Source organism: Xenopus tropicalis, chromosome 7 (assembly GCF_000004195.4).
Source record: "Xenopus tropicalis strain Nigerian chromosome 7, UCB_Xtro_10.0, whole genome shotgun sequence".
NCBI classification, from domain to species: domain Eukaryota; kingdom Metazoa; phylum Chordata; class Amphibia; order Anura; family Pipidae; genus Xenopus; species Xenopus tropicalis.
In genome coordinates, this window is record NC_030683.2 from 52,864,540 (window position 1) to 52,996,454 (window position 131,915).

The window sequence follows — 131,915 nt, forward strand, 5'->3', positions numbered from 1 at the left end:
TATTGAACGATGTCAGTTGCAGTGACATTCTCACACGGTGAGCTGCGTTATGAGGATATAATTCATTAAATGCCCACCTCAACCCAACCAGTCTTCTGTCCTGGCCAGACCAGATATCATGTTAAAGGAACAGTAACACCAAAAAATGTACTATTGCCCTGCACTGTTAAAAGTTGTGTGTTTGCTTCAGAAACACTAGATTATATTAATACCCTGCTATGTAGCCACAGAGGCAGCCTAGGGAAAAAGGAGAAAAGGCACAAGTTACACAGCAGATAACAGAAAAGTTCTGTAGACTGCAATGGGAATCTACACCACTTATCTGTTATCGGCCTATCTTGTGCCTTTCCTCCTTTTTTCAATATGAATGGCTGCCCCCATGGCTACAGAGCAGCATTATTTATATAAACTATAGTAGTGTTTCTGAAGCAAACACACATATCAATGACTTTGATACAGTTTCATTTTTTGGTGTTACTGTTCCTTTAACTTACTTGCTTCTGTGGGACCAAATTCCAGATGCAGTTTTCCTATGCACTTTCTCCGCCTGAAGCCCCTCCATTGTGATCACCATTGAGCTTTCTCAGGGGTGAGTCTCCTATGTGGCCAGGGGAGTCTTGAATTACATTAACAAGTAGCTGCTTGCTAATGGACTCCCATCTACATCCAAAGATATATCTCAAGGGAAACATATTTGCCTGGATTAAGCAGGCAGTCGCTGAAGGGATTCAAGAAGCTAAAAGCTCCAAGGGCCAGGCAGCTGTGCTGGTGTTTTCATCATTTTTGCACTTATTTGCCCAGGCAGTGGGTACAGTGTGCACCTGGGGCTATTGTCACCATGTAACACATTTCAATTGATTCTATTTAAAAGCTCCAAGGGCCAGGCACCTGCAGAATCACAACCTGTCCAGAGTGGGTTCCCTGAAGAGAGTTCCTTTTTTGACAAAAAATATGTGCCAGACCTTATTAAAAGTGGATATATACCATACATTTTTACAATGCACTAAACCATGTAAAATAATGTAAAATAGAAGTGCTTTTATTTTAATATTTTTGGGTTCAAATATGTCCATAACTGCTTGAAAACTGTGCTCTACCCAGACCTTTTGCAAGCTTCCAGTTTAGACTCTTCAGTATGTGGCTCAGGCTCCGATAGACTTGGTAAGGCAGCCGCAGCTACTTAAAGGAACAGTAACACCAAAAAATGAAAGTGTATAAAAGTAACTAAAATATAACGTGCTGCTGCCCTGCACTGGTAAAAGTTGTGTGTTTACTTCAGAAAGTCTACTATAATTTATATAAATAAGCTGCTATGTAGCCATGGAGGCAGCCATTCAAAGGAGAAAAGGCACAGGCACATAGCAGATAACAGATAAAACACTATTGTATTCTACAGAGCTTATCTGTTATCTGCTATGTAACCTGTGCCTTTTCTCCTTTTTTCCAGCTTGAATGGCTGCCCCCGTGGCTACACAGCAGCTTATTATATAAATTATAGTAGTGTTACTGTAGCAAACACACCAGCTTTACCAGTGCAGGGCAACAGTGCATTATATTTTTATTACTTTAAAGCTCTTTAATTTTTTAGTGTTACTGTTCCTTTAAAGTGCAGTGAATATGCATAGGGTGGGCAGGGCTTAGCAATGTCACAGGCAGTCCGTTCCTGCTCTACTCGCGCCACCTGAAGCAATATATTTCCGAACTACTTATTAAAGGGGTGGCGGTAGAGGAGAGGGGAAGAGGGTTCTATTTCCCTCTGTTTCTTATAAGGAAAGCATTGGGTTATTTGAGGGCTATTTTGGATTTAAGAAAATTGAAGAGGAGGCTGAAAGTTCAAAACTTCAAGATGGAGACAATCCAAACTATAAAAGTAGTCATACACCCAGGAGATTGGCTCTATATTATTGACCTAAAGGATGCCTGTTTGCATGTACCAGTAGCCATGGAACATCAAAGGTTTCTTTGTTTTGCAATAGGCCATCATCTCCTGCCTGCCATTTGGTTTCTCTATATCTCCCAGAACGTTCACAAAGGTGTTGGTGTTGCTTATTGCAAAGCAGTAAGAGGAAGGTCTGGAAGTATATCATTACTCCTATTGGTGGCAAGAGAGAGAGAGAGAGAGAAATTTTAGAACAGCACAGGGACAAGACCAGAGCAGCTCTTTAAGGGTTTAGCTGGAAAAAAAGAGTCAACTAGATCCAGTTTAGAGAAAAAGAGTCAACTTGATCAAATGTTAACATATTTAGGAGCTTCAATAGCTACCGTTCTGGGATTAATCTCACTTCCTCGAGCAGGTCTTCAAGATCAGAGAAATCACTTTAGCCATATCCTGCAGTGGTGGACAACAAGGTCCAATCTGAGAATGGGGATACCTTTACAGGAGCCAGAGTATATATACTTGTTTACGGAAGCCTCAGGTCAAGGATGGGGAGCCCATGTAGCTGCTATCAGAGTCTTTGTCACAATATTTCCTATGATGTATTTTTTTTTTTTACGATTTGTGTCATGGAATCATGAGAATAAACAGGTATTTATAAAGCACCAACATATTCTGCAGAGCTGGGTTTATACATAATTACATACAAAGCAACCAATAACCAATACAAGAGGTGAAGAGGGCCCTGCCCAATAAAACTTACTTTTCCAAAAGTACATGCCCCCTGCGAACGCATGGGGTGGGTGTTAAGGGCTTATCGGTTAGGGTTTCGGATGGGGGAGGGGGTGCGCTATTGGCCAGCAGGTGCCGCAGTGTCAGGGAGAGCAGGCATAGGTGGTGCAGCGGCAGGTGAGTTAAAAGCCACACAGCTGCACAGGCTTACCCCCTTTCTTCTGGCGAGCCAGTGGAGCAGGTGCGGGTTCCGCTTAATCCTACCCTCCCTCCCTCCCTCTTTCTATATACCTATAAAAAAATGGGTTTTTTTTTTCTCAATTTCATGATTGTCGAAGCTTGGGTGGAGGAAAATATAATGCTATATAATAATACCATATAATGCTATATGGTAAACATGGTAATTTGGCCTGGATATGGCAGATTTTGGTTTGATTTGTTTTGGTCAGCCTGCTGAGTTAAACAGAGGCTAATTAATCTCATAATAAGATTTCTAAGGTGTTTTTGTAATTGATTCAATATGCTATAAAATAAACAAGCTGCGGACTTTGCACCACCTCATTCAGTTTGTCTCGTCATTACTTACCTGGTTACGTCTGACAGCTCTGAGCTACCAACCCCATGGGTAAACACATCTTTCTACTGCAAACTACAAAGCAATGCTAAACATAACAGTTTTTATGAAATTTCTGAAAATCGTTACAAAGCTTGCATTTTACGCCAGTATATACCCCACATTTTGTAATGTATCAACATAAAGCATTCTCAATATGAACGCCAGGGGTCTGCTGAACAGTTAAATATTTTGGCTTTGTTAAATTAATTTTACGGACAAAATCAAGCGAACAACACCTATGCAGAACTGAAAATGCGATGAAATGGCTGAAAGTGCATCAAAAATATAATATTAGCACTGAAATAACATGCAAAGAGTATTGCATAGTGCAGTTAGTGAATACGCTATCTGCAATAGCAATACAACATTTTTTTCAGACAAAAAAAAAATCCACAAAATTGTGTGTGTAAGATTGTGTGTACACTTGGCAAAATGCATGTTGCTTGCATGTGCAAGTATGTGTGAGCGCTGTGAAGCCCCCCCAGTACCCCAAAAATGTATGTAATAAGTGTGTGTGTTGTTTTGACACTAAACTGGGGTTGGCAGGCAGATTGTCCTGGAGGGGATGCAGGAACCAGAGGAGCCTCTTCCTCTTCTGATCCTATGAGTGGGCGACGCTGGGGTGGAGGTAGAACAGATATGGGGCCCCTGGGGCCACTCGTTCCCTGCCTCTGCTTGTTGCCTAGGGGCTGGGGAACGAGTAGGGAGCAACAGAACAGCTTTCGTGCTCCTCCACTCCCAAATCTAAAGTGCTGCAGAATGTAGAATTCACGATCTGTGGCACTTGAGTACTTTTATCCACAAAACATAGATTGTTCTGTGTCACTTAAAGGAGAAAGAAAGGTAAAAACTAAGTAAGCTTTATCAGAAAGGTCTATGTAAATACAGCCATAAGCATAATGCTGCACGGACATCTCTGTGAAAAGTTTTCTTGTGTCTGTAATTCATATGCCACAGACACGCAGCTTTCTCTTTCTCCCCTCTCCTGCTCCTCCCTCAAGAATGCTAAGAACTCATTTCCCCCCCTCTTAGGAATGTGGATCTGAGCCAATCAGCAGGAAGCTGACTCATAGGGGCCGATTTACTAATCCACGAACGGATCGAAAGAGTCCGAATGCGTTTTTTTCGTAATGATCGGTATCTTGCGATTTTTTCGTCGGTGTCGCAACTTTTTCATAAATTGACGCAACTTTTTCGTAGCCGTTACGACTTGCACAAATAGTTGCGACTTTTTCGCAGCCGTCGCGAAAAAATTGGAAAGGTCTGCCCGCCGTTTACTAGCACTCAATACGAAAAAGTCGCGACAATTCACGCAAGTCGTAACAGCTACAAAAAAGTCGTGACAGCGACGAAAAAAATCACAAAAAATACGAAAAAGTCGCAAAATGTTTGTTTCCAATCCGATTTTTTCCCATTTGGGATTCGGATTCGTGGATTAGTAAATCAGCCCCATAGTCTTACTAACTGAGCATGTTCACTTGGTCTGGGTGTCTGTGCAGGAGCGAGCCATTATGGGAACTTTCTTTACACAGCTCAGCGTTTTTTCTTCCCGTTTGGCTTCTGATCATCTGAACAGGTAAAATATTGGGAGACTTAAGGGCACTATTGAGACAACTGAAGGTATGCCTGCAGATTGAGATTAACTCTTTATTAGCCTTTCCTTCTCCTTTAAAGGATTAAAGGGTCCTAATTTTGTTTTTTTGCAAACTAGTGCCAAATTATTCACAATTTAGAGATAAAAAAGGGCTAATTTAGAGGACGACAATGAGTGCCAATAACTTTAGGAGGCATTATAAGCTCCTATAAGCTCTTCATGTCAAGGGTTTACAGAGAATACACGGGCTGATTCTAGCTGCCGATATCGGTCCCGTAGACAGATTCGGCAGCTAATCGGCCCGTGTAGGGGCAGCAACGAGGGACAGTGTAACAATACTTACCCCTGGTGGTCCAGCGGGGACGCCCACCTTCTTCCCAGCAGGGATGCCTGCCGTCTTCCCAGGGGCGCGCACTCGGCGCGCGTCTCTTTTAAATGACGCGTGCGTGCAATGATGTACTTTGCCCAACGTAGGTTCAGTTGCTACAACGTTCCTGGGTGTGAGTCCTATCTGAATTTCTGTGTTTGACCTAGCCTGATCCTCTTTTCTGACAATTGCTGCCTGACCTGACCTCTTCTCTTCTTTCAGCCCAATTTTGACGCTTTTGGATCCTGAATTTGTACCTCGCTACCAGTACGGTTTTGACCATTTGCCTATTTGTGACAACGCCTCCTTCCTCTGATTTTGTACGCTTTGGTTCCCTTGCCTGCCCAGAACATTTGCCTTGGTTCTCTCACATTAAGTTCTGGCGGCACCCGAGTAGCGGAGGGCTCCTCCCGAAGCGAAAGGTGGCTGTTATAGGCAGAAGAGTGAGCTCAGATCAGGGACCTTGGCTTTTGTTCTGGGTTTTGGGATACCGTGTGTTACAGGCAGGTTAAAAAATGTAGTCTTCTCATATACCCGTCGTTCTAATTCGGTCGTTTTGGCCCCAGGACCAAACGACCGGATTAGCCTGGATTCGCCCGATATCGCCCACCCAACATCGCCAGGCGAGCGGATCTAAAGGTGTATGGCCACCTTAAGATTAAGAGAATCAAGGAAACTTGATACCTGTTGCCAGCAGTACCTGTGAAATTTTCCTTATTGGACCCAGAGGTGTCCACAGGCCCGGATTTGTGGCGAGGCCACAAAGGCCCGGGCCTAGGGCGGCAAGGAGTCAGGGGCGGCATGCTGCCCAGCCGCATCCGAATGGGTAACCCACAGATCCCCCTGCGCACAATGAAAGCGCGCCACGCGTTTCGGCGCATGCGCGAGGGGGATGTGAACCATGTGACATTGCGGGGGTCGAGCCGGCGCATGCGCGGGGGGGGGGGGGGGGGACATCTTGCCGGCACATGCGCGGAGGGGGTGGCCAGCCTAGGGGCGGCAAAATTATAAATCCGGCCCTGGGTGTCCATTAATGTAATCATTAAACTACATATTATTCCTGAAACAAGAGATGCGCCTCGGGGTCCTATTGTAAATGCAACAAATGGCTATTTGTTTTCCTTGTCACTTGGGCTGGGGAACAAAAAGATAAACTTTGTCTACTTGTCAAAGGCATTCTTGCTGAAACGGAGTAATTTTTTAATTAAAACTGGTACAGGCTTGTTTATCATATGATATGATGTAATATGTGTTCTATATAAACCTACTGACTTAGATTTTATGACTTGGATGATGGAGATTTCTGGCTCTGTGATCTGAGTACAGCATTTTGATCCTTGGTGATGCAGGGTAATTTTGCTTGTTGATGTTTTTTTGCAGAAATTGCTGTCTCTTTGTTTTTAATATAAAGCCTTGAGTAGTAGGTGGCAAATGTGTCCACAGTTTTTTTGGGGGGTTGCTCACCTGCTCTTTATTTTTGTGGTTAGATAGTCTATTGCTGCTTGTTTCTGTTTCAGCATTTTAGATATTTTGAGGGCTTGTTTCCCTTGGTGTATCTTGTTAACTTTAGTCTGTTTAGTTTCCAGTCCTGTTTCTTTAGTTGTTCCGTGTCTCTCAGGTGTGCTCGTTGTTATTTGGGGGCACTTTTTATTTTGTATTTCTATTGCTTTTAGTTAATGGAGTGGGTCATGCTTTTTTTCCTACTTGTCTTTGCTAGGTTGCTGCTTCTTTTATGAGGTGTCCTCTATTTGCTACTTTTTGAGTGCATCACAATGTATCTGTTGTTGTGTCGGATGACACATTATTTGGAAATAATAGTGGAGTATGTCTGCGCATCGATGGGTTTTGAAGCAGGTTTTAATTCAGTATCCATAAGCCTCCATAATCGTGAAGGAAGTCTGTGCATCGGCGCTGAATTGATGGGTTATGAAGCAGGTTTTTGTTCAGTCTTCATAAACCTCTGGGTGTATTATGTGAGGAGTTATTAATTGTATTGTGAGTGTGGCACGGTCAAACTATTTTACGGAGCCAATTTCAGATTTGTCAGTTTTCTGGAGTGTCTTTATCAACTAGGACGTAGTCTATTCTGGAGTAACAGTGGTGTAGAATTAAGTAAAAGCTGAAGTCTCTCTATTTATCATGTCTCTGTGTATAGGCCATGAGTTTTGAGGTTGGTTTTAAGTGTTTAGAATGTTGTGATAGTTTGTTGTGTTGTAGGTGTGGTTTTGTTCTATGTACATCAAGTTCTTGGTTGTGAGGCATGTTAGGGTCACCGCACAAGATTTCACTTGCCGGGTACAGGCTGCTGTTCTAGTCTAAGGCGCCATCTTGGGCCTTTTGCAGCAACAGGTCTTATTTTGCATAGAATGTGGTCATTTTTCCTAAGGAGGTCTTTTTTTTTTTTCTTATTTTGACCATGACTTGCAACCTATTTATTTGCTGGAAACACTCGGTACAGACATCTCTGTCTTCTATGCTGCTGATTTCCCCATTTTACCAGAGCTACTGGACTATGCTTTCATCAATGTCAGAAAGTATTCTTCAGCCCCTAGAAAATACTCCAAAAAAAAACAGATATGGTTTTCAAATGCAGGTTTACTTTCAAAAGTGCAAATGTAGTGGTATCCACACAACATGTTTTGAGCTAGCTCTTTTTCAAGTGTGTACTGAACAGTGCGTGAGTTAAGCTTTAAGTGACTATCTGGGGTGTGTCTCCTTACCTCCACACACCAATTAAATAAACAGAACAGAAGTGCTGTATTGACCAATTGGTCTAAACATATAGTCCACTAATGGTAAAGACACACAGAGCTACTAGTATCAGCTACTTGTCACAGATACAAAAATAGACAATGCTGATCATTTACTGATAATTGTCTCTATGTGTGTTTTAGCAGAGGCAATTCTCGGTACTGTCTATGGCAGGGTATTTTCTGACATTTTGTAGCTGTGACAAGTAGCTGTGTGTGTCTTCACCCTAAGTATCCACAGAGTGAGCGTTCATAATTAAAAACAGTCCATTTTCATATTTTTCACTTTTAAAACATTAGATCATTACAATTCACTGGGGCCTACCTGATAAAAGTTACAAATGACAGACTGTATATAATATGCTGCCCAATTGTAAAGTACAATTACACTAAGAACATTATCAATTCTTACCCAATTGCTGGAAATACATGGAGACACCACCACGGGTGGTTACTTAAAGCTTAATGAATACACTGTTCGATACAAACGTGAAAAAGGGCCTGTGAGGCCGTAAACGTGTGAATTGCAATAAATTTATACTTTTGGCTGTTTGTTCTTATTTTTGAAATTGTATTGCTGGCCTGTTTATTGCCACAGGCAAGCACACACCTGTCTGAATCAGTTAGCATGAAATAGATAAGTAGGCACTAAATATTTTGCCAAGAGCAATCTCATATCTTCTTAATAACAGCATAGCTAGCATCTAAGATCAGAAATGCTTTATAAAACAGTTACTGTTCACCTGTACAAAAGTAGCCGCCAGTATTTAACAGCAATGGGTCTTGTTTATTACTTGGTGTTTTAAAAGTAGCATCCTTAAAATGGTTATGTTTGTTATCCTACAGTCGAAATGTCTATTAATCCAGCAGACAAAACGGTATCAATGTAAAATGGATGTGTTTTCTTCATATAGGATTATCCTGGATGAACAAAGTTTTTGGTAGATGCCTTTTCCACCCTCTAATGCAATATGAAAAGGGGTAGTAGGTAGCATGCTTTTATTCCAACAGTCATTTTTAAAATACATGGTTTTTGTGGTAGCATGGAAGTTCCAATGGCTCATAGTTCTTCAGTCCTGCAATGAACTTTGTTGAAATGCCTCATAGCTCTGTCTCAGTTCCTTCATTTTCTCATCTAAAGTTATATAAAACAAACAAAAATGCCACTTGTTCATTGTAAATTTATATGGTTTCTAAATATAGTCAGGTCTGTGCCAATTATTTATTAGTGAAACTTGGCTGTACAATTAAAAGGTACACTGTATTTCCAGGCAGATTTACCACACAAAATGCATGCATTAAAGGAAACTTAAAATCACTTCCAATATTCAGTGACCCTAACTGCTTACCTCCTACCCCCAGACTTGCTCTCTTCTTTAAAAGCACACTAGTCTTGCAGTGCCACCTTCCATCTTGCTCCAGCCTCCTAGGTGAACCCTGCAGCAATGACTTGGAAAATTTACAGTTCAATTTTTTTCAGAAATTTCTGAAGTGCACATGTTACCAAGTCTTAATCCATGCAGGGCCCACTTGTGAGCATTGGGCAAGAGAGGAAATGTATGAGGATGGTTTGTTTAAAGAATAAACAAACCTTTTATGTTAAAATCCATAAAAAAGACTCTTAATAGCCCCCAAAATAACATACCTTTCTTACAACATTATCTAGTGTGAAGTAGTGCTGGGCGGTATACCGGTAAAAACCGATCACCGGTTTTTTTTTTGAAACCGATATGAATTTTCTACATACCCCCATACCGGTGTGCGTGAATACTTCCGGGTGCGCGCGTGACGTCAGCGCGCACGTGACGTCAGCGCGCGCGTGACGTCAGCGCGCACACTCTACAAAAGCGCCATCGCTAGGACGCATTCAGAGTCGGATACCAATGTGAGCTGTCGGGGGGTGCCTGGCCAGTAATTATATTTTATGTGAAGGGGATGGGGTTGTGTTTGGGGGGGTGGGATGGGGTGGGGGGGGTTATATTTATGTGAAGGGGATGGGGGGGTGTTTGGGGTGGGGGTGTGTGCGGATGGGGGGTGTTTGGGGTGGGGGGTGTGTGTGCGGATGGGGGGGTGTGTGTGCGGATGGGGGGGTGTTTGGGGTGGGGGGTGTGTGTGCGGATGGGGGGGTGTTTGGGGTGGGGGTGTGTGTGTGCGGATGGGGGGGTGGGGTGTTTGGGGTGGGGGGGTGCGTGCGTGCGTGCGGATGGGGGGGTGGGGGGGCTGCATGCGGATGGGGGGGTGTTTGGGGTGGCGGGGGGGGGTGCGGGTGGCGGGTGTTTGGGGTGGTCACCTAATCATGCATGGGGAAAAAAAAATACCGTCAAATACCGTGATACCGATATAATTTTGAAAAATACCGTGATATAAATTTTTGGTCATACCGCCCAGCACTAGTGTGAAGCTCCACCCCCTTTGTTATACTGAGCCAGGGGTCCCCAACCTTTTTAACTCATGAAAAAAATTTCAATATAAAAAAAATTGGGGGGTGACCAAAAAGGCTGTAACTCGTTATTTTGAAGCCCCTATGTGGATTGGCAGACTACAGGAGGCTCTGTTTGGTAGTACCCATGGTCTTTATGCCTCCAAAACTTGCCTCCAAGTTAGAAATTCAAGAATGAAGACCTGCTTTGAGGCCACTGGGAGCAACATGAAAGGGGAGCCACTGGTTGTGGATCACTTTTAACTGAGCCTTCCTTCTCCTTTGAATAGGAAGTTGGTGAAAAAGCTGTCTACTGCGCATGCCTGACTGATTCCCATTGGAGCAGGATGCAACGAAGATTCAGCCAGAGATATTCGTTTGTAAGCCACTCACTATAACACTGGAAGAGGCTGTAGCTTCCTAAGTGTTCCTAAACTTCTCAAAGACTGCTGCCCTTTTTAAAAATAAAATAAAAATCTTTCTTAGAAAGAGATTCACGCTAGATAAAGAAGTGACTGATTTCCACAGCATCTCTTTTTGAAAGAAAGGACATCAGACTATGGGGCACATTTACTAACCCACGAACGGGCCGAATGCGTCCGATTGCGTTTTTTTCGTAATGATCGGTATTTTGCGATTTTTTCGGAAAATTATCGCGACTTTTTCGTTACCAATACGATTTTTGCGAAAAAACGCGAGTTTTCCGTAGCCATTCCGAAAGATGCGATTTTTTCGTAGCGTTAAAACTTGCGCAAAAAGTTGTGATTTTTTCGTAGTGTTAAAACTTGCGCGAAACGTCGCGCCTTTTAAGTTTTAACGCTACGAAAAAAGCGCAACTTTTCGCGCAAGTTTTAACGCTACGTAAAAATCGCAACTTTCGGAATGGCTACGAAAAACTCGCGTTTTTTCGCGTAAATCGTATTGGTAACGAAAAAGTCGCGATAATTTCCGAAAAGTCGTAAAGGCGCCGAAAAAAATCGCAAAAAATACGAAAAAGTCGCAAAATGTTCGTTTTCCAATCGGAATTCTTCCAATTCGGTCGGAATTCGTGTCTTAGTAAATCAGCCCCTAAATGTTGGGAGAGAGGTATGTCATTTTTGGGGCAATTTAGTTTTTTTTTAGGGATTTTAAAATAACAATCCTTTGAAGAGCACCAGTCCAGATTAGTAGATTAGCAATAAGGGTCAATGGGTGTGTCAAACAAATTGGCATGGTGATTAGATGTTTCCTTCTTCTTTAATATGCTATAGACACTGATACAGCAAGGAGATACAACAGGATACAAAATAAGCAGTAGAGCTAAAATTATATGACAAAAAATAAGTTATATATATTTTGTCATATATATAGTAGTCTAAAGTATTTTTCAGGCACTTTAAAAAATATTTTAATCACACTGCTATACGAGTGAAAATAAACATAAAACAAACTACCACAGTGAATCAAGGGATTACAGTGTTGTTCCTTATATACGCCGGGTGTTAGGGAGGGCAGTGTATAGGGGCAAGAGAGGGTCTAGGACAGGGTGAAGCAGAGGACTGAGCCAGTGTCAAGGTTAAGTGATAATTTTTCCAAGTTGCCTTTATTTTTTTTTTTTAATTTATTAGAACAACCCCTTTGGCAGTATTCTTGTATGAGAAAAATACATTGGTTATTAAATACACTGGTTAATTATAAGCCATTGGTGAGGGGGCAAGGCATGGGTGCATAACCTTACATTTACCAACACCGAATGTCATCTGCTACTGAACTGCCCAAATTGCTAGTTTGTCTAGATAATACGGGTATGGGACCCATTATCCAGAATGCTCGGGACCTGGGGTTTTTCGGATAAGGGGTCTCCTACCTTAAGTCTGCTAAAAAAATTATATAAACAGTAATTAAGTCCAATAGGATTGTTTTGGCTCCAATAAGGATTAATTATATCTTGATTGGAATCAAGTACAAGGTACTGTTTTATTATGAAAAATTTGAATTATTTGATTAAAATGGAGTCTATGGGAAATGGCCTTTCCGTAATTCGGAACTTTCTGGATAATAGATTTCCGGAGGAGGGGTCGGATACCTGTACTGAAAGGGTGCCACATCCTGGATATAATTAATTGAGCTGCATAGTTCTATGTTATTTGTACTGATACTTTACTTACAATGGCCACCCCAAGTCTCCTACTGCAACCCCCTTTCCAAATTCCTACTTACTTCATTATAAAAGCAATTATATTTGTCTGACACAATCTGTCATTCATAAATCCATGCTGATTACTATTCATCATGCCATTCTCCACAACATGATCTTGGATGTGACCCCTTAAACTTTAAAGTAACTTGACCAACACAAATGTCAAACTTATGAGCCTATAACTGTCAGGCTGAGATTGTGATCCCTTTTTAAAAACTAGAATTACATCTGCTTTCTTCCGAAAAAAAAAAATCAGAAAAAGCGGCCTTGTTCACATTAACTTTGAGTAAACATTTAAGTACCATATCCTATGTTAGCAACTGATTTCATAGCCAAGCCATCTGTGTCCCAATCTAGTAGGTCTTAAAACTTTGACTCCTCTATTGTATACAGTGAAGGAAGGAGCGGATTAAACAATATTACATTTTAAACACTTAAAGGTAATACAGTCATAAAAATCCAGTTGCAGTGGTTCCATTATTCAGGTAGGTGTTTGTTGAAATTCACTGAGGTGAAAAAGAACATATCATAAGTCGAAAAAAATGAGGTTTATTTTTGTCCGACTTTCAGTTCCCTATTGGAACTTTCATCAGGGACTCCAACACCGCACCATAATACACACACTTATAAAGCTGGCTTGCAGGAGCACCCAGGTATCATCCTCTGTTAACGGTGTGCAGCTTGCTGGCAGTCTGTCATATTAACATAGGATGTTCCTTTATACAAGTCAGGGATCACCATAAACTGCACATCTGGTACTGGCATGCTTGGAAGATTTTTTCAAAATCTACTCCATTTTAATGCATATAAAATAATTTTATATTATTTGTTCCTCAAATTAAAAATATGTTGTTTTGCTAGATAAATAAAAAGTCCCCCTCAAAGTGCATTAAAGTGTAAACATCATCCACATTAAACCAGAAGGCATACTTCATAAGAAAATGTTGAGGAATAAATTAGTCAGGGATAGGTTACTCACACAGTGTGGAAATAGAGCTTCCTGACCATTTCTCCTTAGACTGATACCTCTCATTCACCACATTTACAATTTTCTCAGAAGTTTCTGTAAACTGGGCAATGGATTCAAGCTCCTATAATAAAAACAGATCAAGCATACATAAGAAATAATTATAGCATGAAACTTAGCCATGCAATAAGTAAGGAAGAATGCAGCAAGCATTACTGCACTGTACCTTGCAGCAGGTGCTAAGTGACTGGTGGACAGATTGGAAAAAAGGTCCCGCAGGGCTCATCTGAGGGGTAGGATGGCCACAGTGCTCCTGGAACTCATTCACATAAACTTGATTAAAGGCTACAGTCAGTTGATGGAAATCAGTCAAGGCCAGCCTCAGAGTCTGAATAACTTTATCACCATCAGCCACAGAGCTGCAGAGATCCACACACTGCAAAGGTAAAACTAAACAACTCATATCTGTCATTGATGAAGGGTGTTATATTTATATCAGAACTATATTAAGCTTCCCTTTCCACAGGAACATTTAGTCAGGCCTCCCTTATCTCAGAGTATAGACATTCTGTGCATTAAGCTACCAAGAAATGTCCTCCCCTTTAGGCAAAACAGGAATTGTTTGTCCATATATTGCAATATGCATTTTCCGAAGTTACACGAAATTGCCTGTAAAAGGAAACTTTGCGCAACTTTGTATTACCAAAGTGATGTGAAGGGCTAGGTGGAAAGCCTTTTCAGATAGGTTAGTCGCCTGAGATAGATCTCTGCTATCTCTCAACCGCTCCATAGGACATCAGCCCAAGAGGATCCTTCACATAAAAGCAGCAGGTGGTGGAAGCAAGGCTATTTTAATTCAAAGCTCATTATCGCTGTTTAAACTAAAAAAAGGCTGGAAAAGGAACGGTAATAAAGGTAAAATGTTCTAGTGACATATTTATCAATTTATAATGAAAATGTATTAAGTAACTATGTAGAATTTCTATAGAAAACATGTTCTTGCTAATTCTTCAACTTAAAAAGAAAAAAATAGGGAATGTACTTGCTCACCTCTTCTTTTAATGCTTCTAGCGATAAAGAAATTTCCTGTAAAGCTTCTACAGAATTGCTCATATTTTTTCCCATGCTAGTCTGGGGTGCCCTGGAAACATGACAAGTTAAGCAAGAGTGTTTATATTTACTTAATATAGACACAACTCTTAAACAGCACATGATTATTGAAAGATTAGCAACATTTCACTTTTAGTAAATGATAAAAGTATTGTTACTTGTAAATACAAAAACAAAATATTTTATATGGGATATATGGACTCTATCTACAAGTCATTGCCCTGGCAACATTAATTAGGAGGTTTCGTCTGGAAAAGGTGATTTTGGACTCAATGGAAAATCCTTTTCTCGTAGGCCCGAACTGTCAGTGCAGACGTCAGGGGTTTTTTCTTCATTCACCTCTGGAGGCAGGACAGAGAATTGAATTTGGTGACTCCTAGTGCTTCGAGGCTATCATGTCTACCTTCATGTCTACCTTCATGTCTACCTTCATGTCTACCTTCAGTGCTCCGATAGTCCGCTTCCCAATTCTGCATCCCTGGTATGAATACCGCTGAGATGCTAGGGACTGTGTGTTCTGCTTAGGCAAGTATGAATGACACCTCCTGCATGGCCAATTTGCTGTGAGTGCCTCCTTGTTTGTTGACATACACCCAGGGCCGCCATCAGGGGGGCACAGGGGGGACTGTTGTCCCGGGCCCCGACGATCGTCGCTTTAAAGGGGGCCCGGCCGTGATACAGTTTTTAAGGTCGGGCCCCCTTTAAAAAATTACGGCACCTGTCATTGGTGGTCAGCGGGAAAATTGAGTCTTATGGCTTAAGGTACTGTTCCTGATCCAACAGCATGTCCAGCTCCGGTACCTCCACCACCTCTACTTCCGCAGCCATCTTCCTCAGCAGCCCAAACCAATCAACACCGGTTCTAGGCTTTCCGTCACACCAAAGGATTCTGTCTGACAAGTTAGCCAACTTCAGAGCTTGTACAATAGGCCAGCGCGGTCACAAGTCCAGCTGCAGCGATACATTGTACTTGGCAGGATGATTGATGTCCGCTTCCGCTTATCACTCAACTTAGTGTCCTATTCGGTTGTAAGTTAAATTTATAGCTATATTTATATCCCGTCTGCCCCAGGCTATTCTTCTACTTATTGGGGTTCTGTAATTGGCAGCCATTAGGGAAAATATGTGTAACTTGTTATTATAATCATTATTTATATAGTTCAAGCGAGGGGGAGCCACAGGAAGCTGGAGGATGCTGGGGGGAGCAGGGGGAGCCGCAGGAAGCAGGAGGATGCTGGGTGGGAGCAGGGGGAGCCGCAGGAAGCAGGAGGAGTCTGGGTGGGAGCAGGAGGATGCTGGGAGTAGCAGGGGGAGCCGCAGGAAGCAGGAGGATGTGGGAGCTGGAGGATGCTGGGAGGGAGCAGGGGGAGCCGCAGGAAGCAGGAGGACGCTGGGTGGGAGCAGGAGGATGCTGGGGGTAGCAGGGGGAGCCGCAGGAATTAGGAGGACGGTGGGTGGGAGCTGGAGGATGCTGGGGGGGAGATGGATGCAGTGGGGAGTGGGCCATAGTATGAGGACACTGGGGAGTCCCTGAGCTGGCTAGCAACATTTTAGGGGGGCCCTGGCTACCAATGTTTTTCAGGGGCCCTGGCTGCCAATGTTTTTCAGGGGCCCTGGCTGCCAATGTTTTTCAGGGGCCCTGGCTGCCAATGTTTTTCAGGGGCCCTGGCTGCCAATGTCTGTGTGTCCTTTGTACTGATGGGAGGGACCGCTGGGGACCCAGAAAATTTTGTTGTGAAGGGCCCTGTGATTTCTGATGGCATTCTGCATACATCACAGCTGTCGCATTCTCCAACTGTATTCGCTGGTAGGCCTGTTGACCAGTTTTCCAGTGCTATCTTTCAAAGTTCCAACACATTGATGGATAGGAGGCTCTCTTCTTGGACCCGGTCCCTTGGAGTGTGAAGTTTTGGTATACCGCCCCCCATCCCTAAGGCTGGCAACTTTCTAGGTAATGCCTGCCCAACTGTTCCCTTACCGAAGGTTGTCTTCCCTCATCTACCAGCGGAGGCTGTCCTTGGTTGCCTGCGAAATGGGAATTCTGTAGTAAGTCTTGATGGTTCCTGTTCCAGTATTGTAGAAAGTTGTGTTGTAGGGGTCTGAGATGAAATTTGGCAAAAAGTATGGCCTCAAGAGTCGATATCGTGAGGCCCAGGAGGCGCAAACAGTCCTCTTCCGAGGTTCTTTCCTTGGCGCAAAATGATTGGGTTGTCAAGAGTGCTTGTGTTGCCATGGGTGCCTTTATCAGGAGTTCGTCAAGGTATGGTATGATATGTACCCCCAGGGATCTCAGGTAAGCCATTAGGTTTAAGAACTTTGGTGAAAACATGTGGAACAGTACATAGTCCAAAGGTAGCACCGTAAATTGATAGTGAGAGTTCTTAATGGCAAATCAGAGAAATTTTCTCGAGTGCAGGCAAACCCTCTTTCTTTCATACTAGGAATAGATTGGAGTATTTGTGAGATTCTGGAATTTCTTCTATTACCCCCATTAGCAGCAGTGTATGCACTACTTCTTGGAGTAAATGCTCTCTGGGCAGCAGTGGATGATGGGAGAAACCTTCCTGCCAGAAGGTATGGGGATTAGGGTATCCTGTAACCTTGTGGAATGATGGTCAATACCAAAGTTTCTGTAACAAGTGTCTTCCATGTCCTGAGAAATTGTTGAAGTCTGTCCGCTACCTTCTGTGTCCTTTTTGGATGAGCCGAGTCAAGCAGAATTGGGCTTGCTGGTGTTAGGTTTCTTGCTGTTGCGTACTTGCTGTTGCCAGGTAGGTCTGTCTTGTCTGGTACCTTGGTCAGACGGGGAGTTTCTGAAGTTTGGATGAAAGGAACAAAATGGCCTATTTTGTGAGGCCCATCCTCTTCTCCCAGAGTGTCTGTCTATTGAGTCAAACTTGGGTTTCTTCCCATCCAATGTCTTAGCCACAAGGCTCTGCGCACCACAGCTGCATTGGCAGTTGTTCTGGCTGCCAGTTTGGCAATTTCCTTTGCAGCCTCTATAAGGAAGGACAAGGTGGTAGACAGTTTTGCAAACTCTGCCTGCAGTTGTTGCCTAACTGATGGTGGATGGCTGGCCAATTCCTGTGCCCAGTGTCTGGCTGTGCAGGCTAGGCCTGCTGAAGCAGCCATGGGTCTGAGTATTCCTGTGTAGGACCGTTTGAGCAAGGATTCCATTTGGTGAACTAATAGGTCCTTGAATGCAGCCTCTTCGGCCGATAGTGCCGTTTGTCGGGATAGTCAGGCATCTGCCAAATCTGCCTTCAGAGCTTTGTCCCACTTCTGGTGTTCTTCAGGTACAGGATAAGTTTTGAAGAATCTCTGTGTGAGCGCGATACGACGCTCCGGGTGAGTCCACTCAGTTTCAATCCCTTGGGTGAGAGAATTAAAGATCGGGAATGACAATTTATATTTCTTTTGAATTCCCAATAGTTTACCTGCCTTAGACAGGGCCACCGTCTCATCCTTAATTTCTAACGTCTGCATCATCTCTCTCAGCAATCTTTTAGATACTTCTGGGGTAGCAGAAGATGGTCCATCCTCCTCGCAGTCTGAGTCTGAATGAGGTTGAGAATGGGTTGAAAAATCTGATTTCTGGCTAGATGTCATCCTCTGATTCGAAGATGTTAAAATTACAGCAGCCTTATGCTTCCTGTTATCCCGGGTCCTAAAGCGCCCCCCTTGGAAAGGTGGTGGTTGAACAGTGTTCATAATCCATTGTATGAACTCCCCAAACTAAGCCAGCACCTGGGCCGATCTATGAGCAGATGGATTTGAGTCCCATGGCATGGGTATGGGGGCCTGCACTGTAGGCGACTGGGTAATAGCTGGAGTTGGTGGTAGTGGTGAATTAGTAGGGGAAATGTTTGGTGTTGAAGCTGGGTCCTGTAAAGGGTCTGCGGTATTTGTGGTGAGAGAATTGTTGGCTTGGGTATAGATGCTGACTTTGAGGCAGGCCTGCAATCAGAGCAATACTTAATATTCTGACAATGTCTTCCAGTCAGAATCATTTAAAGGAACAGTAACATCAAAAAATTAAAGTGTTTTTAAGTAATTAAAATATAATGTGCTGTTGCTCTGCAAAAAAACTGGTGTTTTTGCTACAGAAAAGCTACAATATAAATAAGCTGCTGTGTAGCCATGGGGGCAGCCATTCAAGCTGGAAAAAAGGCACAGGTTACATAGCAGATAACTAGTAGATAAGCCCCATATAATGGGGGTTTATCTGTTATCTGCTAAGTAACCTGTGCCTTTTCTCAATTGAATGGCTGCCCCCATGGCTACACAGCAGCTAACTTATATAAACTATAGTAGTCTTTCTGAGACAAACACACCAGTTGGAGCAATGCAGGGCAACAGTACATTATATTGTTATTACTTTTATACACTTTTATTTTTTGGTGTTACTGTTCCTGTAAGTTTCCCTGTGCACTACATGATATTGTGGCATTTTTGCAGTGTGTCACATTACATAACCTAATGCTCAAATCAGTGAGTGGTAACAAAAACCATTAAAAAAAAAAAACTCACCTTTTCTGAAGAGATTCCTCAGCCGTTAGAATAGGTTTGAAGTCTGCAGGCCAGGGGTTGCACTCAGGGCTAAGGGTGGCATAAAAATGAGGACTGGAAAATAATTCTTTCAAAAACTCTTCGTTTTCTCGAATGCAGGTTACAATATTTTTTTCTGTGCTGAGAAACATAGTATGGAGAAAATATGGAAGAGCTGTATTTATGCTTCTAATTTTTATTTTATAAGCATACACCAAATGTCCTTTATTACAACATAATTGCAATAAACTGAAGTATTGACAGATAATCCCTGCTCTAAATGACCATGTAACATGAAACCATGTAACAAGGTAATGATTGATTTGCACCCTTGTTTTTCAAGTCAGGTATCACATAATACTGCAAAGCTTTGAACTGTGACTCTTTGTGACTCTATTAACAAACATAAACCCTCCAAAATTTTGAATCAGTCTCCAGATTTTTTTTTAGGTGAAAGAAAGAATTTACAGACACTATGACAATATTTTGTTTAAATGACAAAAATACAAATTCCTTCCCATTTTTTTTTTAAAATAGTGTAAAGGTCACTGTAACTTTCTCCCTGTTGCAACTCAGATCTCAGCTCTTATGCTTTGCATTGTCACCCAATATTTATTTCACAATTCAGCTACACCATGGAGATTTATTAGTATATTAAAGGAAAAGAAAAAAGTACTCAAACACCATAATGTCAACAGATTGTCCTGAATATGGCAATTTAGAATGCTTTTTTGTAAAATAGTGAAGTACAACCCAATAAACAGCCACTTTATTTTTTTTAATGACAGGAGCCATCTTTGGAACAAAGTCACTTTTTGTTTTGCGTGCACCTACCTGCCTACCTGTAATGTGAAGATGCTTTACAACTGTATCAGCTATATGTAGGAATATATGCATTTATTTTTCTTTTTAATAGGGATACTCCAAATTAAATATTTGGTCTGGGATTCAGCGGAATCTGAGCAATTTTGAGCAGCATTCAAATTTGACAGCTCAACCGAATCCAGCTGCACTTCAAAACTCTAAGGGCAGTGGCATACGGAGAGATTAGTCGTTTGCGATAAATCTTCACTATTGCAGGCGACTAATTTCCCCGACATGCCATCCCACCAGCAAGAATCTAAATTGCCGGTGGGATGGCATGCGCGTTGCTTCAGTTTTCTGAAGTCGGCCTAAGTTTCCTTGCTGGCGACCAGAGCGATGCGTATACCATCCCATTGGTGATTTACATTCTTGCTGGTGGGATGGCATGTCAGGGAGATTACTCGCCCACAACAGTGAAGATTTATTGCGGGCGACTAATCTCCCCTTAGCTCCCCTAAAGAGCTAAACACTACAAGTTTTTTCCCAATTGTTATTTATTTCTAGAATTTTCCCCTTAAACTCTGTAGTCTTTGGTGGCCACCCCTAAGGAATAATCCAAATTTAGATCTCTTCTATAAGGGTTGATCCCTAAAGAGGGAGTGTGTGCCATCATTCTTGACTTTTTAGCAATAATTCCAGGCAGTGTCATTCTGTGGCTACAAAAGCAAATAAAATACTGCCTTGTATAAAAAAGGGCTTTGGCTCAACGGATGAAAATATAATTTTGCCTCTTTATAGATCTCTGGTAAGGCCTCATCTTGCGTTTGCAGCGCAGTTTTGGGCTCCTGTCCTTAAGAAGGATATTAATTAGGAGAGAGTGCAGAGACTGCAACTAAACTGGTAAAGAGCATGGAAGATTTAAACTATTATTATTATTATTATTATTATTATTAACATTTATTTATAAAGCGCCAACATATTCCAAAACTATGAGGTTAGACTGTCATGGTTGCGGTTGTTTTCTCTGGAAAAAAGGCGCTTGCGAGGGGACACAATTACATTAGAGAGGATTATAGGCAGATGGGGGGGGTTCTTTTTTCCCATAAAAAAAGAACAGTGTACCAGGGGCCACCCCTTTAGATTAGAGGCACAGAACTTTCATTTGCGAGGTTTTGGAATGCCTTTTCTAGTGATGTTGTAATAGCAGATTCTGTTAATGTCTGTTAATGGCTTGGATGAGTTCTTGAACAAGCATAATATCCAAGGTTATTGTGATACTAAAATGTACAGTTAGTATTGATGTTGTTACAACAAAACAAAGTTTATGCGAAGACAATTTTATGATCTACTTAAAATCAATTTAATTTCAGGTGTCAGTATCTCTTTAAGGGGAGTCAAACCATATAAAATCAGTCATATCATAGTAATTTCATACAAGTTTCGCTATAATGTCACCCCTACAGGCATAAAAAAAACTGATAAGAAAATATTTATAATACTACCTGTGAGACAACGATTCAAGTGTGACATTATTTGAAATTATGTCAGGAAACTGGATGACATCCAATAGCTGCTCTATAAAGGAGATCTGTTTGAGAGGGCTGGCATGTCCCTACAAAAAAGGCAAAGTTTATTCTATAAAAAAAAAAATGGGATCTGAAACAATACATAGATAATTTTTTAGAATGTAATAGATGTAGTTCTAAGGCGATCAGTTAAAAAAATTGCATTTTGTTTTATTTATTTTTTTTGAATATTCATGCTTTACTTTAGAGCAGTGCTGCCCAACTTCTGTTGTACCGAGGGCCGAAATTTTTCCGACCTACGTGGTGGAGGGCCGATAATGGAAGCCAGTTTTGACCACTCCCCTTTTTGAAACTGCACCCACTTGAAACCACACCCATGTTATCACATGACCATACCCATATTAATGGTTGTAGTACAGCAAAAACCTGCCATACTCTGCCTGCCCTACCCTGCCTGTGTGCCATACTCTGCCTTCCCTACCCGTGTGTGCCATACTCTGCCTGCCCTACCCTGCCTGCGTGCCATACTTTCACTGTGTGTGCCATTCTTGGCTGGTTTGTGCCATACTTGGCCTGTGTGTGCCATACTCTGCCTGCCCTACCCTGCCTGTGTGTGCCATACTCTGCCTTCCCTACCCTGCCTGTGTGTGCCATACTCTGCCTTCCCTACCCTGCCTGCGTGTGCCATACTTTCACTGTGTGTGCCATTCTTGGCTGGTTTGTGCCAAACTTGGCCTGTGTGTGCCATACTCTGCCTGCCCTACTCTACCTGTGTGAGCCATACTCTGCCTTCCCTACCCTGCCTGTGTGTGCCATACTCTGCTTGCCGTATGCTGCCTGTGTGTATGGCACACACAGGCAGCCTACAGTGACACAATGCTGGCACTGCTCCAACAGTCTGCACAATAACTATATATTTAAAAACTTTTTAATTGCAGTACCACCTCAGTATATGTTCTTTTTGTAGTATGCAGGGATTATTTGTGGGTTTCTACTGCTCCTGAGGTGTGAACAGGGGAACAATGTGGGTGATTACAGCCTGAGCCTGAGGTGTGAACACTGCAGGGGGTGAACAATGCAGAGATTAAAAGGTGTGAACAACACAGGGGATTACATATTTAAACAATACAGCCTGATTACAGCCTGAATCTGAGGTGAGAACCATGCAGGGGGGGGGCAGTTAATCTCAGTACTGATACCATTTAAAGCTTACACAAGTAAGCCATCAAAGCAGCCAGACAGGTGGGGGGCCACACAGAGGGGGGCCGCCGGTTGGACAGCACTGCTTTAGAGCACAGAGATACAACTCCTCAGGTAGATACATTTGAAAATAGTACATATGGTCTATGAGTCTGTCTATTTTGAGACCCCAAAGTATATTGTATGTACACATGTCATTTCTTGCATTTAAATTACTTAAAAAACACACTGTATGTATAACTAAATGACCCATCCTTGATCTCTACCTTAGCTAGTCATAAACTATAACTTACTTTAATTAGATCCAGGTCATCAAAATGGCAAAGCATGAGGTCAAAGCAAAGCTTGGCAATTTCTGTGTTAAAAAAAAAACAGGTGACTGGTTCAGGTGTTTAGAATATCTGCAAATATTTATAGTTGATTAGCACATCAGAGATTCTTAGATACCCTTTAACCCTAAACCCAAAAAACACAATTAATGTAAACTAAACCAGGGTGCTTCTTTGAGCACTTTTGTAATAGACAACCGTGACAACCGGCTTGGATGTAAATCACCAGTGGGATGGCATATGCGGCCCATGATTTCCCAAAATCGTGGAAGTTGCCTTGAGAGGAAACTTCCGCGATTTCGGGAAATCGTAAGCCGCATATGCCATCTCCCCGGCGATTTACATTCAAGACGGTGGGAGGACAAGGGAGATTTGTTGTGAGCGACTAATCTCCCCGTCTGCCAAGGCCCTTAGGGTCGCTGACACTCTTGGCCATAAAATATGCAATATTGACGAGAGCCAACATCAGTTTGTGTATAGCTAGCTTAACACAGTTTTTTTTTAGTTATCCTTACAAGAATTTAAAACTTTGAGCATTTCTGTCAAAGACTGAGCAAGATACATTTAAGTATCTTCCAAGACAGCACTTCTCAATTTAACTTTCAGCCTTACTATAAGCCTTACGGCAGTATCTTAGCAACATTTTAAGTGACCCTCAACTCCTTCAATCATCATACAGTTAATATTCTCAGGTACTTTAAACACTATCAACAAGCACATAATTTACTTATACACAGCTTTGAATTGCTACAGTTTTAGAAAGAAACACTTATCTGGCTCTACATGGTATGGGATCCCTTATCCAGAAAGCTCAGAATTATAAGGCCATCTACCAAACAAATAATAATTTCCATCATCTCTGTTATAATAAAACAGTACCTCCTACTTGAGGTCACTAAGCTGAATCATATTGGTGGCAAAACAATCCTATTGGGTTTATTAAATGTTTAAATAATTTAACCAGACTTAATCTATGGAGATTCAACATTTAAAAAACCTCCCAGAAAACCACAGCTCCAAAGCATTTTGGATAACAGATCCCATACCTACATAGTACAAAGAACTCCACCTACAATAATAATACTAAAATCAATGTACAGTTTTAAGTCATATTCTATGCTAAGACCATGGGGAACCAAAGATCATAATTCCCTTACCCACAGAGCTTCCTAACAAAGCAAATGCAATTCCCTAGTACCATCACTTCTCAACTTCTGTACCACATCAAGTACTTGAAACTACAAATGGCTTCTGTTTTGCTGAAGCAAAACATAGCATAGCTACTGTGAAGGATGTATTTATTCTTAACATCTGTCAAGGCAGAAATACAGTTTTGCTCCCAAATGTCACCAATTCCCAGGAAAGCCAGGCTGGGGATGCAATTTATTCTACTATAGGGAAAGCACTGATTCAGCCACAGGGGGTTTGGTAAAGAAGGATGAGTATTTTAATCACATCATGAGTGGGCTGCCAAACTGCTTTTTGCATCTTAAGCAACAGGCTGAGGGCAATACACTTAGGGGCATATTTATTATAATGTGTAAGGAATGTTGCCCATAGCAAACAATCAAAATTTGAAAGGCTGCCTAAAAGGTTAGAAAATAAAAGCAAAGATCTGATTGGTTGTTATGGGCAACATCACAAGTTGGCTAACACACTATAATAAATATGCCCCTTACTCTGCAGTTGCTGCAGTGAGACCAGCTTTCATATGAGCATGAAAACAAACAGGACATTTTGGAATTTTTTCAAGTTTGTGTGCAAGATGTAAGTGTATATCAACAAACCTTTTACTTTAATGTCTGTTTGAGATTCCTTTAAAGATGATAACTGTTCTTGAACAGGAGGGTAAATTCTGCAGAGAAAAAAATATTTAAACCTATATCATAAGAACAAGAGAATTAAAAATATTAAAAGAGCAAATAGCCAAGGACAGACCCCTGCAGTACTCCACTAACAACACTGGTCCAACACTGCCCATCTCTACATTTATGCTGACCTCCATATGAAAGGCAATTATATTTGTCTGACAAGAGCTACTGCGCAAAAAAACAACCCATGATGGCACAAATTCAAATAATTATTTGCAATTCAAGCTTCAAAAACTTGCCTACCACTCATGTCAAACGAATAGGCCTATAGTTTTCAGAGCGAAAACAGGATAAATGACAGTACCACATTAGAAGTCACCAATCTCTTCTGCAGAGAATCCTGCAAAACCACTAAAGTGGTTTGGGAATCACAGAGCTGAGTTCTTTTAGTACGATGAATAACACCCAATCCCGCACCTTTGTTTACTTCCACAAATTCTAGACTCTTTTGATATTCAGTCATCATCCAGCCATTAATCGTTATATTATTAGTACTGGGAAAAAATGAAATCTATAATAGCTTGTTCCTCAGCTGTGTAGAGCTAATCTGACATACTTTACAACTGTGGGGATCAGATGTGGATCCTACAAAATCTAGTGCTGTTGCACATCAAAATTTTGATAAATTAAGTCTATGCACTTTGGCAGAGATAAAATAAAGTATGCTGTGCTGGGGCCTACTTAATTAAGGAGAATCTGAGAATTTTTGTGGATAACAAAATGTGAAACTCTAGTGTCTGTCAGTCAGTGGCTACTAAATAGAATATAGCAATATCTTGCATTAAAGGACATGTAAAGCCCACACACAAAAATGTAATCAGTGAACAGCCTTTTTGAAATCTTTCAATACCTGACACACTGGTGGTCCAGAGGTTAATAGTAAGGCTGCAGCGTCTCCTTAATCACTTAGATTTCCTTCTCCTGTTACCCACTTGGCCCCCACCCTCAGGAGTTTGCTTTGACTTCTGGCTTGTGGGCATGCTCAGTTGTTCTAAGCTCAGATTACTAAACATGTCTATCAGGAAGAGATGGCATTGCTGGTTTCCATAGAAACTCAGCTCTAGCTGTCTGCTTCAATTTTTTTCTCCTAACTTTCTCTCCTGAGCTCAGCTCAAACAAAGCAGAACTTTTATCAGACAGTTCTGCCTGTGTGAGCCTGTATTCTTGATGAAATGTATGCTGAATAAGGGTCTTTGTGCGTGTATGCCGTTTGCAGATTTAAATGTATCTCATAATGTATCTGATTATGTATCAGAGGAAAAATGGCCACTGGGTGAAAGCTGCTATTTGCTTTAGGAAAATGTGATGGTCCTAGCAAACGGACGGAATATATGCAGTACAATTGATCCCATTTTTGTGGGGGAGACGTGCCCAACTGATACACAAGCATCATACATTGTAGCCATTGTAGGCTCCTGTGACAAGTCCTGTTTGAAGTCTTGGATGAAATGGTGAAACTTCAGGTTGGCAAAAAGTTCAGTATATAAAATGTGGCATTTTTAGCCATGTTGATTTGTAGGGTTTAGTTCTCCTTTAATGTCTTTAACAATGACCTGGATAATTTCTTGGTCACACATAATATCCAAGGCCACACTGACCTCAAGATCTACAGCTAGTCAAGTTGGTATAGGTTGGTGCATTTATATATGTGACTATCAGCAGGTCTTTTTATATACAGGTATAGGACCCATTATCCAGAATGCTCGGGACCAAGGGTATTCCGGATAAGGGGTCTTTAGTAAACCTTAGGTCTACTAAAAAACCTATAAAACATTAATTAAACCCAATATGATTGTTTTGCATCCAATAAGGATTATTTATATTAATTACAAGGAACTGTTTTATTATCAGTTTTGAAATTCTTAATTATTTGATTAAAATAGAGTCTATGGGAGACGGGCTTTCTGTAATTTGGAGCTTTCTAGATATATATATATATATATATATATATATATATATATATATATATATGCACTTGGAGTCATTTGGAGTAAATACAGCCTTTTGTATTTCATGGTTTTTTTTTTTTGCACTTGGTCATAGGCTGGATGATAAAATGCATTTAACCCACCATCTGGAATCTGTCAATGTGAAAGCAACAATTACCTTGAGCACAGCCACTGTAGGACATCCAAACGATGACTTGATGGGGTACAGAGCAGCTCATGTATACTCTGAGGATCTGTGAGATACACACCCTCTAAACATGGACAGGAGAGCTTCTGTAACAGCAAAAACAAATTAACAATAGCAATCAATAAATAGTTGTTTACAAATAAAATGTTAAAAACAACACCATAAAAATCATGACAGAATCCCTTTATTTCTCAATTACACTGTTTACATTTCACTTACCATTTTAAATGTTAGCGTTTTGGTGTGTAGGTGCCATCTTAGTGCATTGTGCCTGAGCTTTCAGAAAGAGCCAGCACTGTACATTAGAACTGCTTTCAGGTAACCTACCATTTCGTCTACTCCATGTAACCGGAGGAGTCATGAGGGGCTTTCAAATGGGGGTCACTGACCCTGGCAGCTAAAAATTATTGCTCTGTAAGGCTACAATATTATTAATATTGTTACCTCATTACTTATCTTTCTATGCAGGCCCTCTACTATTTAAACCACTGCCTGATTGCTAGCATAAATAAGACCATTGCAATCAGCTGCTGAACAAAAAACTGAAAAATCATAAAAAATGAAGACCAATTGCACATTGTCTCAAAATATCAATGTCTATATCATATTAAAAGTTAATTTAAAGATCAACTACCACTTTAAAGGGGTGGTTATCTTCATTATTAATTTTTTAGATAGTTTTTGAAATTTTTGCTTTCTTCTGCGGACGATTTACAACTTTAATTTGGGAATCACTGACCCCTTCAGCCAAATGCCTCTGTAAAGCTACAAGTTTATCAACTTGCCTCATTGTAGTAGCCCCATAGAGATCACTCCAACTTGCAGTGCAGCAGTAAAGAATGACTGAAGTTTATCAGAACACAAGTTACATGGCTAGCCCTGTGTGAAATTTCAAAATGAAATATCGAAAAATCTATTAACTAATGTGCTTTGAAAAAACATGTTTTCCCCTAACAGTATTCCTTTAAAATGCACTGAAGTTTCTTTTTTCATAAAATTATTTTCAACTTATTTCAAAACATACAAATTGATCCCTTATGCCGGTGCTGTCCAACTTCTGTGGTACCGAGGGCTGGCCTTCATGGCGGAGGGCCAATAATGGAAACCAGTTTTGACCACTCCCCTTTTTCAAATTTCACCCACTTCAAACCAATCCCATATGCCTCCCCTGTGGGTAGCACAGCAACCCCCAGCACATAATTGCACACATTAGGGACCATGGCTATTTCCAAATGCAGAACAAACCCCTGCCAAGTTCACTTCCCACAGGCAGTATAGGGCAGGCAGAGTATGGCACACACAGGGCAGAGTATAGCACACACAGGGCAGAGTATAGCACACACAGGGCAGGCAGTACATACAGTGGCACAATGCTGTCACTACTACAGTCTAGTTGTGAACAATGCAGGGGATGAACAATGCTGGGACTAAAAGGTGTGAACAATACAGGGTATTACAGGTGAGAATGATACTCAGTACTGATAACATAAAAAGTTTACACAAAGGTAAGCAGTCACAGCAGCCAGACAGGTGGGGAGCCACGGGCCTCCAGTTGGATAGCACTGCCTTAGGCTAATGCCACACAGAGAGGTTAATCGTCCGTGATAAATCTCTGCTACCACGGGTGTCTATGTCCCAAAATGCCTTTCCATCGGCAGCCATTGGAAAGGCATATGTGTTGCTTTGTTATTCTGAAGTCACGTAAAGTTTCCCCTTACGCAGGCAACTACAAGAAATATTTACTGATTACAGTTAAATTCAAAAAAGAAATGTATAAAATACATACCATACCAAACAACAAAAGTATATCCTAATGCCACATGGTCGACCCTCCTAACACATTTTGCACCGCTGGGCACTTCATCAGAAGAGCTCTTACTATGGTGCCACAGCTGCACAACCACATCCCTCTATCACACTGCCAAGAAGGGATGGTGTTGCTCTAATATGTTGAAGTACAAATATAAATGTTCTGAATATGGTTGTATGTCCCCCACCCTCAGCACAGCATAAAGGATGAGCAGCACGACTAATATTTCCATTCGTTTGGCAGAGCAGCAAAGAATGAATAACTGTTTCTGGACTTTTTCCCAACCCTAGGCCATTGGGTCACCGCACCGGGTATGCCAACATCTATCTGCACTATTACAACTGTTTATATGCTGGATACAGAAAAAAAGGTTATACACCTTAAAGGAATAGTAACATGTAAAAATTAAACTGGGTAAAATAGACAAAATAAAAAATATTTGTAATATAGTTAGGCAAAAATGTAATCTATAAAGGCTGGAGTAGACAGATGTCTACACTACTTTCTGCTTTTGGCTCTCAAACCTCTTAGTTAGTCAGTGACTTTGGGGGGGGGGGGGCACATGGGATATAACTGTTCAGTTAGTTTGTAAGTGCGCAGGTCAGATTCGAATGCAGACTAACTGAACAGTTATGTTCCATATTTGCTTGAAGTTTCCTCTCAAGGCAACGTCGGGAAAGCGTAGTGACGCATATGCCATCCCACCGACGGTTTACATTCTTGCCGGTGGGATGGTATTGCGGGGCGACTAATCTCCCCGTCTGCAACTGCCCTTAAAGAGCTAAAAGCAGGAAGCAGAGTTCTGCCCATTATGTTAGATGTGCTCACACCAGCCTTTACAGATTACATTTTTGCCTAACTATTTTGAAAACATTTTTATTTTGTGTAGCCTATCCATTTTGCCCATTTTCATACTAAACTGTTCTTTTAAAGGACATGTAAAGCCTACATTTGCCTACAATGTATATCAGTTGGGCACGCCTCCCCCACCCAAATGGCATCATTTGCACTGCACATATCCCTTCCGCTTGCTAGCACCATCACATTTTCATAAAACAAATAGCAGCTTTCACCCGGTGGCCATTTTTCCTCTGATATATAACTGGATACATTTAAATCTGCAAACAAGCCTACACACACTGACCCTTATTCAGCATACATTTAATCAAGAATACAGGCTCACACAGGCACAACTGTCTCTGATAAAAGTTCTGCTTTGTTTGAGCTGAGCTCAGGAGAGTTGGTTGGGAGAAAAAAATTGAAGCACACAGCTAGAGCTGAGTTTCTATGGGAACCAGCAATGCCATCTCTTCACTGGCTGTTAGACTGGGGGGTGTTTAGTAATCTTAGCTTAGAACAACTGAGCATGCCCACAAGCCAACAGCCAAAGCAAATTCCTGAGGGAGGGGGCTGAGTGGGTTACAGGAGGAGAAGCAAATCTAAGTGATTAAGGGGATGTTGCAGCCTTACTATTAATCTCTGAACAACCAGTGTGGCAGGTATTGAAAGATTTCAAAGAGGCTGTTCACTGATTAAATTTTTGTGTGTGGGGTTTACATGTCCTTTAATACCTGTTTAAGTAATCCCTTTTTGATAACTATGCCCTATACAGATTAGTATGCTTACGTCTTTAGGTAGTGCTCAGTTAGATAAAAGAGTCCCTCCCTCCCACCCCTTTTGACTTGTTCTTGAATCCCCACTCCTGGCTTTACCTAAGCTGATCAGAAAACCCTGCACAACACTGATGAGCCCCAAGAAGGGCGAAACTGGTCTGTAGTTGGGAATCTGATCAGCTATTATCCTGGCTTTTGCATTGAAAACCCAGTGGGTCAGCATTAGTCTATAGGATAAACCCATGTAAATGGGACTTTTCTAAGAGCCTAAGGAATTTCTTCCCAGAATTCTGTTATGACTTACTTACATACGTATGAGGCGGTCTCCTCAACCCTTTTAGCTTGTTAGATAAAATACAAATACAGTCACACACTAAAGAGCTGTGCCACAATAAATATTGGACCAGGACTTTCCAGTCCCAAGAAAACCATGAACAGAAGACCTTACTATATACACTTCGGAAAGTTATACTAAACAGCAGTGGTTTATTATTTGCCGGGTTTGAGTGAAGCTACTGCATCTACACACCTGCAGCCGCTCATACAACGCCACAGCCGCCCCTAGCTCCTTTCCTCCCGTCATGGTGGCGCCTAGAAAAAAAAGCAGCTAACACAGAAAGCCAATGGCTGGTAATGCGACCCGCCACAATTCGTCTGTCCTTGTGGGAGGTTCCGCACGCTGGTTGGCTGACGCAATAGTCCTGTAAAATAGTTTACTGCCAGAAAGTGAGTTGGGTGTAGAGAACAGGAAGAACGTGTGAGTCGAGTTGCGTAAGCGGAAATGCTCTCTTTTACGGCTGCGCTTGGAGAGGTCAGAGAGGGGAACGCGGAGGCACGAGGTTGAGGTCTCGTATTATTGCTTAGAACCGTGTGAAATCCGGGTAAAATGGACACAAACCACCCCGGGTCAGCGGGCGGCAGAGGAGGATTAGGTAGTATTTTCGGCGGAGGATCCCCCGGATATTCTCACTCAGACCTTGCTGGCGTGCCGTGTGAGTAACACTAGGGATATGAGATGAAGTGCTAGAAAGGGCCAATGCTCAGAATAGGCGAAACCGGCATGTTATTGAGCTACAATTCTCACAATTCTTTCGGTTTTGGATGGTTCTGTGAGCGGGAAAATACGAAAGGACTGTACTCAGGTTAGGCATGCTAGTAGGTTTTCTTGCAGTGCGATATGAAGATCTTGCGGTCACGTATAATATAAAATGAATATCGATCATGATGTAGTAACCCAGAGATGCCAGTTGCTGACAGCAGCACAGTGTCGGGCTGGGCAGGGATACCAGGAAAACTCCCGGGGCCCAGGTTTCAGTGGGCCCTCCTGCCTCTATCCATATGGCCATTCCTTCTATTTTTTTAAGATTGGGTTGAAAGAGATTGAAGAATAGATTATAGCATGTAAAGAAAAAAGACTAGTAAAACAAAGAGGTTAAATGAGAAGAGGAAGAAAAATAGTTTAGAGAGTGGGCCTGTGGCTTGATGTTTTCTGGTGAGCATCCGAGTCCAACACTGCAGCAGGCCTACACCACAGGCATTATGTTTTATTTGGTAAAAGGCCAATCCAAAGTAGACTAACTAGGAGAAAACACCTTAGATAAATGGGTCAGTTTGCTTTGCTCCCCAGCATTGGTAAGTATCTCTTTCCAAGAGTAGCTGGAGACAGGGTCGGACTGGGACACCGGGAAAAATCCCAGCGGCCCAGACCCGACCCTTGCCGGAGCTCCCCGGGCAGATCGTTCCTCCCCTGATGCGTTAAACTTACAAGGGCTCGGGGGGGGGGGGGGTAAGGGGGTGTGCAGGACATGGCCAGTGGGGGCACCTGCAGTCACCTGCACCCCCAGTCCAACCCTGGCTGGAGATCAGAGGCTCTCCAAAATAATCTGCATCTTTTAGTTGTTACAGCATAATTACTTTTGTTTTAGTTGTATATTACAGTTGTAAAATTGATGGTGAGTTAGGGTGAAGTGATTGTGTATATTTAACATGTATGTTTCTTCTTTATCCCCAGTAACAGGAATGAGCCCTCTTTCTCCATATTTAAATGTGGATCCACGGTATTTAGTTCAGGTAGGATACAACAATTTTGGAATGAATTGTTTCTATGGTTTATTGTGATATTGTTGCTTATGCAGAGAACACTATTATGTTATCTACTACCAAGTTAACTTTGTGTGTTACACATTGTTTTTAGACATTGACCATTGACTTAAGAGATGTATAGGATGAAGAAATTATTGAAAATGCTTAGTTTTAACTTGCAAATTATATGTGATAAGAACAATTCTATCTTAACTGTAAAGCTGGCCATACACGCACCGATAATATCATACGAAACCTCGTTTCGTACGATATTCGGTGCGTGTATGGCAAGTCGACAGATATCGCAGGAGGCTGCTGATATCGGTCGACTCGCCGATCGGCCAGGTTAAAAGATTTTGATTGGGCGCCATAGAAGGCGCCTGAGCAAAATCTGCCATCAGGGCTGAATCAGCAGAAGGAGGTAGAAATCCTATTGTTTCTACCTCCTTATCTGCCATTTCAGCCCTGAACGGTTAGTGGCGGATTTTCCGATCTTTCGTGTGACCGATGATCGCAAATCCCCACGTGTGTGGCCACCTTAAGCTAGTTATTTATTTGCTTCCAGGCACTGGCTTCTTTGTTTTACATGAAACAAGTCTTTCCTGTTTTATTCTGTTCCTAAAAATTAGGCCTAGAGGTTTCCCAGCAGACTGTACTGGGATATCAATATCATCTGAACTTGAGGCATTGTGCAGATGTTTTACTAGTTAATTTATAATTTTAGCGGTGTATTTATTAACAGTGCTTTTGTTTTTTAACTTGTAGATGACCGCTCAAATCTAATTGCTCATTAGTTGGCTATGGGAAACATCACTGTTGATGTTTGCCTCCATTGTTAATAAAAACACCCATGAGCGTGTTCATAACTGTTTTTTTTTTTTTTTGTATATTTTGTGATTGCAACTCTTGTACAGTCCAGCCAGTTGAACAGAGAATTGCACCTCCTGTCTTCTCAGTACAGTCACAAGAGGAGTGATTTTTAATGTGGCCAGATCTAGATTTAAGCTGGACATACACCGAGCAGATCTTTGCACAATTTAGCAACCAGTGCGCAAGACCAAACCAAGATGATTCAATCATTTGGCCCATTGTCCAACTATCATGTCATATTGTGGACCATTTAAGCCTGTCAGGAGAGGATTCAGTCATCTTCCCTGTGTGGTTGGGCAGAACATCAGAAAGATCACGTACATGGTCTGATAGCCTCATGTGTCCACCTCAGACGTCAATTTAGTATGTATGAAGAGCAGATGCCATGAAGCCTTATGCTCAAACTTTTGTACATCACAGGTGGCAGGGATGTACGCAACTCACAATAGAGCTTATTAGTCAGTAGCAGTAGTGTGTCAAGTGTGTTATCTTTTCATAGCACTCTGTTAAAGGGTGAATATTGACCTATATTCAGCATATCTATGCAGCTTGTAGCTCCCAAGGTGCAATATTGTAACACAAAGTTGTAAAATATTTTATTTTGAAAGTTATTTATTGTTTGACATCACTGTATTTGTCTCTTGCCTTTTTAATGTTGTAATATATTTGTTTTTCTGTTTTGGCTTTGTGTAGGACAATGATGAATTTATTTTACCCACTGGTGCAAACAAAACTCGGGGCAGATTTGAGTTGGCGTTTTTTACAATCGGGGGTTGCTGTATGTCAGGTTAGTTTTAAGTTTCATTTAAGGCAGTGATCCACAACCAGTTCCTTGTGAGCGACATGTTGCTCACCAACCATTTGGATGTTGTTCCCAGTGGCCTCAAAACATGTGCCTATTTTTGAGTTCCTGGCTTGGAGACTAGTTTTGGTTGCATAAAAACCAAGTGTTCTGCCAGTTCACATGGGGGCTACCAAATAGCCAATTGCTGCTCTTGTTTGGCACCCCTGGAACTTTTTTCATGTTTTTGTTGCTCCCCAACACTTTATCCATTTAAATGTGGCCCACGCGTATAAAAGGTTGGGGCCCTTGATTTAAGGTATTCTAATTGATCAGGTTATACATTTTAAAATATGGTTGTAAAAAGATAGCTGATATTTTGAGTTTAATATTTTATTATTTATTGTATTTATTATTGTATTTTAATATTTTGAGTTTGTTAAAGGGTTAATATGACGGCTTTATTACTTACTAACAAACTATAGAGGGGGAACTCAACCCACCAAAAGTTGCCAATACTGGAAGAACCCTACCTTGCATAGGGATTAGTATACAGCAGCAAAAAGCTACTTGATTTTTTGCATGATTGTACAGATTATGGAGCAGTTGGAGTGAAGGTGAGCTGTGCATATACAAATTATAGCATTAAAAATGAAAATCATCAAACAAATGTTAAGAAAATGTTCATAAAGTGTTCTGACACAGTTGGGTGCATAACTCAGGATCAGCATACCTTAATTTCATGCAAACTGTTATTACAAGTTCCAAACCTGTTTCTGATTGTGCACAACTCCTGTGGTGTACCTGAGTAAGGTGACCCTATTGCCCTTGAAATATGGTGCGTTACTGCTCTAGCATAACGCTCACAGTTTTGTGTACTTATTAAGTATAACATTGAGCCTACTAATGCTTTAAGAACTTAGTGGTCCTCTACCCAAGAACATTGTTGGTAAATGTAATTTCTATTGAAAACAATTTGTCTCCTTTTAATTCCCTCCTCATTTCCAAGACTCCGGTTCCTACAATGCCTTGCACATTCTGTTTTAACACACCTACAAAAAAAGAAAATAGCATTCCCACAATATTGTCATTATCAATGAAGATGGGAATTCTGATAAGTTATTTCTATAGCCTGGGAAACTGAGAAAGCAACAGCAAAGAACAGACAAAATTGTGCATTCAGATTTGTGTGAAAAATATTATATATGACTGTGTTTACTGGCCCATGCACTTTTAACATTAGAAAAATACAGGTTATTATGTTGCACTGCGGAGACTGGTAGAATACTCTTAATAGCATGCTTCTGTTGAGCTATTACTTAAAGGACATGTAAACCCCACAGAAAAAAAATGTATCCAGCAAACGGCCTCTTCTATCAATACCCGCCACTCTGGCTGTCCAGAAGTTAATAGTAAGGCTGCAGCATCCCCTTAATCACTTGGATTTCCTACTCCTCCTCTAACCTACTCTGCCCTTTCCCTCAGGAATCTACCTTAAGCTGTTGGCCCCTGAGCATGCTCAGTTTTTCTCAGCTCAGATTACTAAACACACCCTCCAGTCTAGCAGCCAATGAAGAGATGGCATTGCTGGTTCCTATAGAAGCTCAGCTCTACCTGTCTGCTGCTATTTTTTTCTCCTAACCTCCTCTCCTGAGCTTAGTTTAATCATTACAGTGCTCAAACAAAGCAGAATTGTATCAGACAATTCTGCCTGTGTGAGCCTGCATTCTTGAGTAACATTTGTGATCACCATCAAAGTTTTGGGGGGTGCAACCTCCCTTCGTCAGGTTGGTTGATCTATGCCATTGTAAACAGTATGCTTAATTAAATGGCATTGTTACTTCTGTCAATCCTGTACTTGTGACAATTATGAATTCAAGTATGGATGCCAGAATTAGTCAGCTGTCCAGTGTATTTCAATGACTGTGATAGCGTTACACTTCTGGAAGAAAAAAACACTGCTTTTCTTGCTAAGTGTCAATGTCATTGTTCTAGTGACCTGTCACTGGCTTTGGGCAGTATTAGGCTTCTTAGAGAGTGTGCCCAAAATTAGGTTTGGCTCTTGGGTGCTAGTCTGGAAGCACACACTTTTTTTTTTTTTTTTTTTTCAATGCAGCAAAATAGTGATGTTTTAGTGAATTATTGTAAGATAGTTCTGTTTTAGTAAATCTGACACCATTGTATAGATTTGTTGCATATGTGTTGTGACATGGTTTTTTTGTTTGTTTCTCCCGGCACACAGTGGCTAAATCCAAAGGGAAGCATGTCTTTAGGGCTCACCAAAAACTTAAAATAAAAATAAACCATGCAATTAGGCAGCTTGCAAACATCACTATTAAACTGTTTATTATGAGATGACCAATATAAGTACAGCAACCAAAATAGAAAATAAACCACATGGTAAATAGGCAACCAGTATTCCTCAAAATTGAATACCCAAGAAGCATAATGGAAGCATAATTAAAGGACATGTAAACCGTTGATTTTTCTACAATGTATATGAGTTGAGCACATCTCCCCCACCCAAACCACACCATTAGTATTGCTTATATCACCAGCAATATCACATTTTCCTAAACAAATGGCATCTTTCATGTGGCAGCCATTTTCCTTCTCACACATTTACATTTGCAAACGGCACATGTGCTCTGTAAAGTTCATGCAATCAAGATTACAGGCTTAGAGGCAGAACTTACTTTGATAAAAAGTTATGCTTGAATTGTGCCCTGTAATGGTTAAACTGAGCTGATGACAAGAGGTCAGGAGAAAAAAAACATGTTTCTCCAGCAGAGTGCACAGCTAGAGCATAGTTTCTATGAAAACCAGCAGTGCCGTCTTCTCTGGCTGCTGGACTGGAGGATGTGTTGGCTAACTGAGCATGCACTGTTCCTCTAAACTCAGGTTAACAAAGAGTCAGTTAATTCCTATGGGAGGGGGCCAAGTGGATTGGAGGAGGAGATGGAATTCCAATTGTTTAAGGGAATGCTGCAGCCTTAATATTGACCTTTAATCAACAAGCATGGCAGTTATTTAAATATTTCACTGATTAAATGTTTATTGTGCAGGTTTTACATGTACTCTGTTTCAGATTAAGACTGTATTATACAAAGGGGTATGACTTGTTTTTAAGTGATGTTTATATTATGTATTTTATCAGTTTGGTTTTGAAAGTGATTCATTATAAAAGTTAATTAAACCTACATTTTATGCCATCTAAATGCTTTTTATTTAGGAGCAGCATTTGGAGCAGTGAATGGTTTGAGGCTTGGATTTAAAGAAACCCAGAACATGGCCTGGTCCAAACCCAAAAATGTTCAGTAAGTGAGGCAATTCATTCCACATTTAAAGATAAGTCCACAGTCTAGTTTAGGAATTTATTGAACTTCATTAGTACGATCAACATTTTTACAAACTGCATGACTTGCAGTAATTTTCAGTTAGATTAGTATTAATGTCTTCAGTTTATAGATAATTAGATTTTTTGTCATAGTGAGGTTAAACATACATAGAAACAAAGTAATTTAGGTTGAAAAAAGACAAATGTCCATCAAGTTCAACCACAGTGCCTATATGTAACCTGCCTAACTGCCAGTTGATCCAGAGGAAGGCAAAAAAAAACCCCTCTGAAGCCTCTCTAATTTGCCAAACAAATCTTATTGGATTAATGCTGCTGTTAACAAAGTCATTTTACACATACTTATTTAGTAGTTCCCAGCAGTTGTCAGCTGTCTGGCACTTATCCATGCCTGTTATGGTGTTACACTGCTGGTAGATAAAGTCACTGCCCCTTATGCCAAGTGCCACTGTTACTGTTCTGGTTACATGTCACTTGCATTGGGCAGTGCCAGGCTTCCTCGAGAGTGCGCTGAACATTGGTTTTAAATGTTAGTGCTAGTCTGGAAGCACACATGTATTTAAAAAAAAAAAACTAAATATGAGGGCAGAGATCATTGTGTTCATGGGTCATTTTTTATTGCTATATTTGTACCGGTTTTAAACTTGCTAATCAGCATTTTTCCCCCCTTTCCATAGGATTTTAAATATGGTTACAAGGCAGGGTGCGCTATGGGCTAACACCTTGGGTTCTTTAGGTAAGTGAACTAAAAAAAAAAGTTTTCCTCCCAGCAGTAGTCAGCTGTACAGTGCTTACCAGTGACTGTAATAGTGTTACACTGCTGGCAGATAAAGATATAGCCATTATATTCTAGATGCCCATGGCACCGTTCTGGTTTCATGTGACTCTAGTGTCTGGTTATGTTTTGCTCCCTTGAGAGTGCGCCTTGATCTTACTTTGACCATTAGGTGCTAGATTGGAAGCAAACAACTTAATTTTTGTTTTTAGTAGCAGCTTTCCCTGTAAGCAACAGGCAAATCCCATTCTAAGATTTGTGGTTTTGCCACAAATGTTGCCTGATCCAGAAGGACTATATAGAATAAATATGTAGGGATGCACTGAATCCAGGACTCCGTTTGGGATTCGGCTGAATTCAAGCATTTTTCAGCAGAGTTCAGTCGAATCCAAGTGCCTGGCCAAATCAAATTCAAACCCTAAATATTACATGGCTTCAGTCACACATTTTGGTTGAGCTTTCCACACATCTCTGTATGTAAGTATGTAAGTGATTTTGTTTTATTGCTTCATCAAACTGCAGTGATGGGGGTATATAAAATATTGAAGGAAATATTGGTTACAATTCCCAATGCATTTCATGGATCTTATGCTTACATGTTTTGTTGAAATGTAGTTATTTGTATTGTAAAAAATTTTTTGTTCTTCTGTCCCCCCGCAGCATTACTATACAGTGCCTTTGGGGTTATTATAGAAAAGACGCGAGGAGCAGAGGATGATCTCAACACTATTGCTGCTGGCACAATGACTGGGATGCTCTACAAATCTACAGGTGTTTCTTTCTAAATGTAGCCATAGCATTTGTGTTATTCCTATTTTAGAAGAAAGTGATTGGTTAACAGGGATCTGTCCATAGTGTGAATGTAACAGACCTCAGATTGTAATCTTTATTGGGGCAGGCAGCAGGTCTGCCCCAGGAAGACACTACCACTTTTTCTTGTACCATTGTAAATTGATGGATTCTGAGGCCTGTAGTCCCCTATACTTCCCACTGTCAACAGTGAATAGATTCTGTAGAATGCAGAGGGACTTTAGGTATGAGAATCTATCACTTCACAATGGAACAAGATGAGGCAGGGGTTGCATTACACTTTGAGTCTAAGAGGTAAAAAAAAAATGGCAGTTAAAATAGAATTATGCTCCTTTTACACATAAGCCCAATTAAATGACCTCATGGCAAAAAGTGATTTTTTTTCCTTTAATTGTGTCCTCTGCTATTTTTTGCCTTGCAATGCTATACTGACTTTATAGATTGGTGTCAATTTTACCTACCGCTACTTCTAAGGTGAAATAGAGACTACTGTGGCATACCTTACCAAGCCATGAGCTTAAAGGGATTGTCTTTTTATATCTAAATTACACTGTTTACATAGCAAATAATTCACTCTACCATTTAAAATTTTGTTCCTCAACCAAAAAATTTAATATTTTTTTTTTTTTTTTTAGTTCTAATATTGGTGTGTAGGCAGCCATCTCCTTGCATGAGCTTTCAGAAGTAGCCAGCACTACACGTTAGAACTGCTTTCAGTTAAGTTATTAACTGATGTGTTTTGAAAAAAACACATTTTCCCATGGCAGTATTCCTTTAAAGAAGGAAAGGTAAAAACTAAGTAAGCTTTATCAGAAAGGTCTATGTAAATACAGCCATAAGCACTCACAGAAACGCTGCAGAGTCCTCTAGCAAAAGATACACAGGATTTCTTGTCGCCTTTTTTTGTAAAAATGTTCTTTTCGGTATCAGACTTCCTCTCTGACATATCCTTCTTTCCCGGAGTCTGCACAGCTCTCTCCCTCTCCCCCCTCCAATAAGATTTCATAAGAACTCACTCCCCCTCCCATCAGAATGTGTGATCTGAGCTACCAGTAGCCAGACCTTCAAAACAGAAGCTACTGAACTGGCTAAAATGGCAGCTGCTATCTTAAGCAAACAAAGGGAGCTTCTAGGGGCTGTTTACTCGGGCATGGTAAAGCTTTAAAGGAGACATATCCTATAAAAATTATGAATGTACCAGTGAATTATACTCCTCTAGATATAGAAGGATTGTACTTAAAAAGTTGTGTTTCTGACTGATTTATTGAGAAATTCCACAAAAACCCCACTAGCCCCGCCCATCTGTTCCACTTCCTGCTGGCTGAATTCTCTGGATGAGCTGGGGAGCCGGCGGCCCTCCGTACCCTGCACTGTGGGATAGGAACCAATCAGCAGCTAGGCTGACCTGATAGGGACCTGAAGCCTGTCTGTGCTTGTGTGAGTGCAGAGCTGTGATTGGCTCTCCCCCTCCTACTGTGCTTCTGGCAGGGACCGTTAGGACACGCCCACTCTTCATTTCAAACTCGGACAGAGAAGTGATACGATCTATAGGGAGCTCCAATAAAGGGGCCATTGTTACAGAGAGGATTAATTTTTAGCCCAAAGTGAAACCAGCACCGTATATTATTCATAATTGCCTACAAAATTAGGGTTTTCCCATTTATCCTATATGTCTACTTTAAGGCTTAATCTCTCAGAAAAAGCCTTCATTCCTAGGGTCCTGAGTCTGTGCAGCTCTCTCCCTTCTGCTCCCCCTCCCATAAGAATTTACTCCTCATCCCATCAGAATGTGTGATGTGAGCTACCAGTAGCTAGACTTTCAGAACAGAAGCCACTGAGCCCAAGCTAAAATGGCAGCTGCTATTTTAAACTGAGGGAGCTTCTAGGGCTGTTTACTCAGGTATGGTAAAGCTTTCTACAGAATAAATAGTGTTCTAGCTTGCTCTATTGTGGCTAATCTATTGGCAGTAAAATGCCAAAATGCATTTCCTTCTCCTTAAAAGGAACACTAACATAAAAATATTTAAAATTAAAGTCACAAAACATCTCTAACATTAGGTCTATCCTTTCCCCCCTTGCCTTTTTTAAATGCTTCATGTAGAATTTTAGTGCCAAACTGCTCCATAGCAGCACAGCGAAAAGGCAACGGGTGCTTGAATTCCTGTGTGCACTGACCCGGAAGTTGTCTTCGTGTCGGAGGACCTTCGGCACTTAAGCTTTTTATCAGCTTATGTAGTTTAAATTTATGATCACAATATTACCCCCCAAACTGTCTGAAGAAATAGAAACATAAATTTAAACTGCATATGCTAATTAAAAGCTTAAGTGCCGAAGGTCCTACGATGCAGAAGACAACTTCCGGGTCAGTGCACACAGGAATTCAAGCACCCGTCGCCTTTTTGTCGCCTTTTTGCCGTGCTGCTATGGAGCAGTTCGTCACTAAAATTCTATATGAAGCATTTAAAAAAGGCAAGGGGGGAAAGGCTAGACCTAATATTAGAGATGTTTTGTGATTTATAAGGTATTTAAATATTTTTGTTACTGTTCCTTTAAGCATTATCCGTTTCCAGTGGTAGTCAGCTATCCAGTGCTTGTTTGTGCATGAGATTGTGTTACACCACTGGAAGAGAAAAGCACTGCTGTAGCCATTGCAGTTTCTGTACTGGTGCTGTAATGCGTGTCAGTAGTGCTGTCCTTCCTGAAAGGGCCTTAACCTGCAAACGTGGTTTTCTGGCACTAGTCTGGATCTACACATGTCACTAAAAACTAGTGTCGTCTTGTCTGTTTTATTTGGTGTTACAATAGTTACAACTCTATTAGAACAGCAGAGAGGCCAGACACATTTTATGTTTTAAATAACAAGGTAAACTGCTTTCAACTTTTAATCAGAAAGCCAACACTTTGGAAAATGTGCTGCACAGCCTTGACTTTTGGAGAATTGTGAGATAGAAAAATATACACCAGCTCAGCTATATCCTTACTTTATCAGTTGATGGCACAGGGGACTCACTGAGCCTTTTGATAACAGAAAGGGAGGTGCCTTAAAGGGATGTAACTAGGCTATACCAATCTAAACTGAAGCTGATCTCATTCTTCTTAGCAACTTATTTAAAGCAGTGGTTTGGAGGAACAAAAAGGTTAAAAACTACACAAGGTCACACATTTGTGACTTTGCCAAACAAGCAGATCTTATACATACTTTCACTTTAGGTGGCTTTAATGCTATATCAAGTAAGTAAGTTACCTTTTGAGTTTATATCGCATATGCCTACTAAGGAGAGAAAATGTCACCTTTATTAACCCATAGCCTAAGATTACTGTAGCAAATGTGTTCTGACATTTAAAAAAATTAAAAATACAATTTTAACAAGTTACATTTTTTACAGCCTTGGGTTTTATAAGAGTCCTTGGAAAGCAAGGATTTATTTTTGTTTTAAAAAAAAAAAAAAAACCTATAAAAATCATGACATTGTATAAAACATGTCAATATGCCATACAAATGAATGGGAAAGGTATTGTCACCATCTATATTGAATTTGTGTACCAGTTTTTTTTTTCCCTGTAATTTTGTGGCATTTCCCCATTAGAGTTAATTGTGTGGATAAATCATTGAACTGTTGTGAATTGTCCTTTTGAATGGGCTGGACACACTTCAGAATATTTATTTACATGCTGTTAGGTAGCATTGATCTGGACTGCTGTATAATATGCCATGGTATATTGGGGCAAGTTTCAGAATTCATATGTAAATCTGAGGGTTAATGTTTTAGGGTATTGAAAAAAATTTGATGTTTTAAAGATCTCTAATGACTTGTTTCTATCTACAGGCGGTTTGCGTGGTGTGGCTCGTGGTGGACTTGCTGGTTTGGCTCTCACAAGTGCCTTTGCTCTTTATAATAACTGGGAGCACATCAAAGGCTCATCATCACGGCTGTCGTTATAAGTAAAACTTTCTGGACTGCAAAAAGATCTGTAATCATTCTTGTGAATTCCCTTTTACTCTCTGTATATAGTACCCTTGTGCTTCAGGTTCCACGAGCTGAGACCGTTCATTTTTTAAAGGAACAGTGAGCTAACTGATCCATTGGGACACGACTTTCAAAGATACTGTGGTCACGGCCCTTCGTATGCAGAGCCCTCCTCGTGTCATAAATAAAATATTTATGTGTACATTTTCAATTATTTAAATACTTGTGTTTCATTGCCAGTCTTGTTGCACTTTTAGTTTAATGACATAATGCTATGTTTAAGGTCAGCCTTCAGTATCTGATATGAATGAAGATATTTTAGCTGTTTTAAAAAAATATATGTGCTGTAAGAGTGATGTACAAGTGCACATATCTATGAAGTTTAATTTTCACCTCCTGAATGTGAATTTAAATTGCACAGACTTAACAATTGTTAGCTCTTGCATGTGCTGTGTGTTAGCAGGCAAGAGTTGTACTGACACTCTTGCAAAGTAATACCTAACTATGAGACTGAAATTTAAAATTGCTTCACATGCTTGAATTCAATCCAGTTTAAGCAGATTGATGAGTAAATTTACTTTTGTATTTTTTTTTTAAAAAGGAAAAAAAAGTGTATTCCTTTTAGAAAGTCATATCTTATAAAAGGTATTTGCCCATAGATATTAACTGTATCTTAATTTGTCTGTCAGGGAACACATGAATATCAACTGATGGTATACTGATTAATCTATCATTATGGGCATTAAGTGGCATTAGAGATGTTAAAATTTTATTGTGCAGTTTATCAATGGATTAGTGGTTTCTATTCAGAAAAGCTTTTCTCTGTACTGTAAAATACAGTTCTAATTCTGTTAATTTAATTATGGTTTTGTTAATTTTATATAAATGTGTCAGATATGAGTTATATATTTGTTCAGCAGTGCAAATTACATTTACTTTGAAAACTTCATAAATATTAGTTTGGGGCCAAATAAAGGTCTCGTGCAGACCCGTAATTGCTTTGCAATTTAATTATATGCAGCCACTTGTAAGGATAATCAAAGATCACTTCTGTTGGCTTCCATTATAGTTCTATGCAATATTAGAGCTGGTGGCTATGGGAAGTTCTTTCTAGTTATCCAAAGGGCTAATGGAGTAGTAGCTTTGGTAGGCAAAAGTACGCGAGTAGGAATTAGTGTGAACAGGTATTCATCTGTGAAGAGATAATTGAAATAAAAGAAAAATCATGGAAAAAGCATAATACAATTGAGAAGAGGATAAATATTACAAGGTTTTCCCCAAACAGTTTCTGTTGTGGGGAGGAGTTCATATACATCTAATTCACATTGGGCCTTAAAGCCTGCCTCAACTTTACCCACCCTAAAAAAAAAAAAAAAAAATATGAAGCTAGCAGGTAGGTCTGTGTAAGTACAGTACATGGATGCCGTTCCACTGCCCTCTGTAAAAGTATTTTATTAAGGCTGGGGAGGCTTTGAGACACTGTTCATCAGAGAGGTGGGAGCAGAGACCTAGGTGCTTTACAGTAAAACATGAAAATATAATAAAGGAAGTACAAAAGGGTTGTGTAAAGTTAGAAGATAACTGGGAAGGGCACAACTGAAATGAGAAGGTGCATTTTTACTCTTAGAAAAGCTTTGCAATGTTAGGGGAAAAACAAAAGTGAGAGGGATCATTGCTTGTCATTTCATATTGACTGTGTTACTCTTCAGTTGTAATTCTAAAATGTACCAGTCTGTAAAATGTGGTGCTCCTGTGCTTATCTATTATCATCATGTATACAGTATCATGATATTCTGCTGGGCTTTACAGAGATAAGATATCAGTCACATCAATTACCTGCCCCACTGGAGCTAAGGTACCTAATAAGTCATTTTCAGCAGGAGCCAGTTAACCTCCCCATAAGTGCCTAGAAGAAACCCACGTGGACAATATAAAAATGTCTTGCAAATTGTTCCTAAGCCTGAATTGAACTCAAGTGCTGCAAGGCAAACATGCATCCACTGCAACTGTAATCTCATTTGCACTGATAACTTGCGTGATAGTTTTCATCTATTAACCAAGGTACTGGTATCTCCTGCTAATCATACAATATAGTTAATAACAAATATTTCCTATTCCAGGATTTTTATTGGACTAACTAGGTATTTAGCAAATCTAGGACTGAATTCTAAAGATGGCCATGCATAGCGAATAAAAGCTGCACACTCAGTCTGGAGGGTAGTGATGTGTGGGTCAGAAAAAGAAAACAAAACCCACAACTGAACCTAATCCATAAAATGTTGCAATTCTAGGACCCAGAAACGCTTCTTTCAGGTGCAGAGAAATTGTATTTTCCCAGTCTGACCAGCACCCAACCCTGCAAATTTCAACCCTAACCAAAGGGTGAACCCCTACATCACTACTAGAGGGGACAACTTTCCATTAAAATCAATTTCTGACAAAGAAGCTGTAAAGATTTTGATGCAATTGACCCCATGTTTGAATTGTCTGGGGCAGGCAGTCTGTGTACAAACTTACAGGGGTCGCACCACTTTCCTTTTGGCTACTCTGCCATTTATGAAAAAGGTTGGTTCGATAAGTGATCCAAGAGATTTGGGGGAATATAAGGGGATCCCAGAACTGCTAAATAACCTACACTTTTCCAGCAATATAACTGATTTTGTAACTTGAAAATGAAAAACACCAGACAGCTGTATTGCTGTTAAATCTTTAATGGGACATATGAAATTAAATGTATTGCTAGCTTAAGTAATATGGTTGAACATTAATATTGTTGCATCTTAAAACAAAAAAAGTAATACTTTGTTGCAGATTATACTGGTCAATATTAAGTCATATCAACTACATTTTGTATGCACCTTGGTGGCATACCCCATTACATAAAGGGACAGTTCACCTTAAAACTGTCTGCATTCTATTCAAACACAATGTGCAATCAGTCTTCCATTTTTTATGTGTTTTAAAATTATTCTGAAATTCTTAACCATGTAGCATAGTTGCAGGCTGGAAAGGGAATGAATTCTTACGATTCATATGACATACAAAATAAACAATGGAGACCAACGGAAAAGTTGCTTTAAAGGTGAACTCCCCCTTTAACAAACTGGGTACAGACATTAAGCACTGAAAAAAAAAATATAGATTCAAAAGCTAAACATTAAAAACAAATAAAATAATAGCTTCCAAAGCAACTTGGCTACACGTATTCCTGCATGCTGTCAGATGTTCCAGAAAAAACAAACACAATGCATTTATTTTCTTTAAATAGACCATTAAATAGGGATTGCACTCCTCTGCATATAGTAATGTATAAGTGTATACAGCAGATGCAACACTGACTCAGCTAAGGCATTCACTTTCATATTTCAAAAGAAAAGAACTATCTAAGTCTAATACAGGAACAATATACCCAAGATCAAGGACTAATAAGCAGTGTGCCTCCTTTAACCCTTTTAGTTGCCCTAGCTGTACAAACTATGGTGTTGGCACAACAGTATTTATATGCCAGCATCATACACGCTAGGTTCCTCTTTCATATGGGCCTTGCTATGTAAATATTGGCAAACCAATATCAAAGAGAAGTGGCGCAAAAAGGGTTAATAACAATTCAAGGGGTTACATCTCTTCTAATTAGAAATAGGTTTGTTTGTTTTTTTATTTCAAATTTGATGTTAGAGTCCTTTCACTAATTTAAAGAAGTCGTCTGCCAGTTAAAAGGTTTACCACAAATACTGGTTCCGGTGCTACGCGCCTCTGGTTTTAGCCAAAATACTCCGCAGATCTGCTAAACATAAGTCAGTCCAATTTGTGCAACAGATGAGACATATGGAATCACTTTTATGGAAACCAACCCAGAGAAATGACAGACCCCTCATTCATTTATGCTGAAAGGAATCTGTGACATTGATATTCTGTATAGAAAAAGGGCTATAACCCTTTTAAGACGAGTTTGAAATGTACCCCCCCTTTGTAGCAATTGCCATGTTCCCATTAGTCTGTGCAAAAAGCTAAACATAAAGTGAGATTTCCTCCAGCAAACTTACTGAATGTATGTTTAAAGGTGTAAGATAAATCCCAAAGGTTTCAGAGGTTAGACTTCAAATCAAGGAAAAATATCAGTTTAACATACAAAAAAAAAAATGAAAGTTCCAAAAAGCAGAGATGTGCCTTCATACTTAAAAAAAAAAAAATGAACATTTATGTTTCCAGCAAAAAGCCCAGAATACATAGAGCTCTAGCACGTTGCTGTAACCATACATTGTTACAGTCTTACCCTACTGTTTATGCTGGTCAAGTTTCATAGAAAATGGAATTTCAGCAAATACAGGTAAGAATTTGGCAATAAGGTGAGTAATGTGTCCATTTCTCACATATCTAGATTTATCATTACTGTTGTTTTAAAAAAATGACAAATCTGTATTTTTTTGACCATAAAAGAGTTTTATGAGGTGCATGGTTACTTTACCATACTTCTCATTTTCCTTATGAAAAAAATGTTCAACAACTTCCACTGATGAGACATTATTGGATTGTGGAGAGTGCCTACTGTTGTCTCTGAAGTTTTAGCTCAGATTTGTTCAATCATTTAGATTAGTTTTTATTTAAAGAGAAATCTAAAACAGTACAAATTCACCCTTTTAACAAGAGAAAGCCATAATCAAATGGCTAAATTTATGATCAGGCATAAAAAAATGATTAAGGTCATGACGATAAAGTCTTGACTGAACAGACGTATATGCCTACCAATATTAAGTTTTAAAAAAATAAAATCACATGACCAGAAGTCTGTACATCTGAGCAATTTTAAGCTAAACCTGCAGATCTAATGCTTTAAAATGTCTCATTTAAAAAAAATGCCATTTGGAGACAAGGTTCATGAAAATAAACAAATTGGCAGGGAAATATAAAATATTAGCAATTTAAAGGCAATAGTTTAGGACCACATAAAATCTCTTTAATTCAATGCAATGTTACTAAGCAGAGGGATAGCTGGAATTCAAATACCTAAAGTTTTTCCCACAAAAGTAAATGTTGAAGCAGAAGAAAATGATCTGCTTTATAGAGGGAACTGTGTCATTTTAAATTTCTGATGATTGAAAAATTATCTCTGTATTGGAAACTAGAAAGTGCTGAAGGGTCCGGTGCAGTTTTACTTATGTTACTAACTCTCAGTAGTAAATAGTTCACAGTCTGTTAAGGGATCTGCTTCACCTCAAACGTCACATTATTTTTACATGCTAAAAGTACACAATCTTTATGGCAAAAAAAAAAAAAAAAAAAAAAGCATGTTGAAAAATTATTTGCCACGAAGATCGGTGATTGTGCGTCATTAACAATAATGTCAGCTTGGGATCTAGAGTTCACAAGGGAAATCACATCTGCAAATAGACAGAAAAATATCATTATTATATCAGTTGTTAGGCACCCCCTTCATAATTCTAGCAGCTTGCTTTAGATCTTGGGCTGCATGGCTCTTCTTCAAAAAATGCACTGGCGTGCTTTAGCCTCCATACTCTACCCTAGCATCCTTTGTGTTTGTGAAGGACAGAAGTCAGTAAACACTGTCTGTACCACACATGCTGACTTGCAGAAAATACTGGGGCTCCAAAATAGTATGGTGCGCAGGGCTAAGAATAAAAGTACCCTGAGCCCGTCTATTTCTGGAAGAATAGTGCTTGTGTGAGAATTAGAATTACTGGAGAGTGGCATCCCCCAGTAATTCTACATTCTTTGTCCTCTATGTACAGCATCAAGTTTACTTTAACAGTACAGAAGTACAAATTAAGTATAAGTAATTTAACAAAATATGGGAATGTCATTTCAACTTTATCTGTGCAGGTATGGGACCTATTATCAAGAATGCTCAAAACCTGGGTTTTTCTGGATAAGGGATCTTTCTGTAATTTGGATCTCTGTACACAAGTACCTAAAAATAATTAAAACATCTAATATACCCAATAGGATTGTTTTGTCTCCAATAAGTTTTAATTATATCTTATCTGGAATCAAGTATAAGGTACTGAGTGATGAGCGAATCTATCCCGTTTGGCTTCACCAGAAAATTAGCAAAATGCAAGTGGGCTTTTTTTGCAGCAACCATGCAAAGTTTTTTTTCACCCATTGTAGTCTATGGGGTTTTTTTAAGGCAAAAAATGGCAAAAAATTTATTACAGAGAAAAGGAAATCATTAAAAAAAAAAATTGGAACCACTGGATTATTATAGAGCCTATGGCCTTCTGTAAATAAAGAGCTTTCTGGATAACGGATCCTATATCTGTACTAATAAAACATTGGGAAAACAATCCTACTGGGTTTTATAAAGTCACATTTTTAGTAGATGTTCCAAATTACAGAAAGACCCCTAATCCAGAGAAACCCAGATCTCATGTATCCCAGATAACAGACTATTAAAGGTATGGGATCCGTTATCCAGAATGCTTGGGACCTGGGGTCTTTCCGTAGTTTGGATCTCTATGCTTTCCGTAGTTTGGATCTCTATGCTTTAAGTTTACTTAAAATCATTTAAACATTAAATAAACCCAACAGGATTGTTTTCCATCCAATAAGTATTAATTATATCTTAGTTGGGATCAAGTACAAGGTACTGTCTTATTATTCCAGAGAAAAAGGAAATCATTAAAAATGTGAATAATTTGATTAAAATGGAGTCTATGGGGATGGCCTTTCCATAACTTGGAACTTTCTGGATAATGGGTTTCCGGATAAGGGGTCCGATACCTGTACTGTATTTAAAAGGGATATATAGAACAAAAATTTGCCACAGGGTAGGAAGACATGTTACATTTACTTCACTGTCAATTTTTACCTTGTAAAATGCTCCATGCAAATACAAACCACTCATGTGGACAACCAACTGCCTCACACAAGTAGAAAAGGGGCTTATTTAAAAATGATTTCATTTTAGCCGCAGCACTTCTTAAATGAATTGCCGCATAGCACTTTATGGAGTCTTGAAGCAAAGTATGGACTGGAAAGAGATTTCCCCCCTCCCGCAAAGCTATATTATTCATGGTTCATGGCCTTTAAAATAACCTTACCTGCAAGGGAGACCGGTATAGCCACTGCTCCTTATCAGCTGCTAGCTTCATGCAAGCAAACAGGTCACAGACACTAGGAAGCCCATAATAGTCCTAGAGAAACAAATTACATTTAAAAAATGAAATCATATATGCAGAAGTTACTTTAAAAAAAAAAAAAAAAGTACTTAAAAACATTAAGCAATGTAAGTAGACAAATTAGAAAATACTGGTGAGTATTGCTTTCACCAGCAAAGCACTGCCACTAGGGTCCTAGGTATAATTGTAAGTAAGTGTGTGTGTCAGTGTAATTTATATTATATACATACACACTGATTGGGATATAGATTAAACTATATTAACTTTCACAGAACTGTATGTAAGTAGTCTACCTTCCCACCTAATCTGCACAAAGTTAAAAATCCGTATCAGAAACTTACATGTGCTTTTTTACGTAGCAACCACTTATCCTCTATAGCAGACTGTTCTAAATTTTCCAACTTATCAGTGTTCTTTGAGGGCAACACCCAACTAGCAGCATTCAGAGGCAGATGGAATGGCGATAGAGTTTCTGCTAGGGGGCTGCATTTACTTTGTGTATTTTCCTTGCTTGCTTTTTCCTCTGTCTGGCTAGACTTTGCAATCCATTTACTCAACGGAGTTTCAAGCAAATTCATCAAATGCCTAAGAGAGGGATCACTCTCTTCTGTCTTCTGGGTACTGCTTAGGCTTTCTGCATCTCTTCTGCAGGGATGGAGCCACATGCTAATGGAAGGTTTTGCCTTTTCGGGCTCACGGTTTTTAAGATGTTGTCCTTGTTTCTGCAGTACTCCATTCTTATCTTTTCCATCCTTTTTCCAAAGCCATTTGCGAAGAGCTTCTTTCTCACAGCTTTCATCACACACACACTCTGCAAAGGTAGAGCATTGCTCATTTGCTTTGCAGACATCTTGTGGTTTAAACACGGGTTGTGAGGATTGCAAAAGCCACATATCATTGCTGGAGCTAACATTTTTCTTTCCTCCAATTTGCTCATTGAGGCACTTAAGATTACCAAGGTTTTCAATCTCTAGTGATGAGGTCTGACCACCACAACAATTGCCACACGCTTCAACTTTTTGTAGCCAGTCACTTATTTTGTAATCTTCATCAAATGCTTTAAAAACAGCTCTCCATTTTTCAGCCACATCTGTTGGATCTTCAGTTACTGTAGGCGATATTAACCAATCAGACAAATCCATATCTTCTAGATCTTGACTATCTAGGTCTCCATCTTCAAGCTTTTCTATGGAGAACGAAGAGCTGGAGTTGTTGTGTTTCAAATCCTCCTTCTGCTGAGACTGCAGCAACCAGTTGTTCAGTTCTCCCAGCTGACCCCAGATTTTTTCCATGTTAGGTTTGAGTTTTCTTAACTCCTATAGGTTAAACAGATAAGCATTAGCACAGTATATACACACACTGATGTTATCCTGGCTATATTTCACTTTATTCAGTATAAATCAGTCATGTATATATTTTTTTTTATTTATAAAGCACTACTTATGTACATGGCACTCTATAGCAGAATAATAGAAAAAAAACCCACATATTAAGTACATTAAAGAATAAGTACTAAGAGACAAGAGGAAGGAGGTTCCTTCCCTATAGAGCTTACAATTTAATTGGGTGGGTTCAGTGTTTCCTTGTAATTCCTCCTTGGCTATGTGAGGCAAAAAATAATTTTGCACGCACATTTTAAAACTTGTGTGCACATTTTTAGAGAACAGTACTGCTCAGCAGAATCAATACACACAGGGCACAGCTTAGAGGAAACATTGGAGGAAGTTGAATGCTGCAGTATACAGTGGTTGCCACTACATTATAAGTTCCAGAACTGGTTCAAACGTCATGCCAATGCCAGGGTTTTTAAGATTATTTTTTGAAGAGAATATGGGAAACTCTTTTCTGAGGAATTCAATGATTGCATTACAAATGTAAGAAGCAGCAAAAGAGAAAGGAAACAATAGTGCCAGTGGGTAGTGTGACAAAGTGATTGCTCTGAGAGGAGGTGGCCAGAAATGTGGGAAAACACAAGAGAAGATATGTAGTGAGGAGGTAAGAATGAAGAGCATTGAAGGTTATGAGAAGTTATTCTTTGCTTTATCAGAAGCCAAGATAAGGTCTTCAGAAGTGGAAGGGGCTGCACTCTCTTGGATTAGAGAAGAATTCTGGCACAAATATTTGATACAGACTCTAGCGGGTAGAGAGTTAGGGAGGTCAGTTAATAGCAGGTTAGATTAGTCTAGGCGGGATAGGATAAAAGCATGCATGAACATCTTTACTGTTGCTTGTGAAAGAAAGTGATGGATTTTGGCAATATTGCATTAAAAGTGACAGGTTTTGACAGTAGTGTTAATATGGTCAGAGCAGGAGAGAGAGGAGTCATCCAATTGGAAGATTTCTGGGAGGCAGCTAGAGATTTGAGTCTCATTTGTAGCTGTAAATGAAGGGGTTGATAAATATATTTGGATGCCGAATGTGTGGATGAGATCTCCCCATCACACTACTGATCTTTTAAAAGGATGCAAATGTTGCCAATGTGCATGTGTTCCCAGCACAAACTTTGGATTATTACTTATTTATACCATGGTGGTTTGATGGTATAAAAAAAAAAAAAAAAAAAAAACTCACCAGCACACCCTGGCTCCTCCAAAAGAAAAACTTGAGCCTGGTGCCCGGTATCAAGAGGGAACGGCACCCTCCAATCCAATCTCGAACAGCATAGATACTGGCACAGCAAGGCAATTATAAGCAGGTAAAACCTGCACGTTTATTTAGTGCAACACAGTAACGTTTTGGGGTGAACTAAATAAAAGTGCAGGTTTTACCTGCTTATAATTGCCTTGCTGTGCCAGTATCTATGCTGTTCGAGGTTTGATGGTATGACCTGCCTACAAAGTATTTTCAGTTAATTGCATATTAAATTGCATACATATTGCATATTAAATCCTTAAAAATTTAGCCAATTTCCTTAACTCTAAAAAAAAATGTAAAGTACCTCATTTGGCTCCTCAGCATGGTTTTTTAAAAGCCAGTCCTGGGTGCAAAGACTTGGAATGTATGGAGTGTAGCACTGAGAGATGTTAGATGAATTCTTTTGCTGCAGCCAATCAGAGAGCGGGGTATTCCACATTTCAGATACAGGTCGCTACAATATAAAAAGTGCATATTGTCATTGTATTTTACAGGAAAAGAACCATTTTTATTCTGTGCCCCTTAGAATTCAGTTATGCTTTCCTCAACTAGCAGTAAGGCAGGTTTTATATTGCTATAAAAAGTTGAACTTGATGGAGGTGTTTCTTTTTTCAGCTTATATTACTATGTCTGAAATCCTGAAGAAAAATGCTAGGCTAAGCTACAAAACCAGTCACTATGAAATATTAAGTCAAGACAAAGATGAACAATTTTAAATACTTTACAATTAAAGGGGAACAATCATGAAATCAAAATCTACAGTTTGAAATTCTTAAATAGATCAAAGCATTTTCCTAATTGTTTTTACACCATTTAAGTGTTACTGTATTAGTTTTGCCTGAGCAACTTTAAAGAACCAGTGACAGCTTTTCTCACTCTAATTTGGTTCTTCCTTGTTCCTAACATCATAGCCCCGCGCCACACTTCTATATCCATACATCTTGAAGCATCCCACCTCGCGAACGCACATGCACAGTCCCAAAATTTCCTGCACAAGATGGGACGTTTCAAGAATGAAGACTTTCATTGCAACACAAGCCAGCTTGGTTTTTACTGGCTCCGGCAAAAGTCTTTCACATCTTGAAGTAGGCAACAAAGAATTTGTCAAGCTTCCAGAAACAAGTTAAGAAAGTGAAGGCGTGAAATGGAAGTAGCAATACAATATCACTTAAATGGTGCAACATTTTTAGGAAAATGCTTTATTCTATATAGGAATTTCAAACTGTAAATTCTGATTTCATGATTATTGTCAGGACAAAACCCACACAAAATGTAGCAATCTGTTAGGGTTGTCAACTGGGGAAAAGGATATGAGAACTGCAATCAAGACAATTTTTTTTAATCCTTTGAAGCCAGGCCTCCGTCACAGTGTAATTGCCCTTCAAAGGTGGTTGTAAATATAATTTAACACCAGTCAGCAAATGTATCTGTTTGTGCTAACTCAGGTTATTTGGTTATATGTATGGTGTTAAAACCTCCCATTTTTCCCTTAAATGACACCAAGACATTCTACTGAATACTTATTAAAATTAATTTAGTAATAACACACAAGAATTGCTGGCAGATCTTTGAACTAAAGACCATTGCACATGATATTTTAAATGAACTGCTGCTTTTTCTAGTTTTTGGATATTATACATTACACTAATGTAGGGATTTTAAGCATGGTTTGATACTCTTGAAAGGACTATGAGATTTATTTTTGGTATAGGGCAGTGCTGTCCAACTTCTGTGGGGATATAACCCTTCATTTATAGGTGAAAGAAGTTTATTATGTCATTTTAAGTCATACCCTTAAATCCATATGTCTCTCTTCCTCCCCTGTGGATAGAACAGCAACCCCCAGCACATAATTAAACACCTTAGGAACCATATAATGACTACTTCCAAATGCTAACAAACCCCTACCAGGTTCACTTCCCACAGGCAAAGAACAAGCCGAGTATGGCGCACACACAGGCAGGCAAAATATGGCACGCACATAGGCAGCATAGGTCATATTACAAATCGTTCATGCTTAAACACTTCTCTGTGAAAAAAATAGATATTGTACATGCTATGTTTCTTTGTATGTAAAACTACATTTTTTAATTTTTCCTTAAAGGAACAGTAACACTAAAAAAATGAAAGAGGTTTAAAGTAATAAAAATATAATGCACTGTTGCCCTGCACTGGTAAAACTGGTGTGTTTGCTACAGTAACACTACTATAATTTATATAATAAGCTGCTGTGTAGCCACGGGGGCAGCCATTCAAGCTGGAAAAAATTAGAAAAGGCACAGGTTACATAGCAGATAACAGATAAGCTCTGTAGAATACAATAGTGTTTTATCTGTTATCTGCTATGTGCCTGTGCCTTTTCTCCTTTGAATGGCTGCCTCCATGGCTACATAGCAGCTTATTTATATAAATTATAGTAGACTTTCTGAAGTAAACACACAACTTTTACCAGTGCAGGGCAGCAGCACATTATATTTTAGTTACTTTTATACACTTTCATTTTTTGGTGTTACTGTTCCTTTAATGTAGATACTTTTGATTTAAGTCAGACTTCTTGGCCCTTCTCTATTTGTTTCTTCTGTCTTTTAAACCTGGCAAATAAGACTTAGTATAATGTTTGAGCACTGGGATGATATTGCCATTATTTTGCATATAGAGCTTTTTCTTATAAACCTTTCACACACAGCATTTGGTGCAAATATGAATTAAATATTTTATGCTGAAGAAAGTTTGAGGTTAGCATGATTTACCTGTTCAGCTGCTGGAACAAAACAGTTATTCATGAGCCATGGATTTTGACTCACAAAGGGGCATGGTCCAGCAGTGGAAGAAACTTGTTTTTCTTCACCAGAATTCTAGGAAATGGTAATATAATACGTAGCATTAATGACATTTTCAGAAAAACGGAGTGCATAGGCACAATGATAAATTATTGTAAACATAACAACTCTTACCAAAGTTTTAATGGATCCAAATGTAGTAATTGCTTGGCGCAGAACGGGAACATCTGCTTCAAAGTATAGAGTGGAGGACTCTTCTGGTTTAAGAGCAAGGCTACCCAACCTGGAGTCACAAAATGAAACCACAAACAAAAACTTAGTCATACCTTGTAAATAAATGTGTCTTAGCAACAAAGTGTTAACAGTAAAAATTATGCATCATTCAAACAGAACCCTCTTTTTGCTAACATGTAGTTACTTCTGGATAGCTACAAAAATACAATATTACTTTTTGCATCATAGTAAACAAGGAAGCTTGCAATATTTAGGACAAAGCTAGACATTTTAAACCAAATACATTGCATTTACCTTTCCAAACAAACAGAAATCTGATTGACTAGATCATTACTGTGAGGATTTTCCAGCTGGTGGATCAAGCAATTGAACTGCCCCAGCAACTGTAAATATAGTCAAAACAAATGAAAAAAAAAGTATTAATTGGTCTTAAAAACTTTGGTTAACACATGTAACAGATGGGAAGTATGTAATGTAATAACAAATTAAAAAAAAACAGGAGAAATAATAAAGAAACTCTGGATTTAAAGTAAGGAAAGGGCTTATATACACCTCACAATGCAGCATCAGCCTCAAATTTAATTCCAACAAACATCAACACTGCTAAAATTTTAATATTACCCCATCTGTCATTATACAGATATAAAACAACCCATAACAAGCAATTTATTGGCACATGTACAGGCCAGTCAGATTACGTTCTGACCAAAAATTTGTAAAACCTATTACTTTCTGATGAGTTTCTGTAGGCCCTTAATATGATCAGCCTGATATGACCCAGCACTTGTGAGCGATCTAAGTGTACAGCCAAACTTCAGATTCATGGCCTTGCACAGCTGCTGCACTAAACAATGCTGTGTGTATTCTGGGGATGATTTGTCTTTAACAAGAAAAATACACTACTGAATAATACTGGAAAGATATTTTATAAAAGGCACAGAAAGAAATGTTGTATAAAATACAGCAAATCTATCTAATATTACATTATATAAAGAAAAAAAAAAGTACAAAAATGTTTCACTCTTACCCAGTAAAGTTGCTGAACTTGCTGCTGCAATGCCTCCTCCTTTAGCTGTTGAATAAGGTCTGCTTGCTCTAAGAGCCATACTTCCCGACTGCGGAGACACTCCAAGTGACGACTAATGCATGAGTGGACTTGAGACTTCAACTAAAAAGAAAGAAAGGTTTTAAAGTTTAGGCATTTATTACTAAATAACAGCAAAAGAACAAACGTCATAGATTTTAAGAGTGTATAAAATAAGCTATATCTTGTGCATTGTTCAGTTTATAGCTACACCAGAAAACAAGCTGGTAGCCTTAAGGTATAGTAATCTTAATTACAGAAACAAAAATAAGGAAAGGAGGAAAGCATCAGATATTTGGAATTAAATGTCAATCATTCATTATGTAAATTTACATCAAAAACTGAACATGCAACAATGGTTGACCTTAAACGTGTTATCATCATCACTTATATAATGCCAACATATTTCAGAGCATTGTACAATAAATTGGTGTATACGTTAAACATACAAGACAATCAGTAACCAATAAAAGAGTTAAAGAGGGCCCAGCCCATAATTTAAACTAGAACTTAGGCCAAGGGTTCCCAGGCTGTGGGGATATCTGCCCTGTCGTGAGACAAAAGCATTTGTGGAGGGGGAGTCCAAGCCTGAAGGCCAGGCAAAGTGAGATTTTTGCATGTCATATTTTTGCTGTTTCACAACTTCTCTGCTGTATGGGTGCTGCAAATTCTTTTCTCAAACTTTGAAGTACCTCTCTTCCATTTTCCTTAACTTGCTGCTCTGCTTTCAGTACTGCTGAAATGGCAGATTCCAATTCCTTTTTAGCTTGGAGACATTTAGAAAGTGGATCCTGGCTGCTGAATTGATGATCTTGGTGCAAATCCATTTTTCTCAACCCTTCAAAAGAAACAGATACATAAGGATACAAAGACACAGAATTTATATACTTTTAATGACAAGACTTAGTCAGTATGTATTAGTTTTTAATTTAAAGGACAAGTAACATCAACCAGTAAAAGTGTTTGTATACTTGAAAATATAATTTGTCATTACCCTGTGTTAATAAACAAGCTGCATTTGCTTCAGCAGCACACCTACAGTTTATAAAAATTAAACACTGAGTAGCCATGGAGGGAATAATTAAGTTTGAAATTGGGCTACAGAGCACATGCATTCATAGCAGATAAGAGCAAAGCTGTGTAGCCTTCAATGTTTTTAAGTCTTCTTTGTAAGTCTTACATTAATGTTTAAGAAAAAAAATCATGTAAAAATATTTGAATATTGATTCAAAGCCACTATGCTCCATCCAAACCAATAGGGACACCATTGTCCAGATACAATACTTGCAAATACTAACATTGCTTTACCTTTAAAATCTATAATGAATCTTGCACAATTCTCAAATATTTTCAGCAATTTCACACTTGAGAAAATGCAAGCAACAAATACAGAGAATTGTAAAAAGGTGGATATACACAGCCAAATAAAAGCTGCTGACCGTCTGAGTTAGCAGCTTATAAGTCCCTGCATGGGATCCTCAGATGGCCCTGCCCAACTGATATCTGGCCGAAAACCGTCCATATGTCAATCAGGAAGGTTTAAAAATCCCACTGGGGCAAAGAGCCCATCAGCATGCTGATATGGCCCCTGCCCTGCCGTCTTGCATCCTGTCAATGTGATGCAATTGTGGATCAATCTGATATTGTCCACCTCAAGGTGGGCATAACAGGGAAAGTCCATTTGTTTGGACACCTTGCCAAAAGAGCAGATCTTTTAGTGTATGGCCAGCATTAGGGTGAAGAGACACGTAAGAGAATCAGTACACAAGCAGCATTGTCTATTTTTGTAGCCATGACAAGTAGCTGCTACTATTAGCTCCATGTATCTTCACCCTAACATTCCGTGGCGTTTCTCATGTGTGAAATAGCAAGAACAATTTACCATAACATTTTGATAAAACTACACTTTTAAAAACTCCGCACCATTTCTAAATGGCATGTTATTTATATTATCATAATAACTAACAAATAAACAAAAAAATGATGGCTGAACCCCAAAGACTGATAGCAGCCATACATAATGCAATAGAACTTTTTGGTTTCAAAGAAAATACTTTACATGTACAGAATAGAAAGAAAACATTTATGTGCAAATCTTATTAAGGTGGCCACACACGTGGCGATTTTCTATTTTTCGTGCGACTATCGATTGTTCAGGGCTGAAACAGCAGATATGGAGGTAGAAACAATAGGATTTCAACCTCCTTTTACAGATTCAGCACTGAAGGCAGATTTTGCACAGGCGCCTTCTATGGCGCCCGATCAAAATCTTTTAACCCACACGATCGGCCCCAAAACCAGGTAGTTATTTTTTAATTCCTGACTTGGTGGCAAGTTTTGGTTGAATCAAAACAAGATTTACTACCAAATAAAGCCTCCTGTAAGCTGATAGTGTGCATAGAGGCCACGTAATAGCCAACCGTAGCCCTTATTTGGCACCTCCATGAACTTTTATGGTGCTTGTATTGCTCTCCAAGTCTTTTTACATTTGACTTTAGCTTACATGTAAGGTAAAGGTTGTGGACCACTGGCATAAATGTTAAACTTATCAAATATATTACAGGTATGGGCCTGTTATCTAGAAAAATGAGTAACTTTTTTGCATAACTTTACATCCCCTTAAAAGAAAAGGCATTTGTTTGTAAAAGTCCAGTTTCGGTTAAGCTCAAAAAGGCAAGAAAGACTGTTGTGGTTTTTAAAAAACAAAAGAACCAAGCAAGTAATACAAAACAAGTCTATCAAAAATATGGTATTTCTGGCATGCGAAAGCAAATAAAGCCAGAATTTTAATTTTTAATAGGTTTTAGCAATTGTACTTATATTCATCTCACTCTGTCATTCAAGCCACTGACTGATATAGAGGGTAAGTGGTACCCCAGCAACAGTGTAGTAATTTATACCATTGGCTGCTACATCTGGCACTAAGTATTGCTATACAATACATTTTCCCTTAGCAGGAAATGGAATATGGAAAAGTAGAATCTACCATGTGTGCCAGTCAGAACTTTGACAGCTGACACCATACATTCTTTGTTCTATGGCAGTTAAACCCCCACCTAGTGAGACAACAAACATATAACACAGAAAACACAAAAAAAACCCAAGCAAGCAGTGTCTTGCATATCAGCCTGTACATCATTGTAACAGTTTCACTGCAACTTTAACCATTTTTAGGGAACTCTCTATTGTAGAATAACCTAACAATCTGTTAGCACTGTTAAAACTTTTATATGCCATATGCCACAGAATTGTGGGTTTCTGCACCAAACTACCATCATACAGACACCACAGATTGTACAGCTGTGTATAGTTTAGTACTAACAGGTGAAAGTGTGGCATGGACAAAGTTCAATTGCTCAAATAAGGATGGTTATAAGTGCCTAAGCAGAAATATAAGCAATATCAATAATAATAATACTCTGTCATATTCAACCTGTATTTAAACTGCAGAGGGGGACAAAATGCAAAAACATAAAAAAAGATATAGATCCTCATTTAGACCAACTGCAAAGTTGCTTACTGTACCCATGTGTAACACTGATCTTTCTGAGCTGTATTATCGATCTTAGTATTGTAAGATATTAAACATATTTCTACATTTTCCTAGTTTGCTTATTATGTATCAAATTGTTCCTTCCTATAGTGTGTATAATAAGCAATGGCATGAAACCATAAAGTCTCTCTATGGTACAAAGATGCAGGAACCTACACCTGCGAGTTTCTATTCATGGCGAACAGTTTCTGAAGGGCTGCCAGGGAAGAGGAGCGATTTTCAGCCTGTTGCACCGCCTGACTCCAGGAAAGGGACACCAAGTGCTCAGCCATATGCATGCCCTCTATTGTGGAGAAGTCACAAACCCTGGCAAATCCCCAGTACAAGCCCTTGGAGAGCGCCACAGATCTGCATTCACTTTCTATTTGCTTATTAGTCACAAAACCAGCACTATGACGCCATTTTAAGACTCCGCTCAGCCAGAGTAGGTCCGGCTGAAAAGCCATAGCGTATATTAACAGCTGGGTAGGGATAGTAAGTTCCACCAGCTTTGTGCATAATGGCCGCCCAGCAGCGATAATCACAATCGGGAAGCCTTAGTTAGACATCAGACAAAAAGGGAAGAATGCTCAATATACCGTGCATCGGCCTAGCGCACCCAGCACAAACGTACAAACCAACCCTTATCTCCGACGAAAAATAAGCCCATAATAGTACCTGTGTGACTGCCCTTTTCCATGCCCCTTCTCCAGCTGCTGACAGAACAGGAAGGAGCCGGCTCTCTCCCCACTCTACTGATACATTCCATAGTGACGCACAAGGAAAAACCGGGGCGGGGCTAAGAATTGGACGCCACTAGCTGAGAGCTGCTGCGCACGTAGTTAAGGCTGCAAGGGAGGGGGCGACGGGGAAGTCGGAGTAGATAAAGTCCTACACTGGAGTACTGTGCAACGTGATAACAGGCGGGCTGTGATCAGTGGCCTTGTGTCAACAGAGATCACATTACTGCAACTATTCAGCACTTTCTGTGCAACAAATCTACATTTGTTGATCGATCAACAAATTTAGGGAGCTAAAGGTTCATGTTCCTTTCAGTACAGGGCAAAAGACTAGAAGAATATGAATATGTTGGCGCTTAGGAGCTGTTTGTATTAACTAACTTGTCTTTCAGTCCCTATGTTAGAAGCCCGTAGCAACTGCTAGATTTTACGCGGCACTGCGTGGCCAGAAATTACCTGAATTCCTAAACTACACAAACTGTACAAAACAAGAACATGAGCCCTCTGAGCTTTTCCACCAGTGCAAGTGCGGACCTGTTTGGTCAGGTCGATTTTTTTATCCCACTTGCACTTTATAATCATAAATGCTATTTAAAAAAAAAAACATCCTGATGCTGTGAAGCAGCAGAGGATTCACATCTGTAATAACGGCATATCATATTTTTTTTACCAGAATTGGAAAAATACTTTTAATTGCTGAGTACAATTTAGGAAAAGGTGCCACATTTTGGGTAAGGTAGAAATTGGGTCAGATGCTGTTTTATAAGGTGCCAATGTCAGCTTTTAAAAAGTTTATATTTTAACTCCTAACTAGCCCTTTTATATGCCATTAAGGGTTGTTGAAATGCTGGTACATTAGATAAATAGGAATTGAGTAAAGGGGGCCATACACCTTACAATAACGACAATTGGTCACAGGAAAGATCATTCATTCCCTCCACTGCCGTTTAGAGCTGAATTGTCAGATATGGAGGTAGAAACAATAGGAATTCTACCTTAACCTGACAATTCAGCCCTAAATGCAGATTTTGCTTGGGCACCTTCTACGGCTCCCAAGCAAAATCTTTCGTCCCGGCTGACACTCCTGTGATATTGGTCGTTTCGTCGATCTGCCTTACACACACACCGAATATTCGTAAGATAATATCAGTGCGTGTGTGGCAACCTTTAGTTCCAATGTTTGTGGATGACTTAGCTGCCATTTACTAACAGTGAAGAAATTACTGACAAAACATCCTGTTTTCATGTTATTTAGATTTTTTTGGAAGAACATAGAAGTTCTTCCCTAATTTTGTACCTAGTGGTAAACCCTTCTCCAATATATATTCAGAATACCCTTTCTCTCTTAAGCAGCAATCACCAACCAGTGGCTGGGGAGCAACATGTTGCTGAACCTCTTATAGGCTGCCAGTCCATATAGGGGCTACAAAATAGCCAATCACATCACTTTTTTCACTCTTGTATTGCTCCCCAACTCGTTTTATATTTGATAGTGGCTCACAGGTAAAAAAAAAAAAAAAGGTTGGGCAACCCTGCTTTAAAGCAATTTGTCATTTTGCTTATCCTTTTTGGCTCATGAGAATTGTGTATATGGAATGGAGCACCTTAAAGATTGTGGGTGAAAACGTTCAAATTGTAGTACAGTGTTAATGTTCTGTGAGTAACAGACCTGAGAAGAAGAATAACAGAAGTGTGCAAAAGATGTTCCTATTGAAGCAGTGGCTGAAGCTACCCAACAATATTGGACGACCGAAGCGATGCATATGTCATCCCACCGGCGATTTACATTCTTGCTGGTGGGATGGCATGTCGGGGAGGTTAGTCGCCCATGGTAGTGAAGATTTATCGCCATCGACTAAGCTCCCTGTGTGCCACTGCCCTAAGTAAACTTGAAGGTGTACCCACCACAACTGCCCTACAATTAAGTGAACTAAATATTTTAAGAAACAGCTGTCCACTGTTTGCACATGGATAGAAAACTGGCTACAGGATCGGGTACAGAGGGTGGTTGTTAATGGTTCTCAGTGGGGTCCCTTAGGGTTCTGTACTGGGTCCACTTTTGTTTAACTTGTTCATAAATGGCTTAGGGGAGGGTATTATAAGTAATGTATCAGTGTTTGCAGATGAAACAAAACTCTGCAGACCAGTCAATTCTATCCAGGATGTGGCATCCTTGCAGCAGGATCTTGACAAACTGGCAATCTGGGCGGCTAAGTGGCAGATGAGATGTAAGGTCATGCACCTGGGATGTAAAAATATGCAAGACACTTATACCCTTAAAGGAAAAAGAAAGGTAAAAACTAAGTAAGCTTTATCAGAAAGGTCTATGTAAATACAGCCATAAGCACTCACAGAAATGCTGCACTGACTTCTCTGTCAAAAGATTTCTTGTGTCTGTAATTCATGTGCCAGAGATACGCAGCTCTCTGCTCTCTCCTGCTCCCTCAAGAATGCTAAGAACTCATTCCCCCCTTAGGAATGTGGATCTGAGCCAATCAACATGAAGCTGACTCTAAGGGGCACATTTACAAAAGCACAAACGCTCGAGCGTTCATGCGAACGCTCCAAGCGTATTTCCGCCGATTTTTTCGGGCATCCGCACGACTTTTTCGTACGCCGCACTACATTTTTGTATGGCGCACGACTTTTTCGTACGCCGCACTACTTTTTCGTCCGTTTGCACGAAAAAATCGGAAAGGTTTTACCGCTGTTTACAATTGTTCGGTATGAAAATTTCGTGACTTTCGGATCACCAATACGATATTATCGTGACTAATACGATTTTTTCGTAAGCATTTTCGTGATATTTACGATCTTCTGAAATTTTCGTTTCCAATACGATTTTTTCCCATTCGTGATTCGGATTCGTGGATTAGTAAATGTGCCCCATAGTCTTACAAACTGAGCATGTACACTTGGTCTTGGTGCAGGAGTGAGGCATTATGGGAACTTTCTTTACACAGCTCAGCGTTTTTTCTTCCTGTTTGGCTTCTGATCATCTGAACAGGTGAAATATGGGGATACTTAAAGGGGACCTGTCATCTTAAGAAATAATTCCAAATTGTTTTATATTGTGTTTGTCAAGCAAAATAAACTTTACTTACACTACATAAATTATTTTAATCTTTTTTTCTTCAGCCTTGGAATTCACAATTGCAGCAAACAGGCAGAGGCCATTTTGTGGACACTGTAATCAAGGCAGGCATTGCATCCTGCCAAAATATTGTTTCTGTGCCAGTATGGGGGGACCTGATGCCCATGCATATGCACTGGTTACACAGTTACATGGTGAGGAGGGAGGGGGAATGGGAGGAGAGCAGCAACATCTAAGAAGTTCTTAATTGAAAGTGAAAGTAACTATCTGCCACACCTCTATGCCTAAGGCATAGAGGCGGGGCAGGCAATATATGACTGACAGCTGGGATTTTTTAATGCTTTTATAATGGTTATGGATGTGGTAATAAAAAAATGATTTTGGGTTTCATGTTTAATTTGAAAAGGACTTTTATTATACAAGTTGACAACTGAAGGTATGCCTGCAGCTTGAGATTAGCTCTTTATTAGCCTTTCCTTCTCCTTTAATGGGACTAGGCAAATCCATAATGGAGAAGGACCTTGGAGTCCTTGTAGATGATAAACTTGGCTGTAGCAAGCAATGCCAGGCAGCAGCTGCAAGGGCAAACAAGGTTTTGAGCTTTATTAAAAGGGGTATAGATTCACGGGACGAGGGGGTTATTCTTCCCCTTTACAGAGCGCTGGTAAGGCCCCATCTAGAATATGCTGTTCAGTTTTGGTCTCCAGTGCTTAAACGGGACATTATTGAATTAGAAAGGGTCCAGAGAAGGGCAACTAAGCTGGTAAAGGGTATGGAATGTCTCAGTTATGAAGAAAGACTGGCCAAGTTGGGTCTGTTTACACTGGAGAAGAGGCGCTTAAGAGGTGACATGATAACTATGTATAAATATATAAGGGGATCATATAATATCCTCTCTAATGCTTTATTTACCAGTAGGTCCTTCCAACTGACATGAGGGCACCCACTCCGTTTAGAAGAAAGGAGGTTCCGTTTAAATATTCGGAAAGGATTTTTTGCTGTGAAGTTGTGGAATTCCCTCCCTGAATCAGTTGTGCTGGCTGATACATTATATAGCTTTAAGAAGGGGCTGGATGGATTTTTAGCAAGTGAGGGAATAAAGGGTTATGGAAGATAGCTCTTAGTACAAGTTGATCCAGGGACTGGTCCAATTGCCATCTTGGATTCAGGAAGGAATTTTTTCCCCTCTGCTGCAAATTAGAGGCTTCAGATGGGTTTTTTAGCAGTCAGGCAGGTTATATATAGGCATTATGGTTGAACATGACAGACGGACGTCTTTTTTCAATCTAACTTACTATGTTACTATGTAAATGATGGGCAAAATATTTTTCCAATTTAAAGTGCCCTATCTTTAAAAACGGCATTTTTGCATAATGAAGAAAATGCAGTTCTAAGAAAAATATACACTTTTTTGTGTTTTAAAAGTTAATGTAACTGCTTCACATTATCTGTTTATATAATTTCAATACCTAGCTCTGACACCTAAGGGCTGTGACAGACGGGGAGATTAGTCGGTGCGCAACAAATCTCCCTAAAATGCCATCCCACTGGTGAGAATGTAAATCACCAGTGGGATGGCATAATCTCCCCGAAATGCCATCCCACTGGTGAGAATGTAAATCACCAGTGGGATGGCATACGCGGCGCCGAAGTCGCCAAAGTTTCCTCTTAAGGCAGAAGCTAGATAATTGATTAATGTAGAGGAGAACTGCCTTCTGCTATATTGATTTAGAACCAGAGGATAAAAAAGGGATAATTAGTACTAAAAAATATATAGTAAGTGCACAGGTTTCGTAATTAGTCTCTCTTAGATGGCTAAAAATTAGCATTATTTAACAGTCCACAAAACTTTAAGTTGTGTTTACAAACTAAGACAAATCATATCACTCTGTTCTCTCTTTAAATCCCTATCACAATGTGCAACAAGAGATCATTAAAATGTGAGGAGGTAAAGAATATAAGGATCATGCAGAAGCCCTAAAAAAAATGCTGACAGTGTAACTGTTGCAATAGAAGCATATATAATAATGAAAGTTTATTCAAATAGGCAATGCCCTGGCCCAGCTCACATTATCCATCAGCCTGTTATATAGTTCAGCTGATCACCCGAGGTGCAATGACACTGGACTTTATTGTCCAGATTATGGGGTCTGCTTCCTCTTTAGCCGCTCTTGTTCCCGAAGTTATGCGCTTGCTATTTAATATTTGCAGAGGGTGTGAGCCGAGCCCCCTTCAAAGATTTTTTTGAAGGGGGGCTGATGGGTTCTTGGTTTGCCACTCTCAGTTCAGTTTTCTTTTCTAGTTGAAAAATCCCTGCACATGTTGGTGGGTGTCATTGGCCAACCTAATTCTCTGTTTACCACTGTTGTAGAACCAGTATTTTGTTGCCCAAATCAAAAACCCACAAGATATAAGCAAGTAGTTCATAAAGTCAAATAAAGATACATATTATAAAATAAATAGATTTGTAAAGCATGAAAATTACATACAAAATAAAATTACATTGGTAAATATAAACAATCAGAGTGTGGGATTGATAGAAGGCTGAAATTGATGGCAGAAAATTGGCAGTGTTAGAATTGGTAATCTCAGCTATTCTTGATATGCTTTCCAACATGCAAAATGGCTGTCCCAGTCCTCCTGAGATTTTATGGCCCTGATTATACTTAAGGTCACTGCTTCAAAAGAACACTGCTTTGATCGAGCACACTTATGTCTAACTAAGAGTCCTTTAGTTACATACTTCAGTAGCAATTTCTGCCAAAACAAACTTTAGTGGTATAAGCAATACGAAGGGGCAAAAAATAAATCTCTTAACGATAACAGTGTTTGTTTTTTAAATGTTATCAAGAAAACCATTCGGACTTTGATTGTTTCTTACCTGTCAATGTTGGATATCTATTCAAATAATGAAATCTGTATTCATTGTTTTTTTAAGTTTCACAGTTAATTAAAAGTGTAGCAACATGTATGGAAGAATAATGGGATCAAAGTCACACTTTGTTAAAAAAAAATGACCATAAATCTGGCCACACACATTCAGATTTTAATTGTCTTACAACAGGTATGGGATCCCTTATCCGGAAACCCATTATCTAGAAAGCTCCGAATTACGGAAAGCCTGTCTCCCATAGACTCCATTTAATCAAATAATTCAGAAATTTTAAACTGATTGCCTTTTTCTCTGTAATAATAAAACAGTACTTTGTACTTGATCCCAACTAAGATATAAATAATCCTTATTGGGTGCAAAACGAATCCTTATTGGGTGCAAAACAAATCCTTATTGGGTGCAAAACATATCCTATTGGGTTTAATTAATGGTTTATTGATTTTTTAGTAGACTTAAGGTATGGAGATCCAAATTATGGAAAGACCACTTATCCGGAATACCCTTGGTCCTTAGTATTCTGAATAACGGGTCCTATACTATTCAAATATTGATCACGTGTTGTAATGCAACAACCTAAAACTAACATTCAGATTGAAATTATACGATTAAAGTCCTAAAATAACAAATCGGGCAATGTTTATAAAAATTGCCAGACAACAATCGTGTAAAAGTTATGTCCTGTACGTCACCTATGGATATTGTCAGACAGGTATTACATGCATATATATTATCGCTATCTAATCTGTACAATCAACTAAACATCCAATCGCCATGGTATGAAAATTGTTGGGACAATAGTTTGGCGCCCACACAAGATCCAAAACTTTATTTCTTATGAGTATATTGGTGTGTGTATGACCAGATTAAGATTATAGGCACATGTAGTGTTTGCTGCTCTTCTTTCAGCCTGCGATTTTTTTGCAGGTTGAGAGATGCTAATCCACTTCCTTTCACATCCCCATGTATCTGCAGTGAAAAGTACAGGTTCCACTTGTACACGGAGCTGAGGACGGGACCAAAAACTCAAAACACATTTTCGAGTTGACATCTGCTCTGCTTCATGTACCTGCACTCAGGTGGAAGCTGTGCAAATGAAAGAAGGGAGGAAATAAACACAACGGGAGCGGATCCACCTGCAGACAAAATCAGGCTGAGAAAAGCAAAGCAAACACTCCATGTTCCCATGGCCTAAAAGAAAACTTTAATCACACCATCTAAAACCTGTTCAGATGTCAATCCTGAGTGTATCTTAGTTAACCCAAAAATGGTAACAAGAATTATTTCCTATTGACTGTGTAATAACCACAGTTATATGTACATTTCACACTAGAATGCATCCAAACCTAAATGTAGAATTGTAAAAATATTTTTTAAATCAAATATGTTTCCAATTGCAGAGCTTCAGAGAAAAAAATACAAAAGATTTCAACTTGAGAACATATTGTATGCCATGTAATTGAATATAATAAGAATAATAGAATAGAATAAGTGCTACTCAACTGAAAAAACTCAATACTGACAACAGATAAACAAATAATTGTGGATTGAAAAAAGACAAGTTTAACCCCTCCAAATGACCCCTGGTGCATATAGACACACATACCTATATAACCCAATCAATACACTCACATATATTAAAATATATATACACATTTCTATATGTGCTACCTCAGATGAGTGACTAATCTCTCTGAAATACCTTTCCACCGGCAAGGCCTAAACATTGCTTTGGTTTTCCAAAGTCACGCAAAGTTACCTGCTGTTGCCAGTGGAAAGGCATTTCAGAGAGATTAGTCGCCAGCTGTTGCAGGGCTCTATCCCGGGTGACTAATCTCTCTGTGGGACATTACCCTTAGGGCTGTGACAGACGGGGGAGACTAGTCGCCCGCCACAAGGGACAGCCCTTAAAGCATTAAAGAACAAGTCAACCCAAAATTTTTGGATAATAAAAGAATACATAATTTTATCAACTTTGCAATATATACTCATTACAAATTTGAAAAGGTTTTTTACTTATTTGTATATATAATTGCTATTATAAGTAGAGTTTGCCAGTCCTTTTCTATTCTCTGCATTTGAAACAATGTAACACAAGGCAGCAGACTGACAGACCTGTATTGCTGGTGAATGACTTTTGCAACATTGTTTAAAAAGTAACAACCAGGAGTTCAGCAAATGCTGTTTTCAGTTGCAATTGCATTAACAAATAACTTTTAAAGCACTAAAAATTTTCAATAACTTCACATTGAAAAGTTGCTTGGAATTATGTTTTCTTTTAGGCAAAAGGTTATTTCTGGGGTTGATATAAGTCCTTTAATAAAATTAAACATCAACCGGAGCATATTCCACAGCTTCACTGCCCTTACCATTCAGTACATTTTTTTGCTGCTTAAATTAAAGTCCAGGTCTTAAATGGGTGGCCCTTTGTTTTTTGTTTGTAATATGTTCTCTAATATTCTTGTAAAGAGTAATCATGTCCCCTTGTAGGCATCTTTTCTCCCCATCCTTGATAGTCTACCCTCAGAGTTTTTTTTTACCAGTTCAGTTGCATCTCCTCAGTTTTTTAAGGCCATTAATATCCTTCCTTAACACTGGGGCACAAAACTGTACTGCATTCTCAAGGTGAAGCCTTACCTGGGATCTATAAAAAGGCAATATTACATTTTCATCCCTCCTATTAATGCCTTTCATGCAAGACAGCACTTTATTTGCTTTAGTAGCCACTGAGTACTCTGCATAGAGTTACGCAGTTTGGAATTCACAAAAAACCCAAATCCTATTCAATTATTTCTACCCTAGTGCATAACCTTGTATGTATGTAGTTTGCTTCCCAGTTCGCCAGTTTAGCCAAATCTCTCTGCAAAGTCATGACATTTTACTTAACTTACAATTTTGCATGTATCAGACTTGTAGTCAGCACCACATAGTATTTAATACTGAAATGGGTGCGTGTCCCACCATGTTCCCTCTATAAAAGCCTTTATTTTACATAGTTGGCACAGACTCCAGATCACAATATTTTAGGTCTACATTGACCTTTTAGCAAGCTAAAACTTACGGTTTTGCACAATTTAGTATCATCAACCATCAGCAGTATGCAATGTATGTTTTTTTTTATTTATATTTTTTTAAACAGCAGAGGATAAAACTTCTGAGAATAATGACAGACAAAACAAAACCTTTCACTTTTTGGCACCAAGATCATTTGTTTCCACTCTGTGTTCATTCAGACATCCCTTTCCATTAACTTTTATCAGTAGCAATGACAGGTATTGTAGATGGTGGGTTTTGACTACTGCTGTTTTTTGCTTGAGGGAAATGATTGTCAAAATTCAAATACACTTTTAAGTTAACTTCAGTAACCATTTTGCTCCTATCAGGACAGATTGGAGATTCCTTACACCAGAAATGTTTATACTTTATAATATACTAGAATTCAAGGCCAAAATTTACCCAAAGAGTGAATTGAAAACTACAGAAAACCATGCATTTTGGGCATGCTTTTAATCTACTGTGACATGCCATCTGCCTATACACATTTTGGGGGGAAATTAGCTATGGTAGGCAGGTAAGCAGAGGATCTGGAACACAGTAGTAAAACCATACAAAATGATTTTTTAAATTTGTAAATAGTAAAAAAATGAAGCAAGAAGGGGTGGGACCCTTATTATCACAGGGGAGTCACTTGGTTGATGAGAACAAGGAAGAAGCAGAAATTATGAACTCTTATTTTTCATCTGTCTATACAACTGAGGAGCCAGCTAATGAAGGCTTTTGTATTGGCCTAAAAACGCGAGACTTTGTATTTTCTTGTGCTTTTAGGTGGATATTGGCTACATCTGCCTGCACTCATGCGTATTCTATTCATTCTGGGATTTTTAAGTGTATGGAGCGTATTCTCTGCAATTATTTTTTGGCTTGCCGAAAATATGCGCCATATGCTACGTGTGGCATTAGCCTAAATGGAGTACGGAATGGAATACCCATGATACTCTCCTTTCAGTCACTCCAGGACACATTTATCTGGCTTTTTCTAAGCTGGCAAAAACACACAACATTCCTTTCTGCAAAACCAGGCATTTTCCCTATAACTAATCATATTACCTTTAGCCCTTGTGAAAATACACCAACCAATAAACTTATTCATTGCATCTTTTACAGTACCAAACTATTATTATAAAATATCTGAAATTCGCCCCAGTGCTTGCACTTAACAGCATCTTATCACCCTCATTCTCCTGCTCTTTGGCTGAAAGGATAATAAGTGACCTATTCCTGCAGTGCAAAGTTTTTCTTTTTCTGGGTTCTATTAGGCATAGATCCTACAATATCATAGATCCTACAATACCAGAGATCTTACAATAAGTGGCACTCATGAGAGTGTCTTATTCAACCTTTTTTCCAGTTCAGTTGTCATTCTTCAATTGCTTTCTAATGTTTAATTTTTTACCATTTTACTAAAACTGAAGTATAAACTTTAATGTTCCTTTCTCTGGTTTTTCAGTTTGGCAGGCCAGTAATGCAGGTGTAGACTCTGAACTGTTACAATTTGCCATATTAGTTGATACATTTCAGCAGCATCTGTGAAATATTATCAACTATTGTATCTGATATAACAACTAACTTAAATGGAATGACGACATAAGAAATATATTAACTAATGTATCAAATTAGAATGAGTTGGTGATCACCCCCCTACCAGAGCTGCTCCAAGGAGATAATAGAAGGTGAAAAATGAAATATGGTTACAAATACAAAATAGAAAGGCCAACATATTGGACATTTACGTAAGTGCCAGCTGGTTGTGAGTACTTGATTTTTCAGATATTGTTTCTCTAAAAATTCTAGTTTTTTAGAAATCTTCCCAGAAAAATTAGATTTTTTTAGAAAATAACACCCATAATTTGTGATTTATTAATATCTAGTTAACTTTGTTTTTGGCAAAACAAAATTCAGCGGGTTTGATCTGTCGAGTACCATTGAGTCCTATGGAGGCTTAGAATATATAGAGGAATAGAATAGTCAGTGACAGCCTGTCCTTGATATCCTTATTCCTGTCCTTATTCCCATCACTATTTTCTATTTCACAGTTTCAAGGGGAAATTAATCCCATCATTGTTTTCTGTTTCACACATTTTGAAGGGGAAGTTAATTACATTGTTTTCAGTTTCACCCAGTTTCATGCTTCTAAAATGGCTGCTGGAGCAATTCCTGTTTGGGAAAAATTAAGAGGATTCATGGAAACAAACATCTGTTTAAACTCAAATTTTTTCGAGCGTAAACTCAAAATTTTCATACAACTGATAACAGCATTATCATGACATTTTATAAAGACAACAATGATTGAGTTTTATTTGAATTTACACAATGTCTAGTTTATACAACTTTCAAGGCCAGAAGAAAACAAATTTTAGTAAATCAGCTCCTAAATGATAGTGTGTTTTGGGGGTATCCTTAATTGAGAAGGTATCCTGGGGATTTTTGTAGATTAGTTGTCTCATTCCAGGCAGAGTTATTTTGTGGCTACTAAAGCACATTAAGTGCTGTCTTGCACAAAACAGGGCATTAACTCAAGGGATGAAAACATAATTTTGCTTCTTTATAGGTCTTTGGTAAGGTCTCATCATGTATGCAGTGCAGTTTTGGGCTCCAGTCCTTAAGAAGTTTATTAATGAGCTGGAGAGAGTGCAGAGACATGCAACTAAACTGGGAAAGGGGATGGAAGATTTAAACTATAAGGTTAGACTGTCACGGTTGGGGTTGTTTTCTCTGGAAAAAAAGGCACTTGTAAAGGGGGACATGATTACTCTGTACAAGTACATTAGAGGAGATTATAGGCAGATAGGGGATATGCTTTTTTCCTATAAAAACAATCGGTGCACCATAGGCCACCCCTTTAGTTTAGAGGAATGGAGCTTTCATTTGAAACAGTGTAGGTGGTTTTTCACGGTGAGGGCAGTGAGGTTGTGGAATGCTCTTCTGAGCAATGTTGTGATTCTGTTAATGCCTTTAAGAGTGATTTGTGATACTGAACTCTACAGTTAGTATTGAAGTTTATGTATATGAGTGTATAGATAGGTCGGTATGGGTCTATGTGTGTGCTTTGGGGTTTGCATAGAAGGAGCCAAACTTGATAGACTGGTATTTTTTCAACCCAACTTAACTATGTAACTAGATTTACAGTTTTACAGTGCACACAGGTCTCAGAGCACAAAGGTCACTTCTGTCTTTGTGCAAAGAGTTATATATAAATAAAATAAAAAGATTTTGTGCATACAATGACTTATTTCAGAATTATGTATTAAAAAAAGTCCTTACTAAGGGTCTTCTTCAAGATATTTATATTCCAATAAGTTACCAGAAGACAGGCGTACAAATTTAAATGCACATTTATTTGGAGTGCTGCTAATTTGACCAAATTATAGAAACTATCATTTTTTAATAGTAGTGCACATCACCATTAACACATTTTCATTGCTACATATCATTCCTGCATTAGATAAGACTTAGATAGTAAATTATCCCTTATGGTGGGACGGTAAACTTTAGTACACTGAATCTAGTGCAGGCATTTTATGCAGTAGTAAAATAGATACAAACTTATTATATTATACATGTTTTTGGGCATTTTTTATTTGAGATGAAGTTTATGGAATCAGACCATAGTGTAACAGATTGGAATTCGAGGTCTCAGTTATTAACTACATCGCACTTTATTTAAAATCCTGAATTCATGCATCATTGTTAAGTACAATAATAAGACTAGATGAATGCGGTGTCATTTATGCCCAACAGGCAGCCCGGGATCTGGCATGCAGGGAAGCCATCACATGTGTACAAGTGGAAGAACTGTTAGGCTTCTTCATTACATGATCTTATTCACTTTTGTAAAACTCCAAATATTCCCCTTATGCACAGCCCCAGATGATAAAGTAGGTTTCTGATTTCTAGTGTCACTGTTTCTCTCATCATGTACAGTATACTTTATCCCATCACCCTATCTGTGTCAGCTGTAGCTGAGTTATATTTGAAATGTGGGGAAATTGCCAGTAAAAACATACCAAATGGCTCCCAAAATTGAACTTTGCACATTACCTTTATGCTAATTTTTGAGCACTTGTATGTTTGATGTTAAAACTTATATGCACTTCATATACCACATATTTTTTTGAGATCTCTACATTTCATATGGGTTGGGCAAAGTATTCAAGAGAGGTTTTCTATACTTTATGCTGCAATTTCTGTTACTCACTGCTATTACTCATTTTACCTGCAATCAGAAAAACAGTAGTTTCTGCTCTGTAACTTAGTGTGCTGTGTCACATATGTGAATGATGTAACCACAAAGTATGCACTGTCATGAACCTATTGTCCTGCTGCAAAAAATAAGCACTGATTATTTTTCCAATCCAAGATATCGACAGATGCTACGCTTGCGTTTCTCCTTTTTTTTTCTTTATTGCAAGAAAAGATCACGGATCCTTGTGGCTTCGATCCAAGGAATATATGTGGAAGTTTTTGTGAAAACACTTGGTTTATTCTCCACCGTGCAACCAACAGGGCCAAAACTGACTATTCCGTGCACTTCCCATCTGCCTCTACCATCTTGGCAAACAAGTGGGCCACCAGAATCTCCCTGTAGAAAATAGATATATGTTCAGTTACTGAGGCATCAACATCAGCAACCTACAGTGTCTAGAATTGTCTAAAATATTGACATTTATCACCTGTAGAAAAATGTTTGATAAAAGTATGTTTAAAAAGTCCCAGTGGCAACAGCTAGGAAGAATGGACTTTAGAAACTGGCCAATTACACCGATCTACCGATGCACCATATCAGCAAGTGCAATATGTATCATCAGCAAAGACAGTGTGCAGATATTCCTTTCTGGCTCAAAAAGAAAGCCCGGTTTCTTTGTGTTTACTCTATGTTCTCACTTGCTAAAAAGGCATTTGGCTTTTTTGTGTGTTAAAAGACGAGTAAGGTAAAAAAGTCAAAATATTTTTAGAATTTAAAGTTTGTGTCTGTTAATCCAGAACCTACAAGTAAGGAATTTATTGGCAACAAATCTATTTTATATGACAGAGGTCTTCAATCTGTTTAACTTCCTGTATAAGAAATACACCCATTGTATTCTACAGAGCTTAGCTTATATGTAACCTGGGTCTTTTCTCCTTTTTTAGATTTAAAGGAGAAGGAAAGCTACTAAAGCAGATTATTGCCAATAGATTAGCCACAATAGTGCAAGCTAGACCAATATATTTATTCTGTAAAATACTTTACCATACCTGAGTAAACAGCCCTAGAAGCTCTCTCTGTTTGTTTAAGATAGCAGCTGCCATATTAGCTTGGTCTAATGTCACTTCCCTACTTGCATCTCTCCTGGTGCCTTGAATTTTGCTGCTGAGATGTGGGGGTGAGAGAGGAGCTAGCTGTTCAGGCTCATGCTGTGCCCTGAAAGGTTTGAGCTGAGAGAAGGAAGTCTGACACAGAAGCTCATGTGTACAGAATAGAAGAAAGCAAATGCAGTGTTTCCTTCTTTTCACAGAAGACTCAAAACAGCAGTACTACAAGTGCCTATGGCTGTATTTAAATAGACCTTTCTAATAAAGCTTACTTAGTTTTAATCTTTCTCTCTCTTTTAATGGCTGCCCCCCACAGCTTTCTTATATAGATTATATTAGTGTTTTTGCAGAAAACACACCAGTTTTACCAGTAACAGTACTTTATATTTTAATTAGTTTAAAACACTTTCTATTTTTGTGTTATTGTTCCATTAAGATGCTGACCTCCTTTCTTCTAATCTTAAGTGCGTCTTCTCCAGGGTAAACAATCCTAAGGGGCTGATTTACTAAGACATGAATTCGAATCCGAATTGGAAAAATTCCGATTGGAAAACGAACATTTTGCGACTTTTTCATATTTTTTGCGATTTTTTCGGCGCCTTTACGACTTTTCGGAAATGATCGCGACTTTTTCGCTACCAATACGATTTGCGCAAAAAAACGCGAGTTTTTCGTAGCCGTTCCGAAAGGTGCGCAAAATCTGGCGATTTTTTCGTAGCGTTAAAACTTGCGCGAAAAGTCGCGCCTTTTTCGTAGCGTTAAAACTTAAAAGGCGCGACGTTTCGCGCAAGTTTTAACGCTACGAAAAAAACGCGACTTTTCGCGTAAGTTTTAACACTACAAAAAAATCGCCAGATTTTGCGCAACTTTCGGAACGGCTACAAAAAACTCGCATTTTTTCGCGCAAATCATATTGGTAACGAAAAAGTCGCGACAATTTTCCGAAAAAATCGCAAAATACCGATCATTACGAAAAAAGCGCAATCGGATGCATTCGGCCCGTTCGTGGGTTAGTAAATGTGCCCCTTAGTCTTTCTTCATAACTGAGATCTTCCTACATTTTAGCAGCTTAGTCTCTCTTCTCTGGACTTCCTCTACTTGCCCTCTCCTGCTGTGAATCATGCGCATGTTAACCCTTAATGTGCTGGATCACTCTGATCTTTGCATAAAGTATGTTGCCGGCACATGCAGCCCAGTTATGCGCAGAATTTAATGTCAAAATGAAAGCAAGGATTTTGTGAATTGAAACATACTTTTTAGGGCAGTTTTACTTCATTAATATCACTTTACCTGACAAGCAGCAGGAGGACCTCCAACATTACGAAAACCAGCGCATATCATTGATTCACGAATTCTGTCTCCCCAGAATTTCTTATGCCTGCATGTCTTTGTGTCGATGATTGGTAGCCTGGCTTGGTTAAGAACTTCTGAAAGTGTTACATTTCCTTGACCACCTATAAATAAGTAAATAAGTTATAGAATATTTAGAATTTACCATATAAATTCCACATTTATTAGTAATATACTGGTGTGCATTATTCATCAAATACCCTAAATCTTTCTACAACCATATACATTATATTGAACAAAAACCTTTGAACATAGGGATAGAGTTACCATATACTTAATATTTGCAATACAAGTAAGTGTCACCATCACACCATTTACACTATCATGCACATTTACACTTTCACATAACATTTTGGGGGATGGGTGAGTTTTTCACACAACGCATTTTCAGAAACAACGCAATTTTTTTACCCATTATGGATTCTGGAGAATGAGTAAACATATATGGTTTTCTGGGGTGAAATATATTTTTGTGACTTAAAATAAAACATAAAATGCAGTTAATTTTGCAAAAGTGACCACAAGCACTATGGCAATTTGTATAGACTATTTTTATTTAGGGTTTCCAACATGCCACATACTTTGGTAATTCTCTGTAATCTACTATTCAGAAAACACATGGCATTCATACTTTTGATTTATGATTTATCTTGGTACCTGATAACATGTGAAAAATAGAACTACATTGTAAGCTCTGAGTTAATAGTAGGAGTAGAAAGAGATATTTTATTTTGAATTTGGCAGAATGTGTACTTTGCAAATTATATGGTTTCCTGGGTTGAAATTACCATTAGTGTTAATTTTGGCCTTGCAATGTAAAGTATGGTAATTTGTGGAGCTGTGCTCTGTAAATTTGGCAGTGAACTGCTGGAGTTTTTTTTGAGTCAGTCATGTCTATAAAATTATATATATATATTATGATTATGAGCTAAACTTGGGAAAAACTGGGCTTTCCAAATCAGTCATTTTCTAAAATATATTTCTGATATGTCTCTATATTTTTAAAGTGGAAGTGGTGAAGTGGAATGATACAAAAACTTTCCCTAGGTTTTATAACTGACCAACCCAGGAAATGCCCATAAAAAGGGAAAGCACAAAGCAACACAGCTGGGCTATGCAGTATTACTGCCTGCTGGTGGTCCATGAGCCCTCTCAAAAACCTGCCTTTCACCCAATCTCTCATGCTGTAGTCACCAGCATTGCTCCCTCCACTATCACTTACTTTCTCATTTTGTCTCTGGCAGTCATTCCCTCACAACCCTATCTGTCGATCTCCTGTCTAGATCTCCTGTATCATATGTAGCCATGTATCTATCACCAGTCTCCAATCTTGTTCTGAACTGTGCTCCCTATCTTGTCTACAACTAGTTCCAGCCCTGAAATATTAATTTAACTATTAGGTTTAGTAGTCCTTTCAGTGGTACAGTTACTAAGGTCTTACCTCTGGTATCTCCCCATCCAGTCACCCAGCAGAAGTGCCCAGGATGCATAGCCATTTCTTTTTTTGGAAGACAGGCATAGTGTATGAAATGTGTTGTTATTATGTCCTCTGCTGGCTTGACCAAAGCAATGTCATAATCCAGATCATTAAGCTGAGGGTAGCTAAAGCGTTCATGTCTGTATATGCGCTTTACAGAGTAAACCTTTTCTGTAGCTTCTGTACGATTGAGGTTATGCTTGCCAACAACAATCCTCCAGTTTGCTGCGTCTTCTGCCTTCCCCCTTATCAATAAACATATATAAAGTATAAATACATACTTATACTTATCGTCGTACTGCACATGCAGGAGTTTTTAATTACCAGATATAACCAAAAGGTACTCATATCATTCCTTGTAAACCTAGCACATTTTAAGCTTGTGTTGTAATTAAGAATAAAAACGTACATTATTTCTATGTAAAGTTTAATTAGACAGTTCTTTAGAATAAATTTAATAGGTAATAATATTTGAAATCATGTTTCCAAATAGATACAACACTTTACTGTTTCAAACACTTACTTCTGAAAGCAATGGGCGGCAGTGAGAATCCAGCTCTTGTGAATGAGTGTCCCCCCACAAACATGAACATATTTCTTACCTCCTCGAGGCCTGACCTTGTTTTTAAAAAAAACAAAACAGAAATGTAAATAAATTGCTACATATTTACCATCACTGCAAAATACAACATGATTAAACAAATATGTTTACTAAACAGGCATTTGCAAAGCTTTCAGGTGTCCTGAAATGTACCCGAAGCATCTTTTGTAGCACAATCTGCTGCATTTTGGTGCCTGCCTGTCACCACCAGTGAGAAAACCTTGGTTTTGAAGCTACAATAAAAGCCTTACAGCAAATACAAACTTTTACTTATTTATCTGCAGTGTTAAATTACATGATAGGAGGAAAAACAAAGAAGAAAAAGAGAAATAGAAAGTAACAGTGGGAGACAATGTGGTCATCTAACAAATACTGTCAATATGTTAGGGGTTAATATTCAGACAAGGAGCCCATAGGGGTCACTTATCTTACCTCAGGACGCAATTGCTAAAGCTCAATGGGGCACATTGTTAATGATGTACTTACTCTCAGCAAGAAAATTCAAGGAACATTATGTTGAAAAAAAAAAGTTTGTGTCTTCTCCAGACTTACTATTAACAAAAAAAGTCAGCAAGGCTGATGGGGGGGGGGGGGGGGGAGAGTAATTTATTGACTAGGTTTATCCAGTGCACAACTGTGGGCCCTGAGGTCAGCATTCAGTTCATAATCACTATTTTCCTAGCATAATTTTATTGAATTCTAAAAAGATACCTGATTGTTCAAAAAGACAAGATCCTTTACCAGACATACATCTGGGGTATAGCGGTTGGGAAAAGCCAGATCTTCCTCTAAGAAATGATGGAAATTCCCATGATAGGTGGAAGCTTCATCATCTAGGGCAGTCAGCCTCTGACCAAGTTTTGGTTGCATAATAACCAGGTGTACTGCCAAACAGAGCCTTGTGTAGGCTGCCAGTCCAAATAGGGACTGCCAAAATTCAGAGGGTAGAATTCTGCAATTTGTATTTAATTATAAGTAAATATATAATTTTAAACAAGTTCACTTTTACCCACAAAGTAAGGGGGGAGTCCTGACCTAGCTGCATCTGTATCCTGAACTTACCAGCAGCAGGCTCAGCTTTATAGTATGTAATAGAAAGATCTGCTAAGATTGGTATTTCACTAAATTTGAATTTAGTGAACCACTTAAGTACCTGTGTAACAAAATGTTAATTTCATACAGGGTCCAGAGGAAGTATTTCTGAATAATGTTTGTTAATAGTAAGCCATGAAAAAAAACTTTTTTTTTTTATTATAATGTTCCTTGCCATTTCTTGCTGAGTAAAACCAATTATTTCATTAACAATAACAAATGCTTGGTTAAAAAGTAAGGGTAAAGTTAAGTTAAAGGAACAGCAACACAAAAAAATGAAAGTGTATCAAAGTAAGTAATATATTATGTATATTTTGTAAAATGTTTGCTTCAGAAATCCAAATATAGTTTTACATAAACAAAGTTGCTGTGTAGCAATGGGGGCAACCATTCAACTGGAAAAGGGAGAAAAGGCACAGATTACATAGCAGATAACAGATAAGTTGCATTGATTCCCATTGTATTCTACAAAGCTTATCTATTATCTGCTGTGTAACCTGTGCCTTTTCTCCTTTTTTCCAGCTTGATTGGCTGCCCCCTGGCTACAAACCAGTTAATTTCTACAAACTATATTAGTGTTTCTGAAGCAAACACACCAGTGTTCCCAGTGCAGGGCAACAGTACATTATATTTTAGTTACTTTAAAACATCTTTTTGGCATTACTTTTCCTTTAAGTTAAACATTTGTAATGACAATTAGGCCACAAGAGAACATTTACTGATTTCTTTGGTAAGAAACAGTTTGGCAGCTTGCATATATATATATCTCCAGATAATTAGGGTGCATGCATTAGAATAACCTACAGTATGCTAAAATGTAACCTTTAGCAAAAATAAAGTTATTGTAAACACAGCTTATAACAGCCAATTTTTCCTTTGTATTTTTAAAGTCTGTTTTTACTGAAAAAACAAACCTGAACTGATACAATGTACAAAGGTGAAACATGTTTTCTGAATATTATCTACAGTCATCAACCTTTTAACTGTTTTATTATATTTAACTTTGTTAAACTCAGTATACCATAGGGAAAGTCAGACCGTAAAAAACAATGCATCACCAGGCACCCAGACTTATTTACCTGCAATGAAACCTGCCAAGGCCAGGAGTAGGGACGCACTTCATTCCCAGACACAATCCTTCCTGCTGTGTTTTGCTGGAAAAATGAAACACCACAATCTCCTGGCCAGTCTAGAAAAATAAATAAGTAAAAGCTGGAGCATGAAACAGTAGTGACAAGAGTCATAATTAAAATTACCTCATTAGTTTATATTCTCCTTGTGGTAAAATACACCAGACATAAACACTCACATATGCTGTATAAAAACACACACATATTTGTTAAGCCGTCTAATCATAAGGATTTTTGGTGTAAAAAGTGTTTGATTACTGTGCAAACAACTTTATTAAATTCTCTCACCACTTTTTCCATTTTTTTTGCACAAGATATCATTTTATATAAGAGCCATGGTTCATCTTACAAAAATCTACTGTACTACACATCACAGATTCTATTTTTCTTTTGTTTTTGTCTCGTATGGACTTGAATGGCAGCCTGAATGGCAGTATGACTTGAATGACAACCTGATTAGAAAATTAGATTAGAACCTGATTAGAAAATAAATTTATAAACATAAATAAATATGAAATCCTTACTATCTCTCTATATGTAATAAAAGGCACAAAGTTTAGTTTTCCAAGGTGCTGCAACCCATTGCATCCAATAAGAGGTTTGCTTTTAAACCTGTGACCAGTAAACACTACTTTTCATTGGTTGGTATAGGGAATTAGAGCTGTAATAAACCTTTTTTACGTTATCCCACAACAAATTGTCTCTGGTGCAAAGCAGAACTCAGATTACCCTGAGATTTAAAGCGATTCTGTCATGATTTTGATGGTGTACTTTATTTCTAAATTACACGGTTTACATAGCAAATACTGCGCTCTACCATTTAAAAATGTGTTCTTAAACCAATAAGTGTATTTTTTTTTTTAGTTGTAATACTGGTGTGTGGCAGCCAACTCAGTGCATTGTGCCTGAGTCTGGGCTTTCAGAAAGAGCCAGCACTACACATTAGAACTGCTTTCAGGTAACCTATTGTTTCTCCTACTCCCATGTAACTGGAGGAGTCACAAGCCGGATGTGGATTTCTTACTATTGAGTGCTATTCTATTCTACTGGGAGCTGCTATCTTGTTTCCTTCCCATTGTATTGCTGATTGGCTGCTGCGGGAAAAGGGGAGGAGGGGATATATCACCCAAACTTGCAGTGCAGCAGTAAAATGTGACTGAATTTTATCAGAGCAGAAGTCACATGGCTGTGGCACCCTGGAAAATGAAGAACATTGCTAGCCCTGTGTGAAATGTCAAAATTAAAATTAAATTAAAAATTCTGTTTGCACTTTTAAAAAAAACAAATTTCCATGCAGAATTATGCTCTATTAACTGATGCATTTTGGGAAAAAACATGTTTTCCCATGACAGTATTCATTTAATCTCTCAATGTCACAAGAGCAGTCTGGCAACAGGTGAAGATCTCCAGAGTAACTAGAATAAGAGGCACCGTATAGTTCAATCTAGTTTGGGAATCAGCTTTGTTGATGTTAGAGATAGAAGGGTGAATTTATGATCAGGTAGGTGAAAGTGCTGTTGTGCTAAGGGAATACTTTAGGGTAACATTCATATAGCACTTGCAGTTACCCAAAGTTTAGTTCAATGTGTGCTCTACACCTTGCTCTAGTTACACCTTTTGAGGTACATTTGACAAAAGACACAACGTGCAACTCAAAGTCTGTACTTAATGTCTGCTTTGGCAATGAAGGAAAGCTCATTTTGCACGGTTATACTACAGGTATCAGACCCCTTATCCGGAAACCCATTATCCAGAAAGTTCCAAATTACGGAAAGGCCATCTCCCATAGACTCCATTTTAATCAAAGACTTCACATTTTTTTAAATTATTTCCTTTTTCCCTGTAATAATAAAACAGAACCTTGCACTTGATTCCAACTAAGATATAATTAATCCTTATTGGAGCCAAAATAATCCTATTAAGTTTATTTAATGTTTAAATGATTTTTTTAATAGACTTAAGGTAAGAGATCCGAATTACTGAAAGACCCGTTATCCAGAATACCCTTGGTCCCGAGCATTTTGGATAATGGGTCCCATACCTGTACTTGCATTATACGAAATAGTAATAAAAGTTTTTTTCTTTATGGGTACATAAGTGATGTTTTACCAATAGTATAAGCATGGTTCTACATTTAGGCAAAAACCTATCAAAAATATTACAGCTTTTTAGGCAGGATATAGTAACCTCATCTTGAGTATATAATACAGTTCTGGGTAACAGTTCTTTGGACAGAAAAAGGGGCACAGAGATGTGTAGTAAACATAATAAAAACTAATAATTGAAATTAAAAATCAATCTTTTCCCTTTTTGGTCTGTAAAGGGACTGTTCCCTTAATGTTGTAAAATCTTTAAAAAAGCAAAATAAAATCTTTAAAAAAAAAAAATCAATGTTTTTTTTTCTCTAAAAAAGAAGCACTTACAATAAGAAAGTGGCAGGAGGATTATTCTGATTTACAAACCTATTCAGAGTATCCCTTATGCATGTGGGTTTTTAACACACTAATGCAGATCACTGACATATCGGTTTGTTTCCCTTATCTCTTATACTGCATAGTGCCAGTTTCACACAGATATTGGATATTGGTTTGGCATTGATTTTGTGACTAAGACTAATCTCTGAAAATCATGTTCAATAGAAGCTAATTGCAACAATATAGTCATCCTTCTGCTTCAAAAAGTCATAAAAGTCATAAAATTAACAGTTATTTATATAATATTACAAAAATGTGTTTTTGTATCACAGAGACCATACAATTATAAACAGCTATCCTGAGATATAATACGTGTAACACACAGTATAAACAATAATACACAAATATCTTCAGAAAAAGGCCAAATAAAAACTCTTTACCTTTTGCAGTATCAGTATTGACAAAAATAACATTTTTACTTACCAAGGTGCAGAAATTTAGGATAAATTCTATGCTGGGGTAAAGTAGCTTGTGCTACTGATAGCACAAATGGCAGGAAAAATAAATCTTTTAAAATCATTTCGAGGAGGCTGAACTAACAAAATGAAGGCAGTGTTGATATTTATACAGCACAGGAATTGTCATAAGGAGTGTTACACAGGGACCAGTGGTGTGATAAATAGACTTGAACAATACAGCCTGTTGAAAACACATGGGCCTGGATGGTTCTGCCTGTGCCCAGCATTCTAGTTAGAAACTGACACTGGGATAAAATATCAGCAGTTTAACAGTGTAAGTCAAAAACAAGCTCAGCCAGGATCATATAAGGCAGTACTTTCCAACATTTAATTTGTAATTGGCCGACTAGGCCGACAAGCCTATGATTATGTGTCAGATAGACACGAAACGCACCAGGCTTTATGAGATGAGTGTATAATAAAGATTTTTTTTTCTTTTTACTTTTAAATGGCCTATCTTTTGGATGTTCAGAGTGCCACCCCTTCTTTTCTTTTTTTTTTGTGCCAACGGTTGGCCGACTAGTTCTCATACCTCATGTGCACAAATTATATTAAAATGATAATGTCCATTCATAAAGAGGTCTATGAAGACATTGAGCAGATTAGGAGACATAATAATCCTTTGGAAGGTCTCCAACTGGACAGCCTTAGACATAGTTATAAAAATAGTCAAGGGAAATTATTACAACATATGTTATTTTTTATTCTCCAACAAATATGCCTTATTGTATTAATCTGTTAAAGGAGAAGGAAAATCATTTTGGCATTTTACTGCCAATAGATTTGCCACATTAGTGCCACCTAGAACACTATATTTATTCTGCAGAAACCATTAACATACCTGAGTTAACAGCTTTAGAAGCTTTCTTGTTTGCTTAAAGCAGCGTTTTTCAACCGCTGTTTAGTGTGCCGCGAGATGTTGCCTGGTGTGCCGTAGGCAGGGCCGCAATTTTTACTTTAAAAAAAAAATCCGGGCCCTGTCATTGGTTGCGCCCCATGTGTACGGGTGACGTCAGTACGCATGGGGCGCAACGTTATAAAAGGGCCTGTGTGCGGTCGCGTGTAGGCAGAAGTGCAGAGGCGGCGCGCGTGAGGGGAAGATGCTGCTGAAGCCGCCGAAGAGTAAAATGCTGCTGGGCACCAATGTATTAGGGGGGGCCACGGGGCACACTGACTTATGGGGGCACTGCTGCTGGGCACCAATGTACTAGGGGGGCTGGCTCTTGGCACCAATGTACTGGGGGGCACTGCTGCTGGGCACCAATGTACTAGGGGGGCACTGCTCTTGGCACCAATGTACTAGGGGGGCACTGCTGCTGGGCACAGAGTTAAATTTTTTAACATTTTCTAATGGTGGTGTGCCTCGTGATTTTTTTCATGAAACAAGTGTGCCTTTGCCCAAAAAAGGTTGAAAAACACTGGCTTAAAGGACAATGAAAGGTTAATATAAATTAAAAGTAAGTCTAAAGGCATTCTTTTTAAGTACTTACTGCATATCTAAATTCCCAGATCCCTGCTTGCTTCTCTGAGATATGGTGCTGGCAGCCTACAGCAGTGTGAAGACTACAGTGACATCACTGAAATCTCTCTTCCCTTCCTGTAGGCTGCCAGCGGCAGCCTTCCTATTCTCTGAGCATGTGTGTAACTTGATCCTGTCTCCTGTTCTGAGCTACACATGCCCACCAGCCAATCAGAAGCAGATCTGGCAGAGGGGAGGGGGGGAAAGAATGAAACACATTTGCAGTATGAAGCAAGGAGGGAAAGGAAGGGAGAATACCTTTTTAGAGATGGCTGCCTGTTCTAGAAAATGTGAAGTAAGTGTGACTGAGTAAATATTTGATTAGGTGAGCCAAAAGTGTGGCGTTTTTACTAAACAATAGGAGGACTATTGGGCAGTATGCTTTTTAAATTTTGACTTGCATTCTCCTTTAAGATAGCAGCTGCCATTTTAAGTTTCTTCCTTCCTTCCTGCAGTCTCTAGCCATTATAACTGAGATCACATATTCCTAAGGCAGCCACGACTTTTAGTTAACTTAGTCGCGGTGACTTTCTGTCCATAGAATTCAATTGCGTCGCCACAACAAAACGTATGTGTAATTTTGTCGTGCACGCTGGACCCCGCCGACTGATCGCCCCGCATGTCTTCGTCCTTACACTTAACTATTGGAACTCTAGCTGCCGGTCATGCAGAAAGGAGGTGAACTAGATGAGATTTAAGAGAATAAACAAAGCTAGTCCAGGTACTGATGATATTGATTTTACATGCAGTTACTGTATTATGAATCACTGCAGTTTCCAGAAATTGCTAACCTTGTAGCTTTTCTCTGTAACACACTTCTAGTTTGATCTTTGTGGGTCAGTCATTCTGATCATCTTAAACTCTAAATAACAGCTTCTTTGTTGAATGCAAGCTCAGCAACACAAATTCTCAGCAAATCCAGAAAACAGATATTGTTCTTAATATTTATACAGGAATGGATTCTAATGTGTTGTTTATTACAATGTTTTATATTTATTGTGGCTGAAACCCAGCAGGAACTGCAGAAGGCAAAGGGAAGTGGAAGGTTTCTGTGCCTAGGTGTAAGGTGGGTTTTCTGTGAAAGGCTTTTCATATTCAGGCCCCCTTTAGCAGTCTAACATTTGGTGGGCCACCCTTAGCTCTTAATATCCTCTTTAGATCAAGGGATCTACAAGACTGCATATAGAACCCTCAGTTTCATCCAAGCCCATTGGATGGGCTCTTCTAGGAGAAGTCAGCCCCAAAGTTTGGGAACCACTGCATTAGTGTTCGCTATTGTAAGAATTTTAAAATAAACATAAGGTCAGTGGGCAGACCTAAATATGGCCATACACTTAACAATGTTGTAGTAGCCCACTGATCACAATTGGACAAGGATTGGGCAAGTTTAAAAATTGAATCTGCTGATGCACCATACCAGCCTGTGCATATTGGCAGAAGTCTTAGGTGATGCATAACTGATATTAGATTGATTAAGCAAAACCAAGGTCCCTACTCACCCAGCCTAAAAAGGAGGGAGGTTTTAATTATTTAGCTTGTTGTTTTTGGCTAGTTGTCACTTATGATAAAAATTAATTTGGGTATACTATTATGACATAATAAAAATTAATGTTCCATCTGGAGTATTTTTACATATAGTACTTTAAAACTGTATTGTCTATTTAAAGGAATACTGTCATGGGAAAACATGAGCTTCTCCAACAGAATCATTGAAATCTGTTTTTCAAAAACACAAACAGATTTTTTTACATTTAATTTTGAAATTAAATGTAAGGGCTAGCCATATTCTTCATTTCCCAGGATGCCACAGCCATGTGACCAATGCTCTGATGAACTTCAGTCATACTTTACTGCTGAGCTGCAAGTTGGCGTGATATTACTGTTGAGACACTCACTCATGACAGGTAAGTTAAGTCAAATATACCATCCTATAAAATCACAAGGGTCAGACATGATAGTGCTGACTAGCATGCATGCACTTTGTTATTTGCACAGCTGTAACCACAGAGCACACAGAAAGTTGCAAAAGGGGTATCATATACCCTGTTTCCCCGAAAATAGGACATCCTCTGAAAGTAAGGCACCCCCCCCCCCGATTTTTCACCGCCCTCAGAAAATAAGGCACCCCCCGAAAATAAGACACCCACCTAGGGCTGGGCGACAAATCTCACCCAAACGATGGAATAAATGTGTACTGTATTCTTCTTCATGGAAAAATAAGACATCCCCTGAAAATAAGACCTAGTGCATATTTTGGAGCTTAAAAAAATATAAGACAGTGTCTTATTTTCGGGGAAACACGGTCCTTTTTAGATAAGTTATGTCATCCTCTATAAAAGACTGAAACCTTTAAGGTCTCATTGGAAGCTGTTAGTGACACATTTCAGTTGCTGTTCTGTGTTGCTTGATAGCTTCCACAAGACTCTGTGTTTGTTTGATTAATAAAGAAATACTTTGATATACTGAGAACCTTGTCTCAGGGTCTTGTTGTATAGTAAGGTTCTGGTCGGTTAAAATTACCAACATTACCCCCCTCCCAGCAGCTCATCAGCAGAACAATGGGAAGGGAGCAAAATAGCAACAGTAGATATCAGAATAGCACTCAATAGTAAGATATCCAAGTCCGGTCTGGGACTCCTCCAGTTACACGGGAGTAGGAGAAACAATAGGTTGCCTGAAAGCAGTTCTAATGAGTAGCACTGGCTCTTTCTGAAAGCTCAGGCACAATGCACTGAGATGCCGCCTACACACCAATATTACTAAATAAAAACCAACAAATACATTTGTTGGTTCAAGAATAAAATTTTAAATGGTAGAATAAATTATTTGCTATGTAAACGAGTACATTTTGTTTTCTAAGCAGTAAGTAGAATATTAAAAGCATTTTAAAACAATAGCAAAGTTGAAATATTAAACACTGTTGAAAATCGTATTGTATGTAAAAAGTGTTGATGAGCCACACAAGCATGAAAAAAGTTTATGTTGCAACTGCACTTTGACATGAATGGAATGCAATTGTAAAGAAAATGTAAAGATTTTTTTTTTTTTGTCAGAATGTTGTCATTTCTGGTGCACAAGATCAAAATTAGGCCTGCACACAATTCTTTTGGTACTGTCTGTTGACCAAAGCTGCCTTAGGAAGCCTGGAGCAGTAATGCCACATTTGAGAGTGGTTGTTTCAATGAACCAAAAGATGCACTTGTACGGGGGGGGGGGGGGGGTGAAGATTATAGCAAAAAAAATGCAAGATATGGTTCTGGACACAAGTACTTTCAACGAATTGCATAAATTAGTGCCAATTAGTATTAACTTCACTAAAAGTTACACAACCCCTGACTTTTTTTTTAGGATTTTGTCTCCAGAATTTCAGCAACATTTATAGAAAACATGTAATTTTTATTTAAAGATCTTTTACTTTCATTTTTCTTCCTATTTTTAATAACACAAGTCACAAGCTAAACCACAAGATGTCACTTGATTAAAACTGCTGATGCAAACAGCAGAGGATTGCTTTCGTCATTAGGTTTCTGGTCTCTGAAATAGAAAACAATACATAACAGAATGTTTTATAACAAAAAAAAGCTTCTTTAACCAACAAAAGGTGCTTGGGGGAAGTGGTGTGCAAGCAATGTAAGCTGATGTGCACATGCAATTTGCTTCTTGTTCTAGAAAACAGATGCAGCATTTTAAACAAAGAGAAAATATTTCACTCTTTAGGAATGTTTTGTCTGTTACCGATGCACCAACAAAGTAAACAGTCAGCAAGCAAACTTTCCATTTCATTAGGGAGTAATGCTTCTGCCATCTTAATGGGGTAGTTAATTTTTAATACAAATGTTATACTAATTTGTAGCTTCTTACAGAAATAGTTTGGCTGCTGGGAGCAGCGAACTTTATTTGAAATCTGGAAAGAGACAGAAAGGATAAATAATACAAAAATTATACAAAATACAAAATGAAGGCCAAATGAAAAGTTGCTAAGTATTGGCTATTTTATAACATACTGAAAGTTTTACATAAAGATGAACTACCCCTTAAAGTGTATTTAAATGTTTAAATATCTGATTTTTTTATTGTTTATATATTTCATCGCTTGGAATTTAAACAGTTTTTGGTATATATTAATTAACCTCGCAACAAGGGGGAAGTTCTCAAATCTAAATGGCAAATTGTCAAGGCCTGATGGTCTTTACTGGGGTTGAGGTCAGGGCCAAGGAGGAAGCTGGGTTTACAATGTCCAATACGCGGTATCCAACAGGCTAATCAAGTCTTACGTCAAATTCAGGCAAAAGTTCATGGCAGATGGCAATTAGTGTAGTTTAGAGCAGAGCATTGATTTAAAACCAGTAGATCATGCAATAACAATTTAGGCACACCCAGGAGCTTTTAAAATCGAACATTGAACCAGGCTACTGAGTGTCCTTTTATTTTGAATTTTGTGCCAAAGCATGACATGATGACATCATGCGTCAGCATTCCACCACCGGAGAAACATGTGGCGTCTAGATGTAGATGTATAGTAGAGAGCATAAAAAGAAAGTCAAAAAGAGTTGCCAGCTTGGGTACAGATACATGGAGAAGATTCCGGCACCAAAACGACTATGCATATGTTCGTAGCTAGACAATATCCAGCAAAAATTAATGAGTACAGGGACTAGATGTCCAGCTGACGGAAAGGGAAACTTTGTTATCTAGAAAGGAAAAATGTGGGGATAAGCACATTGTATTTTTGTTTGAAGAGACTGTAGGACACCACCTATAAAGTCTAATAAAGGGCCAAATGGTACATTTCTGTGTTGTAAATGTAGTTCTAACAACATTCACAGGGTGGAACTACCCTCTAAAACATTAAGAATTAGATTATAAAGGCAACAAAAATCAATTAGCCTGCGTCAAAACATTTTGCAGGTACATGGAGTCCACCAGCTTAAATTTAAGTGGTGGATTCTGTGCCAACATTGAGACAGGGGGTGAAAGAATTAAGAGGCTTCTATTGAGAGAGGCACAATAGCTTCAAATATTAGACAATATGACGCCAGCAGGTTTAAACCTTGATTATGACTGAGGTCCAAAATATAGATAACTTATCTATGTTTTTTTTTTTATTGTAGATGGGAAGCACCACTGTAATTAGAAGGTTTATGATGGATGATATAAAATATTACACTGTTTTTTGTGACCACTAGATGGCGTAAAGGAAGTAAGAATTATTGTATAGCTTGAAATGTTGCTATTCTTTGTCCTTAAACCAGGGGCGTCGAAAAGCCGAATTGGAGGTTTTTGGAGTTTATTGGAGGTTTTTAAATTGGAAATTCGGCTCTACTAGTGCTGAGAGCGCAATTGCGCTCTCCACACTAGCGATGTGGGACCTCCTCTGGTGCTGTAAAGGGAATCACAGGGGGTCTGGGGTAGCGGCAATGGAGCAGCCAAGGGGCCAAAAACACCCCTGCCTGAAGCTGGAGTAAGGGTAATAAATTAAAAACCATTACAAAATAAATAATGAAGACCAGCTGAAACTTGCTAAAAGATCTATCTAGAACTGTGGTCCCCAACCAATGTACCGTTGCTCACTAACCCCTTGGATGTTGCTGTCAGTACCCTCAAAGCAGGTGTTTATTTTTGAATTCCTGGCTTGGAGGCAAGTTTTGGTTGCATAAAAACCAGTTGTACTGCCAAACAGAACCTCCTGTCGGCTGCCAGTCCACATGGGAGCAACCAAATTATCTATCACAGGTAATTTTATTTCCTTCCTATTACATAGTTGTGTTTCAGTTTTGGACCAGTGCTGTAACCTATAGTAGTCAGTAATTAGCTTTGACCATTCTAAGGTGAACATAACAGGTTGTTTGCTTTTGATCTATTGACTGGCAGTCTGTGTAGGTAACAGGTGTACCCCCTAAAATTGCGTTTTATTCAAATTTAAGGGAAGCTTTCTCCCTATGGCAAATGTAGAAAGTTCAGGAGTGAACACTTAAAAATAATGCCATGTGACTTTGATTGAACAGTGCCAGTGGTTTGGATCCAGAAGTGTATTAAATACAAATATGAGCTGTAAAAGCATGTAAATAGCAACCCCCCATCTGTTATGGAAGATATAGTCAGCAGGACAACTGCATATTTAGCATCTAAAAAGAGTCACCTTTTTAGTAGAAAATTATCAGCAGTGACTTAAGGGATGGAACAATAATGTATTGTGGTTGGGGTTTTGGGGTGGATTTGATCATGACTTGTTGAAAAAGAGGGAGCTGAGTTTGATGGTATGTATGTATGTATGTATAACTTTATTTATAAAGCGCCACAAGGGTACGCAGCGCTGTACAGTCTTACAGAATACAAAATTACACACAGGGAGGACAAGTGATATAATAAATAAATACAATAAATACATATATGTATATATATATAAGTGCCATGTGGTATGAGACACAGTAGGAAGGAGGTCCCTGCCCCGTAGAGCTTACAATCTGTGTGGGTTGGTCAGGCCTAGAACATAAGTGGGCAAATTGCAGCATAGTTGTGTAAGCCTGGGAATGAATAGGGCTTGCCTACAGATATCTATACATATTTCCAGTTAGACAAAAACCTTGAATATTTCCTATTTGTATGAAAATATGTATGTTTTTTGTTATTTCTTGCACAAAACAAGGCAATTATTTTTGAAAGTAACTCAAAAGACATAGAATTCTGAACATCCTTTCTCTTAGGGGCAGATTTATTATGCTGTTTAAAAAAACAGCCACACATCGTCAGGCTTCGCTGTGTAAAAAAACATTGGAAAAACTGCGTAATTTTTTACACGTTTTTTCTTCTGCCGGAATTTATGGAAAATAATGGAGCAAATCTGGTGTTCGGACGCCAAACTTCTCCATTTATTTTACACAGCTTTTACACTGTTTTCTTGTCAAATTACACGGCCCTGTGACAGGTTTATGATAAACAATGGCGGAATTGATTTAATTTCTTTCTGATGAGATTAGGGACTGATACCTAAAGGCTCCAACATGTCTGCCCCAGACTGATTGGAAACAATATGCAGATAATCCAGTTACCCTGGCACCTATACGTCTCCCTACCCCTGCATAATAACAGTCGGGGCTTGCTGGGAGGATGGGCCAACAGGGACATAAAATGAGCCCCAAAGAGAGCTTGGAAGTCAGTCTTCAGAAAGAGGGAAGAACTGCACATTTGACCTACAACTTTGGACTGTGTATAGACTTTTGTGGGACTTCAGAACTGCATTTTGTTATCCACAGAAGGATTTGTCAATGGTTTCTACAAAATAAAAGGATAAACTGCCATGTGGTTTTCTCTTCAATATTTTGTCATGCTTCAGTTACGTCATTGACATGACAGGCGCTCGTGACTAGCGCTCGTTTTCTTCCTCCACCAGGTGGCAGTGCTGTAGAAACTTATATACATACAAGGGAATGTGTTGTAACTCCCTCATATAACTAAAGTCTAATTTAAATAAAAATGAGAAAGATCTATTGTCCACATTGATTAAAAACCTTGATGTGATATCTAAACAGCTGACAAGGCAGGTGCCCTAGTATTAATGGACAAAGAATATTATGTCCAAGAAATCTTAAGTCGACTTAACAATATAGAGGTATATACAAGGGCTACCAGGAACCCTTTGTATGAAGTGCAAAACTGCATAGCGCAAATTGTGAAACGGGCCTCTGACCAGGGAATTATTGGATACTTCAAAACTTTTGATAAAAGAACACTCAATCACACCAGTGTTCTACACTCTTCCTAAAATTCATAAACACCTATCTCATCCACCAGCGAGGCCAATAGTAGCGGGAACTGAATCTGTTTTTTCCTCACTAGCAATTTATTTAGATAAGGTCCTGCAACCACTTGTGACAAATACCAGGGCCTATCTGCTAGGTAATATCTCTTTACCCAAAGAAGGTGAGATTTACCTAGCGAGCCTGTGGCGAGCCTGTATACCTTTATATCCCACTACATGGGGATTCAAGCAGTTATGAACTCACTTAGGAACACCAAGTACAGTAATACTGAACAAATATTTTTACTTGATTTATTGAAAATTGTATGACATGGCAGTTATTTTCTGTTTGATGATAAATACTATATTCAATGCCGGGGGACAGCAATGGGACGTAATGTGGCGCCTACATATGCCAGCACTATACATGGCAAGCTTTGAGGATCAGTATGTTTATACAAACCACCTCTTCACTTCCCACTGTATCTTTTATCGTTGCTACATCGGCAATATGTTTCTAATTTGGAATGGCAGTAGTGACACATTACTGCAATTCCAAGAACAGCTAAATGCTGCAGTACCCACCATTCAGTTCACTCTTGTACATGACAAAACAAGCGTATCTTTCCTTGATCTCACTATTTATATAGAAAATGAACAATTACAGACTGATTGGTACAAGAAACCCACGGATCGCAATCACTCTTACACTTCAACAGTTTTCACCCACCAGCCCTTAAGAAATCATTACCCAAAACTCAGTTAGCAAGGATCAAAAGTATTGTATCAGATCCCCAGGTATATCTTACAAGAGCTACTGAAATTGTATCACGTTTCAAGAGCAGAGGCTATCCACCTGATATCCTCTCAGAGGGTATGGGTACATTCAGGACACACCACTTACTCCCTGTGTATTTATACTTATTTATTGTATTTATTATAACACTTGTCCTCCCTGTGTGTAATTTTGTATATTGTAAGATTGTACAGCACTGCGTACCCTTGTGGCGCTTTATAAATATAGTCATACAGTACATACATACACCAAGAGAATCCCTATTACAAGAAAGGCACACAAATAGGAAGTCTAACAGACTGGCCTTTGTGAGTCAATATACTGTACATCTGCCAGTGGACACATTTCAAACATTTTACGTAAACACTGGCATATACTACAGCACTGTGCCCCTGAAATAAAGGAATTTGAAACACCCCCTTTAACGGCATACAGGAGGGGAAGAAATATAAAAGATTCCCTAGTAAAAGCAAATATAGGCCCAAAGAAAAAAAGTATCCAACAGCTGTTAGCACAGATAAAACCAGGGACTTTCACATGTTTAAACTGTGCACAATGCAACAATGTCATAAAGGGCAATAATTTTGCTCATCCTCACACTGGCAAAAGGTTCACCATTAAAAAATTTTTTACATGCGAATCCACATATGTTGTATATCTAATTGAGTGCCCCTCTGGACTAGCATATGTGGGTGAAACAACTCAAATGGTAAAAGACAGAATCTAAAAACACAAATCTACCATTAGATGTGATGGTTCATTTCCATGCAGCCCGACAAACACCCTGCCAGGTAAGGTTTCATGGGGTCCCTAAACTGAGACGTGATGGAGACCTTCTGAAAGTTTTCAAAAAGAAAGAAATGTTTTCGATCAACAAGTTAGATACTCTAACTGCTGCTCTGACTGCTTACCTTTGCGTATACTTTAAAGGAGAAGGAAAGGCAAAATCACTTGGGGGTGCAAAAATGTTAGGCACCCCCAAGTGACTTAAATCGCCTACCTTTTACCCCGGGCTGGTGCCCCTGTTCTGAGAGAGCAGCACCAGCCCGGGGTAGCAGCGATCGCTTCCTCCTTCCTGTTCGCTCGCTCGCGCATGCGCAGTAAAGTGAAAAAGCCGAACTTTAACAGAGAAGTCGGCTTTTCACTCTAATGCGCATGCACCTGTCGTGGGGTCCCGGCAAAATGAAGCAGGAAGGAGCTAGCGCTCACTACATGTACCCCAGACTGGTGCTGTTTTCTCCTAACAGGGGCACCAGCCCAGGGTACAAGGTAAGTGAATAAAGTCACTTGGGGAAGCCTAACATTTTGGCACCCCCAAGTGACTTAGTCTTTCCTTCTCCTTTAAATGGTAGTACTGAAAACAGTACTGAGATTAACTGCCCCCCCCCCCCACACCTCAGACTGTAAGTAGCCACATTATTCACCTGTTAACACCTCAGACTACTCCTACAGCAGTGCCAGCATTGTGTCACTGTATGTACTGCCTGCCCTATGCTGCCTGTGTGTGGCAGGCAGAGTATGGCACACACAGGCAGCATAGGGCAGGCAGAGTATGGCACAAAGGCAGCATAGGCCAGGCAGAGTATGGCACACAGGCAGTATAAGGCACACAGAGTATGGCACACACAGGGAGCATAGGGCAGGCAGAGTATGGCACACACAGGCAGTACTACGCCTGTCCTATGCTGCTTGTGTGTGCCATACTCTGCCTGCCCTACCCTGCCTATGTGTGCCATACTATGCCTGCCATATGCTGCCTGTGTGTGCCATACTCTGCCTGCCCTACCCTGGTAAGGTATGGTTCAGATTTGAAGAATGGCCAGTTCTAAGTAACTTATTACTTATCATTCTATTCAGGTCCTCTTCTATTCATATACCAGTCTCTCATTCATACCACTACCTGGTTGCTAAGGTCATTTTAACCCTAGCAACCAGATTGCTGCTGAAACTCCAAACTGGAAAGCTGTAAACAAAAATTTAAGTCATTAAAAAATTATAAAAGTTAATTCAAAGGTGGGGAGGGGAGGTGGTACCACCCATTTCTGCTTAAGATGGTGGGCACAGCCACTGTCTGGGCCCCCTACTGCCTTAAAGCTAACCTGTTCAAAATTAGAATACTAATACATTTATTCTGCTAAAACTATAATGCTGCACATTACCTTGAGGTTTGATGTCCTTATAACAAATAAGTTATAGAAGTTTATTTAGAAATAAAAAAAAGTCTGTAAACTCTGCACTGTTCATTTAATTACTATATACGTTCTGTGGTAATTTAAATTGTAGTTTTACATCTTTGAAATAGAATAAAAAAAAGTTTTGAAATGGTATACAATTTCTGATAAACTCAGCAGTATAATATGTGAACATTTTGAATGATAAATAATTATAACATGAATCCACTTATTTCACAATAAAAAGTCAGATTTATTTTTGTGATGGAAATCCATTTTTAGGTTCTGAGTAATATACCCATGTTCTACATCAAAACTGTGTCCTGTACTGGGGAATACTGCATCAATTTTTATAAACAAGAAAAAGATAATACCGACATCAGTTATACAGACATCTCTAAATTAGAAGAACTGTAAAAGTCAGTGTTGCCATTAATGTTGTTTTACTTTAAAGTATATTAAGGGACCCATTCGTTAAACCACAATTTTTTCTCCAGAAAAACCTTTCGTAATGACCACGATAATATTGTTAAAATAGTACGACTTTTTTGTGGTTTTCGTTAAATTCCACGAAAAAGTTGTATTTTTCACGAAGACTACGACCATTTCGGAATTCATTCAAGCTTCGGTATCGTGACTTTCCTTGGGCCAGGTTGGAGCTGCAGAGTGCCATTGGGATCCTATGGAAGGCTTTCAAAATCATGCATTGAAGTTCCAAAGCCAGAAAGGTTTTTGCGCCATTTACTTTCGTTCAGATACGAAAAATGTAGTGACTTTTGGATATTTTCGTACGACCAAGAAAAGAATTTTCGCACATCATAAATTATTGTGGTTACTTAGAATTTTTTCCAATCATGCTTTTAATTGGCAAAAAGTTGTGGTTTAATGAATGGGCCCCTAGGTGTTGGATTCACGGATCACGGTGACTGGGATGACTTGGTATTGGGTGAGATTATTTATCACAGTTTTGTTACCATTAGAAGTATCTGCTATAAATAAGGATCAAACGGGCAGGATAATAAAAGGTACTAGGGCTCATTTATTAACAGTGGGCAAATTTGCCTGTGGGCAGTAAGGCATAGCAGCCAATCAGTAATTGGCTTTTTCAGCAAGCTGCTGGTAGAACAATTTGATTGGTTTCCATGGGTTACTGCCCAAATTTGTTGATAAATGACCCCCAGTTTTCTTTGGTGCAGTAACCCATTGCAAACAATGAGATGTTTGCTTCTAAACAGATGGCTAGTAAAAACTACCATCTGCATAGTTGCTATAGGTTACTGCACCTAGGCAAACTTTACACGCGAGGATTGATGTGTAACAGGGATACCAAGAGAGCATGTCATTTGTAAGAGAGGAGAAATGAACTAGCTCTATTTGTTTTAAGCATTAGTTTCTCTAGCATCCAATGAAATGAGCCCACAAGCCTTTGACAAAGCCTAATTTGGGACAACACAGGTGTCAGGCACTGGGCTCTATTTAGCTCTATGTTGTTTTATTGGAGTGATTTATAGGTATGGGGCCTGTTATACAGAATGCTAGGGACATGAAGTTTTCCAGATGAAGGATCTTTCTGTAATTTGGATCTTCATACTAAAGCCTACTAAAAAAAACAATGTAAACCCTAAAAAAAACCCAGTAGGACTGTTTTGCCTTCAATAAGGATTAATTATATGTTAGGGCAGACTAGTATACTGTACTGATTTATTAATACAGAGATAAAGGAAATAGTTTCTAAAAATGTGAATTATTTGAATACAATGGTGTCTATGGGAGATGGTCTTCCAGTTATTCAGATCTTTCTGGATAATAGGTTTCCAAATAATGGGTCCCATACTTGTATTACTTTCTTTATGAAATGCCAATCCCTTCATTGACCATGTGCTTATATTGTTTTGATCCCTGAGGGGGCTAATCCTCAACTGCCATGTTTTCAAACAACATGAATAAAAGTTATATTAATATTTTCACCGCACTGTAACAAGATCTGTGGTCTCAGTACCTTGGTGGTGCAGAACTGTAACAGAGCATTGGAAACTTGTATTTTTATTTTATAAATACAATAGGTTGTTTCTAAGATGCTAAAAAAAAGGAATCTTAAAAAAAAGGTAAACATATTTGCTTTTATGAAGACTTAAACTAATGTCAATATAGTTTATTCAGATTTTGGGAATATTTACAAAGATGGGAATAATACCTTAGTGCAACTAAATTTCCATTAACCTGTGAAAGTTAAAAGGAAACCCAACAATGATGTCCAATCTGTGATCCTTCAAATGATTCTAAGCTGCCTCTTTCAGGAGTCCACCTCCTCTAATCAATGGGTTAAAATTGCTTGGGGACTGGATCTCTGAATCAGAAGTTACAAATTATGACCACAGTGCTCTACCAGGTTTATTCTGCTGTAGAGTTGGTACACAAGCAACAGCTGGATTGTCTTAAGGAATGCATCAAATTTCTAAATGATCTCCTCTTCTCTTTAGTTGATGGATTTATTTTTGTGTCCCTGGACTCCTCAGAAGGCTGTATGTGCTGTTCTATTTGGATATCCAGATGTTTTTGTATGGCCAACCCCAAAACCTCAGGATCCATTGAAGCTCCATATACCTCCCATGTCATTCCCTCATCATCCCAACGGACTTCTCTTACTGGGGACCGGGGACACTGCAGTGCTAAACCTACTTCAGGAAATAAATGTGTGTGACTTGCATTTGGAAGAAATGGAGTAGTACAGACAGATTTGTTTTCCATTATCACAATAGTTTGTACCTCTGCGTCTTTACAATGACGTGGATGCCTGTATTCCCCAGACAATTGGTTTTCAGAAGTCATAGTCCAAGTGTCTTTCATCTCTTTACTTAAGTATGTGGTTTGCTGGTTAATTGATGATGTTTCAGATAATTTAGTCAACAGTTCATTACTGTCTGGCCTATTTAACTGCATTTCCCCTATAGACATTATTGACTGTGGAAAAAGCAGCTTGCCACACCTCATTAGATTTTTAGCATCCAGTCCTGATTCACTGACCGATGACACTAGTTTAGGAAAAACAAAGTTACTAGTGGGTGGTGGCAGAGAACAAAATTCTGGATGAGTGTGACTTGGCACTGATTCTCCAAGTGAGCCTAATCGCCCAGGGGAATACTGCACAGATGGTATGGGCAGAGAATGGCAAAATGCAGCAACAGTGTCATCCTCCTTCAGAACTTGTTTATGAGCTATGCAACAATGACATTTGCAGCTACTGTAAAGTTGTAAATGTTTAATGTTACAGATATTATCACAAGATTTTAGGCCTGGATTATTATAATGTGGTTGGCTACAGATTAGTGAATTGTTTAAAAAACCATTCGTCGAAGTCATTGGTTCCAAAGCTCTATGTTGATATGTTCCAGGCACAGAATTTAGTGATATATTTTGCTTAATATTACTGCTCCCCAAATGGTATAGGGAAATATTTTGATCTCTCACTGAACGCATCATTTCGGTGAGGTTGTTTTGAATATTTGACAAAGAACCAACTATTCCAGAATCACGGGCTGCATCAGAAATACCAGTAGAAGAATAAAGCGTGAAGTATGTGGCATTGTTTTTATTGTGTATCATAGGAGAGCTTGATATTGGTACTTTATTGTTGTAGAAGGAATCTGAATAACTCTTTTGGATGCCTACCTCCTGTGTATCAAACCTGTCAAAACTCTGAGCTTTGGACATAGACATTTTTGAAATACCCAACAAAGAGATATTTTCTAGCATATCACTTTTAGAAAAGCTGTTTCTGTCTGGTTCTCTTGGATTTAGGGAAGAGGCAGCAGATATATAATGATTTTGTGGCTGACTTTTGTCCCCTGGATGATCTATGGAAAGATGACTGCTGTGGCCTTCAACAAAATATAAATCAGGAACTGTGACTTGCATAGTTGACCACTTGTCACTCTGTGAATTTAGAAAATTGTTGTCACTTGTAAATTGGCAAAACAACCTGTTATGGTTTTTATGAACATTGTGCTTCTTCTGTTCAGCTCCTTGGCCATCAGACAGAGTAGAGACACTCTTTGACAGAGAATGGCAGTCCTTTTTAAGCTTCCCATTGCATATCGAATTTAAACTCTCCTGGTAAGAATAAACAGAAAGTCTGTGGTGGCTGCCTTCCATAGCAGAGATGTGTTTCCAGCACCTGCAAAACATAAGTTTGGGTTGAAATGATGGTGAAATAAAGGGACTAATACATTTTTGCACTTTAAACCACACCCATGTTATCACAAGGGCCTGGTAGTCTGACATCAGTAGTAGGAAAGCTTCTGGAAGGGGTAATAAGGGATATGATAGTTGAATACATTGCAGTTCACAATACTATTAGTTTGTGCCAGCATGGTTTTATGCGTAACAGATCTTGCCAGACTAATTTAGTTGCCTTTTATGAGGAGGTGAGCAGGAACCTTGATGCTGGAATGGCAGTTGATGTCATCTACTTAGATTTTGCTAAAGCGTTTGATACAGTACCTCACAGAAGGTTAATGATCAAATTGAGGAATATTGGTCTAGAACATAATATTTGTAATTGGATAGAAAACTGGCTGAAGGATAGAGTACAAAGAGTGGTGGTAAATGGAACATTTTCTAATTGGACCAGTGTGGTTAGTGGAGTACCGCAGGGGTCAGTCCTTGGGCCTTTGCTGTTTAACTTGTTTATTAATGACCTGGAGGTGGGCATAGACAGTACTGTTTCTATTTTTGCTGATGACACTAAATTGTGCAAAACTATAAGTTCCATGCAGGATGCTGCCGCTTTGCAGAGCGATTTGACAAAATTGGAAAACTGGGCAGCTAACTGGAAAATGAGGTTCAATGTTGATAAGTGCAAAGTTATGCACTTTGGTAGGAATAATATAAACGCGAACTATCTACTGAATGGTAGTGTGTTGGGGGTTTCCTTAATGGAGAAGGATCTAGGGGTTTTTGTAGATCACAAGTTGTCCAATTCCAGGCAGTGTCATTCTGTGGCTACTACAGCAAATAAAGTGCTGTCTTCTATAAAAAAGGGCATTGACTCAAGGGATGAGAACATATTTTTATAGGTCCCTGGTAAGGCCTCACCTTGAGTATGCAGTGCAGTTTTGGGCTCCAGTCCTTAAGAAGGATATTAATGAGCTGGAGAGAGTGCAGAGACGTGCAACTAAACTGGTAAAGGGGATGGAAGATTTAAGCTATGAGGTTAGACTGTTGAGGTTGGGGTTGTTTTCTCTGGAAAAGAGGCGCTTGCGAGGGGACATGATTACTCTGTACAAGTACATTAGAGGGGATTATAGGCAGTTGGGGGATGTTCTTTTTTCCCATAAAAACAATCAACGCACCAGAGGTCACCCCTATAGATTAGAGGAACAGAGCTTCCATTTGAAGCAGCGTAGGTGGTTTTTCACGGTGAGGGCAGTGAGGCTGTGGAATGCCCTTCCTAGTGATGTGGTAATGGCAGACTCTGTTAATGCCTTTAAGAGGGGCCTGGATGAGTTTTTGAACAAGCAGAATATCCAGGGCTATTGTGATACTAATATCTACAGTTAGTATTACTGGTTGTATGTATATAGTTTATGTATGTGAGTGTATAGATTGGTTAGTATAGTTTGTGTGCTGGGTTTACTCGGATGGGTTGAACTTGATGGACAATGGTCTTTTTTCAACCCTATGTAACTATGTAACTATATGTAACAAGGGCTTTTTTTTTTATACAGATTAATGGTGGTAGAGAAAAAACCCCAAATGGTTGGTGCTCACTGTAGGGATATCACCCTTCATTCATATGTGAAAGAAATGTATTATGTTATATTAAGACATACCCTTAAATCTATATGCCTCCTTCTCCCCTGTGGATAGCACAGCAACCCCCAGCATATAATTACACACCTTAGGGACCGTATAATGACTATTTCCAAATGCTACACACTCCCAGTACAAACCCCTGCCAAGTTCACCTCCCACAGGCAGCATAGGGCAGGCAGAGTATGGGATATACAGGCAGCATAGGGCAGGCAGAGTATGGCACACACATGCAGCATAGGGCAGACAGAGTATGGCACAAGCAGGCAGCATAGGGCAGACAGAATATGGCACAAGCAGGCAGCATAGGGCAGGCAGAGTATGGAACAGCATAGGGCAGGCAGTACATACAGTGACACAATGCCGGCACTGCTCTTACAGTCTGAACAATTGGGCACTTGCAGGGGGCCAGTTAATATCAGTACTGATTTCATATAAAGATTACACAAAGGTAAGCAGTCACAGCAGCCAGACAGGCATGGGGCCACAGGCTGCCAATTGGACAGCACATATGGTAAAAAACATTGCACAGTATGACTAAACATCTCCAAGACAACCATTGTTTAAAAATTTCAAAATGAAATATAGAAAAATCTGTTTACACTTTTAATAAATGGATTTCAATGCAGGCTTTTGCTGGAGAAGCTCTATTAACTAATATGCTTTGAAAAAACATGTTTTCCCCTAACAGTATTCCTTTAAAATGCACTGAAGTTTCTTTTTTCATAAAATTATTTTCAACTTATTTCAAAACATACAAATTGATCCCTTATGCCGGTGCTGTCCAACTTCTGTGGTACCGAGGGCTGGCCTTCATGGCGGAGGGCCAATTATGGAAACCAGTTTTGACCACTCCCCTTTTTCTAAATGCACCCACTTCAAACCAATCCCATATGCCTCCCCTGTGGGTAGCACAGCAACCCCCAGAACATAACTGCACACATTAGGGACCATATAATGGCTATTTCCAAATGCTAACAAACTGCCAGAACAAACCCCTGCCAAGTTCACTTCCCACAGGCAGTATAGGGCAGGCAGAGTATGGCACACACAGGGCAGAGTATAGCACACACAGGCAGCATAGGGCAGGCAGTACATACAGTGGCACAATGCTGGCACTACTACAGTCTAGTTGTGAACAATGCAGGGGATGAACAATGCAGGACTAAAAGGTGCGAACAATGCATGGACTAAAAGGTGCGAACAATACAGGGTATTACAGGTGTGAATGATACAGGGGGTCAGTTAAACTCAGCACTGATTTCATATAAAGATTACACAAAGGTAAGCAGTCACAGCAGCCAGACAGGCATGGGGCCACAGGCTGCCAGTTGGACAGCACATATGGTAAAAAACATTGCACAGTATGACTAAACATCTCCAAGACAACCATTGTTTAACATACCAATAACAGAAAACATATTTTTTTAAATCTCTAATTGTTGTGAGTAATGCCTCTGTAAGGCACTGCTTCAGGCAAACAGCTCCAAAACAAGTTAAACAACTCATTTCTCAATTCTGCCAGAAAAAAATAAAAATCTGGGTTAACCCTTGTTAAACAGTAGTTTTCAGAAACTAATTATACAGAAAACATTTTTTTATATTGCTCAGCCTATTTGCCCAGTTTTATTTTTATACTGAACTTTAATACTACAATGCAAATCAAATGTATATTGTATAAGTGACTTATGAGCTGGTCCTGACTGGCAATGTATTGATTCTGGCAATTACCAGAGGGGCTGCTATAAGATGCCATAAACAATTACTATTTATTGGGCCTGGGTTGGGCTGTTTGGACCTCTGTGTACTTGAAATGCAAGGGCCCATTTTGAATCCTATTTTTCCATTTGAAACACAGGATTGTGATATAAGAAACAGAAGGATTTCATAAACTCCATGAGGAAATCGCCCTACTAAAACATATAGCAATGCAATAAATAGGGATCCGTTTCTCCTAGATAACACCAACATAGGGCCTTGAAACTCAGACCTGAGTAAAGAGACTAGTGCCTAGCAATGTTTTGTGGAAGAGTTACCATATCGCCTGCATGTTAACTCCACATATAATTTTATTGAGAGTTTAAAAACCAGAAATGAAATGTTTTAAATTATTGTGTGTTTTGGACAAAAGGGGATTTGTTTAAACTCACCAAAATCCTTTTCTTGTAGTCCCATCACAGAGTACAGAAAAGTTAATCTGCACTTCCCTCTAGGAGGCAGAACAGAAAAAGAAACTAACAGGGTTGGACTGGGCCAGTGGGACATTGAGAAAAATGCCTGTGAGCCCCGGCCGTCTCGGGCCCCGCTGGCCCAGACCCAGGGAGGTGCTGGCCAGGGGATAAGCAAGCAGGTGACAGAGGCCCATGAGCTGGTGTGATGGCCCCTGGGGAAGCAATGCTGGAAAGTAACCCTTCTGCTGAACTGCTGGGGATGTGGCCCTCTAAAGGATTTTTATGGCCCACAGTCTTCTCAAAATTTTCGTAGACTTCAGTGTTTGACATTTTCATTTATTCTGGCCCTCGGACATGCTATAAGTAATCGGCCCACTACATAGAATAGATGGTCTGGGTGGAATAGCAAAGTGAAGATACTGATGGTGGTCTTCGCAGACTGGTATGTGAAGGTAGGCGCCCTTCAGCTCAATGGAGGGGTTCCACATTTGTTATGATTGACTGTAGTGATTCCATTTAGGATGGAATGCACAGAAATTTAGAGATCCAAATCTGGCCAAAGAGCTGTTATAGACCGAAGTAAAACCCTCTTTGACATTGGCTGAGGGGAACTGGGACAATGATGTTTGCCAAGAGCATGTGATGGAATCTGTCATGGCCCTTTTCTTTAAGGGTGTTGTTATTAACCCGAGGAAAGCTCAAGCACTCATAAATCATGCCCTTAGTGCAGTGTCACATGGGGAATTTAGTCGCCTGCGATAAATCTTCACTATTGCGAGGCAACTTTTGGCAACCACAGTGAGCGATGCGCATAACTTCCCACCAGCAATTTACATTCTCAGCGGTGGGATGGTATGTCGGGGGATTAGTCACCTGCAATAGTGAAGATTTATCGCAGGCAACTAATCTCCCTGTGTGCCACTGCTCTTAACCAGGAATAACAAATCTCCTTGTGTGCCATTACTCTTAATAAATGGTGTCAATTCATGCATCTACTGCATCCATTTTGTGCAACAGCATTGAGGTTGTAAATGATCCTTTACCACTCAAGAGAAGCTCAACTTTTGCAAAACGACATCCGTTATGTGCAAGAAATGCACTGTAAGGGTGAAAACACACTACAAGTAGCAACTATTTCTCACGGCTACAAGAATAGACAATGCTAATCATTTACTTATATGTAATGAGGCAATTCTCACTATTGTCTATGGCAGGGCATTTTCTGGATTAGCCATGACAAGTAGCATAAGACACAACACAAGAGGCAATCACCTCAACACAATTTCCCCAATTGTACCTCAACAAAGGTGAAATATTAGCATTTTGATTCAACAAAATGAAGCCTGAAGATACAAGCAAAGCGCTGATGAAGGTACTGAAAGATATCTATTTATAGAGGGGCTTTTGCAGAACAGTAAGCTGCTTAATGTCTACCTAATCATGGGGGAAGATTTTAATATCACCCAATCTCACATCATAGGAAGACAAGGTCTGCTAAGACCTTGCATGCTTGAGATATTTCCAGGGACACATAATTGCAGTAACAGATTCAGAAATGACTCCATAATCTGTCCTTTCAAGCCGTACTTATTTCCAGGCTTATATTAATTGGTTAATGATGTTTTGCTGTGATGTACAATTGAAGGATGTAATGGAAGATATAAATCTCCGTAAAGTGCTGCATAGAGTCAGTGCTATTAAAGAAATATGGCTTTTCTTTTTTCATTAGACAAATAAAAAATGTGGAGTTAAAAATGGTACGACACAAAAAATTCCCATTGGACAAAAATCTAAAGGTCATTTCATGAACCGTTATCCAGAATGCTTGAGACCTGGGAATTTCCGGCACCCCCATGCTGCCCCCGCCACGTCCCCTGCACCCCCGGCACGCCCCCCTAACTCCCTGCACACCCCCCCTAACCCCCCACAGGGGCCCCCATCATCCGCCCGACGTCCTCCCCAGGCAGCCCAGTCCGACCCTAAATAGGATTGTTTTGCCACCAATACGGATTCATGCAGCTAAGTTAGGATCAAGTACAAGGTACTGTTTTATTATTACAGACAAAAAGGAGATCATTTTAAACATTAGATTTATGTGCTTAAAATCTGCATTCCCATATTTTTCAGGATAATGAATTTCCAGATAAGGGATCCCATACCTTCTACAGCGTTTCAGTTCAGTTCTTTTCCAGTTTAGTCAGAGATTTAAGCAACAGGATACCCTTGAGCACTATTAAAACTCAACTATATGGAAGGAAAATACTTCCACATAATCTAGTGTAGCTCTGATTGGCTCACAACGCTTTTAAATGCACAATTTAGCCTCAAGACATATCATCGAATTGTGATACATAATAATCTTGTAGATGGAATTACAAAAGGGGTTTTACAAAACCAACACATTTGTTTCTCTCTATTATTGTTTTGTTATCAAAATTTTGACCTATTTTCTTTGCAGGAAACAAATGAAGATCTGCATGCTACTTTAGCCTTTAATCTTGCTGAATGCTATTACAGTATGTATTCTTGCTGAATGCTATTACAGTATGTATTCTTGCTGAATGCTATTACAGTATGTATTCTTGCTGAATGCTATTACAGTATGTATTCTTGCTGAATGCTATTACAGTATGTATTCTTGCTGCTGTGCATTTAATCTGTATGCTTTAAAAATGTTTGTTGCTTAGCTCCAATTAAACCAAAATGTGAAAATAAATTACTGGTCAGTTGCACATCTTCAATAATTTTAAAAATGTGTTCTATGAAGCAAAATGCCAAATTATTATAGTGTGTTCATTTCCAGGCTTTTCAAGCACAGGTCTTCTTTTGTGTAACCCCACCCAGTGAGATTTTAGATAATAAACCCAAGAAAACAGCCCTGGGCTGTGCAAACAAACAGCAGAGTAAAATCAGAATTAATTTTAAAAGCCAAACTTTTATTCTACAGCTAATGCACACATATAAGGCCAGCAGCAAGAACAAGGGGACACAAAACACAAAACAAGATGGCAGCAAAGTGCTTACTTAAATGGTACTCCAACCCAATGCTTTTTTTGAGGTTAGACATTATAATTCCTGGGGGAGTAAGTCATTTAAAAGCCAAAAAAAAAAAACAGTAAGTCTTAAGAGGTAGAGAGTGGAAATCATTTCCGTAAACATTTAAAATCCTTATTTGCTAGGATGCTGTATTTTTAAAGCCCAGTATAAATAAAAATATCACCTACTGACTGTGGATACTACATCATGTCATTTGCAAGCTCCTAAATCAGATTCTTAGATTTACCGTCTAAGCTATCAATGCCTTGAAAATGGGTAGTCCAAGCAATAGGGAGAGCTAAATGCCAATGTAAAGAATAATGCCAAATCATCTCCTGTTGTCCCAGGGTTCTCCTGCCAGAGGCTTGTGGCTAGACAGACAGAACCCCAAATGGTTTGTATAGCTCCTGCATGTCTATGTACTGCATTGACCTTAAAACAATATTTAAATTGGATCTGCAGATAGTTACATAGTTAAGGTGGGTTGAAAAAAAAAAAAAAACAAAGTCCATCAAGTGCAACCCTTGGAGTTTCTCTCATGACAGAGCTGGATAACTCCCTCTCCCCCCTCCCTTCAGAATCTCCTTGTCTGCCTGGCGTGGTGCACATGCCCAGTTCCAAGCCGTTTCAATGAGCATGCTCACTTGAGATGAATCTCTTCTCTACACAGCAGATGATTTAACTCTTTAACCACGCCTCTGGAGAAACCTTTTGGATCTTTTCCTCCCATAATTGCTTCTACCAGAGATGCCTACATTCTAAAATGGTGTGAAGAGCAATGGGTATCTACAAGGACAGATTTGTGCGTGTTTTTGGTAATGGTAAGAGCAAAGCAAATATTAAGAAGTCTGTGGCAGTACAGGCTGATATTAGAGTGTGGTAAATGGAAACTGGCAGTGTCCTGGAGAATTCATAACAGAACACTTGTCGGTATACTGTAACTATTAGCAAGCACAGCATTTGACATAGATGTTAGTCTTACTGCCACCATAACTGGCTTAAATCCAAGAGGCTGACCTGCTGACCGAGTCTGTGATAACAATTATTGGAGAAAATTGCATGACCTATAGGAAGAGCTGAATGCTGTATCAGTTAGTGCTATCTTGTTACAGGTGTCCGAGTCACTTTAAGTGCCATTAACATAGCAGATTGCAAGGATATTGATACCCCTGCTTAAGCACAGGTGAGTCAGTGACAGTAACTGAGCAACTAATGCGGGAAAATCCTTTATAATCTGGCTGATCAGTTGTACTTAAGGACATTTGGAAAGCACTCCTTTCATATATCTGAAGAAGTGTTTTGCTTTGGTCTGTGAAATCTAATTTTTTTAATTTTTAAATACTGGCATAAAAGTGAAGCTTGCTGCAAACTAGGTGAAAATAGGCAATCACACATAAATATATTGTATTTATGATTATGACGAAAATAATAACACTTAATAAGCAGAGCTGCAGGTATCCAGCTGGCTTTGTATTGGATGGTGGGATTATTAGGTTTCTGTAGCATTTGTAATACAGGTTGAGTTTTGACAAACTAAATATAGTTAGAAATTTTTAGAAATGGTCATGCTATACATTTATCCTAAATGGTTCCAAGTAAGCCAAAACTCACACATTGTTAACGTTATTCCTAATAAATAGGAAATTGGGGTTAACAATACTTACATAAGTTCTGCTATCTGCTTTCTAGATAACTGTTTAGATAAAAAGAACACTGGCCACAATTCAAATTAGACATCTGCATTATAAATGCAGTTTACATGGGTTTGTATTTTATAGCTATAGTGCCTGACTAAAAGCACCTAGGGAGAACACTATATGAGCGAGGTAAGGTTTCACCTGTTTAATGTGCAGCAGAAATTAGCTAAAACCATTGCCGTCATTTTTGTCCAAGGTAAAGGGTTGCTTTGGTCGGCTTGTATAGCAGATTGAATACATGCACTATTTTATGCAACTTTTACTGTCAGTATAAATACTTCTCATCAACCCGATTCTCAGCTTCTGTTTTTTAATGAAGGTATTCTATAAATCTATAATTATATGTTTAATAAGTGAGGCATACTATAGTCATGTAGGTATTTGGCACAGCCTAATAGTAACCTAATAGTACTGAAAATTATGATTAATTGGTATCACTGATACCTGGTGGGATGAAAAAATGCGACTGGGCTGTAAATTTAAATGGTTACACAATTTTAAGGAGGGACAGGGATTAAAAATGGTGGAGGGGGAGCTACTGTTGCAAAAGGAGGAGGCTTCACAACTAGATCAAGTTATTATTATGGGGGGCTTTAATTATCCTTACATTGACTGGAGTAATGGGATGGCCAAGTCAAAAAAAAGCTAGTAGGTTTGTAAATATGCTAAATGATAACTTCAACAACCTACTAGGAATAATGCTCTTTTGGACCTGTAGATATCTAATAATACTGAACTCATCTCTAACATTTATGTGGGTGAACATTTAGGTAACAGTGAGCTCTATAAAGTAGTAACTAAAACACTTAATTTTAATATGAGGGTGTTACTGCAATGTATCAACTGGGAAAGGTTTTTCACAGGGTTAAGCTCAGAAGGAAAATGGAATATATTTAAAAAAGTTGCTTAACAAGTATACAGGTCAGTATATTCCACTTGTAAGCAAGGAAAGACATCGCCTTTATGGTTGGATAAAAGTGTTAGTGAGGTTGGTAAGAAAAAAATGTGCTTTTAAAGCATTCAAGTTAGCTGAGACAGCAGAAACTTTCATCAGGGACGAGGAAGCAAATAAAGCATGCAGGAAGGTATCAGGCAAGCTAAAATAGAGATGGAAAGGGGTATTGCAGCTAGGAGTAAAAGGAATCCAGAATTATTTTTAACTTTGTAAATAGTAAGAAATGAAGCAAGAAGGGTTAGGACCCCTATAATCACAGGGGGGGTCACTTGGTTGATGAGAACAGGGAAAAAGCTGAAATTCTGAACTCTTATTTATCATCTGTCTTCACCACTGAGGAGCCAGTTAACCAAGGCTTCCCCTTTAATAGACCCAATTCTAGTAATATAACTACTGATGCATGGTTCACTCAGGAGGAAATTAAAAAGACACTTGATTGTGAATTGGTGAATTGCTAATGTGGTTCCTTTATTCAAAAAGGGATCCCATTCTCAGCCTGAAAACTATAGGCCTGTTAGTCTGACATCAGTGGTAGGAAAGCTTTTGGAAGGGGTAATAAGGGATATGATACCTAAATACATTGCAAATCTCAATTCTACAAGTTTGTGCCAACATGGTTTTATGCATAACAGATCTTACCAGACTAATGCCTTTTATGAGGAGGTGAACAGGAACTTTAACGCTGGAATCTACTTGGACTTTTCTAAAGAAAAGTCCAAGTCCTTGGTCCTTTGTTTTTAACTTGTTTATTAATGACCTGGAGGTGGGCATAGAAAATACTGTCTGACGACACTAAATTGTGCAATACTATAATTTCAATGACAAAATTAGAATCTGGCCAGCAAAATGGAAAATGAGGTTTAATTCTGAAAAGTGCAAAGTTACGCACTTTGGTAGAAGTAATATAAATGCAAGTTATACACTCAATTGTAGTGTGTTGGGGGGATCCTTAATTGAGAAGGATCTGGGAATTTTTGTAGTTGGCAAGTTGTCTAATTCCATGAAATGCCATTCAGTGGCTACTAAAGCTAATAAAGTGCTGTCTTGTATAAAAAGGGCATTGACTCCAGGGATGAAAATATAATTGTGCTTCTTTATAGGACCCTGGTAAGGCCTCACCTTGAGTATCCAGTGCAGTTTTGGGCTCCAGTCCTTAAGGATATTAATAATCTGGAGAGAGTGCAGAGACGTGCACCTAAACTGGTAAAGGGGATGGAAGATTTAAACTATGCGGTTAGACTGTCAAGGTTGGGGTTGTTTCTCTGGGAAAAAAAGGTGCATGCGAGAGGACATGATTACTCTTTATAAGTACATTAGAGACGGTTATAGACAGTTAGGGAATCTTCTTTTTTCCCATGAAAAAGTGATCAGTGCACCAGAAAATAAACTTTCATTTGAAGCAGCATAGGTAGTTTTTCACGGTGAGGGCAGTGAGGCTGTGGAATGCCCTTCCAAGTGATGTTGTGATGGCAGATTCTGTTAATGCCTTTAAATGAACAGTAACACCAACAAATGAAAATATATCAAAGAAATTAAACTATAATGTACTGTTGGCCTTCCCTGATAAAAGTTGTGTGTTTGTTTCAAAAACACTACTAGAGTTTATATAATTTGTTTTATTGAACAAGCATGATATCCAAGTCTATTGTAAAACTAAAATCTATAATTAGTATTGATGCTGTTATATAAAGTTTATTATGTTAGTGTATAGATAGGTCAGTATAGGTTTATTTGTGTGCCGGGTTCACTTGGAAGGCTTTTCTCTGCTAAAACAGGCAGTGTTTTTACATCAGAGGCCTCACTTACACTATTAGCAAGCTAAGCGTGCTACACAGCTGTTATTTTTACCAGAGTAAACCCCCAATAGCTAAGGGCAAAGACATATGGAGCTACTTAGAAGCAGCTACTTGCCACAGCTACTATATGCCACAAAATACCCTGCCATAGACAATACTGAGAATTGCCACAACTAAAACACACATAGAGACAATTATCAGTAAATTATCAGCATTGACTATTGCTGTAGCCATGACAAGTAGCTGCTACTAGTAGCTCTGTGTGTCTTCACCCTAAATGCTGGTGTCACCGCCTACCAAGACTGTTATGGTTGTCAGTATCACTTTAAAGGGGAGCCGTCACTTTTATAAACAAAGCTACAGTAGGGGCAAAATTCTTTTTTCTAAATAGGTTTCATTTATTTAAATATTTCAGTTTTATCAACTGAAAACAAATCGGCCTTGCTGTTTGTAAGTGACGCAATGCAAATTTGTGGCTCGTACCAGAATCAACCACCCGCAGAAGGTGAGATCTCTCAGCAGCTCACACCATGAATGTGTTGTAATAAAATCACTGGGTTGGTCAGAGGAGCTGCTTTGAGTTTCATGGTGAATATGCCAGTATGCAGTCTATAAGCATGTATATAGTACCCAGTTATAAATGCTTATATTTAGCCTATATGCATGCTGTCATCATAAATATATTGTCCCAATGTATAGGTGGTAACATGTTTATGGGTAATATGTATATCTTGAAATTCTGTTCCATTCCTGTTAGCAGTTTAGTAGAACATTTTTGTACTCTTTTCTGTTCAATAACATCCTCCCTGAAGAATGAGGCACAATACTGCTCATCAGACTTAAGGTGAAGCTTTACCAGGGATCTATAAATGCAAAAGTATGATTTCTATACTCGAGTCAATACAGTTTTTAATACAAGACAATATTATGGTAAATTTAGTATACATTGATGGAAACTGTCAAGAATAGCTAAGTCTGTTTTCCACAATAACCCACAAATCCTCAGTAATTCAGGCCACTAAAACACTTCAGTCTGGTGTATTCAGTAACTAGTATTCATGCCGTTTGCCCAAGTAAATAAGCTTGTGTGTAACAACATCTGCTGCCCAGTCCTCCAAGTATTTCAAAATACCCTTGCAAAATGCCAGTCCTTTACAAATTATGAAGCAACAGACCCCTGAGGTACTCCATGTATTAGCCAACTAAAATATTGTGCTTATCACCACTCTTGGTAATATATCTTTTAGACAGTTCTCTGTCTAAGTACAATTCTAAATACAAGTTCAAGGCCAACATTCTCTAAAGGGATTCCATTAAACTGTCTTATATGCATCTGTGGTTTTAAAGACCAAGGAAAGTCTGTTCATGATACATCATCAGCTGATAGTGCTAATTAATAATGAAAAGGCTCTTACGATTGTGTCTTATAGAATATTTTTCCCCTGCAGCTCATCATCATCAAATACTTGGATGACATTATTTGCACCAAATACCTAAGCCCAAAGATTTAGAGACTACACATGCACATGAACAAGTCTGAAAAATCTGCACATGTGTTTAAAATTCTGCAAATGTTCAGATGATGCAAAAGGGTTAGAAGCGAGCATACACAGAGTGAATGCTTAGGCTAATGCCAGATGTGGCGTTTGACATATTTTCGGCAAGCCGAAAATAGCGCCATAAGCCTCCTACTTGTGCCAGCCCCCGAATGAATGAAATACGCTCGGGTGCAGACACATGTAGCCAATATCCACCAAAAAACGCGAGACTTCATATCTTCGCCGGATATTGGCTACATGTGCAACTTCAGCTTCAATTGGTCTTCATTTTTTCATCTTTTATAGTTTTGAATTATTTGTCTTCTTTTTCTGTCTCTTTCCAGCTTTAAAATCCCCCATTTTAAACTGACCCCAAAATCCAAAAAACTATTTCTGTGAGGCTACAGTTTTATTGTTATAGTATATAATTATTTCTTATCTTTCTATTCAGCCCCTCTACTATTCATAAATCAATCACCATCTCAAATCATTCTACTCTACATTTTACTAAGGTAAACTGGACCCTAGTAACCAGATTACTGCTGAAATTACAAACTGGAGAGCTTCTAAACAAAAAGTAAAATAATTTAAAAACTACCAATAATAAAAAATGAAGACAATTACAAATTGTCTTAGAATAGCATTCTCTGAATCATACTAAGAGTTAATCTAAAAGTGAACAACCCCTTTAATTACTTTTTGGCACCTGAAATACAGAGATCCTCAGCTCTCCACGGGCACAAGAAGCTAACCAACTGAAATAAACAGGCTTTCTGTATAGCAGTTCAATCCATCCACCAAAGGAATGAGCACATTAAGGTTGGCACCTGTACTTCTGAAGAGAATGGATGAACAATTTTACTACAAATCCATACTGCAAACAACAAATCTAACTGCAGTTTTCCTAAGAGACTGCTGTTTTTACTAGTTAAAATTACTTCCATTTAAACCATATTTTTACATTTACAATTAAGGGTTAATGAACTTATCAGCATAATGCAAATCTCACTTGGTTCTTTGCCTACCTTACCTTGAGTATCAAGAATGGAAAGAATGCAGTTAAAACTGAGCTCTCTCTGTAAAGTGATATTTTGAAGGCAACAGTAGCAAAGACAAGTTTTTTTGCTGGATAAGGAGGAGATAGACAGCTCTCTGCTTCGTTTCCACAGGTGCCCACCGCTTTCCTGCCCCCCTTCTCCTCTCTGGGCTGCAGAGAATAAGATGGTGCAGCAGGGGGAGGGTGGAGATAAGCTGCAGACTCAGCTGATTACAAGGAGGAGCTCCAAATGCACAGTGCAGAAGGTGCAGGTCAGAGAGGAAATAGAATTTAGAAGGATAATTTATAAATGAGTGAAATAGAATGGAGAGAACAGTACTGGCCCTACCTAGAACCCAGATGCTTACACTTGTTTACCAGCAGCAGATATCTTTGCAGGAGACTATATAAACTTGGTTTCATAAATAATCTTTATAAGCTTTCTACTGCATCCCCAAATTCCATTGTATCCATCTCCAGTCAGATCTCTGTGCAGGTCTCTACTATTTGTCAGCCACCTGCCCTTAACTAGTTTACTATGCAGCTGCCCTGGTCATTAGACTGTCTCAATATGAGTACCTGGTATACTCAGGTGGACAAGGCCCCAACGGGGTTTGCTTCACTTCAGTCGTGCTATACTAAATTTTACCCCTCTTTTTTTTAGAACCTCACAAACTTAAGAGTGTAACTGATGTGCACCCAATGGGGAATTAGTAACGTTTTTTGAATGGAAATTCAATCTTACTACAAAATCCCATTGGTAAATATTTCCCTGTCTAGAAAACCCCAGGCACAATATCTTGATTTTAAAAATATAATGAGAATAGACAGAGCAGGGCACCCTATGTTCAGTGGTGTAACTACCACACAGCAGTCCATATGCCCATGGGGCATATTTATCCCAGTGAAATTAAAGCTCACTACAGTCAGCGAGAGTGAACTTCATCGCTTTTGGTTGATTTTTATGGAATTTTTCAATTTGTATTTATCAAATTCTGAATTCTCCATTTCACCCATTGATAAATAGGTCTTTAAAAATCCTATAGAAAGTCATGGAATTTTACGCTGGTGTACTGTGTTGAACTCTAATTTCACTCCGATAACCCTTTGATTTAAGGTACAGCTAGACTGTAGATTTTAAAGGGCAAGTAAATCCTTTTATATTGGCTCCTGGGTCTTCACCATTTCCAGGTTATTAAGGGTACTGGCACACTAGATTTGTCGCCAGTGGTAAATTTGCACTACAGTAATTGACAAGTCTCACAAAAATGCCTCTTCACTTACCTACGGTTTGTTGCTTAATCTCAGGAAATTTCCTTCTTTCTTTTTACAAATCTTCCCATGTGCTAGTACCCTAAGAAGCTGAAAGGATTTACTGTATCCCTGTTATCACTGGAAGAATGCAGAATGTTGCTCCCGAGCCACTGATTGGGGATCACTGCCCAAGCGGGAAAAACACATTTTTGCTCCCCCCAACTGAATTATGTACCCTAACTGAAATACCTTCAAATTTGATTCTTGTGCCTCCCATTCCAGTATATTATTTCATGGTACTGGTCTCATGCTATGCACTTCTTCTCATTGCCAAGGGCGTAAAATGGATGCCTTGAACTTGAATTGGCTGCACCTGCTTTTCTAAAAGCCCTGGATGACAAACTGGGGCCTCTCTCTATCCACCTGCAGAAAGATATTTTACCTGCCATGTTTATCCCAGTCTGAACTTTCAGGGCTTACTTGCATACCACTTTTATAACCTCCACAACTAACTCTCTACTTCCATCTAGTGGTTAACTCTTTACAATAGTTTAAGTATTTAGCAAAACCCACATTTACATCCTCTTACATACACACAAATACACATTATACCCTTCAGCTCCAAAACAACTCCTTGCAAATGTAATACCCCATACAGCAAATGTATTATCCCATACTTCCAAGTAATGATACAGACCATGTAAGAGTTAACTAGCACAGCTCATTATGCAAAGTGTATCTTACTTGTAGACAAAAGAGAGAAAATCAGATCATTTAAAAGAAGTCTCTGAATTATAGTCTGGAATTGGCCAGGCTCTAAAATACCAGACTTAATGTGACCATTTTTGTAATATCTTGATTTTTTTTACATATGTTCCATTCGCTTATTCTGGATTATTGAAATGATGCTGACATCTTCCTATAAAAATCCATAGGAATGTGTCAATATTCTTAGGGAAGTTTAAGCATCAATATCTTCTGGTCTAAAAATTCTGCATGCCACCCCCAGCACAGTGGTACCTGCTGTGGGGGGAAAAGAGCTCTAGAAGCCATGCTGTATACTTTGATCATAAGGGGCTGGGGGCAGTACGATCCTTTTATAGGCTGATTACAAATGAAAACACTAGTCTAGCCTATTAAAGGATCGGGCCGCCTCCAGACCAGTGTGACTGACACAATTGGACAGGACCCTTAAAGGTTCAGCTTTGTGTTCATTTTAGTATAGTTACATAAGGTTGAAAAAAGACCAGAGTCCATCAAGTTCAACCCTTCCAAGTAAACCCAGCACAGACAAACCTATACTTACCTATCTATACACTCACATTCATAAACTATATATACAACCACTAATACTAACTGTAGATATTAGTATCACAATAGCCTTGGATATTATGCTTGTTCAAGAACTCATTCAGGCCCCCTTAAAGGCATTAACAGAGTCTGCGATTACCACATTACTAGGAAGGGCATTCCCCAACCTCACTGCCCTCACTGTGAAAAACCACCTGCGCTGCTTCAAATGGACGCTAAAGGGGTGGCCTCTGCTGCGTTGATCATTTTTATGGGAAAAAAAGAACCTCCCCTATCTGCCTATAATCCCCTCTAATGTATTTGTACAGAGTAATCATGTCCCCTTGCAAGTGCCTTTTTTCCAGAGAAAACAGTCTAACCTTATAGTTTAAATCTTCCATCCCCTTTACCAGTTTAGTTGCAGTCTCTGCATTCTCTCCAGCTCATTAATATCCTTCTTAAGGACTGGAGCCCAAAACTGCACTGCATACTCAAGGTGAGGCCTTAGCAGAGACCTATAAGGGCTCTGGCACACGGAGAGATTAGTCGCCCGCGGCAAAACTCCCTGTTCGCGGGCGACTAATCTCCCCGAGTTGCCTACCCCTGCCATCCCACCGGCGAACATGTAAGTCGCCGGCGGGATGGCAGACGCGGCGGCGCGATTTCTCGCAAATCGCAGAAAAAGACTCGCGAGTCTTTTTCGGTGATTTTCTGAAATCGCCCCGCCGCGTCTGCCATCCCGCCGACGACTTACATGTTCGCCGGGGTGTTCGCAGGGGTAGGCAACTCGGGGAGATTAGTCGCCCGCGAACAGGGAGTTTTGCCGCGGGCGACTAATCTCCCCGTGTGCCAGAGCCCTAAAGAGGCAAAATTATCTTTTCATCCCTTGAGTCAATGTTTTATGCAAGACAGCACTTTATTTGCTTTAGTAGCCACCGAATGACACTGCATGGAATTAGATAACTTGTTATCTACAAAAACCCCCAGTTCCTTCTCCATTAAGGATCCCCCTAACAAACTACCATTTAGTAGATAGCTCACGTTTATATTATTTCTACCAAAGTGCATAACTTTGCACTTGTCCACATTGACCTTTATTTTCCAAAGCGGCAGCATCCTGCATGGAACTTATAGTTTTGCACAATTTTGTGTCGTCAGCAAAAATAGAGTACTTTCTATGCCCACCTCCAGGTCATTAATAAACAAGTAGAAAAGCAAAGGACCAAAGACTGACCCCTGCGGTACTCCCTGTTCTCATCAACCAACTTACCCCAACAACCAATCCCCTTCTTGCTTCATTTTTTTACTATTCACATAATTAAAAAATAATTTTGGATTTTTTTTACTCCTAGCTGCAATATGCCTTTCCATCTCTACTTTGGCTTGCCTGATTTTTTTGCATGCTTTATTTGCTTCATTTTACCTGATGAAAATTTCCGCTGTCCCAGCTAACTTGAATGTTTTAAAAGCACGTTTTTTCTTACCAACCTCGACACTAATATGTTTATTCATCCATAAAGGTTTTGCTTTTCGATGCCTGTCCTTGCTTACAAGGGGAATATTGATGATGTAGAGAGAAATACTCAGAGACAATGTGCAATTAGTTGTTATTCTTTATTATTTGTAGTTTTTTAGTTATTTCATTTTCAGTTTAGAAGCTTTCAGATCTGGAGTTTCAGCAGCTATTTAATTTCTAGGGTCCAAGTTACCTTAGCAACCAGGCAGTGGTTTGGATGAGAGACTTGTATATAAATAGGTGAGGGTCTCAATAGAATAGAAAGTTACAAAAAATAACAATAACACTGTAGCTTCACAAAGCTATCATTTTTTGGCTGCTGGGATCAGTGACCCCAAAAGAGCTGGAATAAGAAGGCAATTAATTCAAAAACTATAAGTCCAATTGAAAAGTTGCTTAGAATAGGCCATTGTATAACATACTAAAAGTTAATTAAAAGGTGACCCACCCCTTTAAAGAACAAGTAAACCTTTTTTTTCTATGAGTAAAATTACTCTAAACAGCCTCCAGAATTACCAACCTTTGTCCCAACATTCTTTCTGACCTGGTTCCTCAGTCAGAAGGTATTCTTTATCGTTGCTTCCTTGTGCAGAGTGAAGCCCCGCCCCCACTTCCTGTTCAGTTCTCTCTTCAATTCGACAAGGTTGTCGGAGTGAAGAGCCTTCTGCGCATGCCTGGAGGCAGCAGGAGCCAGTCTGTGCATTAGCCTTTTTTTTTTTTTTGCTGAGAGAACTGAACAGGAAGTGGGGGCAGGGCTTCACTCTGCACAAGGAAGCAACCATAAAGAATACCTTCTGACTGAGGAACCAGGTCAGAGAGAATGCTGGGACAAAGGTAGGTAATTCTGGAGGCTGTTTAGAGTAATTTTACTCATAGAAAAAAAAAGGTTTACTTATTCTTTAAGGGCAGGGACACACAAATCAGATTGTCTGCTTTTCTGCTCTTGCATTTGGGAGACAGCTGATTGGCTTTCCTACACTCACTCCTCTAGCTCCATTGACTGGCCTAGCATTGGCCTGTTTGGAGCTACACAGTCGATATCTGCTCTGGAATGTGAAAGTATCAATTCTTGTGATGATATCCACTCATGTAGATCCACACAAGCTGATGCTTGTCAATAAACCTAAAAGAGTGAGTGCATGAACATGGATCTGCTTTCCTCCACCTATGTACAAAACACAGGAGGAGGAAACCAGACAATGCGCTAAGTGTATCCCTGCCCTTAGCCATGTTGAACAGTCAGCTGAGGTGTAATGTTGGGTTGAGGAGATATTTGGGCAGAAACATGTTTGTGCCTCAACCCATCTAGTAATACTGACAAATTTGTAATGATTTTCATAGGAATGTTTCAGTATTGCTTTAAATATAAAATCCAATATGTTTAGTCCTTTTTGATCCAATGAATCTATAGCCTGTAACAGTCTGCCAACTGAATGTTGTCCATGTAAAAGCTAATTAAAGGAAAACTATACCCCCAAACAATGTAGGTCTCTATAAAAATATATTGCATAAACCAGTTCATGTGTAAAACCCTGCTTCATGTAAATAAACACATAATCACAGTGCACACAAACAAGCCAAGCCACACATACATGCTAGGCCACATCAGACAATTAATGGACAGAGTTCTGTCTTTTGCTTCAACATGTCTTCCTGTTACAGTTAGAGCTGCATTATTTCTGGACTTGTGATCTCTGAGTGAGCACACAGCCCATCACTAAATGGTGGATCAAAAGAAAGGATATAAATGCACAATATTTACTCACCAGTTAGGCAAGATTCTTTAATAGGTCACAACAAAATGTAATCTATCTGTTGGTTAACTATTTATTGAGGGGTATAGTTGTCCTTCAACTATTTGACTGCTGGCAGAACATGTGTTTAAATTAATAGTTTTACTGCTGGAGTGCTTTGTAAATTGGTGAAAATGAATCCTTTGACCTATGTGAAACAGGTTGTGGACAATATATGACAGGTTGTGGCTTTGTTGGGTTGGTGGTAGTGTTCTTGGGATACCCGGGCTAGTTTGGGGGTGTGATTGTGCTAGTTTCTATGCTGTGTGCAAGGTGAGCAAGAGACTAAATAGTCTAACCCTTTATATCTCCAGCTAAACCTGCGCCTGAGGTGGTGCATGCAAGTGGGCATGTTATGTCATAACTAGGGGTGGTCAGGAAGTATGTTACCCATCCACTCTCACAAATTAACCTATAAACCCCTGTAAAAAAAAAAAAAAAAACTATTAACCCTTTCATTAATAAAACTTTTTATTATCCTGCCACTGCAGGTTTACACTCCCTAATCTGCCCCAGCAAAATGAACTCTTGCATTTCACATTAACTCTCTCCTTAGCAGTCTTATCTACTTACGAACTGGTTCAGTCTATACAAGCATACACAGAGTCGGAGAGTGCGCCTGGTGCTTACAGTTCCTTCAGCAGCTAAGTGACACAGGTGTGGGGACAGATCCTAGTGCCCTCGGTGCGAGGAAAAGGAATTATGGGAGCTCAGACATATTAGTAACGGAACGTTTTACCTTGTGTTTTAGAAAGTAACGAATTAATCCGCGCAAATACTCACAGTATTGGCTTACTATTTGAGCCAATAGGGTGAGGATATGAGCTGACCAATCAGACACTTCCTACATAGAATCACATGAGGTGTGACGGTTCAGTGCCTACTTTCGTTTGTACAGCAGTTAATTCATCCACAGCCATGGCATCGAACGGCGGTTCTACCTATTTTCAGCGGGCAAGCCTGTTCTGGATGGTTGTCATTGCTCTGTCCATGGGATTCTTCGCGGTAAGATGAGAACAAAGCGATATTGAGGGTTGGGCGAATGATGAAGTTGAGCGCACGGAGCGGGTCCTGTTATTGACATGTCCGGGCTGTCAAGCTCAGCTGTTTTTGAATCTGTCAGACGTTATAATGTCGCAGTGCAATAGGCGCTCGGTGTTTGTAACCTTTTGGTGCACCTAAGAGCCCCCTGTATAATCGCACCGCACTGTGGGGAGAGTGTTGCTCTGGGTTATCATACAATGCTGCGCCAGTACTGCACATAAACGTACACATTTTGAAAAAACTAAGTTGGTGCAAATTGTGTTGCACCGCTTTGAGACTACATTTGAGTCTTTATACTGTATAGTTTTACTGTTAATCCAGCAGTTGAATGATATGCACATGCATAGACGTGCCCTGACATCTTGCTTTCTGTTATTTCAGTGGACAGTTTTCTGGCCTGCAACAGTTCCTTATAAGATCTTGGGTCCGTTAGGATCCTTTGCAGCATACATGGTGAAAAACCACCCCACACTCCTGTATTATGGGTAAGTTAATGGAAAGGCTGTCCACATGTTTGTACACCATTTTATATACACGTTAATAGTAATGTTGATTTTTAGCTTCATTTGCAATATTCAGTAAATGCTGTTTAGGTCCAGGGGTGGATTATAATAGGGACAATAAAGGCAGCTGCCTAGGGCCCATTGCTCAAGGGGTACCAAAGAACCACCCTCACCTCTATTCTATAAATGGTACAGCAGCTGCACTGGGCTCTGGTATCATTTTGGGGCTTATTGCATTTCAAATGTTGGGATTTACAGGTACAAAGTAGCTCATTAGTGATCCAAGGTGCAGAGATTGAAAACGTCTGCTCTTTTACATACAGGCATATAGTGGGTAGTGTTTCTTCAGAGATGATTTAAAGGGGGGGGGGGTGTTAAGGGCATTGTAATATGTAATTTTTAAGTATGTTGAGAAAGTTCTAAAGGCTTGATAGGACAAAAAGAAAAACCACACACTTGACATGAATGAGTAACTACAGATATTTCCCTTATGTATGTAACTTTAGACTTTGCTCTCTACTGAAAACAAACTCATGTAGATCATCTCAGAATTTTTTACTCTCTTCTTTGTGTCACAGGCCTTTATGTTTTCTGTTGTAGTTCTAAATATGTTTTTTCCATCAATGTTTACTGAAACATTACCAGAACTGAGGTTATTCTTCTTTCTATATATGTGTGTGTATATAAATATGTTATATAGATGTCATATAAATAAGCTATGTGCAGCAGTTTGATGGCAGCCATTCAGGGTCCTGTAGGGCCTTTCTGTAGCACATTGAATGTTATTTTCAATACAATATATTGGTACTTATTTTTTTTATACATGGGAGTCAAATGTAATTTGTTGCTTCCTAATCACATTTGGGGTAAAAACCTTGGCTAAGCTGGCCACATACATACCAACGAAACATTTTTGTATGTATATACTGGCTGGACATATATATCTATATTTTGAGCTGCCAGCCTGAACAAATTTCACAGTAGAAAGGTGGCCATACTATGTTTGGCCCTTAGTAGAGTTTATGTCTGTTTGGGGGATCATTGTATGTGTAGTGGATCATTGTATGTGTAGTCACCTTTACACAGAATGATATGGTTGTTTCTAAGAAATATTTATTTAGTGTTGCTTATATAAATAAATAATCATTAGTTGCACCTTTATAATGTAACATTTTGTGTTACCTGTCTATTTATTAATATGAGTGAAAGCTGCCTTTTTTTATCTGCTGCTATAAAATGGATCCAGTGCAAAAGTGTTCCAGTGCACAGATTTTCATGAAAAAAAAATGTTCTATTTATTCAAACAGGTTTTGGGGGGCATGGATAGTGCACCTTCTGGAAGCTGTATATAGTGCCTGGCTTTGCAGGTTGGTATATCTTCATATTTCTTATAATACAGCAAAATATATATATAAAATAAGCTCATCTGTTTCATCTAAATAAACCATTTTCATAGAAATACACCTTTTTAGTAGTATGTGCTATTGGGTACTCCTAAATAGAAAATTTGCCATTTTGAGAATTAAGGGCCAACTCCAGGGATCATAGGATTCATAGTGCACACAAACAAGCCAAGGCACACCAACATGCTAGGCCACATCAGCCAATGATTGGACAGAGGTCTGTCTTTTTCTTTCACACTTCTTCCTGTTACAGTTACAGAACTGCTCCTTTAATGTAGAAATATAAATACACAACACAATGATAGGTGATATTATTCCATTCTTATGCCACAGTCCTGTTATTCATTGGAACCCAGGTTCATATCATATAGGTACTTTTCTCTGTGTACCCTTCCTGCACATAATAGCATAAAGGCTACAGAACCTGTTATTGGTATTTTCACGCAGCAGGGAAACAAATAATACAGACTTGGTTCATGTCAAATGCAGGAAAAATTTTTAATTTGCAGTGGAAAACAGTGGCTCTGGGGTCTCAAAAGCAGTTATGACCAATAGATCTCTGCTTCCGCGGTGACTAATCTTTCAGAAATGCCTTTCCATTGGCAACTAAGGGAATCTCCAGTGAAAAGGACAGTATGTTGCTCTGTAGTCGTGCAAAGTTTACTCAATCTTTATAACTTCAGTTTTCTTCTTCTCTCCCTATTAGATAGACGTCTGATCTAGGCAACCATAGAAATAGTCATGGCTGTAGAGCAGGGGTCCCCAACCTTTCTTACTTGTGAGCCACAGTCAAATGTAAAAAGACTTGGAGAGCAACACAAGCATCATTAAAGTGCATGGAGGTGCCAAATAAGGGCTAAGATTGGCAGCCTCTATGCACACTATCAGCTTACAGGGGGCTTTATTTGGTAGTAATTCTTGTTTTTATTCAACCAAAACTTGCCCCCAAGTCAGGAATTCAGAAATAACTACCTGGTTTGGGGGCACTGAGAGCAACATCCAAGGGGTTGGTGAGCAACATGTTGCCCCCGAGCCACTGGTTGGGGACCACTGCTATAGAGCTAAGAATAACTCTAAACTATAGAAAAAAGATGTAAAAATAAAGCATTCATTTATCTAATCCCCAATACCTTCTCTTTTTCTCTTATAGGTCCCTCTTTATACTCAAGCATATAAAATAAATATTCTGATAAAGATCATTTAAAGAGCAAGGGAAAAAGTAAATTGCATGCTGGTATCACTGTACATACTGGTTATAATTTTTTGTATGTATTCTTTTCCCTCTCTTCCAGATCTAAAGGAATTACAGAGACCAGTGTGCAAGCCCTTTGGGTCGTACAGACTTTTTTCTTTGGAATATCATCTCTCTCACTGCTTCTTGCATACAATCCTGGGTTAACAAAGAAAATGAGATAGAAATCTGAGCATAGCAAGGGGACATAATATTAAGCAGTACACCAAACTGAAAATTCCCTGTGCAGCAAGATGAATACTGTGGTTAGCAACTGACCATGTGTTATGTGCCTTTCAATTTCCAATGTCCCCTATTCACACTACTGAAATAAAGCAAAAGATGAGCATATTGACTGAGATAGGTTTATTTTATTGTATGTGTTTTATCTGATGAAAATGGAAGTGTTCCTTAATAATCTGCCTAATATCCTGTTATTTCACATTTTATTATTTTAATGCTTAAGGCACAGTATGTTGTAAATACAGCTCTAAATTTACTTTAATAGCAAAAATGAAAAGTTAATTCTAGTGTCACTTAATGGAAAAAAGAAACTTTCTAGATATATTAATTGTAGTGAAGTTTTACTTGATTATTTCAGGAACAGTAGAGAAATTTCAAATTAATTATATTTATACAGTTTCTTATTTCTGTGACATAAAGCTTATGTTAAATGTTAGTTTTCATGATAGTTCCCCTAAAATTTTTTATAAATATGTTTGAAATAGTTATTCATCTACTGTGAATGAGCCCTTCCTTATCTAGCTGGAACTCTACCTCCTTTTATAAAACTGAGCTTTCTTTCTCACATTCTTACTGGTGCAACAAAGGTTAAAGGAGTGTGTTGCACTTTTATTGTGGGTTAATGTGTGGTTTTTTAAGTGCACCCTTTTTTAGGTAGGACAAGCTAATTATTAATTATAGGTTAATTTGGGTAAGGGTTGTTTACTTTTAAATGTGAGCATGTGCTATTGGGTGTCATGGGTGTGTTCTTTGTTTTTCTAACAGAATGTATTAAGATCTCTTGCCTCAGAGCTTGAGACTTGCAGAGGCACGTTATACTTGCAATCTGTTTTTTATATTCCGAGGTTATAAATTCTTGTTTTGTACTATAATCTTGCTCACTTGTCCATTGTTTGAATAAGTGATCAACAATTGTGTACTGAATAAACGTTTTCTGCTGAGATGTCCAGTTTCTTTGTAACCTGATCATAAAGAGCAATCAAATTCATCTGACATGACCTGTCCTTCATGAAGCCATGCTAATTACTGCTAATAATGTAATTCTCCATAGCATAGTTTTTGTATGTGACCCCTTAACAAGCCTAAAAATAACTTGCCCAGCACGGATGTCAAGCTTACTGGCCTATAATTGCCAGGCTGAGATTGTAATTCCTTTATAAATATAATGACGTCAGGTACCATACAAGATGAAAGCAAGTACAGGTCCTTCTCAAAAAATTAGCATATTGTGATAAAGTTCATTATTTTCTGTAATGTACTGATAAACATTAGACTTTCATATATTTTAGATTCATTACACACAACTGAAGTAGTTCAAGCCTTTTATTGTTTTAATATTGATGATTGTGGCATACAGCTCATGAAAACCCAAAATTCCTATCTCAAAAAATTAGCATATCATGAAAAGGTTCTCTAAACGAGCTATTAACCTAATCATCTGAATCAACCAATTAACTCTAAACACCTGCAAAAGATTCCTGAGGCCTGGTTCATTACTCAAAAATCATGGGTAAGACTGCCGACCTGACTGCTGTCCAGAAGGCCATCATTGACACCCTCAAGCAAGAGGGTAAGACACAGTAAGAAATTTCTGAACGAATAGGCTGTTCCCAGAGTGCTGTATCAAGGCACCTCTGTGGGAAGGAAAAAGTGTGGCAGAAAACGCTGTACGAGAAGAGGTGACCGGGCCCTGAGGAACATTGTGGAGAAGGACCGATTCCAGACCTTGAGGGACCTGCGGAAGCAGTGGATTGAGTCTGGAGTAGAAACATCCGGAGCCACCGTGTACAGGCGTGTGCAGGAAATGGGCTACAGGTGCCGCATTCCCCAGGTCAAGCCACTTTTGAACCAGAAACAGCGGCAGAAGCGCCTGACCTGGGCTACAGAGAAGCAGCACTGGACTGTTGCTCAGTGGTCCAAAGTACTTTTTTCGGATGAAAGCAAATTTTGCATGTCATTCAGAAATCAAGGTGCCAGAGTCTGGAGGAAGACTGGGGAGAGGGAAATGCCAAAATGCCTGCAGTCCAGTGTCAAGTACCCACAGTCAGTGATGGTCTGGGGTGCCATGTCAGCTGCTGGTGTTGGTCCACTGTGTTTTATCAAGGGCAGGGTCAATGCAGCTAGCTATCAGGAGATTTTGGAGCACTTCATGCTTCCATCTGCTGAAAAGCTTTATGGAGATGAAGATTTCATTTTTCAGCACAACCTGGCACCTGCTCACAGTGCCAAAACCACTGGAAAATGGTTTACTGACTATGGTATTACTGTGCTCAATTGGCCTGCCAACTCTCCTGACCTGAACCCCATAGAGAATCTGTGGGATATTGTGAAGAGAAAGTTGAGAGACGCAAGACCCAACACTCTGGATGAGCTTAAGGCTGCTATCGAAGCATCCTGGGCCTCCATAACACCTCAGCAGTGCCACAGGCTGATTGTCTCCATGCCACGCCGCATTGAAGCAGTCATTTCTGCAAAAGGATTCCCGACCAAGTATTGAGTGCATAACTGAACATAATTATTTGAAGGTTGATTTTTTTTGTATTAAAAACACTTTTCTTTTATTGGTCGGATGAAATATGCTAATTTTTTGAGATAGGAATTTTGGGTTTTCATGAGCTGTATGCCACAATCATCAATATTAAAACAATAAAAGGCTTGAACTACTTCAGTTGTGTGTAATGAATCTAAAATATATGAAAGTCTAATGTTTATCAGTACATTATAGAAAATAATGAACTTTATCACAATATGCTAATTTTTTGAGAAGGACCTGTATGAGAATATCAGAAACAGAGGCCACTGTAAAACTCCATATATAGGGCACTGTGTCTTTTCTGTAATGCATTCTGGGCAGGGGCTGGGATGCATGTGGAGGGCACTGTGGCTGTTCTGTAATACATATCAAATGCATTGGTATACATATGATGGGCTTCTGAAAGCACAAAGCCAAACCTGCTGAGTCAGCCGTCTAATACTTGCAGGGCACCCATAGCATGTGATAAGAGTGACGCACCCAAAGGAGCACAATTGTGGAGAAACCCTGTAACCCGCAGCATGACCAGCACCACAATTACATGTGTATAACATGAATAGCATTGCAGTTGTGATGATGCATTGTATGATTCTGGGTATCACCTTCAGCTGTTGTTGGACCGCAACTCCCAGTAGCCTACTAGTCGTTTTACATTATAAAAACAAAGGAAGGGCTACAGGTTGGGCATCACATTTAAAATGCTTGGCCCGCACTTTATTACTCCCCACAGTGCTCCTGTAGTCCCCATGCAAGATGCCTTGTCATTGTGGATGTGAGGATAAATGAAATACTCCTTCATTGCATTAACAGGAACACATCCACCCCAAAAGGTTGTCACATAACCTGTACAGAGAGGGACCTGAAAACTAAGCCAGCATAGTCATTCCCTTATATCAAGCATTATGTTGAGCCTGTTAGTGCGCACAGGATTTATTTACACAAAAAGCCAAATGGGAAGTTGGGCATTCCTAACAGCCAATGATCCAGAGGAAAGGCATCCAACCATTTCATGGAAACACGCTACAGTATCTTTATAATTCAAAGAGAACGAAAATCTCCTGTATACAGCCCAAAAATAAGTGAGTGTGCCAAGAAAGGGTTACATTTATTTTTTAAGTTTTTTTTATTTTGTTTATGCTAGGTGTTTGTTTATGCAAGTTCAAAATATATGGGACACTCCAGGTGGCAATCTGTGTAATTTAATATTGCACAGGTACAGGATTCTAATTTATGTATTGTGTCTACTTTCAGGAAAAGCCTAACCCTAAAGCCATCTCGGGGGTGGGGGTGCCGAGTTCTTAGACACAAGCAACCCACCTTTCCTTGTGATTCTGTAGCGGCATTCCTCTGTCATGAAAAATGCACTGGTGTGGGGTACCAAAATGCCATCTTTTTTTCAGCCCCAGCAATCTCTTTTGGCTACATTTAGCAATGCACGTGTACAGATTCGTGAAATCAGACTTAGAAGCTAAAAACCAGAAACACTACCCAATGGAACTTAAAAAGGACTATATTTACTACCTACTGCTTGTTTTGTATGTAAAACAGATCTGCTTCATCAGGTAAATGTGCATGTGTAGCGAACTGGCCCATTTAAGAGGCTGGTAACTAAAATGCTCTATCAAATAAAAACAGTACTCATAAACAGACATTAGATGGAGCTCTTACCCATCATATAATAACAATCCTCATAATTAGTCACTAGCTCAAGCTTGTATCAGAAAACCCATGCTTGTGAGAGGTCTAGAACATGAAACAAGAACCAATGCTATTGAAAAAAATCTGCTTTAAATGTTTACAGCGCAACTGTACTTTCAGCATTAAATACTTGCCCCTCATAAACCGTTTGAAAGGCCATGTGAGGTGAGTGGACCAGCAACCTTAGTAGCAGTCCCAGCAACTGCCCTGGGAACTAAACTTACTTTTAACCTCAGGTGTTTGGAAAAACTAAAGCTATAACGCAGTGATAACTAATGCAGGCCAGTAATAATATGTGAAGGATGATTATGGAAACGTCTGTACTGCCCATTCTATGTGTGGGGTATGAATTAAATCCCCTACTACCACACCTGCTTAAATGATGTTTCTCTACTATATGAAACAGGGAATGCCCACACTGCACCTGGAGCAAAAAAAGGGAAAGTTGTGCTCAACCACTAAATTTTAAACCATTAGGCGGGGTGCAATGAGGTTGTGATTACAAAATACATAGAAACAACAACAAGAGATCCTCTGCACTCACCCATTATCAATATATAGGACATTAAGACATTGGGTGCATTAAGCTACTAAGAAATGCCCTTCCCTTTAAGCAAAACAGGGATTGTTTGTCCATATATTGCAATATACTTCAAGCTGGCCAACTGCGTCAAAGTCATCCCTTCTGACCAGTTCCTACACTGACTTATGCGATTCATTAAGAATTCTACTGCTTCAATATACATTTAGCCAAGGGACTAAGTTTTACCTGCAACTTTCTTGCTTTCAAGGTTAAAACCCCCATGTGGTTGCCCTTTTATTGGCTCCACTGGGATCACCTGACTGCAGCTGGGAAGGGTGGGAGCTACAACAAGGAGCTGGCCACTGCTCCTGTATAAGCTATAGCAAAAAAAGGGAAAGTTGTGCTCAACCACTAAATTTTAAACCATTAGGTCCACTGCACCTGGACCAATGGCCTTACCTTCCTTCTGCAGGGCATACTACCTGGGGACTTCCTGTACAGTAGGGATGTTTGGCACTGCCTACAGAAGTATTGTATTCTGACACGTGTGAGCTTGTGCATCTGTGTGCTGTGGCAAGTGTACCAGTGTGAATGAAGACACACTACACTGAGGTACTGCACTGTTAGCACAAAAGGCCAAAGATCTCACAAGGAAGTAAATCTGAGTATCTTAGAGTTTCTTTGCAAACTTTTTTTTTGGAGTGCTTTCTTGAGTTCAATGTACAATACGCCATGGTGCTATAGAGGCCTATATTTTATTTCTGCCTTGGTCAGGCATGTAAATGGGATTTTTTTAGGAGCCTTAAGGAATTTGTTCCCAGAATCCCTTTGGTCTATTTGCATACGTATGAGGCGGTCTCCTCAACCCTTTTTCTACCTAAGCTGATCAGAAAACCCTGCACTACACTGATGAGCCCCAAGAAGGGCGAAATGGGTCTGTAGTTAGGAATCTGATCCTGAATTATCCTGGCTTCTGCTTTAAAACCCATGTAAATAGGATTTTTTTGGAGCCTTAAGGAATTTGTTCCCAGAATCCCTTTGGTCAGGCAGTAATGCCTGGTTTCCTTTTACCAGATGTGCTTACAGGTACTCCTAATTGCACCACTTGAAATGAATTATTGACAGCAGATGCCCACATAGATGAATATGTAGCTTTCCCCTGACTAAGTATCACCATCAGTATGTTTGTAAACGCACTGTTTTTTTGGTTCATGCTCCTGTATTTTACTAGCTCTGGGAGTCCTGTAAATAAAACCTCTGTGGTTATACTGCATTTTGTTCATGAGCTCTGTGGTTTTTTGTGTTGTTTTTCTGGATTAATCAAAACCAAAATTGGACCTTTTCTTATTCCCTCTGCTTTTTGTGTAAATCAGTTCTGGGCCTGAAGCCAGACAATATCTTTGTAGCAGAAGGAATGCAGGAAATACTGATAATGTAGGAGTGTTGGACTTTATGAACTTAAATGAGAACCTTAAAAGACAGTATTTCCTGCTGGTTCTCATTTCCAGTTGGGCAATCGCACACAGAGCATTTCGTTGCCCACATTAATCTGAACTACCGCAGGCAGCAAAATGTCCCTAGTTTCCTTCCCATCGACAGCAATGTTGAAAACGAAAGCCAACTTCGGGCTACTACGGAAACAAGAAGCGTCTCTAAAAGGCTATTTACATTACTGCTTACTAAGTTTGCCATCCCCAGTAGTGCACATTTGCTCTGGTCTTGAAAACATCCCATGTGCCATCATCATTGGAATCAAGAGTTCCAAGTCAGGACATTATGTTACCTTGACAAAATAAGACAATTTGGGTCTTGTACTGTTTTAGTAAGATTAGTAAGTGATTTCTTGCACTCTCCATTTGGCCACTGCTGTTGAAAAACCTAGTGAAAGAAGTGGTTTGTTTACCATAGTAGGTTGTCAAAGAGAAGATCCTGTTGAAACTGTAATTTTAGAAAAAATAGGGAGGTGTGTGTGGCAAGATATGTACAAACTAATCATGAGTTTGAAGAGAAATGAGCAGATTAAATGCCAAATATAAAGTTACAAAAGGCAACCTTGGGTTTTGTCGGGTTTTATGATTTGCACATACAGTATATTTTGCTAAAAGAGAAGTCTTGTAAAGAGACAAGATATATTGTGTTGTAGCTTCAATGTGTTTCTCAAGACATCACACTTCCCATCTGAGCATGTTTATCAGTGCTGGACCAGGAGCAATTACCTCTTGTCCTAGCTCTGGCCTTCTTGCCCCCCACTGCAGTGGTGGTGGCAACACCCCTTCCACCAGATGGAAACCTCCTCGTAGCATCTGCAACCCCCATCCCACTCTCTGCGGGCTGCTCCTGCTAGCTTTTTTCAGATGACAAGGGAGATAGGAGTTGCAGCGGAGTGGCCAACGAACAATTTTCATTTTTCTAATTGTCCACGCTCCAGCAGATGCGCCCTAGGCAGCCGTCTACTCTGGCTACCCATGGGTCCAGCC

General features: G+C 39.2%; 6 protein-coding genes and 4 non-coding genes across 15 annotated transcripts; 6 read left to right on the plus strand and 4 right to left on the minus strand.

Moving 5' to 3' along the window:
- Window positions 1-8,701: 8,701 nt before the first annotated feature.
- haus7 (HAUS augmin like complex subunit 7) lies at window positions 8,702-31,120 on the minus strand. Its single transcript, NM_001126608.1, is given in 10 exon segments — window positions 8,702-9,070; window positions 13,513-13,624; window positions 13,727-13,936; window positions 14,551-14,641; window positions 19,141-19,299; window positions 21,465-21,574; window positions 22,982-23,043; window positions 24,805-24,872; window positions 26,995-27,110; window positions 30,977-31,120. Coding segments are annotated over 10 exon segments (1,047 nt in total). The 5' UTR covers window positions 31,031-31,120; the 3' UTR covers window positions 8,702-9,005.
- Window positions 31,121-31,274: 154 nt separating this feature from the next.
- On the plus strand, window positions 31,275-43,948 carry timm23 (translocase of inner mitochondrial membrane 23 homolog). Its single transcript, NM_001011053.1, is given in 7 exon segments — window positions 31,275-31,439; window positions 32,459-32,517; window positions 34,093-34,186; window positions 37,413-37,497; window positions 38,213-38,271; window positions 38,971-39,081; window positions 42,948-43,948. Coding segments are annotated over 7 exon segments (630 nt in total). The 5' UTR covers window positions 31,275-31,333; the 3' UTR covers window positions 43,064-43,948.
- LOC116412510 lies at window positions 36,068-36,269 on the plus strand. The gene has a single exon (XR_004223756.1). It is a non-coding gene; the product is annotated as a small nucleolar RNA SNORA74 (small nucleolar RNA).
- LOC116412509 lies at window positions 37,891-38,091 on the plus strand. Its single transcript, XR_004223755.1, has one exon. It is a non-coding gene; the product is annotated as a small nucleolar RNA SNORA74 (small nucleolar RNA).
- On the plus strand, window positions 38,301-38,505 carry LOC116412511. The gene has a single exon (XR_004223757.1). It is a non-coding gene; the product is annotated as a small nucleolar RNA SNORA74 (small nucleolar RNA).
- Window positions 41,686-41,876, plus strand: LOC116412512. The gene has a single exon (XR_004223758.1). It is a non-coding gene; the product is annotated as a small nucleolar RNA SNORA74 (small nucleolar RNA).
- Window positions 43,949-45,781: 1,833 nt separating the features above from the next.
- Window positions 45,782-61,327, minus strand: ncoa4 (nuclear receptor coactivator 4). The gene is made up of 10 exons (XM_002940445.5): window positions 61,167-61,327; window positions 57,649-57,794; window positions 56,900-57,040; window positions 56,167-56,255; window positions 55,813-55,921; window positions 55,609-55,713; window positions 53,163-53,312; window positions 50,566-51,540; window positions 50,147-50,239; window positions 45,782-48,466 (listed from the first exon to the last, which is right to left on the minus strand). Exons 1-10 carry the CDS (start codon window positions 61,255-61,257, stop codon window positions 48,461-48,463), a joined length of 1,905 nt encoding a protein of 634 aa, XP_002940491.3. The 5' UTR covers window positions 61,258-61,327; the 3' UTR covers window positions 45,782-48,460.
- Window positions 61,328-73,590: 12,263 nt separating this feature from the next.
- Window positions 73,591-84,262, minus strand: LOC100497505 (elastase-1). 2 transcript variants are annotated; one of them, XM_002940444.4, is made up of 6 exons: window positions 84,109-84,262; window positions 81,161-81,270; window positions 78,912-79,006; window positions 78,353-78,633; window positions 76,852-77,015; window positions 73,591-74,851 (listed from the first exon to the last, which is right to left on the minus strand). In XM_002940444.4, the coding sequence occupies exons 1-6, from the start codon at window positions 84,203-84,205 to the stop codon at window positions 74,672-74,674; spliced, it is 927 nt and encodes a 308-aa protein (XP_002940490.1). In that variant the 5' UTR covers window positions 84,206-84,262; the 3' UTR covers window positions 73,591-74,671. The 2 variants fall into 2 exon arrangements, with proteins under 2 accessions (XP_002940490.1, XP_004916005.1); XM_004915948.2 differs by lacking the exons at window positions 81,161-81,270; window positions 84,109-84,262 and adding an exon at window positions 79,143-79,428.
- A 14,044-nt stretch (window positions 84,263-98,306) lies between these two features.
- On the minus strand, window positions 98,307-120,984 carry gprin2 (G protein regulated inducer of neurite outgrowth 2). 5 transcript variants are annotated; one of them, XM_012966865.3, is made up of 2 exons: window positions 120,891-120,984; window positions 98,307-100,541 (listed from the first exon to the last, which is right to left on the minus strand). In XM_012966865.3, the coding sequence occupies exon 2, from the start codon at window positions 100,517-100,519 to the stop codon at window positions 98,759-98,761; it is 1,761 nt and encodes a 586-aa protein (XP_012822319.2). In that variant the 5' UTR covers window positions 100,520-100,541; window positions 120,891-120,984; the 3' UTR covers window positions 98,307-98,758. The 5 variants fall into 5 exon arrangements, with proteins under 5 accessions (XP_012822319.2, XP_031761865.1, XP_012822318.2 ...); XM_031906005.1 differs by having other exon boundaries at window positions 120,834-120,903; XM_012966864.3 differs by lacking the exon at window positions 120,891-120,984 and adding an exon at window positions 115,911-116,107.
- A 174-nt stretch (window positions 120,985-121,158) lies between these two features.
- Window positions 121,159-125,625, plus strand: tmem254 (transmembrane protein 254). Its single transcript, NM_001011433.1, is given in 4 exon segments — window positions 121,159-121,265; window positions 121,686-121,789; window positions 123,115-123,174; window positions 124,503-125,625. Coding segments are annotated over 4 exon segments (375 nt in total). The 5' UTR covers window positions 121,159-121,178; the 3' UTR covers window positions 124,627-125,625.
- The last annotated feature ends 6,290 nt before the right edge of the window (window positions 125,626-131,915 follow it).

Bases quoted from the DNA above. Each gene is read 5' to 3' on its own strand.
- ncoa4 (XM_002940445.5), bottom strand. From the start codon at position 61,257: ATGGAATGTATCAGTAGAGTGGGGAGAGAGCCGGCTCCTTCCTGTTCT. The intron at 57,795-61,166 runs GTACTATTATGG...TTTCTTTTGAAG, and splicing joins GGAAAAGGGCAGTCACACAG to GGTTGAGAAAAATGGATTTG. The intron at 53,313-55,608 runs GTAAATCATGCT...TTTATATTGTAG, and splicing joins TTGTTCCAGCAGCTGAACAG to CGACCTGTATCTGAAATGTG.
- gprin2 (XM_031906004.1), bottom strand. From the start codon at position 114,830: ATGAAACCAAGTTTATATAGTCTCCTGCAAAGATATCTGCTGCTGGTA. The intron at 100,542-114,756 runs GTAGGGCCAGTA...TATGTTTTGCAG, and splicing joins TGTAAGCATCTGGGTTCTAG to GTGCTGGAAACACATCTCTG.
- LOC100497505 (XM_002940444.4), bottom strand. From the start codon at position 84,205: ATGATTTTAAAAGATTTATTTTTCCTGCCATTTGTGCTATCAGTAGCA. The intron at 79,007-81,160 runs GTAAATAAGTCT...TTTAAAAACAAG, and splicing joins CTTGGCAGGTTTCATTGCAG to GTCAGGCCTCGAGGAGGTAA. The intron at 74,852-76,851 runs GTAAAGTGATAT...TATTTTCTACAG, and splicing joins GTCCTCCTGCTGCTTGTCAG to GGAGATTCTGGTGGCCCACT.